Here is a 144,179-nt window from a genome sequence, read left to right as displayed (position 1 = left end):
GGTTGTCATCGATCTGGTATAGAAATAAAACTCAGTATATAGTTTAGGAAAAGGTATTTATTGTCAAATTCAATAAATACATAAAGTAAGTCGTAACAGCAATTTATTTTCAAAAACCGTATCTAGTGGATATTTATACAAAATGGAATTTTACTTATAAATTACAAGTAAGTGTATATGTACATACGGCTTAAGCATTACAAAAAGCTTAACATACAACGATATAATAAAAATTGTGCATTTCATCAAGAACTTAAAATCGACTACGGGTACTAATTATACACGTAAATAAATTAACAATTTAAAATAACCGCTTTAAAATTATTTACAATATGAATAATATTAACTATAATTTTGATGTGCGAGAATAGTTGATTATTATATTAAAATACGATCGAAATGTGCAAAATGTTGACTTAATATAATAATATTTAATTTAAAACTACTTCCAAAGCAATTGCATTGCTTGATAAAAATTATACGTTATAATGATCAAAATATTATATAATTAATACTTAATGTTTTAAATCAATACATATGATATATATTAAAACGAATAATAACAGATTTAAATAATATATGTATACATATAATTTGTTTATATATAACAAAAATAAAAGAAAAGATTGTAATATTATTTAAAGTATAAACATTTTAACTTTTTTCTACCGTTGTTTATAGTATAATAATTTACTATTGTCTATGGACAAACACAAGCCTTTTTTACGGTTTCTTTTAATTTTATCAACACAAGAATATGTCACAGACGCAGACCTAGTTATTGTCAATATATAATCTATGTATGTGAAATAATTAAATACTGAATTCTGATCCCAATGTTCTAGACCAGGGGTCTTCAACCTTTTAGAAGTCAAGGGCCAAGTATACTATGATTTTTTTCAGCGGGCCGCAACTCAACCAAAACATTTAATTATAAACTTAAGTAATTAAAAAGCAATAACCATCGAAGGTATTTATAAAAAAAAAATTAAACAAGACATAATTTTATTAAAATTCAATGAGACGTTTGACATTGTTTGTTCTTGTTGCGTGTTGAAGACCTTTGTTCTAGACGATTAAGAAAATGGGACTCTTAAAAGTTTAACCTTGGTCGTTGAGTTGACGTCCATTGTACATTTCAGTTTTCTCGACCAATCATAGACAAAGATGATGTCGCATAATTATCAAAGATGAAATTAAAATGTTTGTACCGTCATTGACATTCATTGTCTCTCTTTGAAAACAATAAACTTATTGATTACTTGTATGGAACATTTGGATTTATCGTGAGATTTAAAAAGAGAGACATGAATGTTTTTGAAATGATATTTGACGCAGTGAGAATAAGGAAATTGTTGGTAAAAATATATCCATTATAAAATAGTAAATTCAAGTTTATTTCATTTCACGGGAGCAGAATAACCAGCCTTTATTACGTTGTAAGTTTATAGGGAAAATTGTATTATTGTATAAATTCAGTTTGTGAAGTGTTCTACACTTTTGCAACATTTTCCTTTGAATCACTGTTTAATTGTATATTTTAAATGACTATGCAAACGCAAAGCTCAATGGTCCGGTATTGAATTAAGAACCACTGCCTTAATCGATGGTTAAAAAAAAACTATTATAGACTCTGTCACGGCCATATTGGTTTTATAATTTACGTTGTTTTACATTTGACTTTGGTGTTGAAATTAAAATCGTGTCTTGAAAAACATTTTATAACAATTAAATTTTTGACATATAAAGTAGAAGCTTAATTTTCTTATGAAATCGAAAATTTACAATAAATATAAGTATAATTATTTAATAATCAGTTAACAAGCGAATATAAATATTTAAATTATTTTGTACTACATGCCTTTATTATTGAGTCATAATTAATTTTGAATTATGTAATCTTAATATGCACTCGGTGAGTTGACATTTTTTTTAAATAACATCACATTATTATAATTTTTTACTCATGCAATTATGGATTTGGATTGAAAATGGCGTTGGCCTTATTCACCTCTCTCTCGCACACTGTTGCTGTCTATACTCTACCCCGCTGGGAAAGAGTATTACTGACAAGCGAGTGAGACAGTATTTTTTAGCGAAAATCGCGTAAAGCATATATAAAATTTCTATAGCATTAAGATCTCATGGAATATTAGAATATGTAAATTGAAGGGATATTTATCTTTATTTCTGCAACCATTGAAGAATCAAGTAAAACAGCCAGTGACTAAATATTTTTAAATTATTGTCGTTTTTATTGTCAAGGTCACACAAGGCGTCGCTAAAGCCAGTACTGACGCCGAATATACGTTCTTTTCTACAAAAAGTCATGAAATAAACACATAATACCTATATATTTCGTTTTGATTCTCTCAGTAATAACACGTATAATTTTTCTAAAATTTTTACACATTTTAACTTCTAATAAAATTTTAAAATTAACGAAACTCGTGCATCAACATCTACAGCTACATAGTGTAAAATTATTTGAATTATATGCTATCATTTTTATCTAACTCTAATAATATTTATGTTGGGTATAATGTTGATATATTTATTTGCCTAATTATGTAAATTTTGAATTTTTTTATAGTGTAGATAGGATAATTGAGTACCTAACATTATTGTCATATCACTCAAACGAACAAATACTTTTTGTATCATTATTCGATAATTTAATCTAAAAGAATGATAAAAATAAGTATTGAAATTGAATTAAAATAGTTGAATTTAAAACTTATCATTTAATTTGACCCTTCGGAAACGAAACGTATTGTCCTCGCGGTTGTAGATATTTTTTCTTAAAAATCAAAATCAATTTTATGTGTGTTATTAAAACGATTTTTGTAATTATTTTTTTTTTTATTACAACACAATCGATCAAAGATATGAAATAGAGTGTCAAAATGTTTTTCTGAACTAAACGAGAATTCATAGTATCTACACACGTATAATAGACCTAAGAAAAATTCGCTATGTACTTCAAGCAAGAAAACTCCAAAACACATCAAAGATTGATAATTACTTATTAATAATATAATATTTAATACAATTTAAAATACTCATACAAGTAGGTAACAATTTTAGCAATAGACTTATTATTGTCAAAGTTTAATTCACAGTTTTCGCTAAAATTGTAAAAGGTAATGAATGATAGAGCCTCAGCTGCCACAGGTATATTTACATTTTATAAAGCGATCCGTTTTGGGTTCTGCTAGCCCAAGTGTCTATGGTCATTTACACTGGTGAGCTGTGAATGTGTCGCGGACTTTACTGTTTGTGTAATTCACTTTATATTCATTTTAAGGAGACACGATTTGACCAGTTTCCATTGACAAATATTATCAAACCATTAGATAATAACTTGACCGAAATATTAGTAAAAAAAATTGACATTCTTAAAAGAGATGCCCATAGCTATATCAGAGCTAAGCACGAATTACGTACAAACATAGTGACGACGCGGCATGGCATTTAAATTTATCAATTTTATCATAGTGTTGTTGAACTCCGTACTTGTGATTTTATCCGTACGATTAAAAAATCTAATATTCGGTTTAAATTCACGGATCGTGTGTCCGGTCGAATCGTACAGTGTACACTTTCGTAGTGTCTCTTTTATTTTATAACTATCTGATGTGACTCGCAACCCCATTATTATTAATAGGACAAGTGGCCCTGACTGGTTAGACAAAAAGTTGTGCAATTGATTAATCATTTTCGCATACGCGTCAATTCATTTTGTTTCGTGATCCTTTCACGTTCTAGAAATTTTTAGTTCTATTCGTTTTTAATGTTTCGTCTCCCTTCAATATAATTTAGTTAATTATTTTATTATTTTTTATAAATGTTTTGAATTCTATCTTATTTTAAGTATAATAGTAAGAGATATGATTTATATTAAAACACTTTTTGTATACAATTCGGTTACAAAATCAAGTCATATTTTTTTAGTAGGGTTGTTCTTACTGCAGACAAGTCTAAGTTGGCCGTTGTGCATGAACAATTCGGACAGCGGTATTGATGGGAATGTGCGCGTTATTCGAGTCGTAGGCTGAGTTAGCGAGGTCTCGGCCATTTCTAGGTAGAGTTAGTGCGACCCTTACGATATAAAGTTTGGAAAGCCCTTATTTAGGGTCGAAACTTTTGGTTATACTGTTGTATTGTCTTGGTTATGTTGTATACGGTACTGTGTGAAAATATTATATTATAAAATGTTATATAACCTACTTATTGTATATTTTTTTATGAAAATCGGAATAATTTATAATGTTCAATATGACAACTTTAATATATAAAGATTGCTAAGAAGTACATAAAGATTACTATGAAATTGTACATGATAATTAATTTTGTATTCAAATAAATAATAAATTTATATATTCATGTAAATATGTATTATAAAAATCTAATGTTTTAAAGTCAGCAATTTATTGTCACTTTTACTCTACGGCCACACTTGCGCCATTATATCGCAGGTATGACAGACGCATTATAATTATATATATTATTAAAACTAATTAAAATACAAATAGATATATAAAATCGTTCATACATATATATATATTAATTACGTAATATATATATACTGTTTTATTGTCAAGCACACGGCAAGAACTTTACTAAATCTAAAAATATTTTTTATTGTCAATATTTCCAATATTATTGATTATTTTTTAACCACGAAGATAAAGCTTAAGAATAATTTCTTTAAATTCTATACTTCGTGTTTCAGACACAGACACGTGTTTCTGTCTCTTTCTCTTTAGAAGATAATGAGCGAGAGGTCTCTAGGACACACTTTCATTGTAAATGTTCTATGTTAATTGATTGGGAAATACTCATTGAAAAAAAACTCTAATTCTACAGAGAGTTACCAAATACTAATGTATAAAGATTGTACATAAGTATAGTTAATGACTGATATGAAATTGATATCATATAGATTGACATTATTTACCCAAATCTTATCTGTACAATGAGCGAGCCCTGTTAACACCGACATTATTAACTCCTTTATGAAGTAAACTCTTACTCCTAAACACAATATAATATGTTTAAAAATGTACGTTATCTTAAACCTACAGTTCACATTCAATTTTATTGTCACAAGTTATGTAAATTAAAACTTTTAAATTACGCTTTATTGTCTGCGTTTCGTTATAATTATATAAAGTACTATAAAAACGATTTAGTCTAAATCTATCATATGCCAAACGTATATTCTGTCAATTCAGTAAAAAATTCAAATTAGTATTTGTAAATACCTACTCTTTTGTATAGTAAAATTATGTTTATTGTAAAGTATAAGTCCTTCCGATCTTCTTGGTAACAGAGCTCGCTGCGTGTATCCGAACGTCCTTATCTGTGGAGCGCTGTCAGTGCCAGAGTCAATATGACGAGTGACGCAAGCGATGTCAGCCGTTTTGCTGAATTAATGATGGCGCTCTTGTCGGGCAGCGGCACCAGCGTCCCAGGGTCTACTACGTGTATTTTCCAGCCGAGATTGTTGTGAGTGTAACACTGGAATTATAATGAAATGAGATATTAGATGTGTTTTGTAATACAGTATTAATTTCCAATTGGAAAAGAACGTAATCGAACAAATGCCATCGGACTTACAAAAATAAATGATAGGATCTATTTTATCTGGGCTCCAATTCTATAATAATCGAATCGATACGGTTCAGCCAATGGTATCATGTCAAAATTGCGGCTTTTACCCGATAGGTGGCCTGTAAACTGTTGGGATATTGACGCTTCAATTGTTACTCGGTAGATCCCCCCAAGTGGAACATTTTAATTACCTGATAGTACAGCAAGTCGGGTGTCTCGTGGGCCACGGTCCAGTTGAGAACAGCGGGCTCCCCCTCGTTGCATTCCAGTTGTAGCGTTTGCATGTACTGCTCGAAGGTGTCGGATGTGGCGGACTGATCCACCGTCTTGTGGGTCCATTCGCAGTAACGGCCCACTGTTGAAATTTTTGATAATTATTTTGATATGCCCATATGATCATAAGTCTAGTATTAGGGGACACGTCCTGATGTAAATGGTCATCATGGCGCAAAGATATTAGCGCTGTTAGAAATAGTAACCATTTTTACCTTGGGAACTAAGATGTTGTCTCTTGTACCTTTAGTTACACTCACTGACTCCTCAAACACGAACACAACAAATATTGCTGTTTGGTGGTCGAATATGAAATGAGTGGGTTGTACCTCCCCGGATGAGCTTTCACAAAGCCCTATCACCGAGTAATAGATTAAATTATAGAAGTATTATCAAACTCTTCCATCTGAAGAAATCTCTTGCTGTCTGGGGCTTTTTCAAAATTATACTTTGGTGCGGGGTCTATATTCAAGAAACGAATCGCTTCACTTACGAATAGTACATCTCTCTATATACGAGGCGTACTTCAGAAACTAGCGTTGCCTTGCTGTTACGAATAACAGATAATATAACGTAAAAACATGTAAGATTCAATTAGACTACTAGTATCCGTTAAAATAATACGAGTCACTTTGGTCTCTGCTTCCTCACAATGGTCTGTATTACCAGCTTCACAACTTGTAGCTGTTTTTGTGTTTGTACCTGCGGTGGGATACGGGTATCCCTCGTTGTCGTAGGCAACTCCCGCGAACACTCGCTGCTTCCTCTGTTCCTCCTCTTTCTTTTGACCAAAACCTCCCTCCGATGAATCGCTTATGTAGAACGGGTGGAATCTGCGTTTGGAAATGATTACAATGTGAGGTATTGAATAATAAAAAATGCATTATATTATAGGATGATAGAAAATGTTTAATCGGCCCGAAACGTGCGGTGGTTAGGGGCCTTGATATTGCCCACTTATTACCGAGTCCACCGTCGAACATCATTGCTCTGTTTTGTATTTTAGTTTGAAATTGAGGAGAGCCAGTTTTTCTACAAACATAAGGGGTATAAAATCTATGATCATATGGTTGTCAGGCCAATGACGGTAATTTATACTTTTTGCAATATGAGAGACGGTGAAAGATGAGATGGCTCGTTTACGAAGATTTTTTTTGGAAATGTAACAAACGAAAACACCTTAAATTAGAATCAATCAAATTCAAAGAGTTTATTCTGATGAAATAAATTTTAGGAATAGATCTGGTTACGGTAAAATAATTAAAATTGCCTTTTATGAGCTTTATTATATAAAAAGTAACGTTCACTTACTTAGCAGGATTAGTCCTGTCATCCCCTCCCTCCACCAGGAAGGTGTACGTCTTTCCTCGTTCCACATATATCTCCGGAATAAGTAGATCGTTGATGTACCAGGCAATGCCCCAAGAAGGGTGACCTAGAATTGTACAAAAGAAAATATTAACGCAAATCATTATCCTATATCATTATAATCTCCTGTTTATTTGAAAATAATAATTAGTAGTTTGAATAAATTGTGTTATTTACCGTAAGTTTGGAACCCATCATTAATGTCATTGTCTGCGTGTAAATAGAAGTAAATAATTAAGGATTAATTAAGTTTCCACAATAGTATAACTCGTTACGATCAAAAGTTAGTCGTCACCTTAAATCTTTTCCATAAAACTGCAAGAATTGAGTTTGAGTCTGAGCCACCTCTTTTCGATGTCTGTGAGATCGTTACACAAGCAGTAATACTTACAGGCACGAGAGCAATAATTACATACTTAAACGCAGTAATACTGACCGGAGGGAGGGTGAATGAGCCAGAGTAAGTACAGACACAAGGGACTACCTCTGTTCCCAAGGTTGGTGGCGCATTGGCGATGTAAGGAATCATCAAAACTTCTTACGGCACTAGTATCTATGGGCAGGGGGGGCCACTCATCACCAGGGAGGCCATTCGCTCCCCTACGATGGTTAAACACACAAAGGAGCGCCCCAGATGTACGGCAGCGCCTCACCGGTGACGGGCGTGTACCCGCGGCGGCCGCCGGCCGGCCCGATGCGCGCCGTGAGCGCCGTGACGCCGGCCAGCACGCGCGCCGCCCACGGCGCCGGCCCGCCCTCCTCCAGCTCCGCCAGCCCGATGCACGAGTTGTCGCTCTGCGGACACCGCCCCGTTACTACGTCTCCCCGGCCGGACTCCGCCTCGTGACGCACGTGAGGCTCTTTTACACGGCATAACGGTTACTGCAGTCGCAGCGAGGGGGATTCCCTCGGAGCGAGATTCTCCGCCCTCCTGCTCCTCTTTCACCGAGAGGTAGAAAGTCACGCTGGGTGGAACGGTACGGTTCTGTCATCTGACGGTTCCCAATCGGGTATGCACAACCAAAACTTACTCCTCATTAGATAAGCTACCAATTAGTACAGCGCTAACAAGCATGACAATGTACTAAATTGGGCTCAGATTAGTAAATTTAATCGGAAAAACTGATCGATAAGGCCGACCGACTCGGCTCTAGGTTGGATGAGAGCACAATACTTGGAGTGTCTCTTAAAATTACAAATTATTAAATTGGTAAATATCTGTAAATATTTGCGCACAAATGTCGTCATGATGTTATCTCTCAACCTAGCCTATCCTAGGTAGCTGTCGACGGTTTGCACGCAAAGATTTTTCTTATCCACTTAAAATTTGCCATAACTTGCAAACGTACGTGATTAAACGAGGGCATAAGATAATTTTGCTTTGCGATCAATGTAATAGTTTAGAAAAATACAATCCTGAAAACATTGATTCATAAGTGAATAAACAAATCTTCTTAAATAAATATGAGTATAATTTCGGTTGTAACGATTACAAACCTGAGCTCCGAAATCCAACTGCACATCATTTCTGGTCGTATCCATGAACGAGTGCGCGTTGGCTTCGTATCTCGAGTTGAGAGGCCCGAAGGCCGCGATGACGGACTGCGAGCGACTCGTCAGTATTTCCTTGTCCTTGACGGACTCGGTCGCGGCGAGCGGACGCCGGTACGTTATCGTCGTTACGCCGCTCTTTTGATGACCCGACACTGGAAACAAGAATGGCCGTCTTGAAATATTATGCAGTATTTAGGGGTGGAAGTAGAGTACCGGGCATTTTTATAAGGGAAGTTTTTTTTTGTCAGAAAACCCTAATCAAATTATGGAACCATAACAAAATTTGATACGAAGAAAGGGTTCAGGCACTGGACCAACGATTTTAATGGCTTTTCGAGGCACGGGAGGATAACACGATACTGCTAATTTCTTTCCGACAGACAAATCCAGTCTAACAGTTGGTAGTGAGCTCTGTGCCGCCAGTAGAGATACAGACCGACGACGGCGTCGTTGCTGCCGCCGAGGCGCGTGTCGGGGCACACGCCGCGCTCGCCGTCGCACTGCGCCAGGTGGCTGATGGTGTAGTCCGACACCCGCGGCTGGTTAAACCTTGGACCATGCAAACACACGTCTTATTTACTGCCACGTTACATACACGGCCTTATAAACCATCGACACCGATGTTGATGTTAAAGTATTTGAAGATTCGATGATATTTCAACCGAGAGTCGATTTTGATTGCCACGTAATATTTAACAACGAATCAAACGTTTTGTATGTAAGTCGAATTCGTTGACTTTATTCGTAGTTTTGATGTGAAACATCAATTCAATTGGCACGCCTTGGGGTGAGACTTGTATGCCGTGATCGCATTCTACTTCTCTCTCGCCGCTCTCTACTCCTTAGTGGCGCATTGTAGACTATATAGTGTATCGCTATGTATTATTAAAATTAGTTACTATAAATTTACTTTAATTATGAAGTCTTACAATAACCTTTAACGTTCCACGTCATGCCGGCGTTCCGTGAACACAAAATTTTACATGTAATCAACAGTTTACACCATATTGAATATTCCTATCTAATTTTTGATTTTATTTGGGTCGTGGCCATACCTTGAATCCCAAAACGCAACCACTACATCGGCTCCCAACATGGCGGGTCGGCCCTCAGCTCCCGACACTCCGAAGGCCATGTACTGCTCCTTGCGGAGACGAGCCGCTAGAGTTATTTGGACGTGGTCACCCTGGAATTATATATTGATAGGTAAAAATATGTTTTATACTCATTAAAGTTCTCTACTTTTGGGTTTATAGCAACGCTAGATTCGAAACGCTTATAAGTGAAAAATGGCTACATTTTTCTATAATTTTGTACACTATAATACAAAAGTAATTTAGATTTTAATTTTATTATACAGTTTATACTTTCAGTATTTTCCGATATATATTTTTTACCTTGATGTATCTCTCGATATCACTCGCTTGTAAATGAAAAATAACTAATTATTTGATGGCAAAATAATAATAAGTACAAGTCATTAATTTAAGCCAATTAATTGATGCGTTAAAAATTAATTTGACTCCACCAACATCCTGAAAAATCCATAAAATATTCTCACTTAAATTTAAATGTCATACGATTTTAGGGACGATTTATAATTGCCAATTAACTTTAATAAGAATAATTAGTTTGATAATTTTTGTCCAAAAACTTTTCCAAAATGTCAAAAAAATCTCTAGTGGTAGTTCGATAAATGATCACTTAGAAACAGCTCGTATGTGTCCCACAGCTGGGCAAATGTTGAAAAGCCAAATATTCACCGAAGAAAATAATATTCACCTGTATTTCCCATCTGATCTGCAGCCGCTTATCCAATATTTCCTTACAATTATTAGCGGCACTGAAAGGAGTCTGCGATGTCGTTGAACTTGTCTGAAATCGGCAAACTCATTAATAACTTCGATCGAGAAATGAAATCTTCGTATTTTTGCCATCCATCGTCGAACACGACGACCAGTTGTTATTTACTTTAGGAAATTATAATACTCAATAATAAGCTTAACTTCAAGGAAATCAAGTAGTCCTTACCTCCGCTCTTTTTAGTTCAAATTACATGAAATATTTTATATATATGGTTTTTTATTTAATCTGGGTGGCGTACTGGCAAACTAGACTTGGTTACTAGATGGTAATGGGTCACCACCGCCTGTAGACATTGACTCTAAGAAATCCCTTACATCTTACATCGCCTATGTACGACTTACCCTGGGGAACTAAGATGTTTTGTCACTTGTGCCTATAGTTTAATTGACTCACTCACCCTTCTAACAGGAACAAAAACTAAATACCTGCGGGTAGAATATACCTGCGGGTAGAATATATAATGGTACCTAACCAGGCATAGATATACTTTACAGTCAAAATAATTTCTTAAAGAATTAATCTGGTACATCAGACTGGATAGCAAAGAACTCAAATCTACTAAATGTCTGCGTGACGTGATGATGTATTGATAATATTAATTACTCAACTCAGACGTCCGATTTAAATACCTATTCTCAGTATTATTGAAGTATTCAGTATGATAAATCACACAAATAAATCAGAATACCTGTCACCTGCCACAGACAACGCGTGAAAACTAAAATGATCGATTTTATATTTGATAATTATATTACCAAATTATCGGTTACAGCCAAGATAAATTATGAAAATGAATGATTACATTTGAATACAATGGTTTTTTTACTTACCGGATTATACCACCAAGCTGGCTGTAAACCAAAGTTAGCAAATCCCAAGGAAAGCATAAAAGAAACGCACAATAGAACGTTACAAAATGGTTAATTTAATTATTCTTATATAAACCTACTTATTAAAATAAAATCATATAACTAATAAGACATGATAAGTTATTAATGAAATATAAAATTAAATGCGAATCCAATCAAAAAATGACACAATAGGATGAGAATCGTTAGGTTTATGAATGAGTTTTTGTGATTGGTTAGTTGGACGTTTTGATGAATTCCGTTTAACCTGAAAGCAATTATAGTGGTTAAATGCAAATTAAAACAGAATAAACATATTATTTCATCCCAGGCTGGCTGTTGATAATAACACACATAGAAAGGAAAATATTATTCACCCATGCAAAGTCAGTTACATGATTTAAAATATGATCTTACCCTATCCAAAATTTTGAGCTAATTATTGTGTTAATAAAAACCAAAAATGTTCGATTCTCTATGGCATTGTGTTGGATAATTTTCTGTTCACGTATCGGATTAAATTTTAAATTAGATACAGTGTTGTACAACTTTTGATGCATTTTAGAGGAATTCAAAACAGCGGCAAACAGAAATTGACAAATATTTTACTGGATCTTCCAAATTTTATCAATCAACAGGAAATAATACAATATTTAAGTTATGCTGCTAACTGTATCAGAACATAAAATCCACTTTTACATTTATTAATGTTTCATGATAAAACCTATGCAATGATTATCTTTTCTTGAATGTTTTTTAAAAAGTTTCCAATCTCCTCTCGTACTTACCGTTATTTTCGTCTGTCCCAAAGCAGGTGGTACGTCCAAATCCTTTGGGATGTAGACATGACCGAAGTTGTGTCTGTACTCTACGCACCAAACGGCGAGCCAGTCCACGTCGTAGGCAGTCAGCTTACCGGGAAGCACGATTTCGATGTCTTCCCCTTGGTAACCTCGGAGTGGGTTCAATGAACCCATTTCGTTGGGTACCTAACATTTTGAGAATTATAAGAGATTATAAAAAACATAAAACATCATGATCGAACACGAAAATGAAGTGTTATCCATTTTATACCTTAACACCGAAATTCTGCACTCTGTTGATTTTTATATTCCAATTATCTATGGCATAACTAAACATCAACGCTACTGTTGATGTTTAGTTATGCCATTTACTATACCCCTGATTTACCACAAAGGAGATAGTATAAAAATCTTCTTAAAAAAGTATATGATAACATATCGGTAATCGGTCAAACAACGTCGAAATCTAATAATAATCTTAAGCAATTAAGGTTGAATCAATTGTATATGTAATTCTTCTTTACGTGTGTATATCACTGAACTTCTCCTAAACTGCTGAACCGATTTTGATGAAAATGTTTATGTAGATCCTGGATAGTTTATAATGTTTAGATAGAACTCGGTAGAACTGTGCGATCTGCAATGTTTTGGAACTTTTTGTGTTTGCAGACTTTGCTTAGTACCTTTTAAGCAAAAAATATAACGAAATAACTCACTTTAGTGCCAAATGGACTGGGTTCGCTGCCATTTCCTACCCAAAAGTAGGCGTCTGGACCGGCGCCGTCGTAGTGTAAGTTTGGTATGTAGAATGTTTTAGCATCTAAAACGCTTATGTTGCCAGATCTTAGCCCGTGAGCTAGCCGTTTGAATTCTGGCAACACACGAGGTCGAGGAGGGTCTAGTCCCGGAGGAATGAATACATCGCCGAAATTGACCTGGAATGTTAAAAATACATTGCAATTAATCTTTGAATTGCACGAAATAAAGTTTATTTTTGCGTTTGCAAAATTTTTTCCCACGATCAGACGATGCGTTTGATGTGGTTTATAGTATAATATATACATATTTAATTTGATAATAGCACACGTTATTAAAATTAAGCTGAAACTTTTAGTGTGCCTACATCGGAGCTTGAACTCAATTAAATATATATAAATTTAATGGGCTCACTAAATAATAATATTTAAAAATAGCTACAGTAATATGTGCCATTTATATCTATAAATAGATATCTACTCATACAAGCGTCAAAATACAAAAGTAGGAAAATATAAACGATATCTTTGTTCAGTTTGTTTTGTTATCATTAATCTTTAACGTTAACATATCTCTACTAATAATGTAAAGAGGTGAGATTTGTTTGTTTGTATGTCCTCTACATACACATATATAACAAACAAGTAATCTCCGGAACTAATGGTCTAATTCTAAAGATATTTTCACTGGTAGAAAGCTAAATTATTCCTGCATGCTATATGGGTATAAATTATATTTCTAATAACATTTTCTTTAATAAGACATTGCAGTAGGTAATTTACCTACCGGTTACATTTGAGTCAAAATATTCTTGCGTGATTATAATAATGAATGGCCAACTTCAAAACCTTTTTTATTATAATTGCGTCGCTTCCCTAGGATGTTATTATATATATAATGCTAAAATAATAATATTCGTATTTTTTTCGCTTGTTGCATTTTTACGGCGAATGTCAAATTTCGGCGGGAAGTGCGCGTTTGCGCGCGTCTCTAATCGATATTTTGGCTTGAACTTACAAACGCTCGCCAAGCTTGTTTGACAATCGTCATTTGGTTTCGTTCATTATTTTTATTGACATTATCAAATAGCCTTCCGCTTTTATCGATAGTCAATCGATGATAAATATACCTTTTATATTTTGTAAAATTAATTTGGAAATGAGTATTTTTTAGCAGTTTTTATGTTACGATCGTATATTTATGATATAGTAGCAAACATTTTAAAGATTTTAGTCGAATTTTATATGTTCTAGCTTGAGACAAAGAAAAAATTTTTTGAAAATAGATATTCTTGTTCGAATATAATGACATCATAAGAATTATTATTAGCGAAATATAGCTGTGGTATTGTTTACGAAATATCTATAATAATATTCATATAGTACCCAAAACGGATATAGTCAATTTGCCAAACTTCATTCAAATATTGATTTAATCAATTCACAATTAATATTTGATGATAATTACATATTATTAAATACATGTGTACTGTAACGTTAAGTAAATAACATGAAGTTCATATTTAAATATGTAGTTTTTATATATACCTAATATTTAACTTTTTTTTACTAATATAAGTTCTTTTGTTAGTCCATGACCAAGGACATCAAGTTCCGTTTGAGTGTACACGCTAATTGAGTTTATTTTTAAACATTACGTAAGCCACGTAAAAGTATCATGTTTACTTTTTTTTTGTGCAATTGAGAACAAAAAAATTCCCTATAAAATATGTTATCATGATTAATTTATATTTATTTTAAATTTACAATTGATATAATTGGATGAGAGATTTTAACTACTTATATGGGCTTCGATATTCTCTTGCGTCATGGCGGTTTTTGGACGACCTTTACGTGACTTGACACTGAGGCTAGAGTTCTACAGTCCTAAGACATGGTCCTGCATCACTAAACACTGAAGTGATCTCCCCAAAGCACTGAAGTCGCGATAATCCCCTTTGACAGTTGTAGAAAATTATCGCACGCAAATTTTCCTAAGATATTTCCATTTTTACAAGCGACTTGTCACCTTTAAATAGACGATACAATAAAACTATTCGAATAACCTGAAAACATTATTTTGTTTTCGAATTCTAAATTCAAAAAGATGAAAATGCCATATGTTTTTTTTAATGATCGCGGTAGGTCGGCAAACGACTGGACTTAAAAGACAGCCCTCGTATACCTATATATTTATATTAATAAACTTTGTAATAAATCATTGCCAATAAAACCTCTTTGCTGCGACTTCGTAATTGTAAAAAAAAACAAATTAAGTAAATAATTGCGAGCATACATATGTTTTGAATACTTTATACGAGAATTAACAATGTCTAAGCTTACGGTTTTGACGTTATACGTAAAAAAAAATCTAACTTTCCAACAAAAAATGGCACACGACCACAAACCCTCGACAACCTTTTTGTGCAAAAAGGGTTTCACCATACGGTTTTATTTTTAAATACAAATACTAAAGATATATTTTCATTTATTTTTCTAGTAAATTAAATAACTTACATAAATAATAACATTTTATCGCCCAGTAATGCCATTGTACACAATCTCTAAACTAAACCTATCTGTTACCACTAAAACTTCCTACTCCTTTTAACCCCAAGCATAAGAAAGAGATAGGCATATATATTTGCAATTAGAGATTATGTATAACATAGTTAGCTCCAGTTTTGGGTATATAGTTTTAACAAGTCATTGTAATAATAATGCGTGATAGAATTTAACTCCAACAACAAAGAAATCATGTAACTTTGCAACATTATTTTGGATCATTATTAAGCTGTGGTGAGCCGAGTTCGAGTGAACTCCTTAGCCCTCTAAACGTAAAGAGGAGCTTTACCAACAAACATTTACAGTCTGTTCTTACGGTGTTGGATAGGCCACACTGCATAGTAAATCGGAACACATCTAAGACAACCTGTCAGGTTGGTCGCCTAAAGCAGACCTGGTGGAGCTTCAAGAAGAGGTGAAAAACATCGGCTTAACCTGAGTTGCCCAAGACAAGAGAATGGCGAAGAATTGTATCTGTCTTTGCCCCGTGGGGGGGACTTAGGATAATAAAACAAAGTATGAATATAGTTACCGTAAATCTGCGACACCAGACGCTTATCCATTTAATATCTCGTAATCTTTTTCCAGCCGGCAGCCGGAGCAGGATGTCGGAGTTCGTATGTGCCGACAGTACCGGCGGGTCCCTGGAGAAAAAGTTTCTTAATTAGAATCTCGGACAAAAAATGAAATTAAGCTTACGGACCAAAATTAAATTGACTCTTGTGTGTGTAAACGTGTTTCTCTGTGTGTATACATGTATCATCGTTGTCAATTTCATCGTGCATCTCTAAAATCTATACTAATATTATAAATTCGAATGTAACTCTGTCTGTTAATTGCGCTTAAGCCGCTGAACCGATTTAGATAAATAATTGTTATAAAGATAGTTTCAGTCCCGGGGAAGAAAATTGGTTATTTTTAATCCACCACTCGAGAGGATAATGTTATGTTTGATATTGGTAAAGTTTTTTTTATAAATATTGCGCGGATATTGAAACTGAGCTAGTAAATTAGAATATCTATATTGGAATTAAAATCTGAATAAATTTGTATAGATGTTGATCTTAGACTTTTTTATCCTAAGTAAAATAATAAAATTATAAACACAAATTAAGCATATGAAAAGTGCTTGCCTGAGTTTGAACCCGAAATCATCGGTTAAGATGCACGCGTTCTAACCACTGGGCCATCTCGGCTCAGATTTGCATAACTAAGAGTAATTGTATACTTATTTAAACCATGTCAGCAGTGAGCACGAAGCCGACCCAGTCATAACATATTTTGTATTGAAATAGGACGCGTTTATTACGATATCCTGCGATCATTAAAAAGTTCCTTTCGATTCCAGAACATCACGAAGGAAACCATTATTCGTCTGAACTGTGGAGTTGTATTCTATTTGAGTTCGACAACTTCTTTGAAGAGAAAAAAATGTATATTAATGATGACGCATACATTCGATTTGGTTTATAAGTTACTGTACTGTTTCTGGTCTTGATCCTTAGCTGAGATAGTTATGGTATTGGTATGGTGCTGTAGAATATCAAAGCCAGATTACAGGTTTGGTTGTGGATTCGCGATAGAAACTTCGTGTTTGGTTAAACATTTAATCTTATAGTTGATGAAAAATGTATAAGTTTTCGATACTGTCAATTATTTAACCAAAATAGAGAAAATCGTCGCCGAATCAAGATAATCTATTCAAATATTGTAGAGGTAAAATTTGTTTGTGTGTTTGGGGTAATCTCCGAGACTTTTGATTCAATTAAAAAAATCACTGTTAGGAAGCTAGTTTATTCCTGAATGCTATGGGGTATAAAATATGTTTATGTCATAACATTTTCTTTGCGCCGGACCGAGCTGGGGCGGGTCGCTAGTGGAATTTAAACAATGTTATGTATAGTTATACTTTTTTTCACTGTAACGTGACTGTTTTGTGTCTATGATTGTATATAGATATTAAGTTTTGTTTTTTTTTTCACACATTCCATATAAAACAGTACTTATTACTTGTACACGAAATATTTACAAAGTATCGATATAGAGTACTCGTGGGTGTCTATTTAAATTTACAGTATTATAGTTTTTTATATCTAGAATTATTTAGGTTACGTGAAAATAATTGACTTATAAAATTACATAGTAACCGCTGATAAATGGAGCGATAAAATGCATAATTAAAGGTCATCAACGATTTTATCTATAGAATCAGAATCTTTTAATATTTACAACTGTTCTAATCTAGCTTTTTGTACTGATTCCGGGTTTTTTTTTTTTATTTGAACAAGGCAGGCAATTGTGTTCACGTTGGTAAGTAGTCGTCACTGCCGTTAGACATTGGAACTGTGAGAAATATTAAGCATCACATCACCAATGCACCACCAACCGGAATACTATAATGTTTAGTATAGTTGCTTGGCGGTAGAATACTTGATGAGTGTGTGCCTACCCAGACGGGTTTACATAAAGTCCTACCACAAATTTATAAATCGTTAGGTGAAATATATATTTGTAGTATTGAAAAGGTATCTATGAACCATATTCTCAATATACATAAACAAAATATACAAGTTAAAATAAATATACTTAACATTTCCATTACTAAACATTTTTAAAGAGCGAAAAAAATAGTTTAAGTTGTTGCATTGATTTGAGTTTTTATACATATTTATTTCGATTAGGACAAACAATATTACATCAAAATTAAAAAAAAAACTTTTCAAAATTATGTAGGCAAAAGTTCTACTACTTACAGGTAGTCTCACCGTGTACTGTCATATTGCACAATATGTATTAAAAATATAAAATAAATTTAAGCGATAATTAGAGATAAGAAGTTAAGATACATTTTTTAACTATTCTATAATTAATAAAACCAATAAAATATTCAATAAAATTAGAAATTAGCACAAATAAAATACTTTATTTTTCGATTGAACTGAGGGCGACTATCGCGTAAACAGAATCTATTATTAGAATTAACACTACGAAATTAGTGGGAAGGAAATGTTGCCTGACTTATAAGGAGAATATTTCTTTATGCTAAATAGAATATTTTCACGATAACCAATTCGCCACAGGAGGAAAAATGCCAAATAAAAAACATTTGACATCGAATTGACGCATTATCTTTGGTCGAGAGCTAGAATAGTCTATGACATTCAATATGGACGCGCGAAAAAATGACGTTTTGAACGTAGGAAAATTAAATTGGATTGGTATAAGTAGTTAAGTGGTGTGGTGTTTAATTATAAATAAATATATTGATCAATAATTGTTATACAGTGCGTAAGATACGTATAATTTAAGGTTTGTTTATCTTTATTCTGTATTCGATTGAAATAGGCTATTGAGTTATCGATTCAACTTTGACATAAGATTTTTTTTTTTCTACCTACGTCTGTTCCTTTTTGCGTAATCGCGTCACATTATTACTGTATGTGAAAGCTGAATCATTTCCAACATATTTACATTGTTAGTATATATTGGAAAATTTGACAAATACATAAGTACCTACATCTATATTTTTTTATAATCTATGTAATATTATAAATATGAAAGTAGATCTGTCTGTCGGTCTGTCTGCTTACTCTTTCAAATCATGTATGAAATGATGATATTTATTATGAAGCAAGCTTGGACATATGAATCCATAAAGAATACCATTGATCATTGAAACCTTCGGCCAATGATAGCGCGTCAAATCGCTGTCAAATGTTTTTGATTTAGCTTTTGTCTTCTTGTCGTTGGATTAGATTAGACTATACTTGCGTGCGTATTTATGTATCTGTACTTATTGTGATAAGCTGAATTCCACACGGGCACGCGTATAGTACGACACAACTTAGATGTAGCATCGGCAAAATTCTTAAAACCGATCACATCTGAATTAAGTGACTTCAAAATGATCAATGTTTATTTATTTCTCATGCGAAAATGATCTTTACGCAAACGTAATAATTTATAATGTCATATTACCAAATACGTTCGCCAAGTCGACGTTATATTGATTTTTTTTTTTAATTTATTTCTTGATGCTGTATTTAAACTGTGTAGTACTATACACAGCTATTATACGAAAGAATATTATAAAGTAATTTCTGTATAAAATGATAATGAATATCGTTTATCATGCGACGATAACATAAAAATATTACGCACTAATGGACTTTGTTGGAAATGTCGTTAAATTACTTTTACAGTGATTGAAACCGACTGACTATCCTTACTAATATTTTAAATGGGAAAGTTAGTTTGTTTATTGGTCTGGTACTCTTTCATGTCTTAAATAACTGATCGACATAAAGTTTAGTGTACATGTAACATACAGAACGAGACATAGGGTACCCTTGCAAAGCTTTTAAGTTGAGCTATGTCTTGTTCTTCTGCTCTAGGAGGTAACTTAATACATCGATTATGCAAAATTTTAAATGAGCACTGTGCATATATGGATCCATCTCTTCGATTAGGTTTCACGGTTTCTTGTTTCATTTTGTTTTTTGTAAAACATAGTCAAATTAAGTTTACCTAGTCATAGAAATGTTTAACACATTATAAGTAATTTCTCCTCATTTGTTGAATGTGGTATTCCTAATAGTACTTAATGCCAGTTCGAAGTATTTTATATAACTTTATGTCAGCTTGGTGTTAATTATTTTTAATGTATATAAATAAATATTTTTTTTTATGACATCGGTAGACGGACGAGCAAATGATACCACCTGTTGGTAAGTGGTCACTGCCGTCCATAGCCAAAGACGCTGTAAGAAATATTAACCATTTCTTATACTTATGTCAACAATCTTGGTAACTAAGATGTTATGACCCTTGCGACTGTACTTACACTGGCTCACTCACCTTTCCGAGATGGCCCAGTGGTTAGAACGCGTGCATCTTAACCGATGATTTCGGGTTCAAACCCAGGCAAGCACCACTGAATTTCATGTACTTAATTTGTGTTTATAATTCATCTCGTGCTCGGCGGTGAAAGAAAACACCGTGAGGAAACCTGCATGTGTCTAGTTTTGAAGACAACTGAAAATACCATAAATGTGATACTAACCGGCTCGCATAATCCTCTGGGTATGGCACAAGCGTGCCTTCAGGTGACGGTTGAGGCGTGTCGCCAACCCAGAAGTACGCGTCGGGGCCAGTCCCATCGTACGCAAATCCTCGGACGAATACCGTGCTCTCGTCCACAGCGTACACAGTGCCCCGTATTCCATGTGCGTACTGAGTGAGCCGGCCAATGACGCGGCCATAGTACGGCTCGGGTCGCCTAGATGCGGATAAACCTGTGAACAAAGAAATATACGTTTAACGAAACAATAGTTAACTTCATATTCAAATATTTTGGTAAAGATCACATATCGATTAACAAGTCTGGCAGCAGCACAATTAGGCTGTCTTTCATACGGATATAATTCATATATAGTTACCCTTTTTCTCTAAAGTTTAAATTTCCAAAGAACAATCTTAGCAGTTGCTTGCGTTTTTAAATAGATCTATTTACCAAATATTAGCTTTCCAGAGTCGGTAGTTAAATAGCGGTGTGCGTTGATAGTCAGTCAGGACCAACGCATATCATGAGACAAAACTTTAATTAGACAAGAAATTCGGACTTCGGGATATACAACCTTATGGCTTTACAATGGGGATAAAGCATTTTAAATTAGAGGTAGTCTGTAATAAATACATAGGGCATAGACGAGACAGTAACTGGTAACGAGATATCAAACGCATGGAGTCGCCAGAGCAGCTGGTAATTTAAAATAAATCAACCAACATTAAAACGAAAACAAGAGTACCTAAGTTTTTTCTTGCAGGATGATCGCTACGTATCAACATCTTAAATATGTGGTTGGAACATTTTGGAAGATTCCTACGAGTACTTTGTGTCGTAATCTTTAGAACCGTCGGTATATATATATAGAAAATACCAACTATTGTCTATTTATATAGACAACTTTTTTTAATCAATTCATATAAATATGTATCGGACAGATATCAACGAATCCCTACTAATTTCTTAATTTTATCGTCTACGTAATATTGTTTACATCAGAGGATACGAGAGTTTAAAAAACAAATACCTTGAAATGTTTATCTGTACTTTACATTTTTCATAAAATTATTGTATAAAAATAAACAATATTTTGACATCTATAAGTCAGCCGAGGTGAAATTTGTTCCAGAAATATTGCGCAAGTCTAAGGACAAAAGTGTAACATACAAGTATAACCATAACGTGTATTAGCATATACTTCATCATAATATGGAAAAGAAAACGTAAGATATCGTATATATACATATAAACATATATAAAACCTACCTAGTTATAGATCTGTTTACTCAAGGCTCGCCCCTCCACGTCACAATATTATTATTATATTGCATTAGTTGAGCGACGCTTGGGCTTACAATATCTTAGTGTGCGTGAGACGACTATCACAAGAGTACAAAGAGCAAAATAAAATACAAATTAGTTGATAATTTAAGGTCGACGGGCGCGCGCATTCGTGAATAATAATAATTAATTATTACACTGTATCATACGTATATTTTTCTCATTAATATAACTCACACAGGATCTAAATAAAAGCAACCTCAACACCTTAAACTATGTACCTTCAGCGAAATTGAAACGTAAAACAAAACAAACACGTTTGAAGCTCTGTAGAGATCATGTAAGAACGAACTTAATTCACATAATGTGATATGCTATATTGATTACAATTATTATGACATTTCAATTATATAAGCGTCATTATTGCTTACCACGTCTTTAACAACTAAGGCGATTTTTAAGAACAGTTTACAAAACAGTGCTGTTAGATACGTGGCTATTAAATAAAAAGGTGTCATATCTCACGGAAGAATTCATTGTAATTTTATGTATATTTGTCGACTTATTACGAAAGTCTGCAGATGTTTATCTTCCGAATGGAAAAGGTAACCTGATCACTCGAGACTTGATGGGAGCATGATGTTTCACAAGTATATCGTTACGAAAGAAAATTAGAACAAATGGGCTAAGATAGCCAAATGGACGGCGGATTTATTTGTACTTATAAATAAACTTGTGCTGCACACTTACGGATATAATCTTACACGAAATCATATGTTTATGTAACAGTTTTGTTTAAATTATTTAAATATTTAGGTATACAGCCTCATGGGCCGTCTGACAATAAGTGTTCACTAAGGTCCATAAGCACTGTAAGAAATATTAAATATCCCTTATATCAGCACCACTAATCTAAGGAGTTATTGTTTCTCATGTGCCTGTAGTTACACTGGTTCACGCTCCCATCAAAACAACACTAAGCATCGCTGTTTGGATGTTCAATATGTTGAATATGTGGTAAATACCCAAACGGGCTGGTACGAAGTTCTACCACAACGGAGATATATCAGACGAAATTGGAACAAATAAACATAATCCTATATGTTTTAAAACGCACAGAAGCGTCGTGAAGTTAGCTTCAAATGATCCTGTTAACGAGGGGCTACCTGTTACTAAAGGCAATTAGACAATAAAGATAATTAACCTTGTAGTAGTTGTCACTAAAACAAATGACTTAAAGGAACCAGTTACATAAATCACCGAACCCGTATTCTTACAGTTTCACGTGTAATATTATTTCCGTGTAATCATAAAAATCTAATCCAACGAAAGTGATGATCGTTTAGGCGTTCACATTATGATTACGACGGCGTATTTATCTAATAACCCCGCCGGAACCCTCCCCCATTAAGGGATATTTTGATTGACATGCTTCGCCCCCGAGATTGTGCGACGTTGGGGTGATTTTAGGGTTGCTGTTCGAAAAATAATAAATTAAAATAATTTATTGTTTTGCACTTGCCAGGAGTTTTTTGATGATTTATGACAAATAATATTGAAATTGGTATTGGTATATATCTGGTACAACTTAGGTGTACTGAAAAGGATGACTTTGTATAGGAGTGGGTGGTTAAGATGAAGTTGAAAATTTAACGCAGCCTACAGTCCCATTTTTCCCCTAAAAAACTAAGTCTCAGTCCGTCTCTTCATTACGAAACGAAGGCCTCCTACGATTAGGTTATGATACTAACTGCTTGTCCTGTATTTGTCCAGGTGAAATAAGAATTTTATTTACTTTCCTATTGTAGTTAGTGTTGTATTTAGTTGGTGCAAGCTCGTCTTGGTATGTACCAACCACTTATCAGGTGTTGTGCCGCCAAACATCAAGTTTTGGTATTGTTGTGTTCCGGTTTGAAGTGTGAGTGAGCCAGTGTAACTACAGGCACAAGAGACATAACATCTTTTCCCGAGGTTGATGGCGCATTGGCGATGTAGGAAATGGTTAATATTTCTGACAGCGGCAACATCTATAAACGTCACCTACGGGGTACTGGATCCGGTAGGTGACGCCTATAGACACTGGCGCTCACAAAACATTTGGGCACCTACTTAAATATACACATAAAAACATCGAAATCAGAAGAACTTTTTAGGAGGACTTCAGTTTTATACACACCTACAGAAGATATATATATACTATGACTACTGTTGCTTCTGGCGTAGTCAATTAAGTGAAGGCATACTTTAAAGCTTTTTAATATAAAAGTACTATTTGAAAAAGGAAATCTAATCGTCGGCATTTAAATGCACATTTAATCATGTTATTAAATCTTGTGTGGATATTATTAGCAATTTATTTAACATAATATAGAACATTTAACATTATATAGAATATATTCACAGCGTATAGGTAGATGTCGGATATTGAGTTGTCAGGGACTACGAATACTCAAAATCAAATTCCGTTTCGGAATTGTACATACCGAGAAAACCCGGTATGAAAAAAAAATACATCTGCCATAATTATAATACAAGGTAGTGATCGATAAAATAATTATGTATGAAATTCCATATTACATGACATTTTTTTTATCGTATAAGTAGGTAAGTGGTCACAACCGCCCATAGACAATGGCGCTGTATGAAATATTAAATATTTGTTATATCCAATCACGCTGTAAGAAATATTAACCATTCCCTATGCACCACACCTTGCGAGCTGAGATGTTAATCCCAAATGGCTGTAGTTATACTGGCTCACTCACTCTTCAAACCGGAACACAACAATCCTGAATACTGCTGTTTGATGGTAGAATATCTGATGAGTCGGCGGTATCTACCTAGACGGGCTTGCACAAAGCCCTAACCAAGTAAATATTATAAAACTTAGACTGATTGGAGAACAATTTAATCTAATTTATTGTATACTAGTATTGTAAATTATGTTCTCTGTACATAATGAAAAAATATATAAATAAATTAATGAACACCATGACAGTATAGAGTTTTGAAGATGAATCTTCGGGTTCCGGGAAAGAACCATTGAGTTTTCATGTGGTTCGTAGTGTTTGTAATTAATCTCGTGCTCGGATGTAGAATAAGCTCAAAGCCTAATTAAAAGGGTCTAATTAAAAAATCTAGCGGTGGGCCATTTATGAGCTAGAACTTTGTTTTTTTTATATAGATAATATAAATGAATTATAACTGCATCGTGTTCAATCAGCACTTCGGGCTTTTTGATATTGCATAGATTTCTATTCAGATGCAAATGTAGCGCTTGGAATGGTCACGACCGCCGAAAAACATCGTTTAGTCGAATAAAATAAAGAGGGATCAATTAATCAGAAAGTAGTTTTTTTGTATCTTACTTCAGGACTCCGTCATTTATGACATTAATATTTTCTTTGATCATATTTTCTGTTTATATGTGAAGAATAAATTTAAAGTATCTATTATATTACTTGTTGCCCGCGGTTCGCACGCGGTTTTGTCGTCAGACTTTAGGGTACTTTAGGTTGCAGCTTACTTCATTTTTTTAATATAATAGTTAGGTGGACTGGCAAATGGGCCACCCGATGTTAAGTGGTCACCACCGCCCCTGTTAGAAATATTAACCATCCATTACTTCGCCAATGCGCCAACAACTTTGAGAACTAAGATGTTCAAACATCGTGCGTGTAGTTACACTGGCTCACTAATCCTCAAAATCAGAATACAGCAATGCCAAGTATTTACTGTTTTGCGGTAGATTACGTGATCTGTGTGCGGTTTCTACACAGACGGGCTTGCACATAACATTACCAGCTATTCAATTAAATACTTGTTTGGTGTTATTTTAATTATTTAGCTGTTTTTAATATGTATAAATTTTTCCGATGTTAGTACAACATTATGGTGACTTGGCTAAGAAGTTGTCAACCCTAGCCGACCCTCGCCGGCGCGCCCCTCGCTCCCGACACGTAGACTTAATACAGTTTTGTCTTGGCATTTCGATACTCATTTGTTTCTTAGACAGGGAATATGTCACGGATGTTGGGGAAACTCGCTAAACTATCGCTTAACATGACGTAGATTACAATATTTTTAACATAACATGCGACGTCGGGTTTTATTAATTTTAGTCTTTCTTAGCGAGTACTTTTTACGCTTATAATATTGTTTAGTAATGTCTTATAAACTTTCTGTTCCTAGATAAAATAGTGACTTATGCTCTATTCCAACAATATTAGGAGAAAAGCAAAATAAACAGCATTTAACAGCATATAATTGGTCGAGAGCTTGATTAATCTATGATATTCACTATGGATTTGCGAAAGATTGTGTTTGAACGTTGACGTAACGGTTACCGGAATTTTTGAAGGATAATTAAAGTTGATATAAAAATGTTTACCGTACCAATCGTAACCGTAAAGGAATGGTGGCAAGAATGCTAGCAGATTTCCTTGTTCTTTTTTGCTAACTATACTAAGACAAAGACCATATGTATTGTGAATTTATGATCACATAATCAAACCTAGAGCCGAGATGGCCCAGTGGTTAGAACGCGTTCATCTTAACAGATGATTTCGGGTCCAAACCCAGATAGGCACACTGAATTTTCATGTGCTTAATTTGTGTTTATAATTCATCTCGTGCTCGGCGGTGAAGGAAAACATCGTGAGGAAACCTGAATGCGGTCTAATTTCAACGAAATTCTGCCACATGTGTATTCCACCAACCCGCATTGGAGCAGCGTGGTGGAATATGCTCCAAAACCTTCTCCTCAAAGAGAGAGGAGGCCTTAGCGCAGCAGTGGGAAATTTACAGGCTGCTAATGTAATGTAATGTAATGTAATCAGACCGCGTCTCTTATTGTTAAGTAATATGTTGTATCAAGCCAATCTGTATTCCCACGGCCTCTCAGATCCGGGTCGAGAGCGGCAATCGAAAGAGTTTTACTGGGTAAACCCACATAACTCTCTTCCTTCAGATTCCATGCCTTTAAAAAGGATGAATTCAATCTCTGAACGAAATGCTTCGAAGGGGAGATGGAGGTTTATTTATATGTATATATATTTGTTATAACTTTTAAATCATATATATTGATTTTCTCAAAATACTATTATGTTTTATATTTTAAGTTACATCTACATATGGTATGTCTAGATAGACAGACATACAAAGCTGGGAAAAAAATTGTGACCAATATTTGGCCACTAAGTACGTGAACACCAGTAAACTAGTACGACGTTGGGCGAGTGTCGAGCGGGGCTGTCACGCTCGCTAAGATAAGAAAGTTGTTTTAGTTCTTTCGTAGTGTGACACGCCAGGTTGATGTGTAAATAATAATAATAATAAGCCTGATATAGTGGTGATAGATCGGTCAGAGCGCCGCACGATAATTGTTGACGTCACCATCCCTCATGACGAGAATCTCGTGAAGGCTGAGAAGGATAAGCAAATAAAATATCTTGACTTAGCTCACGAGGTTGTCGACATGTGGGATGTGGATACAGCAGTTATTGTGCCGATAGTCGTTTCAGCGAATGGCCTAATGGCCAAGAGCCTCGACCAACACCTTAAGAGGCTCTCGTTAGGCAGCTGGGTCAAGGGCCTGATGCAGAAGGCAGTACTCCTCGGCACGGCGCGTATTGTGAGGAAGTTCCTCTCTCTGGGGCCCTGACCACTGGTGTATTTTATATTTTTAAATATATTTTATATATTTTGTATTTTATATTTAAAAATCTATTATGCATGAGTGTAAATAATTAATAATAATATATATAATAATAATAAGTAACGGGACTCGAGGGCCAGATGTGATTAAGATTGCCGATATAATCTGATCGGTTATCCCATTTATGACGACACGAGTGTGTAGTTATAATAAAACCTTATTTGTAGGGTTCCGTAACTCTAGAAAAAAGGAACCCTCGTAAGATATGTGGTATGTCTGTCTCTCCGTCAAGAACCTTTTTCTAAGGAACGCGTAGACGTGTAAATTTGAAGTTACCAAATACCAAATGCTAAGGTATCGGACCTTTCACCTTGTAAATATCAGATCTCTAAGTATTCGCAATCAAAAGTTATGGCTGTTTATGTAGGATTTCCCATTCATTCATAAAGGAATTAAAAAACTATACGGTGCTGCCGTTGACGGTACTCTAGAATTTGAACCTAGAATTTGTCAAGAAGCAATATCTTGTAACAAAAGTATAGGAAATAGCCGAAATAGAAAATTGATAGCCGTTCTTACATCAGTGTCTGTTTTTCTGTCTTTCTGGTGATACGGAACTCTCAGGGCGCGAGTCCGACTCGCAGTTGCCCGGTTTTATTGTTAATTTCAAAACAAAAAATTACGATAAACTTGCTCACAGCTAAAATTTTCTCGTCAATAATTCTTTATAACAGAAATATAAGTCTAGATGTTTGGCGAAGTCGCGTGAATGTCAAGTACGTCCTTGTCACTCCTAAAATATTTCCTACCCGAATAAAAGACACGGCATAAAATAAGAACTGACGTAAGACGTTCGAAACTCCTTACATTTGACGATTTACTTTATTCGGGTATAAATGTGAATCTGACGCGAGCGTATCTTACGATGTATAAAAACGTCGTCAGTACTGAAATGGGATACGAATTTGTTTTACAATAAAAAAGAAGCTGCGATCAGCAGAGCTAGCTAATATTATGTGTGACGGTTAGTTTGTTTCTTACGCTTTTAAGTCTTAAATACTCAACTTGCCAGAGGATCCGAGAAGGACTTAGGGTACCTAGCACCCCCACCTTCCCCCCACACGGGCTTGCGAAGCCGAAACTAGACCATGTTATCGGTCTTCCGAAGTTTCATATCTTTTCATAACTAGAGATAAAAGTATTAAAAATTGGAGTACTTACTTTAAGGGGCGACTTAAATAAATAATTTATTTAAGTCGCCTCTTGAAACTATTTCCGATGCCATCATTTTACAAGATTACATTTAAACTAGCGAACTGCCTCGTTTTCACACGGATAAAAATTATTAACAAAGAAAACTATATTTATAGCACTTAGAAATACGGTAGCTTTCTACCAGTGATTTAGTTCCAGAGCTCATGCCCTACATAAAAACATACCATCTTTACTTCTTTATAATATTAATATAGATAGATAGATAGATAGATAGATAGATAGATAGATAGATAGATAGATATAGATATGAAGCTATCGATAAAGATTACAATTTGGAATTTAGATACTGAGCAAGAAACACTATGAGAATACTACTCCATATTTTTTTAAAATAACATAATTATGTTAGTAAAATGAAATAATATTTATATAATATATTAAACACCAGTCCAAGTTCACCAACGTTATTTATCGAGGAATGCTCGATAAGTTTCAAGAATTTAAAGAAAATATGAAATTTATGTGCCATAATTTTAATTGAACACTTATTTCAGTCTGTCAGGTGAAGTACATTTGCCATTTGGGCGTTTTATTTGTTTGAACGCTATTCATAAAGATTTATGAATTATAAATTTTAAGCTGTTTTATACTATGTAACATTTTCCAAACTATTCGTCCACCAAACAGTATTTATTAAGACCACAATTAGTAACTGAAAATGATATTTTTTTAAAAGCACAGATAATTAAGGTTCATATAAAAAATTTGATGTTTTTTTTTATCGATGGCAATACTCAATTGTTGCGATGTATATAATTTCTCAGTGAATTTCTTCATTTCGTATTAGTATTCAGTCCTCGTCGGACGCTTATTTCGTTGTGCCGAAGTCACGTACTTCTCTATCAAAATGCTAAATGGAATTTGATGAAATTTCGTAAATAAATTAACTTACATTTGTTACTCGTAATAAGTTTGAAATAAAATTAATTCTATAAGTTTTTTCATGGTTATATGAATAAAAACGAAGGCATGTATAATGTTTGTTTGTCAACGTTCCAAGTCATTTTTGTTTTTAACCGAATTAAAAAAAAGAGGGAACGATTAATCAGGAAGTATTTTTTTTGTATCTCACTTCAGGACTCCGTCATTTATGAAAATATTATTTTCTTTGGGCATATTTTCTGTTTAGATGTGAAGAATAAATTTAAAGTTTCTATTATACTATTTGTTGCCCGCGGTTCGCACCCGGATTTGTCGTCAGGCTTTAGGGTATCAAAAAGGTTGCAGCTTACTTTAATTTTATTTAATGTAATAGGTAGGCGGAATGTGCCACCTGATGTTAAGTGGTCACCACCGCCTGTGGAGATTGGCGCTGTTAGAAATATTAACCAGCCATTACTTCGCCAATGTGCCACCAAACTTGGGAACTAAGATGTTATGTCCCATGTGCCTACAGGCACAACTCAAACTCAAAGTTAGTTCTATTACACTGACTCACTCACCCTTCAAACCGGAACACAACAATGCCAAGTATTGCGGCTTGGCGGCAAAATATCTGGTGAGTGGCTGGTACCTACCCAGACGGGTTTGCACAAAGCCCTACCACCAAGTAAAGCATAGTGTCAAAACAAAGTGTCATACCAAATTTCATCAAATTCGGTTAAGTGGCTTGGTCGTGAAAGAGTAACAGATAGACAGACAGAGTGACTTTCTCATGAATAATTTTAGTATAGGTAATAACCAATTAAATTTGCTGGTGATTGCTTTATTGTAGGCGCGTTTCGCTTGAAACCACCCACTCGTATTTAAATTAATCGAATAAAGAAATAATAAACATTACAAAACATTTATATTTGTGAGAATGCAATGCATGTCATTTTGTAATTTTATTTTCGTTTTATCAGATTAATTTGTTATTTTTTTAATGATTGAGTACAAAAGAGTCATATCTATTTACTTTATTATATAAGAGTTATATAAATAAGTCTCTATATACAAAAATGCAAAGAAAAATCAGTTCAGTACCTTTTTCTCCTTTGTCAGTTTTTTTTTGATGGGTTGCTTTTAATGGGGTTTAGTGTTATTAGTTAGGAACTTGCAGTGCGATTCTGTAATAATTCACTTCGTATCTCACTTGTGAAATGTTGATAACCGACTTATGGTGATATTATGTAAATATATATATGGGAATGTTAGGTGTGTGATTAAGAGGTACAATGTAAAAGTGAGCGTATAATAGTGTAGTGATGACAGAGACAGCATGAGAGAGAATTATGGGGGTGTAAGTGAGAGAGAGAGAGATGGAGGGGAAGGAGACACGATGGCGGCACGACGTATTTAACAGTAACGTACTCTTTTGTAAAATCGAAGCAATAAATACAAAATGTAGATATTTCGTGGTTTCTTTCAATCCTACATACCACATGTATATGCCATTTTAAAACGTGTCTTTTGAATTGTAAATTTTATAATGATCATAGTCAATGTCACAAATCAGATTCTGACAACAAAACAAAACAAAATAAGAAAGACCCGCTCAGTTTCTTTCGCCGGTTCTTCTCAGGTCAGGGTGTTTTCTTTTCCGAACCGGTGGTAGTGTTTCATTTGACTACCAATAACTAAGTGTAATGTTTATTGATATTGAATAAAATAATTTGATTTGAAATTTCACGCTCGTGATCTGTGGTGAGTTTCGAGTTTATTATTGCTGAATCGCTCTACAGAACGTTCTTTATGAATGTTCAAGCTAGCGTTTAGAGCTTGAAGTTACTATGGTCGAATTCGAACACTAGGCGAAAACTTCCTAAATATATTTAAAACTATTTAAATAGTTAAACTTTATATATATATACAATTTCTACTGTAACATATGACATATTATGTTACTACATAATCCTTTTATACTTTGACAAGGGTTCTTGATCGATGCTCATTTGAGATGAGGCTTTTAAGACAATGTATAGAGAATTGTGTTACATGATATTAAATAACTTAAACGTGACTCAATGAATGCAAATCTTACGTCAAAAGATATTGATAAATACTACTTACTCGATAAAAGTTTAATTAGATGGTCAAAAAGTGTGGAGTTTTGTTTATGTTGAATTCATGCAAGATAAAATTATTAAATGTTAATTAACATAATATCAAGGTCATTTATGTGGCGTACAAGAGTAACTACTGAGGATGTTGCTCGTTTTTTTTCGGTAGACGACATTCTGAACCGGGAAATTTCCATTTAATATAATACTGTAAGGTGTAATATGAAGATTCAAAAGTTCGATTATATAACAAAGATTCGAATGAAGAATATTTTTTTAAATTTTTTTAACCAATGAAAATGTTTTTCATTTTAGAAGCGATGTTGTTTAAGGAGGCACTCTTAAATTTAATATTCTATGTTTTCACGCAAATGTAATCACATGCAGTGCTCGATTATTAAAGTCCTTACGACCCAATTTTGGTCAAACAATAAGAGACTTTTTGTGCAAATGCACAAGTGAGTGCTTAAACATAAGTAAACTTTCAGCAAGAATTTACTATTTGGGAGTACAGACGTAAGATTTTACGTGCACTCCGAGGCTTGGGTCTATTAGCAGTGGCTAAAATTTTTTTTAACAGAAGAACCCAATAGCTTTTCATTAGCCTGGAGTTTGCACCCTGGACCGCAGAGTTTGAAGCCTCATCTCTAACTACAAAGTAGAAGAAGCTGACACATGGTTACAAGACGTGAATCTGAACCGATCATGCTGAGTTCCAAAGTAGAGCAAGCACCACTGAATTCTTGTGTTTATTCCTATTTATAATGCATCTTGTGCTCGGCGGTCAACAAAACCGTCGTGAGAAAACCTGCACATGATGGATAAAAATCTTACAATTCTCAATCCGCATTGGAGCAGCGCGGAGGAGTAACCTCCAAAACCTTCGCCTCAAAAAGGAGGGGACGCCTTTGCACAGCTGTGAGACCCTATCAGCCTGTTACTTACTTAGGTTTATTCTATAACGTTATAAATAAGTTAATAACGACGCAAAATGCAAAATTATAATATAATAAGTGCAGATAATATTTGAAGACACCCTTCCCAAAAAGGGGGCTACTTAACTAATATAAGGATAATGCCGAGAGGCATCGGTCCATCAAATCAACATCCGAACAAAATCACTGAATATGCACCCTCTGTGCCGCTCGGCAATACATCTTCGGCAACAGGATGGGCGTCATTATCATAAAGACAGGGGATAGCGTTAACAAGGTCGGAGAATATAATTGGAAAACCAATTTGAAATCCTTTTAGATAATGATATTTAGGTCAATTCATAGTTTTTCTTCATTTAAACAACATGGCGGATCCAAATTATTGCCAAGCAAATAATGTGTCAAAAATAAGAATTTTTTACAATAGCAACATTTTTAATAAGCGAACGTTCAAAATGGCGTCAGTGACATTCTAAAGTTATTGTTGTTTCTTAGCTATTTTCATTTGACAAACGTAAACGCTTCGTGGACCCATAGTTTAAGTTCAAGTTTCATCTTTGTAACAGTCGTAACGCCATTGTAACTTATCTGTACTAATATTTATTATCCCTTTACACTTAAGTTGAGATAAAAATTTGGTATGGAATTGTTTGACTCCCATGGAAGGACACTGGCTACTTTTTTTAATTCTGCCCTCATAGTTTGTGTGCTATAGGTAAAGTTTTAAATAATAAATTTCGCGCAAGTTCAGCTAGTCTTTTATTATGAATGATTAATATATTTTGTATAAAAAGAATTAAAATTAAAAATATCTATCGATTCATTTGAATTATACTTTCTGCATTAATTTCCACAAGAATACTAATTATGTGTCATTAGTATTATTTTCATACAATACATAACATGCTAAGATATTTAAATAAATAGAACACGTCGATCGTAACTGAAGATTTTGTGGGTTCAGTTCCGTCCGAGCCCCATTGAGTTTTCAAGCGCTTTACTTAGTATCGCGCAGTGGTGTATAATGACGTAGTAAGGAAATTAGCATGTATTCATTAATTAATTAAATATTCTACCTCCAAACAGCAACATATAGTATTGTTGTGTTGAAGTTAGATCGGCGAATGAGCCAGTGTAGCTAAAGACACAAGGGCCAAAATGCATGCATTGGCGTTGCAAGGAATGAAACAAACTATTTGCCGTTTCATAAATTCAAATCATTTGTAAAAAATCATGGGTATAGAAGGCATATTATTCAAAACAAGATTATACAGATGATAAAAAAGCGTGGAGTTAATACTTGTTGACTTCCTGGCGGAATATATTACCTATGTACATATATAATTGTATTTAACTAACATGACTGTATTTTTAAATTTTGAAAGAAAGTAACTACTGAGTTTCTTGCCGGTTCTTCTCGGTAGAATCTACATTCCGAACCGGTGGTAGCTTCACTTAATATAGTTTGTTAAATGACAATTCAAAAGTGCTTGTAAAACCGTACTTGCATAAAGTATATGTATGTATTTTGATTTTGTTAATATATCTTACAGTGCCAATATCTATGCAGGGAGATATACACTATATTATACATTATACAAAATGGTCCTTTAAAGAGAACAGTAGCAATGCCTTGCTAAAAGGAATTACTAATATTCCTATTTGGGGTAACCTATTTAAGCTTTAAACTTGCAATAGGAGTGGGGACGACAATAGCCTAAGGGGTCAGGATCGATCCTGTGACTTTTTAAGTCGCTAGGCGGCCCTTTAACCAGTGCTCTATTAACGTTTTATATTTATAGTATAAATTTAAAAAAATAGTTAAGAAGTCGGGTGATATTCAACCGAAATTGTACCACCGACCACACGTAGCTTGTCAAAAGGATCTCCGAACTTTCTTAAGAGTGGCATCAGAGGAGGTCATTGTCCAGCAGTGGAATATTAGCTGGCTGTTGTTTTATATTATATTACATAATATTCTGAGAGTCTACACTACCTGCTATTTGTGCATTTCGCAGTGTATCGATTATTCTTTCATCTTGAACTAAAAGCTCTTAGTTCCTTGGCACAAATGACTTGGGTACCGTGTCGATGAGAATACGTACAATGATAAGAGCTTTTAAATAAAAAATATACGGAACTTATAACATAAGTGGCTCATTTCTGTATTAGAGCCGTGATGGCCCAATGGTTAAAAGACGTGTATCTTAACTAAAATTGCGAGTTCAAACCGAGGCAAGGGGGAATTTTCATGTGCTGTATTTGTGATCATAATTCATTGCTAGTTCGTGATGTAAAATATTTTCAATCACGAGCAGCGTTGAATAAGCTCCAAGCTGTCTCTCTTTATAGGGCTTTGACCTGATTGGTAAGTAAAAATATGTCATAGTTTTCAGAGAGTTTTGGAGTAAATTTCAAATGTGTATAGACTGCCCAATTTCATGACATTTCAGTTAACATCTTATATTTGTTATGAGGTATCACTCTCGGCAATAAATAGCCAGTCTACCTAAAGTGAGTTAAAATCGAGAGGAATCTCAAGAGGGAAATTTCGACCCTCAAAATCAGTTTCCTAACTGAATATGCACCCTCAGTCTATCCGTCTTGTGCGAACTGGATGATGCGTCATTAACATAATGTTGGAGATTTCGCCGAGTCTTTTTGTTTTGGAAATGTTGGAAAATAAAAAGTTTCTATGATTTATATCGATCTTTACGAGTTTCATTATAAATGTATTCGTAGCTTATTCTAAGATACGATACTTAGAGCATAGTCCGAACGAGCAAGGCCACCTGATGGTAAGTGGTCACCACCGCCTACAGATATTTACGCCGCAAAACTATCAATTTCTAACATCGCCAATGCCCTAAAAACCCTGGGAACTAAGATGTTATGTCCTTTGTTCCTGTAGTTAAACTGGCTCAGCCAACAATACTAGAACACTAAGTAATACTGTTTCACTGTGGAATAGATTTTAAGTACCTATTAAGATGGGTTTGCACAGAGCCGTACCACCAAGTAAAGTAATTTAATAGTCACACGCAATAAAATCTTAAAAATAAATCGATTGTCCTTATTCAATCACAATAAAAAACTAATACTTTTAAGAAACATTCAAACGAACCCGGGGAAACATTATCAGTTCACGGAGGGTTACTATGGCGTGCTCAGCGAAGAGGACGGAGGGGTGGGAACAATGGCTAGGGGATGCGTTTCACCTGACGCGGCTCCAGGCTTTGCTCGAGATGAACGAGATAACATTGTAATATTGAATATTTAATAAAAACACCTTTTGTTATAGAATACGATTATTATCAGTCGATTATTTATACGCGAGTTTCATTTTTTAATTATTTTCTTGGTATTTTAATAGTTCATACGGCTTTACTTATACGTTGAACGTGATGAATTCTCTCTTCTTGTCGTCATTGATTGGAAGAAGGCAAGAGAGAAGAAGACAAAACATTGTACAGGATTATATAGGTAAGAGTTTGGAGTTAAAATTCGTCGTTAATCATGATTATTACATGACGTTAATATTTATTGTGTTTATATCTTCCACGTGTCAAGAGCAATATCTCTTATTTTTTTTTTGTTATTGAAGTAGTTAAAGCCGAGATGGCCCAGTGGTTAGAACGCGTGCATCTTAATCGATGATTTCGGGTTCAAACCCAGGCAGGCACCACTGAATTTTCATGTGCTTAATTTGTGTTTATAATTCATCTCGTGCTCGGCGGTGAAGGAAAACATCGTGAGGAAACCTGCATGTGTCTAATTTCAACGAAATTCTGCCACATGTGTATTCCACCAACCCGCATTGGAGCAGCGTGGTGGAATATGCTCCATACCTTCTCCTCAACGGGAGAGGAGGCCTTAGCCCAGCAGTGGGAAATTTACAGGCTGATTATGAAGTAGTTACACCATCAACTAAATACTTAAAATTAACAACTGATACAGGTAACATTCGAAGTGATATTAGGAATTTAAAGGCGAAAACAACATTGACCTTCAAAAATATAAACCAAACTAAAGTATATAATATATAAAATAAATTGTATATGTAATTGAAATTAAGACATAACAAGGACAAAATACTATACTGAGGAATTTAGAAAATTAAAAAAAAACACACGTAAGATATAAAAGTTTATTGTGTCAATGTAATCAACGACGAAAAAGGTCAATATAATATTAAAAAAGCGTGAACTGCGTACTTGTTGACTCTCGGGCAGGATATAATTGTTTTTAACTAACATTATGTATTTCGAATATTGGAAAAGAGTAACTACTGAGTTTCTTGCCAGTTCTTCTTGGTAGAATCTACATTCCGAACCGATGGTAGCTTTACTTTTAATACAGTTCTGTAAAATGACGATTCAAAAGTGCTTATAAATGCCTACTCTAATAAAGTATATTTTGACGTTTTTATTTAAATTTTGATGTCATATAAAACTCAGAAATGTCCAATTTTAAAAATGTGATTAAGGAATCTAATTATGATAGATAATATTCCAACACTTTTATTTTAGATGCTAACACGCCTTAAGTATGATACTATTTCCAACCATTCAAATCAAAATATAAATATATTCACCGTAAGCCAAAAGCTGGAAAAAAGCCGCTGATTTTCGACAGGAGTTATATCTTTAGCAATCAATGAAGAAGCGCAATGAATACATTTTAAATGACTTAAATCTTTCTATAATAAATATTATCATTACGAGAAACAAAACGAATTCGTTACATTACAAATAAAAATTATTTGGAAAAAATCTTGATTGCTTCAAAACGTATAAAAAAATTGAAAATACTTTTCACATGCAGAAGAATTCAATTTTTAATATCATAAGCTCTTAAATGTTGAAACAAAGCGATCCCTCGCTACAATCTAATTGATTTTTAGCGAGCTGTTTCATATATTTCAACTAAGCAGATCGCGAGGGGCTTAATCCCCTAATCTTAGTAAAGCACTCCGTTCCCCCGGGTGCGTTTATACATCGCCCATTGTAACACCCAGACGTTATACGGTAATGTCTATTTTGTATTTTAAACCGACAACGAACAGGAAATAGGTAAAGGTTTTATATATATCTTAATATACGTTCATTCCATTTTCAAATATTGAAGTATATTTTCTAACGAGATATAATAATTAATTATCTATATTTATTACATTTATATATTTACATTAGATTAGCAGCCTGTAAATTTCCCACTGCTGGGCTAAGGCCTCCTCTCCACATTGAGGAGAAGGTTTGAAGCATATTCCACCACGCTGCTCCAATGCGGGTTAGTGTAATACACATGTGGCAGAATTTCGTTGAAATTAGACACATACAGGTTTCCTCACGATGTTTTCCTTCACCGCCGAGCACGAGATGAATTATAAAAACACAAATTAAGCACATGAAAATTCAGTGGTGCCTGCCTGGGTTTGAACTCGAAATCATCTGTTAAGATGCACGCGTTCTAACCACTGGGCCATCTCGGCTTTCTATACTACTATATAAATCTGTAGTCTGTCTGTACACTCAATTTTTTTGTCGAATTTCGTCGTAAATAGTCGTTATATGACTTTTGTCCTATGATCTTATAAGTTCAACAAATATATTCAAAATAAAAAAAGTATGGCTTCCATTTATAATAATAATAATTATTATTATAAATAACTAATTTTAAATAAATTTCAAAACGTCCAGCGAAGCAGGCGGTTAAGAGCTAGTTATTAACAATTCTTTAAGACACCTGTACCTTTGTTTTTCGTTTTTGTCATTATATTCTTAACTAGAAAATAAAAGATATATTTTCTAGTTAAGAATCTTTTTTCCATAACATAACAACAGTCTCAATGTTATTATTAAAATCAGGTATATATATACCAAACTAGTTACTGCATGCGATTTCGCCCGCATGTGAGAGAGGGGAGGTGTTAGTTATATCTTTCCGGGAAAAAAGCCTGTGTGCTATTCCAGGCTAATATATATCTGTGCCAAAATTCAATCAGATCAATACAGCCGTTCTGGCGTGATTGACTAACAAACATCCATCCGTCCAAACTCTCGTATTTATGTACTTAGTTACATTATAGTGTACGAATGTGTGTGTGTGCGTGTGTTTATGTCACTCATTATTTACTCGTGTTTAAAGCGTATAGAAAATCGATCAGATGCATTGCCGCACAACCAACTTCGTAATCAGCTAGGCGTAAGATCTGAACGTAAAAAATATCTTATGGTCTGAAACTTCTATCAATATTTTATACTAGGCGGAGTTATGTACATATTGTAAGTTAGAAATTAAGGTAGTTTTTTCTGATTAACAGATAATTCTATTTAACTTTACGTTAGACAACAATCGGAGTATTATGTAATGGAATTAATACGCTGAATTAACATGTCCGCGTTGAGTCGTGGAAAATAATTAGTAGTGTATATTCCACATCATTAGAAAACGTACACAAAACGGAGTAACAATATGTAACCAATTGGTGGGTAGACTGACAAATACGTCACCTCGTGGTAATTGATCACCAATACTCTAAAAATTGGAAAATCAATATAACCATCCCTCACACCGTCCACCAATATGCTCCAGACGTCGACCATCGTATATAAAAAAAAAAACGTGTGCGTCTCGAAACGCCCGACAGAAATGATGCCTTAAACTAATCTAAGTTGAATTCGTAAGAGAAAGGGAAGCCAGACAGAGTGGCGCCGTAACGCGTTATGTAACGAAGCGGTTGACCCTCCCGTAAGTAGTTATCACTTTGAAAAATTAAAACATCTAGAAAATAAGATATCTTAGATTCACACTAGATCTTCTGAAATAATGATACCTGATATTGACCGCAATGGTTATGCTGTTTACGTAAATTGTGCGAAGTTAATATTTACTGGTCAAACAACGAGATTGCTTAGTTTAAAGCAAAGCAAAGCTTGGCTCTAAAAATCAATATGTTTTTTAATAGCCGTCAAATAATAATAAATAATAATAAATAGTTCTCAAGTTTCAATTTAAGTTTGAAATAAATATTGCTGCACAACAAAATAATAATAATTATTATTATGGTAAATATAATTTCTTCTTCATTCAACATTACTATTTACTTACAAATTATAACATTAACATTTTTTTTTAATAATTATTTTAAAATAAGAGTGGGAAGTTGTCTATTATTTAGGTTTAGTGAAAAACTTCATCACGTAGTTTCCAGGTCACCCAGTGAAGTAAAAAAACACACTCACATATTTTTTTCACAACTCGTCACAAGAAGTATAACTTCAAAAATAACGAATAAAAATTGTTATCCGAAAACACGACAACTGTTACTATTTTATCCGTGATAGTTTTCATGAAAATATATTCTGACGTTTCAAATCGCTTTTGATTCGAATGATCGACTAAAATGTACTCGTGTGAACTCGGTTTAAGGGATTGGACATATTTCTTACACGACTAAGCGAAACGTAACATCAATCTGACCGATAAAACATCTTGGTCTTGTTGACGTATGTGTTTGGGAGATTGTGCTATGAATTCAGTTTATGAGAAAAATGATTTAAGAACTCGTATCCCCAACATCCTCCTAAACATAAAAAAATCATCCTATATCCGTTCTTAGGACAAATTGCCTCAAAATCGATTTCGTGATTTGGTCGTGAAAGCGCAACAGACAGACATATCTCATTAATAATATTAGTACAGATTACTATTTCTAGCTGTTGAACTATAAATTGTGTTTTTTTTTTACGGAAATGTGTTTTTTTTACGGAATTGGCAGGTAGGTTTCTTATACAGTGTAGACATCCCCTAAGAAATCTCCGGATTTTACGAAACTCCACCACTAAAGGGATAAAACGGGCGTTGGAAATTTGTCTTTTATAAATTTCGCGCGGGTAAAGCCGCAGGTTCAGCTAGTTTCGTAAAATATATTGATAGATATTTTTATTACAATGTTATGTTAGAAAGATTGCCAAATAATATGTACTTTCATTTAGAAAGTTAAATTTTGTAAAAATTGAGATAACGTCTGAATTTTATGTCATAATAAAAATTTGTTAATTGTATTTAATTGGTAGAATGGAAACATTACGTGGATCTTAACCGAAGATAGCGAGTTCAAATCCGGGCAAACACCAATGATTTTTCACATTAATTAACTCAATCCGTATACATATATAACTCATCTGGTCGACTTTATTCACATATATATCCGTATATTTGAATATAAATTACATATATATGAATAATGTATTCGTTCCGACGCTTTATTAAACTATTACAAGGTTAAAATACGCTCATATCTGGATGAACGGCAGGTGGTCTTGACCACCTTGATAAAAAAAACAATTTATAGTTTATTTGTTTAAAAAAACATTTCTAAATATAAATTATGTCGTTTATTACCGTTATAATTTATAACGAAATTAAAGATTATTTTTCTTCACAAACGCAAAATTTTAATTAATATTTTATTCAATACATAAGTATTATATCTCTTCTCATTGAAATTGAACGCAAGAACTCGTCGGTTCGGAAAGGAAAATATCCTGGACTGAGGATCGTCGAAAAAGCTTAGTGAGTTTTTTTTAACATGATAAATCAATCGTGTATAATAATTAATTTCTTATATAGCTATATAGAAAAAAAACCTTTGTGTGAAACGTTTCTAACAACTGTACAATATTTTTTTATACTATGCCATATTGTAACGAAAAATCCGAAAGTCCACATTGACGATCGATAAAATTTACAAAAAAAAAAGTTGACAAACAGAAAAAAAAAAGATACTGAACTCTTTTGTCTCTGCCCCTTTTTAAAGTCAAAGACAAAATCTTAACTCAATATAGAAGCGTTACTAACCACCGGTTACTGTTAGCGGTTGTTAACCAAATAAACCGCGAAAGAAAGTCCGCGGGCGTTTTGCCATTTCAAATCTAATTTAATTTTAAAATACAATAAGTTTTTTTTTTTTAATTCGAAATAGCCAGGATGCGATCGTTTAATTCCTAAAACATTAATATAGATACCTAGTGTATATTACATATAATTAAATTGTGTCATTTAAATATCCTCCAAACCTTCGCCTCAAAGGGAGAGGAGGTCTTAGCCCAGCAGTGGGAAATTTACAGGCTTTTAATGTTGATGTTTTAATTTAAATAATTATTAATGACGTTGTTCCGTTGATATATCAAAACAATTTAACTTGACTTCTAGATCGTATGCACTATCTTACGATCCGAGGTCAAACTTATATTTCTATACTGCCTTGACATACAGGCAAATGCTGTTATTATTATATTTACTAGCTACTCGTCCCGGATTCGAACGCGAATAATAACAAATAAAAAGGTTAGTCTACAAAAATTATTTATATTGAAAACCAAAGACACAAATTTTTTTTTTATTGTTCTGACGCGTTAAGACATAATTATATGAGTAATGTTTTAGGATGCGCGCGCACAGGCTGACATGAAGACTAAACTCGAAATATACAACAGACAATCTTATCTTATATTAAAATGTTTATTTTAATACAAAATTAAATTGTAAATGTTTGAAACTAAGTGTCATAGTATTGGTGAAAAGAAAATACATTTTTCTTAATAATAATAATATATATTTTTTTATTAATAAGTAGAATATTATTATTTTATTCTAACAATCTAATTCCAAAAAGTAAATATCGGGTAAAAATCGACACTTCCTGTTTGCTATAGGGTATCCATTATATTCATATTATTTTGTTTTATTCATTATTAAATTGCATCTGTGCGAAGCCGTAGAAGCCGAAGAAGGTACTTAGGGGGTTCGCTACTTTTAAATATATTTAAGTAATAGCGACCCGCCCATAAAGTGAGAAGTCGGCTTAGCAATAAAATATTAAGTTTTATTTTATTTTATACAAGACAAGAAACTGAGTAGTTACTCTTTTCCAACATTCGAAATATAAAGTTATGTCATTTGAATACAAATAAATTTATATAATATATCCTGCTTGAAAGTCAACAAGTACGATAATACACGTTTTTTTATCAACTATATAATTTTGTGTTGAGTAATATGCTTTAATTATTTAAGTTTTTTTGCCAAACGATTTAAACTTATGAATTGGCAAAGACAAAACAAAGAAAAAATATTACGACATATACGAAGATTATTCAATTTCGTTTTCAACTAAATATATCTTTAAAATATGAACATTGTAGAATTTAGTATTTAACTAAATCTATTCGACAGCACATCTAGTAAGTATTATAGCTAGAAGTCTCTAAATAGTTGCAGCCATAAAACCAGATATACGCTTGCTCCAACGTTAAGTGAACTTTAAATTATTTCAATTCCACGATACCTAATTCAACCCCAAGCTATATTCTGGAAGAGATTAGATTAATTCATTTTCATGGCATTTTAAATGAGTATTAAGACTCTCATAATAAATGATCTTTTTGTAATGGTGTAGTGAGGGTCTTCCTGCTTGGCCGTGGGCCGAGCTGGGTACGGGCCTCGAGATTGCCCTCCTTACCCGGGCTGTTCCTCCCCGGTAGCCTTAGCTACCGTTTCCTTTCATTCTGGCCCAATGGGTCAGGGTCCTGTGGACCCAGTGGTATGTCCTGTTATAAGTGGTCAATCCATTCGGGTGGGTGTCTCGTCCGTGGGTGTGTCTGGTCCGGTGGTTGTCGTCGTCCTACTCGTCGCTGTCTTCAAAGCCTGCGATGGGGCAGATGTCATGCGATAGTAGGAGCTCCCGAGGCTGAGGACGCTCCTCTGGTGTTCGAGCATGCAGTGGTGCTATGCCGTGGAGGTGCCCGCACGCGCTATTGTCCGCCCTTGCGAACATCTTGCGTGCGAGATGGCGGACGAACTCCTCCACGGTTGGCATCCTGGTGTTACGATGGATGACATCGTTTCTAACATACCTCGGGGCTCCAACTATCATTCGCAGGCGTCGGTTCTGCTGGTTCTGTAGTTTCCTCCCCTGGCTCGCCGAACATTGGGCGAACCAAGCGGGGGCCGCATACGTCAAGCGCGAGCGGACGTAGGCACCGTAGATCCTCAGTTTGGTCTTCAATGGGAGGCGGGATATAAAGAGGGTGTGCAACATCGACCGGGCCACCGCAGCATGGTTCACCGCCCTATTTACGGTGGGAACCATTCGCAGCGACCGATCGATGTGACACCCCAAGTAGCAAACTGAGGTCTGCCACTCTACGTCCTGGCCTCGGAAGGTGAGCTGACGCATGTGGAACCTCGCTCCGACAAGGAGAGCGGCCGTCTTGCTGACGTTGACAGCCATCCTCCACTTGTCGAGCCACTCCGGGAGCAGATCCAGCAGGCGTTGCATTTTGTTGACAGCGACGATTTGATGGTAGGACGACGAGAAGAACGCACTGTCGTCCGCGTACAGGGCCAACAGTACGTCCTCTTCACCCTCACGCAGATGGGCGCGGAGGGTGGTAATGTCGTCCGTGTACACCGCGTATAGACGCGGTGACAAACAGCTACCTTGGGGTACTCCGGCTCGTATAGGGCGCGGTTGGGATTCCGCGCCTTCTACCGAGACATAGAAGCTTCGGCCTTCCAGGAATGACGCCACTACTCGCACCATCGCGAGAGGCGCCGTGGTGTTTAGGAGCTTAGCCAGGAGGCCGGCATGCCACACACGGTCTAAGGCCTTCTCCATATCGAGAAAGACCCCGACCGTGGGATGCCCTTTGTTCCTCTCACTGGCTAAGTGGCTGAGAACTCTCGTAAGCTGGAGCGTCGTCGAATGGCTGCTGCGGAACCCAAACTGCTCCTCGCGCAGGGGCAGGTGAGGCGCGAGTCTACGCAGCAGCAGACGCTCGAACAGCTTAGCGATGTGCGAGAATAGCGTGATAGGCCGATAGCTTCCCAGAAACCGGCGATCTTTTCCCGGCTTCGGCAGGACGATGACTTTCCCCTTCTTCCACGCCTCGGGGAACTGTCCTGTACGGAGTATCCCATTGAATGTCCTCGTGAGCGCATCGAGGCATTCGTTAGGTAGCTGTTCGTGCCCAGAGTCGACGAAGGTCCCGTTTCCTCCGCAGTTTGGCACGGAGTGAGCTCGGTAGCTGGTCCCGACGTCCGCTTGGTGTGCTTCCACCTCGTGTGGTGGCTGCTTCTTTGGCCTTCTTTATTTCATCGGTAATATATGAAGCAGCCCCTTCGACATCGGCAGGTGTTGATATCGGGACCGTGAGCTCGAACCCCGTGAGTTCGGAGGAAAAACGCCTCCAGTCGACCCGTGATCTCGGGGGACAAAGCACTCTGAACTCCCGTTCGAGGGTGAGCGTGACTGTGCGTGGTCGTGGAGTGACGTGATTGGCAGGTGTTGCGTGTTGAGGTCGTAATTGACCTCAACGTCGATTGGGCAGTCAAGTCCGTTGTCCAGCACGATATCCAGAACGTCCGGCTGGTACCTTGCAGCCGCAGGTATGTGGACGGTCGCATCATAGCCGTGATGTTCGCTGTCCTCGAGCACCTGCTCGCCGGCCTTGGTGATAATACGCGTGCCCCAGGCGTGGTGCTTCGCGTTAAAATCGCCCACGACCAATATGGGCAGCTGCGAGCTAAAGAGCGTCTGGACATCGGTGTTGCAGAATGACGTTCCGGGTGGCTTGTAGGCGGCATACAGTAGGAGCTCCATCTCACCAGCTTGCACACGTACTCCCTGCGTTCGCAGACTCACGTAGGGGGCGTGCGCAAGTTCTTCGTTGTAATGGTTTTATTCGTTGCGAGTGACAAACTATGCTACCGATAGATGGCGCTAATTAAATACTTAGAATTTTTGAATCGCGCAGACAAGATATTTGTTATTGGGGTATATATAGTTTTCTTTGTGCTCGTTTCCAAAGTCAACAATGTCCCAACTCCTAAGCAAGCACAGGGTTGGCTTAACAGGAGTGAAGAGGCACTAGGCACTATTGGACGTGCCGCTTTTTAAGCCTTTGAGTGGGTTCCCAAAATCTTGCTGGAGTTTATATGACTCGTCTTCCGGGACAATGTCAAAGATCATAGAACGAACAGCTAAATCAATCCGAAAAAAAATGGTGATCTCTCTAATTTCTCCATGTCCGGACGACGTCCTAAAACAGCTCCAGCAGACTAACAGGAGAATTGCGTATACTGTGCCCATAAGACTTAAGCGGACTTCCAACATCTGAGTAGAGTTAATGCCTCTGTTGATGCCAAAAGAGCCGACAGCCAAAACATATCGAAAACAATTATTAATTAAATAACTTCATTTTTAACAATAACGGATTTAATCTTCGATAAATATTTACTAGGATCAGATGTGGGAACAGTTGATCATAATATTATGCAGTCTTCACTTCACTTCAGCATCACAAACACTACGCATAAGGGATATATAATTTTACTTCCCAAGGTTTGCATTGGTGTTTTAAGGAATGGGTAATTTTCTACGGCGCCAATGGTTTTACGTATTGGTGAACATTAACACCAGGGAGCCCATTCGCTAGCCAACAAATTTCAGGGGTGATGGCAAGGCAGTGACTTTAAGTGCTCATCTAAGCACAGGAGTATAATATTGCCAAATCTCCTAATTCAACAATGTTACCAAGCATTTCTAGACAAACCCTCAATAACTTATACTGGCAGCACCCAAGATTACACAATTTAAAAGACAAAAAAATTATTGTTTTCTTTTTTTTATCTCAATAATATAATATAATATATTTAAAATTATTTAAAAAAACATAATCATGCTAAGAAAATTACAATTACTAAAATTCCAGTCTGATTAGTTTAATTTTGAAGACAAAAAACCATAAATATAACAATTTACATGATTTTGATCGAACTAACCTGAGCTCATAGTTCACACACCAAGTTATATTGGATCAAATTGTGCCGCGAAGGTGTTAGAAATTGAATCGAGAGTTCACATTGAACGATAGACAAATAAAATTGACTTACCGGCATTCAGGATAAGGAGTATGAAGACGTACGGCAGCGCGCCGTACGGGGGCGGTTCCCGCGGCGTCATTGGCCGAGCGCCGGGGGCGGACTGGCACGTTATAACAACCTCCGGGACTAAACCTCCTTGCTTCAAGACTCTATGCTCGTTTGACAGCTATAAAACCTCGCTGAACTATCTTGATCCGAGGGAATTTTTAATCTGTGGTTTGTCCAGCGTTTTTCCGGGACGTGGTGTATTATCTGTTGTCGCACGAGCGTTCGCGCTCGGCCGCTCCGTTACGCGCACTGTCACTTTCACTTTGGATCATTTACTTACATCATTAGACCGCAAAAAAACGTTTCACAACTGTTACATCTCCCACTTATTATTCCTTAGCACTATTTATTGTCGTATCAGACTTATGACTTAATATTATATTAGGTATAATTATAATTGAATTGTGTTTAAGCTGGAAAATATAGAAAGAGTATTATTTTTATATTGTTATAAGTATTCGGTCATCATTCACGTGTGTAGCGTCAGCTAGGCGACCTTGCAATGGTCCCTTCTCTTATATAAAACCTTTTTGCATGAATACACTTTACCTCGAACACATCTATGCTAACATAAATAGGAATGGCTTGTTTGTTTGTGATCGATATACTCTAAAATTACTGAACGGATTTTAATAATTCTTCCATAGTAAGATAGGTATTTTATCCAGAAGTATCATACTATATATTTTATATGTTAGTACTTCTTCTTTTTCCGCATGTGCTTGTATCTGTGTTTGTAAGTTTTAAATGAACTCCACGCGGGCAAAGCTGCGGGCACAAAGCATATATGTATAACGGCAATAATATCAATTTTAATTTTATTGACTTGTTGTTTTTTTTTTTATGAGTGTTAAAATAAATTGATTATTATTTTTTATTTTTTAATGCCTCTTAGTTACAACAGAGAAAAGATTATTTCGCTAATTTATTAACGTAGATATTATAAAGTAAATAATATTATGCGGGTTGAAGTTAAAAAAAATTTTGACAGGTTTAAATAGTTCGATTTGTTATGGATGTGAATTGTAATTATGATAATGAAACTTGGATCACTCGCTAAATTCAGCACTGATAAGTTTATGTCAAGATGCGACGTGATTATGGTTCCGTAGTTGTGAAGTCACGAGGAGAAGTCACTTGTACGGTCTCCTAAATATAATTGTAATCATAATTGCAAGATAGCTTTGTTTACGATATATTTCGAAGCGATTGCAATGATTTTATTTCTATCTAATCTCTGGTATTATTGGCGTATTATTTTATGAGATTATTATTATAATTATTAATAATAAAAAATAATATTAGAATAACGATATTGGGTGGCGTTTTGGAAAATGTCTTGACAATTCGCTTTTTTTTTAAAGTTTTATTGTTCAAGCACCAACAATATTTTAAGCAATGACTGAAAATTCATCTTTTGATTAAAATTTAACACCATTAAAAAACATTTTTTCTGTTAATATATCAAATTAAAAATAAAATGTGTTTTCATATTACGCACTTAATAATTAAATTATAATTTTTTTTAGTAAGACGGTTGTCAACATTTCGAATTTGACTTACGAAGTTAATTCTTACAGAATCGCGCTGCAGATGCTGAATTTAAAGTGACACGTTAAAAAAAAAACATGCTTAATTTTTTTTTTATCGATTTGTTTTATTCTAATAAAATTACCATTGAATTTGTAAGATTACTTCTTTTGGCGAGTTATGAAAAATTTATGAGAGTGAATTTTTAAGTCGCACGAGATAGAGAACTTCGCACCATATTTTATTTTATTACAAATTTTCAGTTGGGAATGTTTACAATGTTTATAATAGAAGTAAAGAAAGAAGAAATCACATTTCATAATTAATAAGCGGATTATTCTTATTTTATTAAAATAAATTACTTGCATGCAATTAAAAACTACGAAAAAGTAGAACTTATACAAGTACATGCAACTTTTTATGTTCTTTACGGAAATTGCGAGTTCATTAACCTCTTTTAATAGATAATTTTGATCCTTGTCGGAAAAAAGATTAATTGACATTCAGTGTCATTTAACAACTGTCTCGAGAAAATTGTCGTTTTTCTTGTTACCCATACGTATCGGCTTTCAACTACTTATTTTCTTAAAATCCTTGAATGCATATCCTAATGTATTGGAAATTCACGGTTAGTTTCGTAAGAACACTTGTCTGGCCATGCAATTTCAGATCCCGACCTGAGGTTTAAATCCAAGACCAAGGGACCAGACCAAAGCAAGTAATAAGTATTTTTTATAGCATAACAATAGGCGAAACCACCACCACGGCACAAAAACCTTGTTATAATTCCTTACATCACCAATGCGCCAACAACCTTGACAACTTGGATGTCATGTCCCTTGTGCCTGTTGTGCACTGACTTACTAGCATCAAGCCAAAACGCAACAATACAATTGCGAAAAGATGCTTGGCTTGCATATGTGATGACAAGCTAGCACGAACTCCTCCTCAAGAAAACTACTAGTAATCTGCAAAAATATTAGAAAATATAAAACACTAATCATTTATTGTTTGATAGCGCACGCGTTCTCGGAAGCACTTAGTATTTAAAATAAACTTGCAATAGTGATGGCGTTTATAATAATGCTGGATTATCGGAATTATAGGTTATTTTTTATTTTCTATACATTTTAAATAAGTAAATATACAAATTCAGGCTCGTCTTAATGTAGAGATCAGGCGCCGCGGGTTGGAGATCGCCTTAGCGATTGTGATCAAGTCTTTGACTTTTCTGCGATAAATTAATCACCTTCTCGCCGATTGTCCAAGACTAGCCATAATTGGTGAGCCGCACCGATGATGATCAAGTCTTGGATCCACGGGTAGGTGCTTCAGAGGGGAGATCGCCAGAACATAGCTTGCACTCAAGCATTTGTTGTGCTTAAAACAGGGCTGTACATATTAAAACGAAATATAGTTAATGTACAAACCACGATCTCGGTGAATGTTGGCAAGCGTATTTATATACATGCATTTACCCGTTGAATCGCAATTCCAATACTTCGGGCGAAAAATGAAACACGTTTAATTTGAAGGCTAGGCGAACAAAATCGCGAATACACAACTGTATAATACGCGCATCTAAGTTGACCGGACAGTTCCTACCGTAATTGACCACCTAACACCGCTCTCTTTGTATTTGTTAGTAAAGCTCTAGCTTTAATTAATGGAGTAAATACTGAGTTTCTCGCTGGTTCTTGGAAGCAGGGCATCTAGGCAATGCACTTCTTGGCCCGCGTGTGACGGGTCCCAAGGGTAAAGGAACCCTTTTCTAATTTCCTAAGAGATATATTTTCTACCACAATGAATTATTATTAACAATTATTTTTATTAAATCACGGTGGTATATCATAATTAGTATGCTATTCCATATAATAAATATTTATCTTGAACAAATTTTATTCAAATAATTTAAATATCTTATTTTCAAATATAATTTAATGTTTTAAAATTACGATTCAATATCCTATACGAATAAAGTGTATTTTGATTTGTTTTATTGTTTTCTTTTATTTCCGCTTCACGTGATCGACAATATGCCATTTTTTTGACATCTGCAACATCGGGGGGGGCGTGCAGGTGCCTTACCGGCCTTTAAGGAAGGAGTACGCTCTTGAACATTCCCAAGTCGTATCGGTTAGGAAAAACCGCCGGCGAAAGCTGGTTGCACAGAGTGGTTGTGCGAAGCAGAAAATGTAACTTTATGCCAAGTGTTCTCAATGTATTGTGCAAGAGCACACACTTTATTTATTTTTTTAATATATATATAGAAAACAGAAATCCGAAATGACATTAAATCCAACTGGAACGTTAAACTAAATATGATAAATATTATCGATTAAAAATAATCTTTTAGTAACCGTTACCTAGAAAAGATCACTATAAGAGGTTACTTAGGTTTCGTATTACTTTATATTTTGCTTCATTGCAGATTAAGTTTATAAAACTGTCTATAATGAACAATATATAAAAAACGTATTGAAAAATTAAAATGCTATATTCGTAATAAAAATTGTCTTTGAACTACGCAAAAAAAAAACTTAATATTAAACTTCATTTCATTGCAAGCTCAATCCACTCCCACGCGAACAGTGTCGCCGTGACTTCAACAAATAAAGTCTATATACTGGTATGTATATACGCGTTTGAGAATATAGCTTAAAATAGAAAACAGAACAATCCGTAATTACTACAGATAGTTGTGCATAAATTAAGAGATGTTTTTGTAGGTTGGAGTGGGTTTAGTTTTTTTTTATAAAGATAGGCGGACGACCAGCCGCGATGGCACTTATGTAAGGCCCCCGTGAAGGGTGAAACGTGAGTTTAAGATGACAGGTTAAAGAATAGTAGCAATTCTCCATACAAGGAATTAGGCTTAAAGCTGAAGCCAATTAAGCTTAAAGCTTGGGCTAGAGACAAAAGCCCAATGGGTCAGAATCGAAGCTGCGACTTCTTACATCGCTAGGCGGCCCGTAAACCATTGCGCTATTGACGCTTAACTCCTTTATGAAATCGCATATAGACACACCAGTTCAATTTATATGTTTTTTATATATAATATGTCAAAAGCTGGGGGTGAAAATGAGAACGTCGAACGAAGATACAGTTTGTAGGTAGTTTAATAAGTACAAAACAAACTCGATCCAGAGACGAATGAAAACCGACGTTTCGCTAACTTTCACGTGACACACATACGCTTCGAGTTTTGAGTAGATTAACGTGGAATTAAGATGCAGTGAGTTTCTCATTCGGTTTCTAACCGCGACCGTACCGTATTTTATGTGAAACGTCTGTTACCGCCGTTTGGAAGTAGGTACGACCGGGTGCCGTGACGGCAAATGACATGTTCACGTCGTCGATCTGTGTCGCGATTAACTCAAATATCCCATTAATTTATGTATATTATTATATTAATAAGAATAATATATTTGTTCTATTAACGAAATTCATTGCTTTTATTAATTTAGTTTATTTAATTATTAATTATTTGAATAAACAATGATTTCGATATTTCAGTACTGGGCGTGGGCATGTATTGTTTTCTAATACAAATAATTACACTAGTTGAATAATATATAGTATATACATATACTTTGGCATATATATTATGTATTTTGTTATTTTTTACGATCGATTTTGTTGTGACTCATCAGTTGGCGCTGCGACGCATCAAGTTCGATACTGTTCAAACGATCACCATGGCAATTGGTGTACATATATACAGACAAGACAATATCTGGCAGGTTTTGCTAGTTAACATATAATATAAATGTAAGTTTACAGCAATTAAGACTTTAAATCCGACGATTTATATCTATACATATCTGAGTTTGGTGGTAAAAAATAAAAACAAAATACAGTTTGTTCAAATTGGCATTTAAGACCTTTCAATCATAATTTTACATAATTTATAAATTGAATGTAAAGTTTCAGAACTATATAATCTTGAGTTGAGTATTAAACCATATTTAAAAAGTTTTTTTTTTTTTTAAGATTTAATTCGATTTACAAAACATAATCTTTAACCTTATTTATTATTACGACGAACGCGGGCTAATTTTGAAATATAAAATTAAAAAAAAAAAACACTATAGTTTCTAAAATCTCGCAACCATTTGAAGTTAAACATTCAACAAATCGAGCCTTCGATGGGAAATGGTCAATGGAACTTCAATCGCATTATTAAAGATCACTTCAGTTCCCACCCTGCTCGTACTCGACGAAGGCGGATAAATTGATTTCAGGCTTTATATGTGGGCTATTGATGGTATATCGTGTTCGTTTTTTTTATCTTTATACCGATTCTTATACATAATTAGCGATGTAAGGATGCCACTTATTTGCCAGTCCGCATTACACTGGCAACATAAAATAAAAAAGAAACAATAATTGACAAATTTATGTCTAATATACTATAACAGTCTGTATCCACTGCTGGGTTTAGGCCTCCTTTTCCTTTAAAGAGAATGTTTAATTACAGTGCCGATTTATTTCTACACTGGCATTCAAAACAATGTTTTGAATCAAAAACCTTAATCTAAATACACTTTATTCGAGTATGTTGTTGTATGTGAATTAACATACGAGAAGGAGGTTTTTTTGGAAAACTTCGTCGAGTCATTCTCTCGTCCATTCTATAAAGCTTGAATGAACGCGTTTTCCTGTTGTGATATATGTAGAAATCACCAAATCAAGTTCATTCGACGAGTTATTAAAAGGGCTAAGTATAAAGTTTCATTGAAGGATCATTAATGAGGTTATTAAGAGGAATGTTCCAGGCTGTTTCAAATAGCTAAAATATAATTATTATTGTACATGCAAAATGGAAAAAAAAAATATCCCGCTGAGTTTCTTTCGCCGGTTCTTCTCAGGTGTTAAATTCCGAACCGGTGGTAGATTTTTGACTATCAATAAGCAAGTGTAAACACTTCTTTATTGAATAAAGATCTTTGACTTTGAAAACTAGGAGGACCAACATAGACCAGAGAGTTAGCAAGCTGAAGTTACAATGGGCCAGTCACATTTGAGTTCTACAGTGGAGACCGTGTCTTGGCAAACGCGAGGGGAGGTCAGTCTAAGTGCAATGACGACTTACGAAAACTGGCTGGTAGCAGTTGGAGGTGAAGGCCAAAGATCGGGATCGATTGAGTACTCTGGGAGAAGCTTATGTACATCAGTGGATGAACGTGATGATGATAATGATGAAAATTCACTGATGCTTGATCAGGTTTGACCCCTAATCTCTTACCCGAAGATTCGTATTTTTAATCAAATTTAAAACAAACTATATATGTTCAATTGAAGCCATAAGTAAGTCCCCAGGGCTCCATTATATGCTTATGGAGGATAATCAATCTTATCAGCCATGACTTGGAATGACATTACCAGTGAAACTGCATTGATAACTGCTCTTAATTACAGTGTTCTATATATATAAAAGCGAAATACCACTCACTAATAAATCACGATATCTCAGAAAATATAACACCTCCTAACTTGCAATTTGGCAGGTAGGTTCCTTATAGGGTGTAGACATCTGCTTAGAACGGATTTTATGAAACTCCACCCCTAAGGGGGTAAAACGGAGGTTGGAAGTTTAGGTTTTATAAATTTCGCGCGAGTAAAGCTGCATTAATTAAAAAATATTTATTTGAAATTAATATTCATACCACGTATGATTTCATCATAATTTCATGGTTGCATGGTGAAGCAAAACATCGCGAGGAAACCTGCATAAGTCAGATGGACATGTCCAAATGGAGTCATAGAACAGCGCTGTAAAATAAGTTCTAAAGGCCAAACAATCTCAAGAGGATAGGAGGTGTTGGCCTAGCTATCAGGAAATTTATAGGCTTTCATTTATTAAACCTAAAATTTAATATTTAATTCGTATCACTAAAGTATATAGCAAAAAAAAATGAAGTTACCTAATGCAGGTTGTGTGCTGCCTTTGCCTAATCCAAGCTAAGTAATAAAAAAAAATTAAACATCTTTCACATTTTTGTATCTCTCGAAATATAAATAGATAAAATAAGTGATTACATTATTAACACAACATACTCAACGTACGTATGATAAGGCTGAAACTCGTAGCCGGGCTGGAGCTAACGCTACCCACGAGCGTTAAACCAACGGTTTCAACGAACACCAACGTCCAAATGTCACACAAAAATAGATTTAAAACGTACAATAGTCATCGCATAATGTGAATAAGATAAAAGCGTAAAGATAGCCTTCTGTTCGTTAGCCTTGACATTGAATTTCCTAGCCGAGCGGACGGAATGCCAGAGGTCACACATACGCCTCACCTCGCTTAATTTCACGTTTATTAACGTCAGATTGTCCGTCTAAAAGGTCGCTTTTATTGTTAGTTTATTTTTTAATAGCTTTGCGGTTTTTAATGACAGCCGGTGAAAGTCGCTTATTTCCCGATAGATTTGAAAGAATGTTTGTTCGGTCAGGATTTTTTCCTTTATGGATTAGGATGAATCGAAGGGAGAAATTTGGGGTGTTTGATTTGTTTTTTTATTGTCGTAATCGGAGTTATGTTTTGTAAAAGTTTATATATTTTATTTATTTATTTTAATAAATGTTATAATGGCATATTTTTTGGTATGATAGTTGGGTTACGCAAACGATTTGTTTTATTTTAAGAATACAGTTTAGGCATAAAAAATAATTTAATAAAATATTTGTACCACAGAAATGTCTGAAAAACGAATATTATAAACCTAAACATTAAAACAGTTAAAAATAAATTGATAATTAAAAAATCGCAAACTATAATCTAAATACATAACCTATTTAATTGTAAATAAAAAAATGAAAAAAATTAAAATTTAAAAAAATATTATTACAGCACAATTGTCTTAGAAAATATTAATTTAATAAAAAATGTTTTGCAGTTTGTCAAATTTATTTCCAACGTAATATGTATGACGACGTAGAAATTATTCTCGAATTCATTAATACGTTGTACTTAAACCGCCATTTTGGTTAGACCGGTCTGAGGTTAGTTTGATATATTATTAAAAAAATATCAACATACTTATTCGTACCTATATACGATTATTTTGAACACTTATGATTTTTATAATATACCACAATTATAATAATCACTATTATCTTTAAATTCATTAAAATGACGCAAAAATAATAGTTTTTTTTAACACAAGTTACCCTTACGAGTTAAATATAATATCTTTACTAATAATTCTTATGTTTTGTTTTTTAATTTTAATTACAGCTCAAATAATTTCGAGCGAATTTAAGGTTATTTAAAGAAACATATTTCAACGACAAATAAAATGGGCTGTTAAAAAAATTGCAAATTAAAAACAATTTTTCCGAAATCCCCAAAGCCGCAACATGCTAAATTGTGACACGAAAAAAATCAATCTTCACAGTCGATTCGGATCGATCTCATAAAGCACTTTCGACGCCACAGAATAAAAATCTTAATTGACATTATCATTTTTTTTAAATAGTTCATATCAAAAAGGTTGTATATAGAGTTAGGTGTTTAAAAAGGTCCTAATGGGTTACTTTGTGATTGACGTTGTGGGCTGGACGCGGCGCGCGTTAGCCGCGTAGCGGCATCGGGTGTACTGACGTATTGAAGCGGGATGGGTGTCAGGAAGATTCTACCCCGTATTAAGGGAAGTTTTGAATTTCTCAATAAGATAAAGTAGGTTATTGTATTGATAAATGTAAAATAATTTTATATATGGAAACACTGTTATCAAATTTGAATAATTGAATTAAATACAAAATACACAATTAAAATATTTTTGTGTATTGATTATTGCACTATAGTTATATATAAATATTGTACAACTATCACTGAGTATTATTGAGATAGTTTTACGTACCGCGCGTTTTTATTGTTGTACTGTGTACCGTACACAAAATTTAATCGCAAATCATCTACAATAAGAAAAATAAAAGACATTGTTTAAAAAAAAAAAAGAAATAGTAAAGCTATTCAAAAAGGGTATCAAATTTCTTAAAAATTTAAATGTTTTTCTTAACATATATTTTCGATTCGACAAAAAAAATCGACATTGAGCGAAACAGCTTAAAATATTTAAAATAATTATAAGGGAGAAAGTAATATCAAACATGGCAGCACCCCGAATTCAGCCGCCCCGCGTAGCTCGTAGACCCCGCCCGCTACGGCGCTACGGCTATGAGATATACGTGTTACATAGACGTAATACATCACACTTCGATATGTCGAATTGTCTTTGTGTGCGTATATAACGTTTTAATATATTTTATGAGGACAACTTTGTTACGATAATCTTCGGTTATATATCATATATATATTATATATATTTATGATAAAGTCGCTGTTGTTCGTGACTTTGTTCGCTCAGAAGAAAAAAATATTTTAAGTTATTTAGATTTTAATATTTGTATTATATTGTTGGTAGAGAGTTATGCAAGCAAGTCGTCTGGTAGGTGGCATTCATTCAGTGTGTCGCTGTTCGAAGGGTGAGTGAACAAATGTTATTGCAGGAACGAGGAACATAATATCTTGCTCGTCGGTTGACTGTTCGATTGGTTTTATTTGTGACCATTTACTGAATGCATTTTGTTTGAACCAGATTTCGAGCTACGCTGGGGCTCACTCAATTACGGAGTAGGTTCTTGGTGTTTAAATTTAAATATTTTAAAAGATGAAATATTTCGAAATGTTATACTGAAAACCCTTTATATGATTTATTTCCGAACTAATACAAAACAGACTACACGTGATTTATTAAATTTTAACAGACGAAAACACGGTAATCATATTTTCGATCACGAAATTCGAATACGTTAGCTAATTCGCTATTAGCGAATCAGTGTTGCGGAAACAAATTAAGACCAAAGCATCTGATTGGTCGATTCGTTAATTTTTATACAGGTATATATATAATTTAGATTTTTTTAAGATGAGTCTCAACTTCCAATTTTCTTAGAAATCGTTAGAGCCGTTTCACCTAAAACTCTACTACTATTACTTCGTACTATTGATTCGCAGTACAATGCTTAGTGAACTGAATCTAATTTACCCGAAATTAAATAGTATTCTATATACGACTTATTTATTATCATTTGACTTAGTACTATAAAAAGCTATTACTAGTCGAGAAGTATCAATATTAGTTAGTAGTTTTAAGTTTTCAATTCGCGTTCAGTATATATCGAAGTTGACTCTTCCTGTTAGGTATGATTAATGAGAATTCTGGTGAAGTTTCGAATCTAAAAATACTGCAGTATTGGTTCCATTAAGATCATTATAGGTAAGTTAAACACTACAAACTTTTATTCGGCGCTATAAGCATTATTTCTTGGTATTGTTTAAGACCATTTTTGATCAGTAATAATGAATAGAGTTTATCGTAATTAGCTTTCGTTCTATCGACGTTAAAAATGAACAAAGTATCGATAGCAAATAACACAATATCAGAAATACCATACCATATAGAGAGGAAGATCATTTATATATACCAAAAATAGAATGTGACTTAATGTTAACCCTTGTGGAACACCCATATTTAGTACGGATCCGGAACACTGCATATCAATGTCAGTTGGAGTATTTGGTTCACTAACGAAGTAATGCCTTCCTATTTATTGCGTTATTGATGCTTATAATCAAAAGTAAGAATTTTATAGTGTATGCCATAAACGCCATTATGGCTTTGTGCGATCATATCTCGGCACCAAACAGAAAGTGGATTGTTGTATTCCAATTTGAAAAGGGAGTAAGCTAGTGTAACTACAGGCACAGGACATACCATTTTAGTTCTCAGGGCTGGTTGCACATGGGCGATGCAAGAAATTCATATTTCGTACAGCGTCATTTATGGACACAGATTTTTATGGACGAAGGTGTTCATTTACCATTAGGTAGCCCATTTACGCGTCCACCGATCTATACCACAAAACAAAATAATTATAAAGGCGTCTTATGCCATTCTTCAGCGTTGGAAGCTTGGACTTCAATTTTGTAGTACTTATAAAAGCCTTTGTACATTGAATTTTGTTTCACTTTTTACTGTGGGTGCGGATTTACCAACGACATACACTCTAATACTTGATATAGGTATATATAGGGCGAATACAGATTGAGTGGTATCTCAATTATAGGTGAAATGACAAATTTGAGTGAAAAAGTGTTTTTGCACTTTGAATGCAATTTGATTTTAACTCTACAAATATGATCGGCTTGCAAATCTTTAACATTATCAAATACCAATATTTACTTCGTTTAATTTTGTTTTATTTACTTCTCTAAAGATTATCAGTCTTAAAATTTTAACAGACCAAAACACGGTAATCATATTTTCGATCACGAAATTCGAATACGTTAGCTAATTCGCTATTAGCGAATCAGTGTTGCGGAAACAAATTAAGACCAAAGCATCTGATTGGTCGATTAATTTTTATTTTGAGCGTTTAAGGACCGGTCGTAAATATTTTGTACATCGAACACATTTCTTGATATGATATCTGTACTTGCGTGTGTACCTTCTTTGTTCTTCGAGTTTATCTGACTTGAATTGCAACATTGTAGATGTTGTTAGCAGGATTCTGCAGGAAAAATCTGTCCTGGGTACGCCTTAGAGGCTCTTTAGCCGAATACTTCGTCTCTAGTATCGGCAATTGGGCAAAGACCTGTATTGCATGTTTTTCGAAGCACAGGGACATACTACTACTGAGATTATGCGAAACGAACGACTTTTTTTTTCTGTCATACGTTTATTCAAATCTTTTGCAACATTTTAGTATTTCTAAGTACTACTTAGTCTAAATATCATTTTGCAATTTTCTAAAATATAAAAAGCTTGAAATTAATGCGGTTTTAATTTTTGCTAAGACATGTAATAACAACAATACAATAACCTATGTAACAGCATTTGAATACTAAATTGAAGTATTATTATAGTTTGTTTCTTCCTATTTTAGAAAAATAAATAAAGTAGCTTATCTATAAAAGATAGATGTAATAAGTACATAATATGCTATCTTAGGCCTTTCTATAGGTCCTGTTAAAACAATAGGACCTGTCAATAGGACATTAATTTGATCCCTTTGATTTAGCCGGTTCTTCTCAGGTTAGGGTTTTCCTTTTCCGAACCGGTGGTAGTGTTTAATTTGACTATCAATAAGTAAGTATAATGCTTCTATGTTGAATAAAGGAATTTGAGTTTGAGTCTGCGTATGTCACTATAAAAACGGTTGATAAACATCAACCTCTACTAGGATTTAATTTAACAGCAATGTATAAAACGTTTAAATGCACCAAAAGATACCAATATTATAGTGAATGCTTTATTTAAATCTATTTGGTGACTTAGAACAAGGACGCGAACAAACAAACAGACTCGATGTAATAAGCGACTGGATGTAATAAAGTATAAATTTCCGGCAGATGTTTTTGTCCGTGTATATAGCAATGATTATAAAGATCGATTGAAAGGAAAAGCACAGCGCTACAGCGCTAATATGCAGCTAGCTTCTTTTTATGATATTGGTAGACGGGCTAATGGGCCACTTGATGATAAGTAGAGACTTCCACCCATAGACATTGACGCTGTAAGAAATATTAACCATTCCCTACCTTGGGTACTAAAATGTTATGTCTCTTGTGTTGGTATGTACACTGGCTCACTCACACTTCAATATAAAGACCACCTCCATGAAAATATAGAATATCATCAATGGAAAGAAAGAAGCGCTCAAGAGCCAGAATGGTCATTTTGAAAAATGAGCTTAAAAGTATTTACTTTAAATATTATTTTCCAGAAATACTGTTAGGCGCTTAAGATATTCTTCGTTTCCATTGACGGTTTGAGCGAATGTATTAATCGGTCAAACGTTCTCTACTCTAACAAGAATCTCAAATCATCAGTCAATATATATTTACATACTTATTCTATGAAATCAATTGTACTGATAAGGATTATTAATAGACATTTTTTTTAATTCCTACTGACACAGTTATACCAATATAGAATAAATAAATTCTGAACCTAAAACGACCGCGTCGTATTCCACTCTCAATTCAATGTGCATTAACGCAATCAACTCACCCCTTATTCCCCCTCTATCCCTAACATCCCTACGAATATCACTTATACAGGGTGTTTGAAATATCAATCAATTTACTGTCCAAAATTATTTCTAGTGATATTAACTTACACACATTAAAATAATCATTATTATTTCATTAACATGTAATAGTTAAAAAAAAACAGATGAAAGCATACATATATCTACATTTAACAATAAGAGAATGATAGGTAGACAACCTGTAAAACCAAACAATTCTATTTTAATTTTGTTATCCTGGCGATCCCGCTTAAAATTATTAAATAGCTGAAACCGCGGCATAAACAGCGCGAATTTAAAAAAAAAAACATTATAAAACACGAACGTTTACCTCTCATTTGACTCCCTCGATGGTTGAAGTAAATAAAGCCTATGCTCTTCCCCGGGACTAAGACTATCTCCATAATTTCCATCCAAATCGGTTCAGCGGTTTAAGCGAAGCGGTAACAGATAGAGTGACTTTCGTATTTATCGTATCAGTAGGTATATTGTCATCGGACATTAATACGAGTGCAAGTATTCAAGTTTATCGGTCTTGAAGGTGATGGAAATTACGTTGAAGGATTCCATTACGTAGATATTATTATTACAATATATATATGTACTAATAAAAAAAGCATGTTACAAAACACAGGATTATATCGACGATAAAAAAGCGTGAAATTTGTACTTGTTGATTTTCAGACGGAATATATTACATATTGAATTATTTTTATCTGATTGATATAACTTTGTATTTCAAATTTTGGAAACTATTATAATTGTCATTTTTTGTAAGAGTTTTGTGCAGCCCCCCCTAGGTAGATACCACTCACTCAACATAGTATATTCTATTGCCAAGCATAAATACCAAGTATTGTTGTTGCGGTTTGAAGTGCGAGAGAGCCAGTGGAAATATAGTCTATTCCAACAATAACAGGAAAAAAGCCAAATAAACAACATTTGACAGCAAATTGACGCGATATAATTGGTCGAGAGCTTGATTAAACTATGGATTTGCGAAAAAATATCGTTTTGATACGTCGGCGAAACTGTTATCGGAATTTTGGAAGTTAAATTAAAGTGGAAATAAGTAAAGTGCAATAGTGCTGTATTATAAATAAATATATATTAATCATAAACTCTTAGTAGTGCACAATATAGTTGTTATTAGAAAATCGAATGAAATACATAAAAAGTACTCCCATTGGAATAGGCTACACAGGTACAGTTCCCAACACATGCAATGTAAGGAATGGTTATATTTTTTACAGCGCCAATGTCTATTGACAGTGGTGGTATCCAAGTGGAATACTTGACCATAAACCGTAAGCTACGCCACTACACTCATAAAAAACAAACTTACTTGCTGGTTCTTCTCGATGGAATCTACATTCCGAGTCAATGATAGCTCTACAATTTATTTATTTATTTATTTATTAAGATTCACCAGTGGTAATTACACTGTTAAAGTAATAATTATGCTAAGTTACAAAGTTCTTATTGCTAAATGCATTACCTTTTAAGGGGAATACCGCATGCGAAAATAAGTGTGAGATAGTTATACATAAAAACAACAATTCTATGATCCTATGAAGTTAAACAAATAAACAAAATCTACCAAACACATCAAATTGTTACATATAATTATTTATTTATAATATAGTTTTTTACATTTTTACGAAACTTTGGCAACGAATCTCTGAATAGGTCCAAGCATTTATAATCGTTTATAATTTTACATAATCGCGACACAGGTGAATTGTTCCCCAAAACAGTTCTGCGAAAAGGCTTTTCAAATAAGTTCCCGGGTTTACGTGGGCATCTAGGGACTCTAAAATTAAACATAGACACAAGAAACGGGTTGTCATAAACGCTGTTAATACTTTTGTATAAGAAATGTAGATCCAATATGTCCCTTCGGTCTTCAAGAGTTTGCATATTAAAATATGTAAGTCTCCCGGTATATGTTGCGAGTGATCTGGATTTCCCAACTGAGAAAGCTAAGTGGTAAAGAAAACGCTTCTGAATTCTTTCAATTCTGAGACAATGGTATGCAAAGTGGGGTCTCCAGACGATACTGCCGTATTCCAAAATACTGACAACCAGATTTTTATATAGGTTTATTTTTGTACGACATTTCCTAAAAACTTTACAATTGCGAATTACAAATCCCAGCATTTTAGAAGCTCTGCTAACAATAGAGTCTATGTGCGGTATAAACGTAAGTTTACTATCAAATATAATACCTAAATCCCTAATAGTATCTACTGTACTGAGCGGGATATTATCTAAGTAGTACTTAGTTGTAATATTAGTTTGGATTTTGTAAAAGTTATATGAAAGCATTTATTTTTATTCAGTATCATACCATTAAGTTTGCACCATCTATACAAGCTATCCAAGTCTGCCTGTAAGGCGCTAACGTCATCAGGACCATTAATGACCAATAATATTATAACAATTAATACAGTTCTGTAAAATAACGATTACAAGTACTAGTAAAAGCCTACTCGAAGAAAGTAGGTATATTATGATTTATGTTTTTAAAGAAAAAGCGAATTAAAGCATGTCTATATTAAATGAATCACAATTATATGATTTTGCACCTTTCGAACATTTTTCGAAATATCGCTCGACAAGGCCATTCGGTCGGTAGGTACTGAACTGTTTTGTATTTGCTTGCTAAATATAGATGATGAAATTCTCGAAATACCCGCTTGAAGACGTAGAATTATTGCAACATCAATTCCAGAAAACCAAGTTAAAGTTTGTAGCAAACCAATAGAAAACATTTAAGTTCATTTGAGGCACTAATATAAAATTCTCAAATACTGTACTATGTAAGATCTTGCTAATACTATAAAGGTGAAAGTTAGTGTGTCTAGAAGCTTAAAATACTGATTCTAAAAGAAACACACAAATCGAATATGAGATGCACTGTTTATTAAAAAAATGCATAAAATGTCTGTTTAATTTATTCGGAAAGGAAATTCCAATGTGACTTGCATGCAAAAATGGATGCTGATGTCTACTGATGCTACGTCAAAAACCTAGACGTATGTGCTACAACACAGACACGAAACAGCCCCATGCACATAACCTACGGATGTGACACCATCAAAGACTGACCATCCTCATGGTCCTTGATCTTCTATGGCAAAACAAATTAAACAAGTAGCCTACCTGTGAGTAGTAACCCGGGTAAATAGATGCCCATCCAGCCCGACCTGGGCCTCACAGGAATATGAAAATTTTGTAATTTCTATATTTCTATTTGTTTTATATGTACAAAGCGTCAACTCTATCGTAAATAGGGTACTTGGACGCATACAATACAAATAATAATTACATGTAAAAATACATTTTTAAAAACAAACTCATATGATACACCAAATTTAGTGTTTCAATATTTCCTTAATAAAATATAGCAGTAATATTTTTAATATTGAGTTCTACGCATTTTAAGAATAATGATAAAAGAACGCTTTCATCATTAGGTTGAATTATAAGAAGTAAAAAAAGAATTTAAAAACTCACCGACAAAACTTACCCCTTTCAATTCAATTATACCAAATAGACTTGAAGGAGGCTCTGATGCAAAGAATCCTTAATCAAGTACATAAGGAGAGCAAAGAAAAAGTGCAATAGAGATTACAGCAGCACTTAACGTACCATGATAATGTATTACAGAATATGAATAACTACAATTACTGTTCAAATACTATGAATCCATTTTATGATTCACTCGCAATGATTTAATCAAGCAGGTTTTTACATAAGCCCTTTTTATTTTGACATCTGATGGTTAATAATCACCACCACTATGAGAAATATTAACCATTCTTTAAATCGCCAATGCACCAACAACCTTGAGAATTTAGTTCTATTTACCTCTGTGTACACACTAACTCTGTTACCCTTCAAATCGTAATAACTATACTAGTATATAAGATTTTAAATTAATTAAAGATTTTAATTTATACTAAGTATTGCTGTTTCTCGATAAATATCTCATGAGTGGGCGGTGGCTACCCAAACAGACTTGCACAAGGTACCGGCAAGTAATGTATTCCTCATGTTGCAGGATTGAATTGAATACAAACCTACCGCCGATTAGAAATGTACCTAGTAATGTTTACCAAGAACCTTCAGGACACGCAGTCGTTTCTCAAATTAAGTACGTAAACAGTAATATACCATTAATCGTAAAACCTTTCCGTAAGAATAAAGATTACACTAGAAATAGAGAACATGTAAGAGAAATCAAAACATTCCACTAAAATTAATAATCTACTATTTCATAGTCCATTAGTGTGATTTAGTGTTATGGTATTATAAGAAATTACATTTATAATAATAACAACACGTAACTCACGTACCTCATCACACTAATCATTTACTCCAAAAGGCAGTAATCCTCAACACTTGCCGCCTCACCCGCAAGTTCCTTACGACTTCATCCATCTCAGCTGCCATTACCTAGCTCCTACTAGCGCTTGGCTACGGCCCGTGTGTGTAGGATTTAGTTACCTCATAAGAGAGAAAAAGTAAAATAACAATATAATAATAATTAATAATTCTAGTATTAATAAGTATATTAATATCATTTTATTGTAACTGATTAATTGCACTATTTTTAAATAAGTAAGAAGTAGAACTTCTCTTTCAACGTGTACTAAACTTACGTTTCGTTTTAAATAACATTTTACATTTCGTTACATAATTTAAAAAGGATTTGTTGAATTGCTACATGTTGGACTAACGCGAAATCGATTAAAGGCGCTGACTTGGAACTTTTCATTCGACCTTGGCAAAGGAATGAAGTTTTGTATTCTGCGATCACAATGATGTATAGTATCCTAAACGAACGATTGAACGAACGATACTGTATTTACGGAGACACTCGTATATAAGGCGTTTAACTACAAACATCGTACTAATAAAGTTTATCACGTCGGTCTAATGCTTAGCTTCTCAGCTTATAGAACCTGATTAGAACTTAAGGTTCTAGTGTCGAAACTAATAAAGCAAATGAAAAGGTTAGTAGGTTTTTCTGATAAGAAATTCCCAGTAGCATCCCAGAGTCGGGCAATGAGCAGTGTTTATACTGTCGTTGATATGTGACGAGATTCTGACAGTAGTTAGAAGACGTGTATCTTAATCCATCAGTGCTCTCACAGATTATTAAATATAGACAATTATTCATAGACAATATTTATTGTCATAATCGCCAACAACAAACAAACTAATCAAATTTTTCCTTATAAACATTTTCCACGCTTAGTTTCGAAAGAAATGTTTTTAAAACGTATAAATAATGCATAAACGTCACGGTGGATTACGATGTCTCGTCGGTTATTATAAACGCGGAAAACCACCCCTAAGCGAAGGGGTAGGTAAATCCTTTGATATACCGTGACACCCCTAGGGAGGATAGTTTGCTTCTCGCCCCCAAACTTTACATATTGCTTTTAAACATTAATATAATCATTTTCAATTTGTTATAAAATATGATAACTATTATTTAGACTAAGCGATCTGAACGAACTTGAAAGCCACACACACACTTACACACAGATTTAACTGAAGAATACTTTCATCAAGATAAAATAAATAGTAATAATTGTAATATTTATTCTATTTACCCTTTATGAAATATATTTATATGTATAGGGTTATTATCTAATATTATTTAAAAAGGTAGTGACCCATTATTACTAGGAGCAAGGGCCATAAAACCTTGTTTCCAAGGTTGGAGGCTCATTGCCGTATATTAATCATCATTACATATTATAAAATAAAGTCGCTTACCGCTGTCCGTCCATATGTATGCTTAGATCTTTAAAATAACAAAACTGATTTTGATGCGGTTCTTTTTAACAGTTCTTAGAACCAACTAGAATAACAGATTCCACAGCAACTTGCATAGATGACATATTTGTAACCCATATTCCACAAAATAAAATTATTATTCATAAACTAAATTCAGATCATTGTGGACAACAAGCTCTATTTAATTTCCATGTTAAAAAAATAAGCAATTCCGAAAAATAATGTTTGTTCCTTTGACCACAAGTCGTATTGAGAAGTTTAGAAGTAATATTATGGCCAATCTCCCACACCTATCTTTTAGTGATAATCCCAATGTTTTGTATAATAATCTATTTAAATTAATTAGAAACAAGTTTAATGCAATATTCACTTCTAAAACAGTTAATACAAAAAACTTTTTAAAATTCAATGATTGGGCTACTATTGGAATTCATAAAAGTAGGCAACGAATGTTATAATGAACGAGCTTTATAATGAAAGGACGTACAATCACAGTGCCACTTTTGCCAACTATGTAACTATTCAAAATTATTTAGAAAAGTGTGCTTTTTGGCAAATTCTTTAACTATAAAAAATAGAATTAAGAATGCACTGAATAAATTATAATAATAAAGTCATAAATAGTGAACGGGAAGTTGCTTCAGTTTTTGAACAATTTTTTGCTGACATACCAGTTTCTACAATTAAGTTACTTATTTCTTCTCCAGCAGTTGCCGAATCATTGATGAAAGAAAATGTACGAGAATGCAAATCAAAATTTAATTTTACCCCTGTAAACACCAATGACATAATTTGTACATTTAAGTCATTAGACATTAAGAAAACTGCTGATCTATGGGGTATTTCTGTAAAGGTGATAAATGCAATTATTGATGTGATTGCACCTTATCTTGCAATAATATTCAATGATTGTGTTCAACGTGGTGTATTTCCTGACCTGATGAAACATAGTAAAGTCATTCCAATATTTAAATCTGGTAGCTCTTCAGATCCTAACAACTATAGGCCAATCTCAATACTACCAACCCTCAGCAAAATATTTAAAAAAATATTCTAAATCAAGTATTAGCATATTTCAATAGATACAATCTGCTTCATAGAAAACAATTTGGATTTACGAGGGGTCGCTCGACTACCGACGCAGGTATCGAACTTATAAGAAATATCTATGAAGCCTGGGAGAGGTCGCAGGATGCCTTAGGGATTTTCTGCGACTTATCCAAAGCCATTGATTGTGTTCAACATGAAACTCTGGTCAGGAAACTATATCATTATGGAATTAGAGAATGTACACTCGATCTTCTGACTTCTTATCTTAACAATATAATTCAGGGGGTTGACGTTAAAGGGATAAGGTCTCCTGGGGTCTCAGTTGGTATGGGGGTCCCATAAGGATAAATTCTTGGACCTTTTCTATTCTTCATATACATAAATGACTTGCCCTTTCTTGTTGGGAACAAACATGATATAGTATTGTTTGCTGATGATACCTCTTTGGTTTTTAAAATTAATAGGTAACAGGTACTGTATGACGATGTAAACAATGCTATGTCTGATATAGTACACTGGTTTAGCGTAAATAATCTTAGGCTGAATAATAAAAAAACTAAAATTGTAAAATTTAGCACACCAAACATGCAAAATGTAAAACCCGATGTACTAATCAATGGGGAATCGATGGATCCAGTTGAAACAACTGAATTTCTTGGCCTTACTCCTGATGCTAAGTTACAGTGGCTCCCCCATATAAACGGATTGGCGGGTAGACTGAGTTCTGCGGCATTTGCGGTTAAAAAAATTAGATTATTTACCGATGTTGATACGGCTCGCCTAGTTTATTTCAGTTACTTTCACAGTATAATGTCCTACGGTATTATGCTTTGGGGTAACGCAGCCGCTATCCATACTATATTTGTGCTGCAGAAGAGGGCTATTCGCGCAATCTATAACCTAGGAGCCAAGGAATCATTAAGGTATAAATTTAAAGAAATTAAGATATTGACTGTTGCTTGTCAATGTATATTCTGTAATGTTTTGTATGTATGGAAAAATATTAATGTTTTTATGAGAAAATGTGATTCTCATACCATTGGTACAAGGACCAAACAAAATCTTGTTACTCCTGTTACTCGACTGCATAGAGTCAGTAACTCTTTTGTGGGGCAATGTATACGCTTCTACAACAGGATCCCAGAAAGCGTTCAAAATGCTTCTGTTGCCAAATTTAAAAAAATTGTTAAGGAACGCTTGTGTGCTAAAGGTTACTACACAATAAGTGACTTTATGTTTGATAGCACACCTTGGGAATGAAACGATCGCCTCCTGGCTGTTTCTATTCATATACAATTATGTACGTAATTAATTTGACAAAAAAAAAAAAAAAAGACCCGCTGCGTTTCTTTCGCCAATTCTTCTCAGGTCAGGGTGTTCCTTTTTCCGAACCGGTGGTAGTGTTTAATTTGACCATCAATAAGAAAGTGTAATGCTTCTATGTTGAATAAAGGAATTTGAGTTTGAGTTTGAGATAGATTGAGTAAAGAGGAAGGTTTATAATATGTATAATACATCCACAATATAGTAGAGAAACACTAATAATTTTTGGATATTTCCGAAGTGATGTCGTAAATAAACACATTTTTTGCGCTTACATTGCAAACTATTTTTTAACCTTTACTTTTTACGAGAAATTATAGCTTATTTTCGAAGCGATTTTAAGCAATAAAGCATTAATCCTTATCCAATTAATTATCTTAAATACATTGCGCATTTAATACAGATATATGGCCGTTTATAGCATGTAATTTAAATGAATATTTTCGAAGATATTACAAATTTAAAACGCAGGGTCATAGCGGTGTATTGTCTAACGATTGAAAAACTGTGACCGTTAGGAGACATTCTGTAGTATATTTAGTGGCAGCATTGCACCCGTGCGAAGCCGGGGCGTGTCGCTAGTAGTTAATATTTCTTACGGCGCTTAAGTCTATGGGTGATGATTACTACCATTGGATGGTTATATATCATTAAAAATAAACTGCTATCACAAAATATCTAATTTAGTTTTCAAAGTCAAAATCATTTTCAATTTATTCAATATGGCCGTGTTACAATTGCTTATTAATTAACAATATGAATATGTAAATATATATAAAAAATGTCTACTAGTAGGTACGACTACACTAAAATATTAATAATAATCTGTTCTAATATTATAAATGAGAGAGTAATTCTGTCTGTAACAGACAAGCTTAAACTGCTGACCCGTTGTAGATGGAATTTGGAATAGAGTTAGTTTAAGTTCTGGAGAAGGACATAGACTACTTATTTTTATCTACCCCTCAAGAGGGTATAGTGTTATAACCGTTTTGTGTGCTATAGGTAAAGTTTTAAAAAATTCACGCGGATAAAGCCGCAGGGTCAGTGTAATACCGAAACACGTCAATAAATCTTACTCTACAAAACTTGATGTTTGATATGAAGCAAGCAACACGGCTACTTATGAACACCAACGTGACCATGACTACCAACACGTAAACCGCGAGCGAAGCAGCGGACAACTAGTAAATTATACTTAAGGATTCTCCTCGTTCAATACACAAATATTGTAACAGACAGGAAATAAATTATATGAGTTGTCAATTATAATAGGTATTTTTTTATTTAATTTTATCATTACTCGAAATGGATATCATCAAAATCGCAACATCATATAAACTACTACATGTACGGGCGATCCCCTAACTGTAGGAGTATTTTAGTATTAATTATGATTTCGTAAAAAATTGTATTTTAATAGCGGTGAAATTATTATGAATATTACATACATATGGGGATTCCTAAGGAGGCCTAAGGCATAAAAATGTAGCGGATTTCCTTTCTTGGAGTTCAATCTTGCTTCATACTAAAATTCTGAAATTTTCGATTCAGCCATGGAAGCGTAACACGAGATACTTACGCATGTAAAATATTAGTATAAAAATTATAGAGGAGCTATTATCAAATCATAAGTAATATGTACATTTAAGGTTCGTTTGTTTTAATTCTTTTGCTATTAGAATAGTCTAGCTAACAATTGATCTTAAAGATTAAAATAATTGAAATTACATTATCTAAGACAGTTTCTTTTTAAAATTGATATAAATTTACTATAATATAATAAACAATAATTTCTAGTGTTTCTATTATATAAAATAAACGTTTGAATATATCTTCTATGCGTAATTGAAATTACAATTTATTGGAAATAAAAGAAGACTGTTAATAGAGAGACGGACTAATATAGATTCCAGTCTTACTGCAGAATAAATGAATTCTAGGAAATGAATTAATTTAATTCCATGGATAAAGTTAATTGAATGCCGTTTTTACTAGATCAAATTTTGTACGCAGTCGTAGTATTTATATTTTATTTGTGAACACATTTTGGTTAATTTTCTTGTATATTTACGTAAATTAAAATAAAAAAACACCATAGAAATTTTAATGTGATTCTAATTAATTTTTGTATTCGTTTGACAAACCAACGGCAAATAAACGCTATAATTCATAATATTGATTTGAAAATGTAAAAGGTTGTCTGCAATTCTAGTAACGCCATCTATACATCAAGGTAGAAACCATAACTAAGCACTTCATTTGCTCGCCTTATCTCTTGCGACTTAGTTCTTCAATAATTTCATAGATGGCAGAACGTGTTTGGTGTTTTTTATATTCAAAAATAAGTATCGATTATATTCGAGTTTTGTTTCTAGTTTTAATTAGATATAATTTTTTTAATTACTAAAATATAAAAAACAGAAATGTAACAAAATACCACGCTTATTTAACAAGTAATGTTTAACTGGGTATTAATTAAATCAATGATTTAGTAAATGCATTATTAAAGACTTAACATCTATTACCACCATTAGTATTTGGGGTCATCAACATCGTGAATCATAAATACGTAACGGTCAACATGTGCGATGCCTATCCTTTGTTAGATTGTAATATATACTAGGAACTAAACTTATGAATAATACATTACAATTTACAGATCATTTTAAAATATGAAATTATAAATTTGTGTAATATTATTGTAGGTGTTTATGTCCTGTCATCGTAATTCCAGTAACATTATTCAATTAATATATCGCACTTCAAACATGGTTTGTGTTCATAAATAAGATCATTTATAGCTATATTTAGAATGTTTTAAACATAACAATCTTTGTTTTCGAACTTATTCTTTGACTAAGTCACGGGTTACACATTCCAAGGATTATTCGTCCCATCCATTACGCGATCCTCTGATTCATACTGTGCATAGTTAATTTGTAGCCACTTAGTTTATTTTTAATATGATACATTTTTAATATTAAACAATACTTCATTGATTTTAAGATATGGCTAAGTTGATTTAATTTGATATATTTTTTAAACTAAATATTATTTTCATCAACAACACATGTGTCAAAAAAAGTTATATAATGAATGATATTTTCAAAACAAAGTAATTTAAACAAATATGGCGCACGTTAACTATAATTAAATATACCAAATTTGGGTGAGCAACAAGATCTCATTTTAAGATTAACTTCTATAAAATGTAGGGTACTCTATAATTAGTAACCAAATTGTATTTCTACGAATCGAGTGGCATAGAACGGAATCTTATTATAATAAAAACAAAAAGATATATTTGAATGATGTCTACGAAAGAGTCCTATATATTTGTACGTTAGAAATGTGTGTACGAATATGGCAAATCAATTTCAAGAATTCAACATATTTTTTACTTCTTTTTTTCTCTCACCTTCTTATAAGTGAATGTCCGATAAAAATGGCAATCTATGAGGTACATATTTTTATCATAATATAATAAATCAATATACTTAATCTAAAATATGTTGAAATGGATAACCTCATTTAGTAAACAAGTTTTGAATAAGTCAAGACTCATATTAACAGAAGATTAATGTGTTATTACCGTGGTAAAAGCACGTAAGTATAAAAAAATATATAATATTTGCATAATAAGACGATAATTCACTTAAAAATTATTACCAATATCGTATACCGTTAATGCATTAAGTTCTTGGAAGTAATAACGGTTTTTTAACTATTTTTAAGATCGATTTTCAGATAAGCCACGAACTAATTACGAAAAAAAAGTAGAATGACAACTTAACAATACGTAAAGTCACGGTTTTGAAATAAATAAAATAATACTATCCTAAGATCTGAACTACAAAACAAAACTACAAGTTAGAATCTACTAACATCAAAATATAATCATGAAGTTTGCGCATTCTGTGTTGTAGACAAATGACATAATAATATTGTACAATATTCCTAGGAATTGCAGTAATAAGGAAGTAGATTCCGAAGAGCTAGTTCCCCGTCCCGCAGCCGCCCAGCCCACAGACCACTGAGCTAAAACTTTCGCAATTCCTGACTCCCACACATCAAGGATCAAGTGACACCATTTCATGGACGATTCCAATGAATTGCTTTTAAACGGTTTTAATTGGGCTGGCTGCAAAAAATAACTACAACGAATTAAATAATTGTAGCTATTTGCTCATACAAAAAACGAACAAGATCATTTAACAATCGTTTAAAACATTGTGTTTTCAAAAACGAAATTCGATTAATCTCCTTGGATAAATACAAATATTCACGCGTAATGTCGAATAGTTAATTAATTAGACGTTCACGTGACCTGAAAACGAATTCTTGTAAAACCTATGCAGAGATTTTACGATCTCTAGTTAAGGATAACAACGTGAAACAGAAATAGCTTCCAGTTTGAGGTGAACGATCCCCGCTTTTAATGTTCTCGTAAAAATAATAAGACCGAATTTAATTTCTGACGCAAGTTTCAGGAAGTAATAAATGTTTTGGACATATGGCGGTTGATCTTTTTTGCATTTGAAAAGAGAGCATGTTTATTTTGGATATCTCCCAGCACTAAATCCAATTAAGTATATTTTGGATGAATATTTTGAGCCTTTATACACATTTATTTCAATTCAAATTCATCATGTGCTGAGCAAGTCGTGAATTATTTGGTTCGTACAATTATATCGCATTTTATCATATCATAAATAGGTTTTGGATACCTAAGCTTTAATATATTTTTAAGTTTAGAACAATTATGGATCGAATGACTTCACCTTATTGTATTTAAACGGAGACCAAATACAAATTTTCGTTTACAAAAATCTTATCACGGTGAATGTCAAAAAGATACATGTTCAAATTTAATGAACACATTGTCGAGAACTGAGTTGCTATCATGATGTAATCGGATTGCCTTGCCGAGGAGCCCTTTACAAAGGTAAGCCTCAGTTTGACCTCCTTTCCTAAATATGGTAACGTTTTGTAAGGCTACAGACTTTTTATTACTCGATAACTATTTTCTTCGATATCGTTAACCTCGTCTTCGATTTTTTCGGCTTGGAAGTTGTTTTGCATAACATAAAGGACGTTGCTAGGTGGTGTTACGGAGTTATTTCTTTGTTCCAGAAAAATCGCTGTTTCTGCACTTATTGTTTCCAAAAACAGGCCTTAGACTTCGCAAAACCTAGGTTATCTAATTGTATTGTGAATTGACAATTGAAGCATTAATCTAGGTAAGTTGTGTAACGATTTGTAATAAAAAAAAATCTTAATAAAAAAATTAATTCGTACTTCAATGCAACATTAATAAATAAATTAATTAATTAATAAAAAATAGATATATAAGATTTATCGATACTAATATACCTCCATCACTATCAAAAAATTTCTAAGGTACGTAAAAACACCAATTAAAAATTACAATTTAGTTGTATTATCTAAATCACAATGCAATATTTAATGGGGTAATAAAAATCAGATACAAGTGAAAGTAAAACTGTTATAATTTAATTTATAACACAATAGTCCGAATAAGCGTATCCTGGGTGGGCTTACGTCGTTGATGTCAAGCATATACCGAATTAATAGCGCACATTGCCGTCAATTAAATCACTTGTAACTCGCACCATGCCAGCCTCATCTACCCACACGCTTGTCCTGTCGTTTACTTTATACAAGACGGTTCGTTTCATTGGAAACTATGTTAAAATTAGAATATCCGTTCGACAGTTCTTAGACGAAATGCATTCAGTGCGTTTGACTTGCCTGTGAGTTCTGATAATATGTGATATTATTGTGTTAAGTTTTTGTGAAAAATTTAGCCGTTTATTGTGTGTGCATTATAAAAGTCATTGGAACTTATTACACTTAGTTACGATTATTTTTTATTTTATTTTCTGCAGTTAGCTCTTACTTTATTATAACATTTATCATTTTAACTCTAACACCTAGAAAAAAAAATTTATAACTATTTCTGATTTGTAAAATCATATTTAATAACAAATACATTAAAAACAGAACTATGATGCAGCAAAACTTGTTTTTAAAGTTGATTTTTATACGCAGAAAATCAATGAAAGTTTGACATTGTAATAAATTATTTAATAAAATGAAATGAATATTATTGAGTGATTATTACTATAAGTAAACATAGAGAAAAGATAGTTATATTGATAGATTTAACTAAAACATGCACGACTAATTCATACTAAACTCTAAATAGTTCTTTAGTAACATTCTCTAACATATGCAAGACTGAAGCTACTCCAAAGGTAAACATCAAGCGTAAACACCAAGTCTAATGACTCACAATGACGAAGTTTTCATTATCATATCACAACCACAACCATACGTTAGTAGCAATCTGCCTCTGAGAGCTAATTGTCGTATTTTATCGTAGTTTTACGCATACATTGCATTTTTATTAATAATGTTTATATTTTTATATTAATTCCAAGGCTGTTTCAATGAGTGAACGCGAACGGTGACACAGTTCAGCAGTGTCGCGTACAGGATCGTGCGTATTTTCCTCAACGGCGAGAACAAAGGGACCTTATTTGCGAATTTATTTAACACTTTCCAACGACCGACATACCAGCCTGTTGATCTAGACACGTGAATGGTGCATATGTGAAAACGAGACGATGCGAGAGATCGCGGCGCGCGTGTAAAAAATCGAATGCAAAAATGATTAAAAGGAACGGTGATAATGTATTTGCGATCGCGTCGAGCAACAATCAGTGTCAAGGCGGCCGGAGTTCTGTCTCGCTCTGTCCCGGCGCGGCCACGAGGATCCCGCGAGCCACTGCCGCTAGAATGACGCAGCCTGACGCGCATCAAAACACTAAAGAGACGAACATCGCTCTTTCGACTTATGTTGAAAAGTGGAAAAACAGATACGAAGAAGCGGAGAGGAAGCACAAAACCTACCTCCTCAAATCCGAAAAAGGTTCGTACTATTCATTTCAAGGCGGAAATCTATAGTTTTTCCCACTTTTTTTATTTTGTCACTGCGCATGCTCCAGCCAGCCGCCCGCTGGGTCATATGCAAACGAAAGTGCGAATGGAAATCCTAGTCTCGTATTTGTCGGATTATGATAGGCGATAACCTGTTGCTTACGCATTATGTATTCTTAAACTTGCTTGGTACACAACACTGAGAAAAGTTCTTTATGTACACTTTTTTGTTGAAAACAGACATATTTATATGATTTATGTATAATACTTTTGAACCGATTTTATGGCAAACAGACACTTAATAACTAGGTGTAACTGTTCTACTGCGCAATACACCTGGCGTGATTAAATTTGGATCTGAAATGTTGATAACTTCTTTATTATTTGAATCCGCAACGATCAAAATTTCGATATTTTTTATTACCATGATTATATCGACTTATTGAGCAACACTATTGTGTCATTTTTGCAGGACTGAAATGTCAAATAAAAATAGTATTTCAGTTGTAATATCTATTAGAATATTAAATATATTTCGAAAATGAAACAACAACGGCCAAATTTAAATATAAAATCCAATTATAAAAGTAATTTAAATAAATAATACCTGCATCGTTACAAAGGTATATATATATTTTTTTATATTTATTTTCTATAAAAAATTAAAATTACATCAATAAATATGAATAATAATTAATAATAAGACGATATGATAAAAGCTTATTATTTTTTGAAATATGAAGATTTAAATATTCAAACTGTATATTTTATTATTATTTTATGACAATTTGATTTTTTAATTTATTTAAGCTTGTTTAGGTCATTTCTTTTTTTTATTATTTATTTACTAGGCAAATATCCCAAAATATTAAAGTAATTGCTGTCACAGTGCTTTAATCGGTTAAATAAATTTTAATAAAACTTCTCACAGTGCTATGAATATAAACTGCCAAATATAAATGCAAAAGTGATTCTGTTCATCTGTTTGTTGACTTGAATTACTGAACTGATCATAATTTAATTTGATATTGAGGTATGATATAGCTTGGTATAATGTCATAGGCATATTATGATTACAGAATTGAAAAAAAATTTAGACTGTGTCAATAGAAATAGATACCTTACTGTTTATTATTGAAGAATAACATAATCTGTATTTTATATGGGTTTATATGACAAAAAAAAACAAATTCTAAGTCTATTCAATATAGTCAGTCAAAACATTTGGTGATTGATTGTCATAAATGTACCACTTAGTAAAAATTAAAATATTTATAATACATGTTAAGCTTAAAATGTTTTTCTCATACCTAAAAATATATTGAAGGACCCTGAATTTTGATAATATATGTAAATATTTATTTAATTTTAATAAGGACATGTTTTGAAAAACAAATATGTAGTTAATTGTTTGTTAAATAAACGCAAAAATATTGTAAGGATAGATAATGTTCTAAAAACAGTTTTGACTTATTTGCAATATCCTCATTTGTTTGACTGTTTTAAAAGCAAACAGATTTATAAAGTATTGTTAATATTGGCAAGGATGTAACAGAATAAGCTAACATTTGGTTACAAATTTATGTAAAACACTTTTTTTTGACATATTACTGAATTTTTTTTATGTATATTTTGATGTTAACTTTAGTTATAACTTTTAAGGAAGATGGGTAGACAGTCCACATATTGGTAACTCATCTCCACTGATAAATATAAGAACTGTGAGAAGTGGAGACAAATTCTTACATTTTAAAAGCACAAAGAGCTATAAAAAAAAGTTACATTTATTAACCTTACCAATGACTTATAACATTTGTATAAATCTATTACAGTTCCAAACTTATGAAGTACTTAATTATAAGCAAATTATAGTTAAACACCACATGCGCTAAGGGTTTAAATAAAATTGACTTGCAACTGAATCAAAGGTGTTACTATGTGCTTATAATAATACGAACCCACTCTTTAAAACCAGAACACAAAAAACAAGGTATTGCTACATAATAAGTAATGAATGAGAGTTTCCTATGCTTCACCAACTGTTAATTTAATGGCAAAGGCTTAAGTATAAATTTGATTTGACTAATCGTGAAATATAACTCAATATACTATTCTTGTATATGATTAAGACGTTTTCAAGTTAATTCTTATTATATTGAATAGTGAATAATATGATCTCATTATATTTTGTGGTCACACCGTTATTTATAAATACATAGTAATCAGTTTCTTATATACAATTTGTTGTAAATAACTTATTTCTAGATAGAGATGAGTAAATTAATCGGGTCGTGGTAACCACTTTTTAGGAAGGTCATCGACATTTATGGCATCTTGGCAATGCCAAGTCAATGCCTTGGCAATTACTACAGATTTTATTAATATAAAATCAGTCAATTGGGTTATATCCAGTACCCAATTATTATAGCGGTCACTGGCATGAGTTATTCCTTAAGTCAATACATTAGCAAAAACAAACTATAGAATAATATATAACAATTATCCTGTTAATTAACTTTTTAATCATATGGAAATGAAACTGACATATTTCATATGTATATGTTTATACTGTGGCTCAACTTTCATTGAAAGTTAAATAAGTTAGTTAGCATAATTTGAGGCTTAATCGAGGTATATATTGACTATGAAGAATATTTTTGGAATCAGTTATTTTTTTTTCCTGACAATTTATTAATTGGAAATATCTCAAGAATATATGATTTTTATAAATAATAATAATAATCTTTAATTGAAACTTCTAAATTTACATAATCTTTACTTCTATTACTTTGATTCTAATTAAACATGGACATTTTATTTTTATTTACCATTTTTAAAGTTTATTTAAAATGTTATATTATTTAATATACATTTGTATAATTCTTGTTTTTTTTGTTCAGCATATTAAGTAAGTGCATTATTAAAATATTTAAGATTAAATTTAAAAGCTGGTTCTGTTGAAAACATTTTATCATCCTAGTAATAGTGGTCATTAGCTTATCGAAGGGAGGGGCTAAGAATTCATCTTAACTGCACTGCACGACGCTACTGATATTATAAATGAGGAATTTCGTCGATTTTTACTAATTATACATGTAGGATATGTCAAGATGAAGATACGAGTAAAAAATTGTATTATGTCAATTACAATGTTATAATAACCTAGTATGCTGCGATGAAGTTGTAAATATGTACGCTGTACGAATATCATATTTTTATCTTATCTGTTCTTGAATTTCTGATAATTTTTATTCACTGATAAGTCGCATCATGTAAGAATTACGAGTAAATGTTTGCATGTCGATTTCTGGAATTGTTAAAACATAGATGACTATGTTATTCTTATCTATGAATGGTGAATAAGCCAGAGTAATTCCCGGCATAAGCGACATAACGGTTAAAATTTAAGGTTTTAAGTGATTTATTATGTTGGCAATGCAACATTTTTTTTTTCTGAAGTATAATTGCAAAGGTGATTTGCACTCAGTCATTTAATTTTTCATACAACATATCAACAAGGATTAATTATGCAACTAGACGGTACATATTATTTTGTTAACTAAACTATACTCACGACTGACGGACTACAATATGTATGTCACAGAAAATCTTAAATGACGATATATCTCAATTTGTAAAATGTCGTATTCGGTTTTTAGTTATTTTAGAAGTTGAGTATCTCAACTGCAAAATATGTAATTAAAAAAATACTATTTCGCTCCCTCTCTCACACTAATTATCAACAAGAAAAATTTTAATGGACCTCATTGTCTATACAAACAAATAGTTGTTTTGTTTGTTATTATTATTACTCTGTGGTACATTTCCAACTGTTATTTAACTGAACTGTCTCGACTAAACTTTAAAAAAGTAACTTAAGGTTGATATTTCAATTAATTAATTTAAAACAATCAGTAAGGAAAGTTTGTGTTAAGTTTTTTTTACAAAACCAATGATGTTTTTGATTGAAGCACACTTTCGTAACAAAAAGTTTGCTTCCAAGTCTACAAATAAAATAATTTTACTAGTTTTATTTTATACCATAATTGTTATGAGAAAATAAACAATGACTGAATGTTTTTCGAGAATCTATTAGCGATTGTAATTTATTTAATAAAGAGTAGGCTTAAATTGACTTGAAAATATATTTTTTTCTGTGTTATAAGACATACACCACAGACGTAAGGTCGTTTCGGAAGGTTATGGAATCCTAATCATAAATGTAACTATGTAGTTTAATGAGCATAAACATTACACTAATGACATTCATCATTTGCACCTGCTGTAGGAATTTTATCATGAGGTTTATAATTGACCCACTTAAACCAATTAGAAAATTCAATAGCGATTCAAAGCATACGCGGACGTGATTGTCTAGTGACGGTTCAGATAGAACCAGTGTATTCCTAAAGTCCTAGAAGACAATCGCATAGTTCGGTCGATCTTAGAGTTAATTTTTGTCGTCATAGTTTTGTTTCTATATTTGCCAGGGAAAATAGCTAGGAAATATATCAGTATTGTTTAAATTAAAGACTAAATTTGAGTGGATGGACAAATTGTCTCGTGCTAAGGAAAATAGTGTCTGTTTTGTTTTCGATAAATTGGTGATTGTGATATATTGGTTCTTTGTTTTTAATAGCGGGAAGGCTTATGACAGCTGTGGATTTGAGGCTGTTAATTGATATAAGACAAATGAAATTTCGTCCAAAATGGAGCATACAAAGCTTAGGTACTAATGATGGAAGTCATCTAGCAATGTAATATAAGTCTCATAGATTATTCGATATTTTTTTCGATAAACTGATGATAGGTGTTCACTTCCGCTCATAGACGCTTTGGCGCTATAAAAAACAATAAAACATTAATCATTCCTCACATTACCAATTACGCCACCAACTTTCGGAACTAAAATGTTATGGCCTGTCTGCCTGTAGTTACATTGGCTCACTCTCCTTTCAAACCGGAGCAAAACAACACTTACTACTTTGTTTGATGTTGGAATGTACGATGAGTGGGTTGTACCTGCCCACCCACTACCCAGGCGGGCTCATACAAAACCCTACCACCAAGACGTGACTGGATGACGTGACTAACAAAGTAACGAAGATTTAGATTACTTTTTAATTTAAAAAGTTCCTAATATTTATCAATAATAAAAATGATTAAAAAATTGTAAAATTATTCATTCATTTTAATAGGAAGATATAACTACGCACAGATACAGACAACATGTCTGTGGAGATTTGATTTAATATTATCAGTATTAGATTGTTATCAGATAATTTAATCGGTATTAATGCGGCTTAGGTTATTTCCTTATCATAATGTCATTATTAGGTACGCAGCATAAGCGGCGACACTGATTCTTACATTGCCATTGTTTAAGGAAAAATGTTATGGGCGGACCGATTCGTCTGCTTTCGTCCTCTTGATGCAAACTCACTTTAGTAGTATGTTCAAATATTACTAAATTTATAGTTAGTTGAACACGTATTTTATTAACTTTAAGTTATACCTAATTTGTTTTCAATTCAAATTGTGGGTAGTTTTAAATATTTACAAAGTGAAACAGTGCATGAACTTAACGAAGTAATCGAAAAGACTTGCTATATATCGTACCAACAAGACTTAGCGCTTAGATACAACTCATATTAAAATAACTATTTTCTTAAAAAGTAGGCGAAACTCTTCAAAATTAAATTGTTTTATGAAGTTTTCTGATAAAATTAACCCAATTTATTAATACGAACGCACGTAACGTGCAAAATACTTGGAAACGAATATATCAACCGGCTTCCTTATGCAAACATTCTCCCATATCTCAAAGAAAGTTATATAAATAAACTGAATTTGTTCTACAGCAAAACGGGAGCATGACGACCTGCAGCGGAGGTACAACATCGTCACTGAAGAGCGGAACCATCTCGAAGCTGAGCTCAATGATAGAGAGAAAGAGCTCAATAAGCTGCGAGCTGTGTCGGAGAAGCTGTTCAAGGAGTACCAGCAGCTCAAAAACCAGCATGAAATCGACAGTGGTGTTATGCAGAAGTGAGTAATTTCGTATTTTTTGTGGATTTCAATGTAGGATATTTTTGGACTAGACTGTACTTGCAATAAATGATTTGAATGGGGCTTGCCCTGACCAGTTTTGGCTTCAGCTATTCTCAATAGAGAATAATCTAGCCAACTGCGCAGGATATATTTTAGTGCACAAGTGTGTGCGCAAATACAGGTGTAATCACTATTCCCTCTCTCATAGTCCGCCCGGCAAATTCGCCATGACCGAATACAGTTAAGGTTTGATTCTGCATCAACGGCTTTACGTGTTTTCCAAGTCACGTATAAATTCTGACAACTTCAAGGTCCCAGGGTGTTGAGAATTTTTGTATTGAAAAACCAAACAACTTTTTATCAAGCCAAAGCGGGATTTGAACACAGGATCTTCTGATCTGCGGATTTATAGGCTTAGTTAACATGATTAACGTATAAACAGAATATGAAATGCTGTCTACTACCATGATCCTGTAACCTTGACCGTACCGTTCAATCTCCATCGTAGCTTCTCCATCGCACGTAACTTTGACAAAATAATCTGTGCGCCGGCACCTAACCTAAATATTACACAAATGCGTCAGTCAGTTTGTTTATTTGTTACGTTTTCACTTCTTAACTTATCACCCGATCATCACAAAATTAAGGGATACAGAAAGGGGCACCTCTTGTATCCCCCTTACACACGACCAACAGGTGCTTGCTCGTAACAAACAGCTACTTTCGTATTAACAATATGAATATAAATGACACCTATTAATTCTCCCTAAAGGGGAATATCACGAGCCTTGGCTATTTCCTCCAACCTAGTGTACCTCACGGAGCGTTAAAACGGAAAATTATCCACAATTATAGGAAGGGAGATGAGAGGAATGGTTAATTGATGTAGGGTCCTGGCGTTGTTGGAACGTGATACGAGGAAAATTAAACCTAATTCCAGTGAATTAGAGTTCACTTTACTACGCAAATTACAATGACGAATGTATATTCATGAAATTACGTAGTAATATTTAAATGTTTATTGAAAATTTAAATGTCTTAGGATATAAGTCGGTTACAATTGACTGCTTGAATTAGTCCTTGTTAAGTGTTTAGAGAAAAATAAGATCAATAAGTTTTACTTAATCGTTTGAATTGTGTTGTGTTATTAGTGAAAATGGGGAGGTCAGTAGTCATGTAATTTTTTCTGTAAAACCGTTCATGTCTTTGTAAAATAAATTACAAAAAATAGGTTATACTAAAGTAGTAATAAATCTCGGAAAGCACGTCTTGAAAACTATTGAAAATCATGTCGGCTTCTTCGTCCCGTCCCAGATTAAGAGAGTGACGGAACAGGAGAGCATCTGTTCTGACCAGCACAGTTGGCAAGTCTCGGAACGGGCATTTGTTAATAAAACAGGTTTTTAAAAAAATAACTCCACAAAATGCCTTGTCGAATCGTGATTCAATCATTTTCAAGCATCAATTAAAAATTCGAGTATTGTGATAAGACCGAACGATGTTATTTTTTGTTAATAGTTTACATATACGAAGAAGAAATACAAGTTTTTAGTGTATTATATATAAGTATTTACTTATATTGTATGTACGTGAATAGGTGTATTATATATATTATTTGATGAAATACTCGGGCGGCCAAACGCGCAAGGTGGTGGCAAGTGGTCAATACCGATCCTACATTGACATCTCATAAAAACTTATCCATTCCTTACATCGCCCATGCACCACACACTAAAAAACCAGCGTTTATCTGTCCGCCTCTTCGGCAGGCGCCTCGGGATCGTTTTAACATGCTACCGTTACGGATATTGTCTACCCTACTCCAACTTAGCCTTCTGGCGTATTGTCAAATTATTAACAAAACAAATTATTAATAAATAACAAATACTTTTATCGATTTCTGGTTTGCGAATATTATTACAAAACAGTATAACAGTGATATGCCTGACATTTCGCGCTTCCCGCCAAAATTGATAATTGAAATCCAATCTGACAGCTATCGTAATGACGTTCGGAAAGTTAGACTAATTTAATCAGAGACTTAGACATAGACAATTTTGCTACTTTTTACTAATATATAATATTTCTAACAACTTCGACTTTGACTATTCGTACTTTATATTAGACTTTATAGACGAGACCGCGGGCGATCGCTTGTTTATTAGAATTTAGAAAGTTTGAATTCGTTACGGACGTAATACCGATATTAAGGTAAAATATTATAATTCCAAATCAAAATTTCACCTCTCAGTACGAATACTGATCAGTTCTAAATACGATCCACGACGTATGCGTCGGTGTGATATCTTTGTATCAAAAAAGTTTCAAACAAAAGTTACACAAAAACGTTGCATCAAATCTTTTAACTTAACTCTCATCGCAATGATAATTTAATCAAAAATGAATTTAGTGAATTTTTCGAACGTTTTCGTTTTTAAGAATGATAATTTTGTGTTATTTTTATATTTGTTTAGAAAAAATCATGTGAATAAATTTGAGTTGTGTGTCTGTTCGTGTGATGTTGAAGTGAACATGTAAGGTTTATTTTATTTATAGTTATCGTCTGCGGCTTCGCGCGCCTTTTAGAGGTCGGTCGTCACCTGTTAGGTGTAAAAAAGTCTATGTCCTTAATTGGGGTTCAAGCTTACTTCGTAATGATTTTCATCAACTTTGTCAAGTCGATAAGACTGAGTAATTAAGGCACGTTGAATTTATCCAGGTTCAAATCTTGGTTTCATTCAAAATCAAAATATACTCATTCAAGTAGGCTCTTACAACCAATTTTGATTCCTTATATAATGTATGGCTATAGCGCTTTATATGGAGCCTCATTTCTTGCTAGACGAACAGGCGAGTACCTATAACCTATTCCAAGGTTTGTTTATCTTTATTCCTTCTTCAATTGCAATGGGCAATACTTACTTGCCTCTTTAGTCTAATGGCTGGATATATGGTCACAGATTTGGTCAGAGGTTTTGTGTTCAATCCCCACTTTAAGCCGTTAAAAAGGTGGGTCTTTCTGTCGAAACATTCTCAGTAATATCCCGCAGTCTGGAATTTGGAAGTGTGTACAGTCCCGTGCCTCGGAAATAACGTGAAGCTTGGTCCCGCGCCTGAACTCCTTCCAGTCGTATCGAATGTGATTGTGAGGAAATAGAGAGTGCGCCTGTGTTGGTGCACACACTTGTTGTAGTTGGGTGGCCTATATCGGTCAGGAGATTCTTACTAAAATATAGTAGGAATATCCTGTACAGAAATCAATTTAAAGCGGCTATAACGCATTGGTATATGGGCTACCCAGCGATGTTAAGTACTCTTGGGGGTTAGGATCGAACCTGCGACCGTCCTCCCCATTGCTATTGGCGTCCCCAATCTAGCGTAAGCTTTAAGCTTAACTGGAGGGGTAAATAGAATATCACTAATTCCCGAAAATGGAGCATTGCCATAATTCGTTTAAGAAAAAGCGAATTAACGAATACCATTACTTTAATATATTCTTGTATTGACCAATACGCCTTATGTAATACTATTTATTTATCATATTATTTAAATTTATTAAAAGCCTTACTTAAATATATATGGAATGCGGAACTGAGTTTTAAAGTTGCTTAATTTTTCTAGTAAATAAATCATCTTGTTCACGGTGGTGAAAGAAAAAAAACGTGAGGAAGCCTACATGTTGCCTACAGCCTACATGCTTCAAGTCCAGCAGTAGGACTTGTTACTTTATTTTTAAGTAATCTAACAGTTTCTTTATAAATTCCCTTTCCGGTTTCGCATGAATAGAATAAGGACCTTCATAGATTGTTTAGTATTGAAGGTCACTACAAAAAAAAAATCTTGTCTGTTTGGTCTTGGATTTACATCTCATGATCTATATATTCGAACTCGAATGGATGTAGATCCATTCGGGTTCAGCTACCTTCAAGCCATTGGCGCACCAGGCTATTAATGATATGTCATACTTTAATAGCTAGCATTACAATCAAATGTGTGTATATAACTAGATGTCGCACGCGGCTTTGCTCGCGTTTAAGGAGTTGTTCGTTACGGGTTAAGCATAAAAAAAGTAGCTTATGTCCTTTCTTGGGAGTTCGAGCTTGTTTCATATCAAAGTTCTGTAAATTCGGTTTATTGGTTTGACCGTGAAAGAGCAACAGACAGACAGCCAGAGAGACAGATTTACTTTCGAATTATAATATAAGTGTTAATTCTAATATAAATTTTTCACTGCTTATTATTGCTAAGGTCCCTGAGAGTTTCGAGTCCGCGTTATATCTGGATACTTAAACCCTGCAAGCAGATATATTGTATCATGTTTCTGTGATTATCTTTCATCACGATATCGTGTTCTCAATTACGCAAGTCAAGTTCAAATCAATACTACAGTATGTGGGAGGCAGGGGGGTTAAATGGAATCAAGACAACATATAGAGTTACAGATTTAGCAGAACGGATTTAATTGAATTTTATATAATGTATATTACAGTTGAGTGAGTGGTTCCTACCTAGACAAGCTTGCACAAAACCCTACCTCCTACTAAAGTCTGCCTACCTACTCTCTATAAAATGCTTAAAAAATGCTTGAGAAACGACTTCGATTTATTCTTTTATTGTCAAGGCTGTGTAGAAATCAATGAAGACTCCTTGAACATAGTTTTTTTCTATATTGATTTCGTCTGACACACATCGCATAAATCCATAAAATAAATCAAAATGTATCGAGTACAGATTTAAAGGCAACGTGCCTTATAATCTTTACACGTAAATAAAATTAAAGTGCCTGTAACTTTTCAAGTTAATATAGCTATTTAGTAATCTTCAAAACGAGTAATCATTATACGTGTACCCTATGTACCGTTTATACTTGATTTCATCAAAATTGAGTAACTCGGTTTGAACGCGACGCAGCTCAATGATAGAATGAAGTTTTGTAGATGGTGTGTGATGTTCCAGGGTTATGCAGCAAGCTGGCGAGTGGTACAAACAGAACAAGCAGCTCAAGAGACGGAGCACGGCCCTCCTTCACGCCCTCCCGGCCACCGCCGTCGACATTGACCTCACAGATGCAACTGATACCGGTATTTATATATATATATCACTACGCTTAGCTATAAAAACCCACCTATGGATCTTATTTTATGAAATAATAGTTGTCAACCCCGGCTTCGCTCGCGTTTTAGAGGTCGGTCTTCCGGTATTAGCCAAAATGTAGCCTATTAAGTAAGACAGGATGCCTTGGAGTTCAAGGTGCGGAGTTTTCTATTTCGAGAGATTTTACACCTTAATTAGCGGTTTAGCAAGCAACTTCATCATGAAACTAAAAAAAAAACATCTTTAGTTAAAATACACGACTCGAGGTAAACAAAGAAACGATACATTTAAATATTGTGTTTTTGCGTGTTTAAATTTCCGATAAACGACAAATACACATAAGTATCAAGATTAATCATTCGCTGAGTCACATAACACATGTGTAAATTCTCAAACACTATTGGTCGCAGTATCAGATTATAAAACAAAAGGCCAATTAACGGTTATGTGTGCAGCAATACCGGGACTTTGTATTCGCTTTTGTTGTTTCACTTTAATGTACACTGCGCTCCATCTGCCTTTGAAGGAAGTTCTAGTTATGTTAATATATAAGTTTCCTTCAACTAAATAAAACGATGTCAAAATAACGTGCTGGTTTGTTAATATAATCGCATAAAAAATAACAGATTGTAATTTGTCCTTGCTGGGCTTCAGCATCCAACTTTGAGCCAAATCTTATTGGTTAGGCAGTTAAAATAAACAAACCTTAGCTTTTTTTTTATGGCATTGATTGGCGGACGAGCTTATGGGGCACCTGATGGTAAGTGGTCTCCACCGCCCATAGACAAAGGCGCTGTAAGAAATATTAACCATTCCTTACATCACCTATCCGCCACCGACCTTGGGAACTAAGATGTTATGTCCCTTGTGCCTATGATTACACTGGCTCACTCACCCTTCTAACCGGAACATAACAATACAGAGTACTGTTACTGTATTGTTGAGTGAGTGGTACCCAGACGGGCTTGCACAAAGCCCTACCACAAAGTGAACAGTGCCAAAGTTATATATTGTATATGTCTTAACTGTTTCTATGGTTGGGATAGACTCTACGTTCCTAACCAAATAGGTTTCCGAACGACGTTTATCTTCACCGTTCAGTATGCGATGATATTTGGGACATTGTGATTCAGTGTAATCCTCGAATAACTACTAAATCAGCGAACTCCCCAGCTTCAGACGCCAGTAGCAACGAGGAGGTGGAGTTCCTGAAGCGCACGGTGAGCGAGCTGAGCGAGCAGGTGGCCGGCCTGCAGACCGAGGCCAGCGCCGCCCGACTGCACGAGTTCGAGGCGCACGAGACCAACGTGCAGCTCACGCAGGTAAGGATCCAGGGGGACACATCGAGTGTCAAATTTTTAACCAAACCTAATTTGTTATCTCTGGATAAAAGCTTTTACGTGTTTCACGAAGAGAAATGCATGGTATGTGAGACTTGTCGTTGCCTAGAGCGCCCTAGAGCGCCTTAGAGCGCCCTAGCTTAGCGAAATAACGAGTAAAAAACCAACGTTACAAGTTCATCTCTTCGCGGGAAGTTACGGGATCGCTCGCACCCTATATAGACAGAAATTAGACTCATTTCCAAAACAATATCAAGGCATTCTCATAATGTTTATGTATATAAAAGTTATTTAAATTGTATTCCAGGAGCTCGAGATAGAAAGAGAAAAATGCAGCAAGCAGGAGAAGGAACTGCAGGACCTGAGGAATCAGCTCGAGAGACACAACCGCGTCTCCAAGCTGCTGATGGACGAGATGAGTGCGCTCAAAAACAACGCAGACAAGGACAGGGAGATGGCCGAGACGTGAGTGCGGACGTCTACTGGGCCATACGTGCCTTAACGCGCTTACTGATTGTTTACAAGAGACGAGTTCTTGCAGTACGCGAGCATAGCATATTGAAATGACAGTTTCTGCCTATCTGACGCCACACCATGGCGGCTCGTGTTTTGGGTCACGTGATATACAGACTAAAAATTACGATTTTTAATTTTAATATAATAAATTAATAAGGCGCTCATATGACTCAATATCGAAATATTTAAGTATATTTCTACATATATTTTAATTTTTATCAAATTTCATAATTTTCGTTTCCACTATCGAAAACATCCTACTAAGTATTGCTTATTGACAGTAGAATACCTGGTGGTACCTACCCAGTTGGGCACGCACAAGGCCCTACCAGGAACTGTCTTCTGGAAACAGTACCTATAAAGATTATTCGTATTTGATTAAAATCTATCAATAGTTTTTGGGTAACATTTTACGTCAGAGATATTTGTTTTTTTTATTGTTAATTTTGACGTTCATAATGTTTGTGTTCATGTTTTCCGGCCTAAGCTATTGAAATCACGAAATCTATTTATGTTTTCATATTAGTTACAAATCCGAGGCTCGCGACGCGAAGAAACGAGCGAAGGTGCTGGCGCACCAGAGCGCTCTGCTGATGGGGGAACTGGACACCGACGAGCGGCTCGGCCTGCTGCTGGCCGAGGTGGACAGTCTGCGGGACGCGCTGGAGAACCAGCTCTGCAGGCACAAGGAGCAGCTCGAGGAGTTGCAGGTGAGGAGATATAGATATATATAATTGCTAGATAGCTATTATGAAAACGGAGGCCAGCCAACTGCGCAGGAAATCCTAGTTTTCGCTGGGATTACACAACAGCAGTTCAATCAATTTTAATTTGTAAAGTAAAAACTTATAAAAAAACTTTACAAACTTGCTTTACAACTTCTTAGCTCTTAAAAAAACAATTTTGCCAGAATTAGTAGTAAGTTGTCCAGGTCTTTCTGAACAATTTATTCATAAATAAAATATTAAAATGGACTTAAGAGTTAATAAATATGAGAATAACATTCTTATATTAAATCCAACCGTGACAGCCTTCAACATAAAATGGAGTGAAAAAATAAACTCTCTGTCTAAGAATGTAATTAAAAAATGTAATTATATCCACAGCTAAAATTAGCCGAGAAACACGAAGACACAGATATTCTATTATGGGAGGAGAAAATAAAGCTAGCGGAAGAGGACGCGCAGAAAGCTTTAGAACGAGCAGAGAAGGCGGAAAAGAAGCTCGCAGAACTAGAGAGAAATAGACCTCCGAAAAAGTCAAACCTAATGTCGAGGATAAGTTACTTTGAAAATGGCGGGAACGGAAAGAAAGAGGAGACGATAAAAGAAGAGATCAAAGCGGAAGTGGCAGAAGTTGTAGAAGAGCAGATAATTGGTGAGCGCGCTAGATATAATTATTTTACACGATTTATTGGTAAATATAAAATATATTCCATCTTATTGTCGCGATTCTGTGAATATTACTTCGCACGTTATTTTCATGTATCTTCTCAAGCGGAATCGCAGTTTTTGTTTCTGTAAACGCATTCGTGAAATATTGTAAATCGACTTACTGTAATACCATAATGTCATGCACGTGCTCTTTGACAATCCACATTCGTGATTTGCGGTGAGTTTCGAGGTATGATTACTTAATATCTCTTCTAAACATTTTACATCAATGCACTTTCTAATCTCTGGTATATTTTCCCCTCAGCTCCAGAAGCGGAGCGACCCCCGTCCCCCGCGCCGAGCCCGTCACCTCCGCCTCCTCCCCCCGCTCCGCCCGCGCCACCCTCGTGTGCGCCCCCTCCACCTCCGCCCCCACCCCCTCCGCCGCCGCTCCCCACTCCGGCTGCAGCGAGCACGACGGCGGCGGAGGCGATGGCGGACCTGCTCGCCAGCAAGGGAGCAACGTTGAGGAAGACGAAGCAGAACGGAGGTGTGTGAATGTATTATGTGCTCTTTGTGTGTGTGATTGTGACTCGATACGTGTGCTACCAAACATCAATCTTCTGTGTTGCTTCGTTTCGGTTCGTAAGGAACCAGTGTAATTGCAGCCACGTGACATTACCGACCTGAAGACCTAAGACCGAGAAGTTGGCAATAAATTGCCGGTATCAGAAAGGTTTTATACTTTTCGCAGTGGCAATGTTTGTGAGTCTCTTCCTTTTTTATATGTAGGCCGACTTGCAGATGGTAAGCGGTCTCCACTGGTCATAGACTAATGTCTAAAACTTCTAACGGCGCCGATACGCCACCAACTGTTAGATGAGATGTTATATCTTTACTGCCATACATGCCTGTAGTTAAACTCACGTACGCACGCTTCTAACCAAAATACAAACCGGAGTGCAATGACTGTGTCGTACATACACTAAATAGTTTTGGACAAAAAAAAAGTTACTATTGGTAATTTTGCATTGTGAAATATAATATAGGATGTCAAAAATTAACCATTTCAGGTGGCGCGATAGACGCGATAGTCGATCAGATAAAGGGAGGGAAGTTCCAGCTGAAGTCAACAGAACAGAACTTCATGGAGAAGAAACCGAAGGACGATCAACCGGAAGCGGTCAAGGAAATGTTACAAATACTCGGCACCTTGAGGAAGAGACGAGTTAACCGACCCAATATCGTGGCCAGCGAACAGGAACCCTGAGCATCGGGCTCGTAAAAGACTGACAGGAAAATAATTTTTGGCAGAATAGTGCATTGCTAGAGCTTGGGTACCTAGTTTTTTTATCTGTGGACAAAATGTAAGAAATAAAATCGTATCTCTGGTCCAGTATGTAATTACTATGGATATTATTATATAAAAAAAAATATTTTTTATATTGTTAAGAAACCGTTTTTTGACGAAATATTTAGTCTCTAAAAATAACTTAAATGGATACTTTATATATCCATTTTCGAAATTTATGATTGTGATAAATATTTCATTACAAATTTTATTTATAATATAATCATTGTGACAATTTTTAATATCTTAATACGAAATTCCATCAAATTCGGTTCGGTTTTTACCGTCAAAGCGTAACAGACAGACGGTTACTTTCGAATTTATAATATTAGTATAGACTCAATAATGTGATCTATAAAACGAAATTAAACAAACGAAATGAGATTCTCTATTTTTGAAATCGATTAAAACATACCTCCTAAATCGGATGCCGTGAATATTTGTCAAATCTTATGTTTCTTGAAATGAAGAACAAGGATTCACTCTTAAGCACTGACAAGCGATATTAAAGTGTATGGGCTACCCAGAGTTCAGACAGACTAAGTAGGTCTCGAGTGTAAGATCACATCGTATTCAATAGTGAGGAAGTACACAATTTAATATACTTATCAAAAACGGAACGCAATTTAATTCAAATAGAAAAAATACAGAGATATTCTCTGTAGCTTAAAGTATCTCATTAGAATGTAGATATAAAACATATATATTTTACTATAACTTTTATAAATCACATATATTTTTTAAATTATAATAAGAATTATCTTCGTTAAAATATTTAATGTTAAATGATATTTGAAAGTACTTTGACGTGATTTATTTAAATATACATATATTAATGTGTATATTTAAATATATTTTTTTCTAGAACTACTGTTATATACGTATATATATTTGTTAAAATACTCACAAATATATGAATATTGATCTATTCCGAAGATATGCCTGTAATTCAAGTATGTTAAAGGACAAGGAGCCAATTTAAAAATAATATATATTTATGAAACATGTTGCCATACAAAATCCTGTCTCTTTCAATATACATGTTATGTACAGAAATAAAAATACATATATAATATTGACATAAATTATTTTCACTAATTTATATACTGTTCGAATTAATCGGATAGAATCGGATTTTGTTAACAATTCATGGGTTTTAATTTGATGCATAAGTAATTTTTTTTTTTCTAAATAAAAATAGCCTAATTCGCTCTCGTATAACATTAGCTATCCACCAGTGAAAGTCCCGTCAAAATCGATCCAGCCGTCGATACTAGCCGGAACAAACAAACAGACCGACAGACGTTTTTTTTTTACGTTACAGTATATACTTTCATGGGTATTCAGTAAAAATCAGTTATTTGGACATTACAAACAGACTTCAATTTTATTTATTTTTATAGATATTAAAAAAATTAGCTTCGGAATATATTTTTGATATTAATAAACACATATTATATTTTATTGTAGTAATTATAAATTAACTGGATGGGCGACATCAGTACAGACAATACTGTTACAAGTATATCATAAAACAAAAAAAAAAAAAAACAAACCGAATGTATCAATTATATTAAAATAGATCATAGTTTATTGATTATAAATTAGTTGGTAAGAATACGATTGAAATTGTGATATTTTATAAATAAATTGTATTAAACTAATAAATATATTCTAACGACGTCTTTACAATAATTAATTAATGTCTGATTATGTGCCTTATATATAAAAATAAGCTTATTTTATAACGAACTGTCAAATATGATAATCATTTTAATACATTTATCGTCTTTAAGTAGTTTTAAATCGTAAGGTGGCAGATTTAATCCTGATAAGTGTAAATTCTAGTTCATGTGTACAGTTGGTGGGAAAAGGGGAATATAACAATTAAGCCGAGATGGCCCAGTGGTTAGAACGCGTGCATCTTAACCGATGATTTCGGGTTCAAACCCAGGCAGGCACCACTGAATTTACATGTGCTTAATTTGTTTATAATTCATCTCGTGCTCGGCGGTGAAGGAAAACATCGTGAGGAAACCTGCATGTGTCTAATTTCAACGAAATTCTGCCACATGTGTATTCCACCAACCCGCATTGGAGCAGCGTGGTGGAATATGCTCCATACCTTCTCCTCAACGGGAGAGGAGGCCTTAACCCAGCAGTGGGAAATTTACAGGCTGATTATGTAATTAATTTGAACTTCATTTGTTTTTTTTTTCTTTTAATCAATATCAAATCATTATGGATATTGAAAACATAGCAAAAAGGACTTCGTTCAAACCGTCCTGCACTTCTCGTTTTTTAATATGATTATAATTATATTTCGATTCATACTAGAAATGCTATTGGTATATATTTAAATATATAAATATATATATATATATATATATATAAATATACTTAAGAAATAATCTGTGTCTTATAATAAAAGTTTAATTGTATATGCCAATAAATCTTAAATCACGTTCTAGAACAATTCCTAGTTGTGAATGTTTTGAAATGGCTCGGTATGAACTTTAGTGAGTCTTTATTGATACAATAGTGCCTTGTATACTGTAAGTAGTGTATCGGAGTGGCGCGTCTCCCGCTCGGCCGCAGTTACCGTCGGTGCCATTGATAAGTTCTATGGTATTAGCATTTTAAAGTATTACTAGTTTTAGAACGTAAGCATAAATAAAAAATATGGAATATTAATTTAGTTTTATTTTATATGAGCCTTCTTTTCTTATAGACGCTGTTGTTTTGACATACTTACTAGCTTTACTTTACTTTAAATAGTTTGTTAAATGACGATTCAAAATGCTTGTAAAAGCCTACTTGAATAAAGTATATTTTGATTTGTCAGCCTTCCTCACCCAATCGGGTCCTTTAAAATTGTTTTAAATAAAATATATATATTGCTATATATATTATATGTTGGAAATAGTAGCTTGAGCACATCTTGGGAGATACCTATGTCCAGCAGTTGGTTGACATTAGCTGATGATGATGACTTGGTCTGTGACTTTCTTTTCCTGTATTGATATATGACTAAGTTTGTAGAATAGTAAAACCAATGTTCCGATTTAAATGCGTATATTTACAGTATCGGTTTGCTCACAACAAAACAAATTACACTCGAAATTAGAAAACTTACATTAACCCTCGCACCATCCGACCTCAAGACTTCAATTTTATCTGTGAAATCTCTGCGAAACAAATATATTCGTCAGATGTGTCTCCCATTAAAAAAAAATCTCTTCCTCTTGAGAAGTTTCGGAGTTTATTACACCAGGTTGCTCCAATGTAAGTTAGTGGATACATGTGTGCCCAGGGCCGGATTTAGGGGAAGGCAACTGGGACGGCTACCTCAAGTTAAGTTATAAGAGTTACGGCACAAAGAAATAGAAGGCAATTTGTAAAGAAATTATTGAAAAACCTAACTGACTACTTGGTGGCAGGGCTTTTTGCAAGCCCGTCTGGGTAGGTACCACCCACTCAACAGATATTCTACCGCTAAACAGCAGTACTCAGTATTGTTGTGTTCCAGTTTGAAGGGTGAGTGAGCCAGTGCAACTACATGCACAAGAGACATAACATCTTACTTCCCAAGGCAGTGACGCATTAGTGATGTAAGGAATGGTTATTATTTCTTATAGCGCCATTGTCTATTGGCGGGGGTGACCACTTACCATCAGATGGCCCATTTGCTCGTCCACCTACCAATATCATAAAAAAACCCGATTGATAGAAATAAAATTGTTCAAATTAATTTGTAAGGTAATAATTAGGGGCCTCCCGCTCATTTGTTATCTCAAGCCTACGCACCTCTGAATCCGACCCTGTGAGACAGAATTAAATGAGACCCATGCAGGTTTCCTTCCCCGCCGAACCAGATCAACATAACAAATTAACCATATGAACACGCTTGCTTGGATTTAAACCATTGCGTTACATCTCAGCTATCAAAATTGTGTAAATTGTTAATTCAAGGACCGAATGTTTTAATCAAATATTGTTGATGTGAAGTAAATTGGCTGGTTGAGCTTTTATTAACACTTATGTGTATTACGAATATGCACAATTTATGCACAGATAATATGCGTAATGATTGTCTATGGGATTGCCTTAGTATAGTCTATTCCAACTACAAAACAAACAAAAGACAAATGAACTATAATTATTTGACATTGGTCGAGAGCTTGTATAATCTATGATTATCGATTAAACTAAAGAGGATATAAGTATTAAGTATAATAGTTTTATCATAAACAGATTTTAATTAAAAAAACTGTTACTTTACTTGCACAATATAGCTGAGTTATTAGCAAATGAAATACATAAATCTAAAGTTTGTTTATCTTTATTCCTTTTTGGAATAGACAATATGGAAGAATATTCGATTGGAATAGACTATAAATGTCCAGCCAAATATATATATTTTATATTAATATATAAATATTTATATTTTAAATAGTCTCATAGAAATATAGAATATTAAAACAGTATGTTTTAAGGTTTATTAAAATTCTTAAATTATCAAAAAAAAACAACATAAAAATAAAATTATCTTTATTTGTGACGTTAACGAGTGCTTTCAAATACTGCCGTAAAAGGTTAAAAAAAATACACAAACAATTATATTGAAAATCTGCCGCTGAGTCTGTCACTGGAAAGTTATCTATCTATACAAAGTATTAACGACTCATGACATACTTATATAAAACAACATGTAATATTAACTGTAGACTTACAAACAATTTCGATCAGAACTGCATTCAATAGTGGCGATTATGTATATCAAACTTTATAAGTGCATTTTATATTAATTGAGTTTTTAAAATGATTCTGCTATCAGTACGTGAATTTACCAGCTCCATCTCAATAACAGGCAGTTGGATGCAAGCAGTGTTCTGACGATATCCCTTCCTCTATTGAGTGAAGAGACCTTCTAAGGCGCCTCACGCATGGTCTAAGACTGTACCATATTGGTGAGAACATCCCCCCCACGCGGTGCGCGGGTTACTAACACGTTAGGACGGGCCTGGTGCGCACTATTTTTATATTGACTTTGTCTCAAGCGTGAAGTGATGTAAATCTTGAATAATTTTATGTACGTCCTAATGTATTCTCCCTATTATTATAGCGCTACATATGAAACTGATAGCAAAAAAATTTTTTCTGTTAAATTACTTTAAAAATTCTATAAAACTGATTATGTAATGTTTGGAACTTCCATAAGTATACAGTTAAGGCACTTAATTACATACAAAATTTAAATCTTTTGTGACACTAATTTGCTATTTCTATATATTCGTAACTCTATGGTCTGAGATTAAAAATCTACGGACGGTATGATTTTTCGTAATATAACAAATTAATAAGAAAAAACAAATTTTTTCATCTGTAATATAAATATAAAAAAACAAATATTCTTAGTAAAGTTTCAAACCAACACTATGACGTCATACATACATAGTATTTTCAATCAAATTGCCTTTGTTTTCTCAACTTTGTTCGTGTAATATTATGTATCGCGTAAACCGAATACAAGAACATGGGTCTTCCTTTCCAAGAAGTAATGGCCGACGTTGGGGCACTAAGAAAATAAAAATTAACAAAAAAAAATATTTTTCAAATCTTGCAACATTACGGAACCAATTGACTCCTATCTCGAAACACATTACAAATAATAAAAAAAATTCTAACGTAAATTTAGACGAGTCTTTATCCAATTCCTTCTTTAAAAAAATATGTCCTGAGGGATATACTACCATAAAAAAATATTATAATTATTTGCACCTGGTAACACTGTTATTATTAACAACAATCTATGATTGCCAAACTAAATAATTTACACAAAAGCACTATTTATATAAAGCCTAACAAAGCTTATTATTTACTATTAAGACAATACAGTACTTCATATATTACATAAATTCGGACATACAACGAAATAAAGATTTTTCACACGAACAAAATATTTAAAAAAATAACGTCTTTTCATACTGTCATACAAATAAACTAAGTAACGATTTAAATAACAATAATTATACATTTCTATTGTCAATACGAAATATCTTTAGTTAAGTACATTTATTATTACATTAAGGTTTAGCGTGCACAGCAGTTCTACGGCTGAGTTAAATTAATAATTGCTAGAAATTTCTGTTCAAATAATCTTTCTAATTTCAAAAAACCTACAAACTAGAAGTGTACTTTAGTAGTTATCAACAAAACTACTCCCCACTACTCGTACTCCCTATATTGATGACTGAAATCTTACGCGGAGTACTCCCTCAGCTTTTCGACGACCAAGTCTTTGTTCTTCCGGAGCCAGTCGATGTTGACCCGCGCGACCTCGATGCCCTGCGAGATGGCCAGCTTCGATCCGGAGAGGTATTTCTCATTCTTCTCTTTCCACGCTAAGAACTGATTGGAAAAATATATAATTAATACAATGATATCCTTGACATAAATTAGCAACCACCACCACCATTTGAGTAGACCCTTACAAATAGTTTAAAATTGTCATTGTACAATTATGACCATCTGATGGTAAGTGGTCACCACCGCTCATAGATATGGGCGCTGTAAGAAATAGTAATCAATCGTTACATTACACAATGACGGTACCAACCATGAAAACTAAAATGTTACGTCCTTTGTGCCTGAACTTACATTGGATCACTCACCCTTTAAGTCGGAACACATCGGAAATAATATCTGATCAGTAGGTGGTACCTATCCAGATGAGCTTGCAAAAAGTCCTACCGCCAAGTAATAATTTAGCTATTTTTATATAACTAATACGATGTTATGCCACCTGGGCATTTTATTAAATTGGGTCATTTATTATACAAAAGCGTGGACTATAGTTGGTGGATTCACAAAGTCAGGAGGTTTGCTTAAAATCTTGCCACCAGTTTAAGTATATACATTACTATGTATTGAATAAGAAAACTAACTTCATCGAGTTCCTTCTGAGTGGTGAACTGTCCGAGCAATGTTTTTATAATACCACCAATCCGACGATCTTGACCGCGGAAACTGAAACGAAAGCCAAATGTAACATTAAAAAAATAGACCTTATATTAAAACGTACCACTGAACGTCGGGACTAGAGCCAAGTTCTCGTTTCAATTACAGGCACAAATAAGCTAAAAAGTACCAGGTTGACTTTTTAAATATTCATCAGATCGACGGGTGATAATGTTATCGTTACAGTATATAAATAAAATTCGAGAGTAAAGGTCGGAGAGCGTACGTACGCGGCGTGGATGTCCTGGATGCGGTCGTAGACGAAGTCGCGGGCGACGTAGTAGCCGACCTCGGAGCGCGCCACGGCGGCCACGACGGCGCCGGCGTCCTGGCGGCGCACGAGCGCCGAGTCGTCCACGGCCCAGGCCAGGTACTGCGCCAGCAGCCACACGTCGCGCGAGCAGGCCAGCGCGTGCAGCAGCGCGTCGGCGGCCGCGGCCACGTTGGCGGCGCCGCGCCGCGCCAGCGCCCAGCGCCACTCGCGCACGCCGCCGCGCCGCAGCGCCACGCAGTACACCGTGCGCCGCAGGTCCGTCGGGATGCTGCGGGGCGCGACCGGACGCTATTACTGTCGGCTGCTTGCTATTGAGTATTTTTGGTCCGGCTGAAACCCCCCTTCGACCAAAAGACCACCTTCGGCCCCAAAATGCCCGGAGTTTTGGCCGAGGCGAAAACCAGCGGTACCCACTCCGTCTTTTCGGCGGACATCACGGGATCGCTTACGCATACTACCATGATGTTCCGACGGTAGATCCACCTCTGCGGGTCTCCAAATCCTAGGTGATTCTCAGGGTACAGAGACCCCCTAGACCCGGCGACACTTATAGTGGTAGGAGAAGGTGTGCATAGCGCAGACGCCTTATTCCCGGTCTTCTTCGGCGAAGCGGGTTAGCGGCAGCACTTCGATGCTTTCACAGAACGAGACCATCTCCTTCCAGCACCGATCATGGCGTTTATCACGCTCGGCAGAGAGAGATCTCCACCTACAATAACCGCCAGGGAATGGCGCTGAGGCATGCGGCACATTCAATCAGAGTGTGACGCATCGTGTTCGAAGACGCGCTGCACTCGTGACAAGAAGATGTCACCTCCCGCCTAGCTATTCAATGCAGATACCTACCGATATAACTGTGCCAAGTATGTCAATCTGAATAAACCTGTGCCGTATCTTCGTTCCACCCAGCGACTTAAGTGGGGACAGATCGCCTCCACTGTCGCCAGGTTTGTCTAGGATCCCACATCCTCTTCCCAACTGCGAATCAAGGCTCGCTGGGCTAGAGCCCTGACTCGCTCCACCTCCACCAATCCTGTATGGTTGCCGCTCACCCTCGCTTCCCCTGGGAACTGGTAAACTTCCGCAAGCACTTCCGCCTGGAGTTCCCAGGGCGGTACGCTCGCGAGAGGTGTCGCTGTGGTCCACGACACCGTACGGTAGCTCCGCATCGCTCACATTGCTATGACCATATGCGGTCTCCGCAGGAGTGCTTCGTTACGAGAGGTAATCCCTTACCACCAAAATAGGTGTTCCATACAATGCCTTTGGTGGTCACCACACCAGCGTTTAAACGCCTGCAACCTGTTTTGGGGCCTACTATGTTGGGTAGAAGGCGGAAGCACTGACATTTTGACAAAATACTGCCCGAAGCTCCATCTTCCTTCCAGGATCAGCCCTAGATACCTCATCTGGGCCTGCACCTTAAACAACGTCCCCTGGAGGGTGATAGACGCTCCTCGAGGGGGATTTTGGAATAGAAAGGCCTCCGTTTTTATTACAGAGACCCTCAAGTCCAATCCACCATGAGTGACGCTCCGGAGGACCATGAGGACCAACCGATTCTGGAGGTATGCCACCAACAATAATTTTTAATAACGGAGAATTACAAATGAAATACAAAACGACCAACCTAAAAAAAACAACTATAGCAAAAAAAAAGGTATATAAAGACCTAATTCGAACAAACAAAACCAATCATTCAGCGAAACAAAAGTCCATATTACAAACAAGAATGTCCAGATGTGTCGGATTAGACATAACAAAACCAGTTTACAATGTCAGATGTCGTTTTAATTAATCAATTCGAACAATCTTACCGCAGTAAGCCGAAGGTTCCTTCGCTGTTGACTTATTGAAATACTGACGTCAATAAAAAAAATCTCATGATAGACAGCTTCGGAGCAAAAGGCGAACAATAATGAAAACAAAAAGTATTTTGCTAATTTATTTCTAATACTTCCAAAAATGAAGCAAAGTGAAAAGTGACATTTTAAAAGAAAAAAATTAGGTATCAATTACTGAGAAAAAAATAGATTTGAATGTACCACAAATAAACTTATGTTAATCATATCCACGTCTTGAGAAGTTATTGAGAACACTAAGTAGAAAATAATAATCTTCACCAATTTTTAATGTGATCCAATTATATTTAAATTATTGTAACTTATTGTTAGTAACACAGTTTTTAGTGGATACATTGCACAATAAAGGCATAGTATTATATATTAGTATTCATATAACGTACATATGTATGGACGTATGTGTATCACTCACGGGTTGTTCTCGTCGGGGTTGTCGGTGTCCATCCACTGCTGGAACATCTCCATGGCGTTCTCCTCGCAGCCCGGCACCTTCATGCTGCACGCCCACGCACTCGTCGTCGTCTGCGTGGGGGACCCGTTTGTGAGCAATGGTCGAGTTGGCCGCAGCCGAAGTACGTTACACCCTCGGGGTTCCCGAGTTGATGGCACATTGATGGTAGCTTATATTCTTACCGTGCCTTTGTCTATGGGCGAAGAAGGCTACTTGTCATCGCGTGACCACCCGATATCTTGTAAGCACGAGAGTAACTAACTCACACTAATTTACGTCGATAATAACTCACTGATCCGGGATACACATATTTTCCATTAAAAACATATAATTTCTAAACGTGCACCGAGCCAAGTAGCGCTACGCCACCGACCTGCATCTTGACGCTGGTCAAGTCGTCCCCGTTGAGGATCTTCTTGACTGCGAGCCCCCCCACGCGCCGGTACGTGTCGGTGAGCAGGCGGCGCACGAACTTCTGGAAGGCCCCGTACTGGGGGGAGCGCTTGAGCACGTTTTCGATCTTGGCGAGCGCGCTCAGGCCCGTGCTCAGCGGCAGGAAGTCCGCCTCGCGCCGCAGGTAGCTCGCCAGTCTGGGGGCCGCATTACACGTTACCGCTGGCCGATCGCCTCTCGCCGAGGAAGCGCTAGAGGGACACTCACTGCATGGTGGTGCCGTAGTCTAGCTCGTTGTTCCAGGCGAGCGCGAAGGCGTCCGTCAGCAGCTGCACCCGACCCTCCACGGGGATGCTGTTCAGGTCGCCGCTCGTCAGCGTGGCCGACAGCAGCTTCCAGTTGCGCTCGTCGTAGTTCACGCGGTACGGGGCTGGGGAGAGGGACCGATGCGGGAGGCTTAGATTGCGTACAGAGAATGTTGCACTACGAATGAACCGACGACATCTACACTTGACACTCGCCGAACGTCACTTGCACTTAAAATAGTGCCCAACTGTTGACCACTATTTTTTCCACGCATTCTCAGCTTAGACAGACTAACTAATAGTATAGTTAATATCTCATCAGCACCCTTGTCTTTGCGCCGGGGTGACCACTCACCATAAGCTGGCGTACCTGTAATGAATACCTGCATCGTTACATTATACACACCGATCATGTTATAGTTGAAGAGCAGCCAGTCGCCGGGCCCGGCGCCGTGCTCGAACCGGTGCTCGGCGGCCACCCCCTCCTCCTGCGCCAGCCACTGCACGGGCGGGGGGGCGGCGTCCCGCGCACACAGCACGCTCAGCGGCACCCACCACGCGCCCGCGCCGGCGCCGCCCAGCGTCGTGTAGCGCCGCTGGGGGTGCGGGCGCTTTTATTATTTTACGGTTTCTACAGCACGACATTTTTTTTATGTATAAAGACGTTGAGGTAGACGAGTGCTAGAATCGAGACCACGAATTGGCAAACGCAATATACGACGTCACTCCACCGGGTGGACTGACCGACTGGATGCGGAGAACCGGAAGCTTTGGCGCACTCGAGGAGTGGCCTGTGTGATGATGATTATTGAAACCGTAACATCTTCACTGACCTGAGTGATGGTCACCGACTGGTCGCTGTAGTCCCTGGTGACGGTCAGCAGCGGGTAGCCGGTCTGCTTGGTCCAGGTGTCCATGACCTGTTTGACGGTCACGTTCCTGCTCAGTCCGCCGTACTGTCGGTTGACGGCCGTCAGCTCCGACCAGAGGTCGTCTTGCTCCGCGTTGGAGTACGAGTACTTCGTCAGGTAGCTGTGATCAATAGAGGACAGTTAAAGTATTAGTTTTTAATTTATGATTTTACTTATGCTATAGAAATTTGGCAAATGGAAACGAGACTGCCATGAGACGGCCAGAAAACGATCAGTTTTCATTTCGATTCCCCTGACCGAATTTCTACAATGACTAATCTCAAGAACCCTTCGACTGCACGGGAGATATAGTTTGGCGTTTTTTGGCAAACCTGAACACTCCATTACCTCACACACCGTGCAATGAGCCGGCAAGTGGTACTTCAATCATGGCTGTTGTCAATTATGGATAAACAGAAAATACAAAAACGTACTAACATTTATTGGCTCTAAGACTTGCTTCCATAATTCTTTAAGGAAAATTACTTACAATGATTGTCAAATATGGGTGGAAAAACACACCGAATTCATCAAAGAAATCATTAAGTAAGATAAACTTTAGAACTGACTTAACCCAAAGAACATTAACACATTAACATAACCGCTGACATGCCATGGAGTAGTGCAGGGGAACGATCTTCAAGTTTCTCTCCTTGACGGTCACACCGCAGTGTGACATTATCAGGCTTAATCTGCCTAAGTTTAGACATAATAATAATTTAGTATCAAGAGTGGTCAATACGTACTTGTGCAGTGCCTGTCTGAACACTTCTTCGCCGAGGAACATGAACATCATTCGGATGACGGTGGAGCCCTTGCGGTACGAGATGGTGTCGAAGATCTCGGAGATACGCTTCGGATCGTCGATGGGGACGGACACCTGGAATACAATGTCTTCGTTAGAAGGACAATTATGTCAATTTAGGGATAACATGTGTGTGCGTATGTGTGCGTGTGTGTGCGTGTGTGTGCGTGTGTGTGCGTGTGCGTGCGTGCGCGGCACGGACCGGGTGCGAGGACTGCAGCGCGTCGAGCGCCAGCACGGCCAGCGTGTTGTCGACGGCGTACAGGCGGTCGGCGTGCCACGTGGGCTCCACGGCGTTCACGCCCACCGACGCCACGTACGTCGCGAAGCCCTCGTTGAGCCACAGGTCCGACCACCACTTCATGGTCACCAGGTTGCCGAACCACTGGTGCGCCAGCTCGTGCGCCACCACCTGTGCGACAGTGGGACGTTTAGTATTGACGAACTCGAAGTCTCCGAATATTCTGTCACATCTTCGGACCTGCATATTGGGAACATGACATCTAGTGGCCTGAATAAAAACTACGTTCGAGTTACAGTTCCTGATAATGAGAAAAATGATTATATAGTTAGTATTCCATTCAATCTGTTAGGATATTTTATAATTGGCGTAATCTAGTTTGAATATAATTCTGGCTCTTTCACAACTTTTGTCTTATTTTCTCTACAAAATATTTTCTAAGTGATTTTTAAAGCACACCTTTGTCAAAAAAAAAAATATATAAAATTTAATTTCCTACTAACCTCAGCAATCCTCTCCTTGTTCACAAAGGATGATGCATCCTTATCATACAACAAAGCTGTTTCCCTGTAGGTGATGAGTCCCCAGTTCTCCATGGCTCCAGCCGCGAAGTCTGGGATAGCAAACATGTCCTGCTTCGGGAGGGGGAAGGAAACGTTGAACCACTTCTCGAAGTAAGACAGGACTTTCGGACCGATTTTTGCAGCGTAGGACGTCTGAAAAAAAATCCTTCTATGAAATATGCCATATTTGCCAATTATTGGCAAGTTCAATCTTACATTCATACTTTGATATAAACTAATCAATTATATTTACATCTCCTAAATAAGTACCTCAAGTACATTTCACATACAAGCTTTCTAATGTACCTTACGATAAACCAAAAAATCTATGTACCTACAACTTTACTCAAGTTACTTAGAAACTCATTTAAATGGTACACTTTACAAGATTGTCATGTAGCGTTACCGTCGGTTGGGATTTTTATGGGATGTTGTATAGGGAGGATGATTTTACCGAGAAAAGCTGTGAAAAAAACTTGGGAGTTACACTTTTCCATCAATTAGGATCAAATAATTGTCTGAATTACCTGATCAATAGCATCGTTCCTGGCCCATATCCTGAATTTGGTGCTTGAGAGGTCCGGCGGACTCTCCACGTAGGTGAACTTGGACACTACGTAAGCGACCAGGTAAGTTGACATCGGTACCGACTTATCGAACTGATCCCACACGAAGCTCGATTGCTCTTTCCTAGAATTATTGGACAAAACCATAAATAAATGTGTATTTTTTTTAATTTTATCAAAGTTATCACTACTTGCTTGGTAATTTCTATATTAGCAATGCTCTCGAATATCATCAACAATTACACAACTTGTTGTAGTTCAATATTTTTTTAAAAAAAAAAAGATCATGTCTCTTTTTGAGACCAATTACGTTTTAAATCCTTGAATTATTGTTCCAAGATTAACATTCAAAGTCCAGGAATCAGATCCCAAAGATTCCCAACCTCCACGGTACGTGGTCCATGAGTGCAACATCGGTCTACCATACCCTCGCATCATTTTCAATGGCGGATCGGATTCAGGAAAACAACCACGCAACTATTTTTTTCAACGAAGCAGTTATATCATCAGACGTGTACGAACCTCCATTACACTCATATTTACGTAACGAATCATTTTATTTTAAAATTATTTGAATTCCAATTCAATCATTACATTGTTTGGCAACCATAACATATCGTATTTTTGCTGTAGTGCTGATTACCTTTAAAATCTGACGTTTTGGTTTAAATTCATATCATAGTTTGATTTGATATACATATTGACACATTTTTATGTAATCATAATGTTCTGTACAATTTTGTTAATTTTTGGAACCATATAACCATTATGGCGACAAAATTGGCAAAAAACTGAAGATTTCACTGGGTATGTACATAAGAGACCTACCACCAACCAGCAATACTCAGTATTGTTGTATTATTTCAAGAATGAATAGGCTAGTTTAACTTTGCCCAGACACAAGGCAGGATATAACATCTCAAGGTCAAGCTCAAAGTTGGTGGAGCATTAGCAAATCAAGGAACGGTTTTTATTATTTATGGCTCCAATGTCTTTGAGCGATAGTGACCACTTACCATCAGCTGGCCCATTTTCCTCTCAACTATCTATTATATAAAATAAATAAAAATAACAAATACTTACATAAACTTCTGCCCGATTTTCTCCCATGGCCAATAAGCTTCCATAGCACTAGAACACAAACACATACAAATTATGACAAAATATGATGCTCTCTAATAAACTGGTTGTCTCTGATGGACTAAAAAATAGCAAAATTGGCAAGGCTTCGTTAATTAAAATGTTGGCAATATAAAAATGCATCACAATTTCAGTTGGCTAGGTACAAAACCTAGTTTTCAAACACACGACAGTCCCCGGGTGCAAGCTTCTGGCGATCTCCCTTCGTCTCAAAATATTTTTTAAGATGCCTTCAAGTATAGTCCAAAAATTGACGTTTTTTTTGTTAACTCCATGCACCGTAGGTTAAGACGAGCATGCACGATAGCAATATCTATTAAAACCATCAATACTACGTCGTTGTTTTTATTAATTATTATTCAATGTAAAATCTCTCGTGGTCGGTGAAGTAAACCTCGAGAAGAAAGAAAATCAAGACATACTTCTAAGGTCTTTATTCTTCTTCGATTGCAATAAGCTCTACTTAATGTTACACAGAATAATATGCCGCTACTTTATTGATATATTTTTACCATGAACTTTTAATTGATGTTTTGGTAGATGGCTTATTTGAGGAGAACGCATAGATATTATTCTACTACGCTGCTTTAGATTTTCAGACTTCTTCGCTTCAGATTCACGTATTCTAATTCTAAAGGACGTTTTTGGCTCACCCCTTATGTACTTACTACTTATGTACATAGGTACTTATGGACCTTAAACTCACTTGTTATTGGAGGAAGTGAGTAACGGCATGTTCGATACAGCGGAGTAGTCCTTGTGGTGGGCGACGTTGATAGCGAACGTCGCCTTGTAGATGGGCTCGTCGAAACATGGGAAGCCTTTCCGAGCTGATGTAGCCTCGAATTGGGTCGACACCAAGTACCTTAAAATAGGACAATATATTTAAAAGAAAGAAAAGTTAATTTTACATTAAAGATATCTTTTAATATCTATTTAATAAGTCTACATAGATACCATAGCTTTGTGTAATATACGCTGATATTACTAACAGTATTTAAAACGGGATATTTACCATGCTTTTTATTTTTATTTGGTGGAGCTCGATATTTCGACATTATCTACGAATGTCTTGTTCACGAGACTGACGTTTGCGGGTGGATGTTGACGGCATTAGAAGTGTCCATATCGGACTACCTCCTTTCTGAAGGTATGCAGTGTGGCACTACCACTTAAAAGGGTTCTGTTGTTCTGAAGGTAAAACAAATTTGCTTTCGTTCGAAGACCCACCGGAACCTTTGAAATCACTACTTTTAGGGGAACTTGTGCAATCTAAACAGTTCTTATACAATATTCTCACTTATAATAGAGCGTTTCAAATGACATTCTTTGGTGCTCAACAAAGCCTCATGTGAACGTGATCTAAACAATATTACCAATACATTAGCTTAATAACACACAAGGAGTTACACGCTGACGGAGTCGCGGGCGCAGCTAGTTATACAATATAATAGTACTAATATACTCACTCGATTCGACGGTTTTTCAGGGTCGTGTACGAGCTGATATACGCTCCGTCCAAGCCTTTGACCAAGTTACCGTAAAACGGTATCGTAAGCGTATAATTTTCATTTTCATCCAAGTCCCGGTCGAGTGTTATCGTCAAGAAATTATACGTGTCGTTAAGTTTGACGTCCGTCACTTTTGGTGCATCCTTTAGACCTATAATGGATACCTTCTCATCGTCTACTAGGAATTCTTGAGCGTGAAGAACAATTTTCTGCGTGCTCCTCTTTGCTATTAACTGTAACGATATATAAATATTATGTATTACTTCAATTTTAAACAAGAAATCGCCTTATAACTAACAGATTTTTGCATTTCAAGTTCGACAAACCATAGAATATATATGTTGCCATTTAAAAACAAATAAATATAACAGTACAGCAACTCGCCCCGGCTTCGCACGGGTGCAGTTTATTAATAAAAATAAATGATATGATAGCACTCAAGAATAGTTTAGCTTTCGTGAACATTTTTTTAAGAACTGGATCATTAGTTCCGAACGTTACTGTCTACATACAAACAAACTAATTTTAACTCTTTTGTATCTATACATTCATATAATAAAATTGGAGTGTCTGTTTTTAATATTAAAATAACAGTTTTTTAGTAAATGTATATATATACACGGTACATATACCATAATAACATTACAATTTTTGTTTGTCTGTTTGTTCCGGCTAATCTCTGGAATGGCTCGACCGATTTTGACGGGACTTTCACTGGCAGATAGCTGATTTGGACATGTGCAAATAACTTAAATTCAAACGCGCACGAAGTCACGGGCACATCAAGTTAGTAATATATTAGTACAGATATAGATTTAAATTTTAGAAATAATAGTATGTTATTGACCATTTAAAATAATATCCTGCGAATAAAAAATTATCACTGTTTTAACATACGACTCTTTTCCACCAATCAAGGTCGTTAACCTCAAAAAAATAGAAAATTAAATACGTTTATTCATAACCTGAATTCGGGTGCATTGTGTCGCCCACACCTCGCTCCGAATAACGTTCTCTTGCGTTACAATCGACTACAACGTGACAAAAACATATTCTTTTTCTTTTGTTATTGTAAAACATGCAATAATTTAAGTTTTTGTCTCTCAAGGTGAATGTACTTTTTGGCTGTGTCGCCATAAATAAAAATAAATTGTTGAAAAATAAAGGTGTACTGACAGTTTGACTTTCTCAAAAACTTTTAATGTATTCAATTCTGACTCATACAGGATCCTTGCGACGTTTTCCTCCACCGAGCAGGAGATAACTTTATTATTTGATATACGAAGATAAACTAGCAAATATGCCACTCTATGGTAAATACCCACCTCAGGCCATAGACATTGGCATTTTGCCAATATGCCAATAAACTTGGGAACTATGATGCTTTGTCCCATGTACCTGTCCACTGGCTCAATCAGCCTCCAAACCGGATCACAACAATTCTAAGTATTGCTAATTGGTGGTAGAATATCTGGTGGTACCTACCGAGACGGGCTTGCACAGAGCCATCCATATACCATCAAGCGAACGTGTAGAAGTGTGAATGTTAAAATTGTGAACGTTATAGCAGTGGTGAAAAAGAACGAAGAATATTTATCGTATAAATAGTTATTATTACTAGTGGGTCTCCTGCGAAACTTCGCGTTTACTCAAAAGATTTTTCAGGAAATTCCGAAAGAAATGGAGCTCTTCGCAATGAGACTGCCCATTATTTTATGATTGGCCCAGTGGTTAGAACGCGTGCATCTTAACCGATGATTTCGGGTTCATTTTCATGTGCTTAATTTGTGTTTATAATTCATCTCGTGCTCGGCGGTGAAGGAAAACATCGTGAGGAAACCTGCATGTGTCTAATTTCAACGAAATTCTGCCACATGTGTATTCCACCAACCCGCATTGGAGCAGCGTGGTGGAATATGCTCCATACCTTCTCCTCAAAGGGAGAGGAGGCCTTAGCCCAGCAGTGGGAAATTTACAGGCTGTTTATGTTATGTTTATGTATTATTATTTTATATGCAGCTTTCGTCCCAAAAATGGGACGCTGGGACAAAAATCGGTGTACGCTATTAATGTGTATAGTTTTATTATTTGTTTATATTAATTTACATACGTACTATTTTTAAGTGTATTATTTTGCTTTTTTTTTCATTTTTTTTTTAAATGTAATTTTTTTTAAAACACTTGAAGTTGTTCCCTATTTATAAATCTAGAGTGCAATGAATTGTTGAGGTATCGCTGACTCTGATATGACAATTTACATTAGTTTCGGGGTCAGAGGTCCACTACCAGAGATGATAACGTGAAAGCCCCAGATTTAGTTAATAAGCAAAAAAAATTGTGTGCATTCATTTCTTGGGTGTGTGAATTAATCATTATTATTATTAATGTACAAATTAAAATCGAATGCAATTACGAAAAAGCAATAACAGTGTATCCCCGCACGGAGCAGCTAAATTTTAATTTGACATTCAACCAGCGACTTGAAATACATTTATACAATACTTACCTGCTTACTGAAAGGAAGATATTCTGATATAAGGTGATCATTAGACTCCCTTTAAAATAAAAATTATTATATTGTGTAGGTTAAAATTTTATAAAAAATTGTGTACTTTTATTGAACGAGACCGCTTATTAAAAAGTGTAGGCTGTTAATTGAATCGCTAATTAATCTAGTTAAGACATGCATATAAAGTAAACACAATTGATGTGTAACTACATGCGCATATTATGTATTTAATACAATGTAAAGTACATTGTATTAAATATTTATTTATTTATTTATTTAATATTTGGGAAACAAACAGATATAAAATATAATCTGATAACATAATACAATTTAAATATCACATTATCCAGCGAAGTTTCCACCGATTGAAGGTATATATATACATATATACCACGTGGTTCTTATTCAATTATAACATACTAGTTGCCGCCCGCGGCTTTTTTTGCGTATTAGGTTGATAAGTCTATGTCATCAATCGTATCAGCGGTTTGGCAGTGACAGATACAGACAGACATTTATTTTCGCGTTTATAATATTAGTATAGATTTATAATATAAAATTATTTATTAACAATATTTTATGTAAATTCATCTCTGAGAAATGAGATTCAAAGTATGTTTGAATCTCATTTCTGAAATACATTTCATACCAGATTCACTCAAGCGTTTGAGCTGAATTTTTGCACAAACTTTTGTAGCTGGTGACGCACGCAACCTCGTGTACTATTATTTCTTAATTTAAACTTTCAAATCTATTGTCTGTGCATTGGGTGTGCATTTCTATTATTTCCAAACTCTTATTTATATAAATTTACATAATAATGTAATTAATACGACTATTTTAATTAAATTTATTTTCAATAGGCTGTCAAGTTGCCGTGTCTCAAATAATAAATTAGTTAACAATGTGATTACAGATGAATTGGTTATTAAGGTTGACAAAAAACGATTACACGAATTACGGCTAAATAAATATCAACCATTCCTTACAATGGACTCACTTAAAGTCACTACATATTACTAAATAAAGTCCTCAAGCCGTACGCAATGAACTCAAAAATTACCACACGGATTTTTCATACGTATATCACCTATGGAAATGTTTCTTACGGAGTGATTCATGAGAAAGGTTTAGGTATATAATTCATTGAGATTTTATCTAAATCGGTTGAAATATGACAAAGTTTTCGGAAAATAAGCTATACCAAAAATTAGCTCTATCTATTATCTATCTGGTAGTTATTACTAGATATAATAAATTTTTATTCAATTGATATTTTGCACGTGATTGCAAACAAAAATAAATAAATAAATAAATTAATTAATTAATAAAATGTATAATGCAGCGTACGAAACATATTTATTAAAATATGTAACGCTTTAGTTTTAGCTCAGGTAATAATTTGTATATTATCGATATAATCGGCGAAATACAAATTATTTCCTCGTATAGTACAACTAAAATGTGACCATTCTTCATAAGTGATGGTACCATAATAATTACATAAGTATTTTTACGTACGTTTGATAAACGGCGACATCCTTTTAAATAAAACGAAACGACGCGTCAACGCTTGTCTCCTGGAATTTCGGACAAATTCCACTGGGAAATGCTGAACAAGATATATCTGATAGGTAATAATATTAAATCCTCTTGTGTATGTAGGTTACGTATATTATGTTAACCTTTACACTTTAACATACGTGTTTTTACGATATATAAATGACGTCATCCGTCTAAAAGTTTATTAGTTTTATAATATTCTTTAGGACACAAACGTTCCTTAATGTTTATTTTAAATTTTTAATTGGATATTTTTGAACGCTTTCATCCAGAAAAAAAAATATTAACCCCGTGCAGTCGGGTAATTGTATTTACAAACTTATGTCTGTACCCAGTATATCACAGTTTGTATAAATATGTTTTATTTTTTGTAAATCTACTTAACATTATCAAATATATATGCGACAGTCATGAATGAATCTTTTGATGCCCAGGCACGATAGCCCTCTTCTTCAGAATAACAATCGTACTAATTTCGTCTGCGTTACCCCAAAGATGGCCATAAAAATATATACAATATTTAGGCAACTAAACACAAAGCTCATTAGAAATCATTTTTGCTTGCCGAGTTTGAAGCCACGATCCTAGTTCTAAGTGGGTCATCTCGATTGTTGACCTAAAGTCATATATTAAACATTCGCAAATACGCAATCAATATGGATAAACATCAACGTGACGGTCAATAGCAAGTCAGGAGTGACATACGTACATAATTACGCACCTGGTTCACGTGTCTGCTAGAAAACCTTCGCAGTAGCGTTGCCTCGAGCGCAACGCGAATAACAAGCAGGCCGATCGACCTTTATACTTGCCTTAGAAGTTATATTATTACAATTTCACCGAGATCTTGTTTTGATTTTTATGTTTTTTTTTTAATTTAAATAACAAAACCTCTGCTGATACATCCTTGCATTTGGTGTATTTTCAATTGTTTTGTTCGAGTTTATTTGCATCGATTTGATGTGGATTTTTGGACAAACAATAAATCAGCAATAAGGTTTGTGGCACATGTTAAGCCGCTTGTCCGATTTTGGTGGTTTTTAGGGTGTTTTTAGTGGGACACTGGATGGTTTAGATTGGACGCGGTAACGCCATCTTCATAGGTAGTAGGGAGGCATCAGAAAACCTTTTAGGAAAAAAAAAGCAATTTATTATAGTCAAAATGTTATTAGATCGCGTGCATCTTAATCGATGATTTCGGATTCAAACCCAGCCAGGCACCACTGAATTTTCATATGCTTAATTTGTGTTTATAATTCATCTCGTGCTCGGCGGTGAAGGAAAACATCGTGAGGAAACCTGCATGTGTCTAATTTCAACGAAAATCTGCCACATGTGTATTCCGCCAATCCGCATTGGAGCAGCGTGGTGGAATATGCTCCAAAACTTCTCCTCAAAGGGGGAGGAGGCCTTTAGCCCAGCAGTGGGAAATTTACAGGCTGCTAATGCTGATGCTAAAATGTTGCTCAGACTAAATCTTTTAGTTTTCATAACGAAAAAAAAAACATACAAATAATCTTATGAGCCGACTAAGAGATAAAGACAAAACAAACGGTTACAGATATTATTTGTTAAGTTTTTTTTCACTAATAATGAATTCATTTAACGAGGAGGGCGTGCCTTTGCGTGTGAATTGATCTTATACCCTATTCCGATCGAAGAAGGAATAAAGATAAACAAACCTTCGATTTACGTATTCCATGTGATTTGTTAATAGCAATACTGTACACTACTGATAGTTCTTGCGTAATATACCTTAATTTTTATCTAGTATGGTTTCCATAACAGCTTCGTCGTCGTTCAAAACGTCATTTTTTTTGCATATCCATAACGAATACCATATAATAATAATAATAAATATTGGACAACATCACATACATTACTCTGACCCCAATGTAAGTAGCTAAAGCACTTGTGTTATGGAAAATCAGAAGTAACGACGGTACCACAAACACCCAGACCCAAGACAACATAGAAAACTAATGAACTTTTTCTACATCGACTCGGCCGGGAATCGAACCCGAGACCTCGGAGTGGCGTACCCATGAAAACCGGTGTACACACTACTCGACCACGGAGGTCGTCAAACAACCATAGATTTTATATAATATTCAACCTCTCTAAAATTCAATGTCAAATGTTGTAAACAACAAATAATTTGGCTTTTGTACTCTTGTCTCGTCATTTTACGAGTCACGAAGCTACTTATTCAGTCTATTTGAGTAAATACATGTCCGTAATAACATTGTACTTGTAAAAGAAAATTATTAGGTTTTTTGCTATATAAATACAAGACTTTCTAGTTTCTATTCAAACTGATGTAGAAGTATCGGCTTGATTTTAAAGACATTCTCTTTGTAAAAAACAGCGATACAATTTTGTTATGGAAGATTTTAAATTTAAATTTCTCAATTAAATATTGATTGTTAAGCGTCAATAGCGCAATGGTTTACGGGCCGCCAAGCGATGTAAAAAGTCGCAAGATCGATCCTGACCCCTTGGGCGACCGTCGTCCCCACTCCTAACACAAGTGATAAACTTAAACGGATGGGTAAACAGGAACATTAGTAATTCCCTAATAAACCTTGGACATTGCAACTAATCTTAAAAAAATAATTAGAAGTTAATCGATTTTTTAGATTTCTTATAAGTTACAATTATGTGCTTTTCTGGGTGTTATTTGCTTCGTTATTTGTTGAAGTTAAATTACGATTAACTTCACGAAAGGAATATTAGTAATTCCTTCATTCATTTGGGGCATTGCTAGTATTACATTTAAAAAAAAAAAAATTTAAAACTACTGAGTAAAAAATTATTATATGAAATAAGGCGAGATCATTAAAACATCAACGCTTCTACTAATCGTAAGAGCAATTACAAAACAAGTTTTAAAAAATATTTTCCCGCCTCTATTGATAATGTAACATGTATTGAAAATGTATGCGTCATTGTTCCTCTAAAATTTAATTTATGTACATCGATTTAGTGATTTAATTTATTTAAAATACTTTATTTAATTAAAAAATTGTCGATCTGAGTAAGTAAGTATTTTAAAAATAATAAACAGTATGTGCGAGTTTGAATGAAGGTTGTTTTCGTGACTCAAAATCAAAATGAAATTTGTGTTTTAAGTAGCACTTTCAAAGCACATTTACTTGTTGGCTCGGCTTTGTGCAATTGAAATTTATATCTCCATTCTTGAAATCAAGGAATTCTATAACTACTAATATTATAAATGTTTAAGTAACTCTGTCTGTCCTTATCAACGCCTAAAACGCGTGCGAAGTCATTGGCGACAACTAATCATTTATATATTATTCTATTGTGTAACAATCTGTAATCTTAGATTATACTTAACGGCTGTATTTATTTTTATCGTAAAGACAAAGTACAGATTCCTATTCGGTCATATGTATCTTTAGTCCAAACTAATATTGTAAATGCGAAAGTTAATTTGTTTTTTGTTTGTTACGCTTTAAAGCTTTTACATTAGCAGCCTGTAAATTTCCCACTGCTGGGCTAAAGGCCTCCTCTCCCTTTGAGGAGAAGGTTTGGAGCATATTCACACTCACGATGTTTTCCTTCACCGCCGAACACGAGATGAATTATAAACATAAATTAAGCACATGAAAATTAAATGGTGCCTGCCTGGGTTTGAACCCGAAATCATAGGTTATGATGCACGCGTTCTAACCACTGGGCCATCTCGGCTTCCACTGGGCCATCTCGGCTCTAACGTCTTACCTACTCCAAATCTACTACCGGTCCGGAAAGAATAAATCTCAGATCTAACAAGAACCCCCGGAAGACACACAGCGGAACCTTTTTTTTAAATTGTATTCACGATATTATTTACTTATTTTTTAATCGACCTGGAAGCTATGGTTTCATTCTCAAGGTCCAATAATCCAAAGGCATTAGTTTTATATACAAACAAACATTCCTTAACGACGATTTCGAATTTTTCATTTGAATAATTTTTAAAGTTTTCTAGGATCCTGTGGTGAAAGCGTATAAATACAACTAAAGAATTATTAAATCCTATTTAGGCGGGTAGCATTCGTAAAATATCTTTTCTGTACTGTCTCTGTACACGTACACATACAGGTGTAGAAAAGGACATAGGGTCTCCTAAACACCCCCTTCGCGGCTTCGACTGCGTGTGGGGACACGAAACTAATTTCAAAATGATTACCTCGGAACCGGTGACAAGATCAAATATCTTGTAAAGCAACACAAGAGTGCTATAAATATTATATGCATGTGTATATATATATTAATTACTGTACATTAATTTATTTCAAAGATATTAATATTTTAATTTAGTTATATATTATGTTTGTCTATACTATGTACTCCAATACTTTTTTACCTCTGTTTTCTTCCCCTAGCTTAAGGAAGCGTGGAAAAGATCGCGATTTTAACTATAAGGCCGCATCTTGTGCATCTTTCTTGAATGTGATTTATTTATTCGTGTACAATAAAGAGTATTTTGTTTTTTTTTTTGAGTGCTCGAATAAATTACGTTCGGATTTAATGAGCTTTAGCGCCTTGGATTATATCGAGCAGTGCATTGCGATTGGCTGATGATGGTAATGATCATGAACGTGTTTAGTCTACAGTGTTCAAACCATGGCGATTTAGGCGGTTAAACTCAAACTCAAATTCTTTTATTCAACATAGAAGAACACTTTCTTATTGATGGTCAAATTAAACACTACCACCGGTTCGGAAAAAGGAACACTCTGACCTGAGATTCTTCTCAGGTCAGAGTGTTCCGGTGAAAGAAACTCAGCGGGTCTTTTTTTTTTTTGTCAAATTAATTACATACATAATTGTATATGAATAGAAACAGCCAGGAGGCGATCGTTTCATTCCCAAGGTGTGCTATCAAACATAAACTCACTAATTGTATAGTAACCTTTAGCACACAAGCGTTCTTTAACATTTTTTTTAAATTTGGCAACAGAAGCATTTTGAACGCTTTCTGGGATCCTGTTGTAGAAGCGTATACATTGCCCCACAAAAGAGTTATTGACTCTATGCAGTCGAGTAACAGGAGTAACAAGATTGTGTTTGGTCCTTGTACCAATGGTATGAGAATCACATTTTCTCATAAAAACATTAATATTTTTCCGTACATACAAAACATTACAGAATATATATTGAGAAGCAACAGTTAATATCTTAATTTCTTTAAATTTATACCTTAATGATTCCTTGGCTCCTAAGTTATAGATTGCGCGAATAGCGCTCTTCTGCAGCACAAATATAGTATGGATAGCGGCTGCGTTACCCCAAAGCATAATACCGTAGGACATTATACTGTGAAAGTAACTGAAATAAACTAGGCGAGCCGTATCAACATCGGTAAATAATCTAATTTTTTTAACCGCAAATGCCGCAGAACTCAGTCTACCCGCCAATCCGTTTATATGGGGGAGCCACTATAACTTAGCATCAAGAGTAGGGCCAAGAAATTCAGTTGTTTCAACTGGATCCATCGATTCCCCATTGATTAGTACATCGGTCATCGGTACATCGGGTTTTACATTTTGCATGTTTGGTGTGCTAAATTTTACAATTTTAGTTTTTTTATTATTCAGCCTAAGTTTATTTACGCTAAACCAGTGTACTATATCAGACATAGCATTGTTTACATCGTCATACTGTACCTGTTTCCTATTAATTTTAAAAAACCAAAGAGGTATCATCAGCAAACAATACTATATCATGTTTGTTCCCAACAAGAAAGGGCAAGTCATTTATGTATATGAGGAATAGAAAAGGTCCAAGAATTGATCCTTGTGAGACCCCCATACCAACTGAGAACCCAGGAGACCTTGTCCCTTTAACGTCAACCCTCTGAATTCTATTGTTAAGATAACAAGTCAGAAGGTCGAGTGCACATTTTCTAATTCCATAGTGATATAGTTTCCTGACCAGAGTTTCATGTTGAACACAATCAAAGACTTTGGATAAGTCGCAGAAAATCCCTAAGGCATCCTGCGACCTCTCCCAGGCTTCATAGATATTTCTTATAAGTTCGATACCTGCGTCGGTAGTCGAGCGACCCCTCGTAAATCCAAATTGTTTTCTATGAAGCAGATTGTATGTATTGAAATATGCTAATAATTGATTTAGAATATTTTTTTCAAATATTTTGCTGAGGGGTGGTAGTATTGAGATTGGCCTATAGTTGTTAGGATCTGAAGACCTACCAGATTTAAATATTGGAATGATTTTACTATGTTTCATCAGGTCAGGAAATACACCACGTTGAACACAATCATTGAATATTATTGCAAGATAAGGTGCAATCACATCAATAATTGCATTTATCACCTTTACAGAAATACCCCATAGATCAGCAGTTTTCTTAATGTCTAATGACTTAAATGTACAAATTATGTCATTGGTGTTTACAGGGGTAAAATTAAATTTTGATTTGCATTTTCGTACATTTTCTTTCATCAATGATTCGGCAACTGCTGGAGAAGAAATAAGTAACTTAGTTGTAGAAACTGGTATGTCAGCAAAAAATTGTTCAAAAACTGAAGCAACTTCCCGTTCGCTATTGATGACTTTATTATTATAATTTATTCAGTGCATTCTTAATTCTATGTTTTATAGTTAAAGACTGCCAAAAAGAACACTTTTCTAAATAATTTTGAATAGTTACTTACATAGTTGGCAAAAGTGGCACTGTGATTGTACGTCCTTTCATTATAAAGCTCGTACATTCGTTGCCTACTTTTATGAATTCCAATTGTAGCCCAATCATTGAATTTTAAAAAGTTTTTTGTATTAACTGTTTTAGAAGTGAATATTGCATTAAACTTGTTTCTAATTAATTTAAATAGATTATTATACAAAACATTGGGATTATCACTAAAAGATAGGTGTGGGAGATTGGCCATAATATTACTTCTAAACTTCTCAATACGACTTGTGGTCAAAGGAACAAACATAATTTTTTCGGAATTGCTTATTTTTTTAACATGGAAATTAAATAAAGCTTGTTGTCCACAATGATCTGAATTTCTATGCAAGTTGCTGTGGAATCTGTTATTCTAGTTGGTTCTAAGAACAGATTTACCAGATTATATGAACCTAACGATGATCTGAATCTAATACTTGTGGTTGTATTTTGCAGTAAATTTATATTAAAATCTCCACAAACAATAATTTCTTTATTAGATTCAGATAATTTCGATTTCGTTTACGTTAGACTTCGGCGTGTCGTGTTATGCAAATTACATACTTAAAACGAAACGAGCGATCCATGCAACGTATGCACGTTGCGTCATAGCTTTCAAACTGCCTGATAAAATATCATGATTCATACATTGGAATACATTCTAGTGTCCATATAAATGTTGAAAAATTGGAATGTATATTTTAATTATTAATTTAATTTAAAAAAAATATTAGCAACCTCAGTAGTGTCGTCAGAAAGGTTTTATTAACACACGAAACGTTGATACGCTGCGCTATTAATATGATTTGAAATTTTACTTTATACACGTCCAAGGTGAAAAGGATGCACTTCAAAAAAAGGCTTTTGAAATAACATATTCTTTAAAATACTTACAAAAAATATTTCTTTGTCATTGACAATGTGTTATAAAAAAGGCTTTATTATCCTTGTTCTGATTTATAGATTACAATAACGTGAAATTCAGGTTTGTCAATAAATAGTCTAAATTGAATACGAAACTCTGCTATTTATATAATAATATCCGACACCAAAACTTCTTCCAAACGTGTTGTATTGTCTCAAATAAATATAATGTTATTGTTTTAGTAGTTTATTTAGTTAAGCATTATGAATAAACCTCTCCACATATGAGTATCGAGAGATATGACATCACAAAAATGGGAGACATTGTGGGTCACTCGGCTGGAACGAAATTGCCTTCGCTGTATTATGTATTAAATACCAGACACGATGATGTAATTCAACAAAGTTTGAGATACAACATAATTAGAGGACAGTAAATAAAATTATTATTAATTATTTCACACGAATTAAAAAAATAACACAAAATAAAAAGAGACAGATAGATAAAGAGAGCGAGGGGAACGTCTGAAGAAATGCCTGCCGTTACGCTTTTTCTTCATTTCATTTCTACCACCTAGCTCTGGGGTATGTGCACACTTCGTTCCAAAAAATTTACATAGTCTTATATATCGTAATGTTCATCTAAAATAAATTATTAATAATCAATGAGATCATCACCCGCGACTAATCACCGATGACCTCACATTTGGGCACAATATTTTCGATTGTATTAAATTTGCAATACAAACAGGACGTGTACAATTTAGTTCACATACGATACGTCAGTTGCGTCCAAAACACAGTCAATTATACGCAAAAGTGTGTCAGGTTGAAAGCGTTTTAAAGCGGAATTATGTTCTTCTAGAATGAAAAATCTACGAGTCAAACTGTGGTCAGCTAACGTTTCGGAGAGAGAACCTGTTTTTATTATAAGCGACACGAGTCACTGTTTAAAAATATTAACAAAAAATAAGTTTTAAAATTCGCTGAACTCATAATTTAACACGTTTTTCTTAACCGATGATTGTGTGTTCGAATCCGGACAAAAGTTTTCATGTGTCGAATTAATTATTAATTCATTGTGTCACTGTTTGCATAAACTCTAACCATTCTCCTTAAGAGTAAAGGACGCCTTTGCCCATAGTGCTACGTTAGGTATATAATGTATTTGTTTACTTTTTAATTTTTCAGCGTCACTCGCATGTACAAAGGGTTAGGTGTTACATATGCCTTTCTACGCAACAGTCGATAGGGTAAGATGTTGAGTACTCGTTGTGAGAGGTAATGATCCCTTGATTAGTTAATTTAAGACGTACAAGCGTAACAAACAAACAAACTCAGTTTCGCATTTATGATATCACGTTAAAATTACACAAGAGTTTGTTAATTTTATTTCAATTATAGATAGATACATTTGATTTTATTTCTGTTTACTTGGTGGTAGGGCTTTGTGCAAGCCCGTCTGGGTAGGTACCACCCACTCGTCAGATATTCTACCGCCAAATAACAGTATTCTGTATTGTTGTGTTCCGGTTAGAAGGGTGAGTGAGCCAGTGTAATTACAGGCACAAGGGACATTACATCTTAGTTCCCAAGGTTGGTGGCGCATAGGTGATGTAAGGAATGGTTAATATTTCTTACAACGCCTTTGTCTATGGGAGGTGGTGACTACTTACCATCAGTTGGCCCATATGCCCGTCCGCCAACCAATGCCATAAAAAAATATATATATATACTCAAATTAAAAGAGGGTTTATTTGTACGTAGGGGACAACCTCCGGAATTAATGATTCGATTAGATAGATTTTCTTTAGTAAAAGGCTACATTGTTCCCGAGTGGTATACGGTATGAATTATATTTATATGATATCAATATCTGTATTAACAAATTGAAACGATGCAAAACCGGGGCGGGTCGCTAGTCCTTAATAAATTAAGTCACATTTTAATTAGTTCATTTCTTGTTTGCTTTAAAGTGATTAATCATAAACTATGCGTACTGTGATAAATTTAATTTGTTCGGAATTTAGACATTTGTAACACCAAACGTTGGCAGACAAAAAAAAAACAAAATAATATAGAAAACTAATCGCACAAAAACACGAACGATTTCGAGGTCGTTGTTGGCGATATCAAATAAATTATAGTTCGCCTACAAAGCTAGATCATCGGTCGGATGAACTAGATTTATTCAACTTAGTTGTAAGTAAGTGAGTGAGTTAAATCTTGCAACTGATTATAACCATTTCAGGGGTTAATTCAACTGCTAATTTATAACGGTTACGAATCGATTACGATTGTCTGATGATCCAACTTCAACGGAACTGAATCGTTATGGTAGTACTATAAGGACTGCCTCGTTGATCTAATCAGTGCCGGATTAAGTATATGCGAGATTCGTAGCAAATGGATGTATAAGAAAAAAATGAAAAACGTAAACAAAATTACGGTAAATTGTTTTCGACAAATTCCGATTCTAATTGAATTAATGTATTCGCGATTGCGAAATGTAGATGAGCGACTTGCAGTTTAAAATGAAATTAAATCAAAACAAAACCTGTCATAGGTTTCGAAATTCCTTAAAAATCGTTTAAATAAACGCGAAGTTTCGCGGGAGACCCACTAGTAGTTATTATCATCAATAGGAAAACGACTAAACGACAACGATTACGTTTCGATTCGACTGCGATAAATTGGCGCCGTAAATTAAAAATTGCTTAAAATTTCGAGCATTGTTTTCGCCAATACAGCACCATCCTTGAACTAAGATGTTTGTCGCTTGTTCCTGTAGTTTCATTGGCTCTCACTTTGCATACCGGAACACAACTATTTTACGTATTGCTGTTTATGGGTAGCATCACCGTCTTTACCATAGAGCACATGGGACAAGTGCCCAGGGCCCCATCCTGAGAGAGCCCCGAAGAACCAACAATTTCTTGCACACGTTGACTGTTGTTGATTTGTTTTTAAATCTTACAAATATGGCAATTTCGAAAATTTATGTGTAAGAAATAACTAACATATTTATCAAAAGGCTCGTGACAATAGTCGATATTAAAAGTAGAAAGTTATAGACGTGCTCTTGATGACAGAAATACATATATATATATACTATAGCCATAAGATTGTACAACCAATCAGATTGCTACGAATCTACGAATATTACCGCACCGTTTATTTGAAACTATACTTAAAGCAAATTATTTGCACAAGGTAGTAAATATCTACCAAAAGGGCCCCAAATTCATGGATGCCCAAGGGCCCCAGCATGGCTTGAGACGGCTTTGATCGGTAGAATACATGATAAGTTGGCAAAACCAACCCAGACAGGCGCGCACAAAGCCCCAAGTACCCTACCAGTAACTTTTCCAACACTTTCGGACTCCCTTCGGCTACTGAGAATTAACGTCCGAAGAACCCAGCAACTTTGATTTGCCTAACTCGGGCCTTAAATCCAGAATCTTAGCAAGCTACCAAAGTTACGTTTCACTTACCTGAATATCAACAACACCGAAGAAGCTAAAGTTTGACTTGGAATCGACGTCGTACGCGAGACGCACGTCGTAGTGCGAAGGTATGACGTCACCGGGTAATAAGTACTGGGAGCTGAGCTGGACTGCTGCCAGCATGCAAAGAGCTACGAGCCACCCCATTGTGCTATCTGAAACAATGGAAAATATTCATTAATTATATGCGTGTTGATTAATCCATACTAATATTATAAATGCGCTTTCGAACTGAACATACACACACACAACTATTGTGATGAAGCAAGCTATGAGCCAAGCTTAAATACTTGTTGACTTCCAGGCAAGATATATTACATACATACATATATAATTGTAACATGGCTGTATTTATAAATGTTGAAAAAGAGTAACTACTGAGTTTCTTGCCGGTTCATCTGGGTAGAATCTACATTCCGTACCGGTGGTAGCTTCACTTAATATTGCTTGTTAAATGACGATACAAAAGTGCTTGTAAAAGCCTACTTGTATAAAGTATATTTTGATTGATCTTTTAATTTTTGCTATGAAGCAAGCTTGAACCCTAAGGATGATCATATTTGTATGCTTAACATTTAAATACAACGATTTAAAGGACCGCGGTTGACAACTGTTTAACTACGTCGTTTAAATGTCTTCCATAGTATATCGTACTCCAGCCGTAAGCCATTTTATTTCGTTTAGACTGTGAACATAGCGATAGTCTTTTTTTAACTCAATGAAAAAATAAATCGAAATAAAATATATTAAGGTTTTTTATTTGTAATTAAATCACAAGCTGAACTAAATAACTTTAATTAATTGAATTTCGCACGCGCTTACATAAGTACCCGGACTATTTTTTTTTTTTTGTAACTAAGTCGCGAGCTGAACTAATTTAAGTTATTTAATTAATTAATTAACTGATATAACTTAATTTAATTAACCGGATTCCACACGCGCTTACACAAGTACACGGACCATTCAACTAAGTCACACTCGATTAAAAAAAAATGATTAATATTCGACATATAAGAATACCATAGAATAAAACTAAGACTAGTAATGACAACTAGTAATTAGACTTAAATAAAACACTAAAAATATTATCTTTAAGTGCCCAGAAGAATACAAAGTCTAAGAGTAACAAACTTATAAATACGGAATAAATCAAAAGTTCTGTTCCTGAACTAGACAAAAAAATTAAGTTAGGTAAAAAAAAACATTTTGCCAGATAAAACTAAACTTTTATATTACCTATTACATAGGGGGATCATATCAGGAATCGATAATCCAATTCTAAAATAAACTGGTATAAGGCTACATTACTAGAGCTAGTATCCGCTCGAATCCGATTTGAATTTGAAGATTAACTCACCAAAAATCGTTTTATCCAACACGCTTTGTATTAAAAAAATTAAATTATTAAAACACACATGACAAAGTTGAACAGCGACTGATGTCTAACGATAAGTGTGTGTGTATATATGCGACCACTTAACGTCTAAAACGCATTTTTCTCCGTAATTGAGGTTACACACTGGCCGCGTCGTATCACATAACATTATGTACGTTTAAAATACATACATTATGTTACTTATGTATACTGACGAGAACCGATGCCCTTATATGGTATATGAGATTTTTTTAAATATCCTCCAGGGCACATCTTGTGGGGGGGTTAATGTAAGATTACACTTAGCGAAGGATTTTTTGGTTACACGTAGAGCATAGTAGTTTTATTTAGCAGTACGATAGTAGGCTGTTAGTGTATGACAGAGTACTCTGTAATAATAATCATCTGAATAGCCTCTTCCAATAGTAGAAGGAAAAAAGATAAACAAACCTTAGATTTACGTATTTCATGCGATTTGCTAATAACTCAGCTTTATTGTACACCATTAAGAGTTTATGATTAATATATCTTTGTTTATAATACCACACTATTGCACTTAACAACTTATTTCCACTTTAATTTTACTTTCAAAATTCCGATAACAGTTTCGTCGACGTTCAAAGTCATTTTTCGCAAATCCATAGTGAATATAATAGATTAATCAAGCCATAGACTGGCAATTTGCTGTCGAACGTTATTTTTATAGTTATTTGGCTTCTCAAGTTATGGTTGGTAAAGAGTTTATATTGCCTAACTAGCATCCCGTCCCGGCTTCAAACGTGTACAGTAAGGGTCTATATATACAACTATTAGACAGAAGAAGAATGATAAAAAATCGTCTTTTTTCTGCTATAACATGCACGTATTGTACGAAAAAAACTTCTTCTTGAATCACTCTGTTTATTGATGAAAACTCCATTTAAATCCGTTGCGTAGAGTAAAATATAGCGTTCAGACGGCGGGAAGCGACTTTGTTTTATACTATGTAGAGATTCGTAGTTAAAACAAATCAGACTTAAAAAATATATTTTGATTTTGCTAAGTACATAGTGCTTAAAACAATGTTACGATATTTCATATTTTTCTGACATTCAAACTGTATCTATACTAATATTTTAAATGCGAAGGACATAGGCTTTCTTTGCCTAACACCTACCAACCATTTTTTTTTCTCGCTGGAAAAACGCGTTACGCTCTTCCCCCACGTGGATGGAAGTGGGGGGGGTATGTGAGACCCGGCAGTGCCCTGGACGCCGAGTGCGCCCCGGTACACCAGAATACCCACTAATAAACCAGCGGTACCGTCTCCGTCTTTCGGCGGGCGCCACGGGATCGCTTTCGCACGCTACCGTGACACGCTGACGGTCGGTCCGCCTATGCGGGCCTCCAAAACCTACCAACCAACACCAACGCCCTAAAAGAGAGCAAAGCTGCGAGCGACAACCAGTCTAATGATACTTAAATACAATTACCAGTGTAAAAATACTCTATACGATAGAATTTTAAATCACCAATTCTAACCTAGTTATGCGACTTTATTATGTTAATACAATAATTACGATACGGACCCCGCATCGCACTTCAATAACTTCGTTCTTCAAACGATTATGTGAATATTAATTAGAAACAGGATCGATAGCTAATTAATATTACTAAGGCTTCATTTCTTATCTTAATCGGGGGATGTGTTTGCATGAGGTAGTTCTCATGATCAATAATAATAGTTTAGTTTTGACGACCTCCGTGGTCGAGTAGTGTGTACACCGGCTTTCATGGGTACGCCACTCCGAGGTTATTAGGTTAGGTTCGATTCCCGGCCGAGTCGATGTAGAAAAAGTTCATTAGTGCTTTAGCTACTTACATTGGGATCAGAGTAATGTATGTGATGTTGTCCAATATTTATATATATTTATTTATATTGAGAATTCAGTTGCGCACATAATATAAGTTATACTAACGGGTCCAGAGGTGGTATGACTGTGTGTGTGTGTGTGTGTGTTTCCTTACGAATATGGCTGTCGTGTTAACTCTATAATACATTTATTTAATATCATGACATTGACACGGTATTAAAATCCTACAAATATAAACAATAATTACTTTTGCAGAAATCGAAAACAATTACTTCATTATCGAGGTGAAGTTTCCTTGTATAAAACACTTAACCTACTTATTATATGCTAAACCTACATCTAACAACATTTTATGGTAATTAAATATAATTATATAAACATACATAAATTATGTATAAATGAAGCAACACTTAAGGCAACTATCCAATATACGCAAATCAAATTCAAGTGCAAGTTCTAACATGTAACGTTTGAACCAAACTTTTCTAACGCATAATTTTAAATGATTTTACATCTTGGGAATAAAACCAACGCCAGGCTATTTCAACCAAATTATCGACTAATCGATAGTAACGTGATCATGACTTTAAATATATTGGACAACACATAAATTACTCTGATCCCAAAGTAAGTAGCTAAAGCACTTGTGTTACGGAAGATCAGAAGTAACGACGGTACCACAAACAGCTGGACCCAAGACAACATAGAAAAGTAATGAACTTTTTCTACATCGACTCGGCCGGAAATCGAACCTCGGCTCGGAGTGGCGTACCCATGAAGACTGTTTGTTCGAGCCAAATAAAACCTCCTTGCTATATACAAATTAATTACGGCGAGACGTCATTTTAAAAAAGAATTGCGCTTGGAGACTTGGACGTCAAAAGAATAAGAATTTTCTTTTTACATAAAATATTATTGTTAATGAGATTAAATTCGTTATTCAAGAGCAAAATACTCTTCTCATTTCTCCATCTTCAACATTGGCGCGATCATTTGGTGACCCCGACGTGATCTTTACCGAACAATCCACCTACCGTAATACCTATCGAAAAACGAAGCCAAGACTATTCGCCCTCCAGGACATCGCCAGCATCCAGCTGCAGCCATCAATCCGAGGAAAATACGTCTTCAATCCTTCATAATAAATTCTTTTTAATTCGATTTGTGTGAAAACGGTAGACGAGAATGTTTTTTAGTCAACTCACATATTCAAATAATTATTATACAAATTACAGAAATAAACATCTATAAGTTCGGAATTGGTTGTAAAATCGTGGCGAGTGTTGCAGAATCTCGCTCCTACATACAATTGCAAGCGTGTTGTCAGAGACCGGCCGGCTGCGAAACCGATTCGTAACGGGATTCACGTAAAGTACAAATTCAATAATTATATTGTTAGATTTGTTTTGTAAAAAAAACAGTTAATTAATTGTGCGTTGTTTTCGCCGTTAAAATGAGTAAGTTAAAGGATCTTAGTAGACAAAGAGCAACCATTAGAGGTAGATTAACTCTTTTTGATAAATATTTAACACCATTAATGGAATGTAAAGAATTTAATGCGGTACAATTAAACGAACTTCGCTTAAGATGTGACAAGTTGCGTGACCTTTCAAGCTGTTTTGAAGTCATACAATCACAGATAGAATTATTAGAAGATGATACGTCAAATCAGCTTGAGGAACGCGATATAACGGAGAATTTATTTTATAATTTAATTGCTAAGGCTCAATCTTTGTTGGAGTATTTTGAAAACAAGAACAAAGATGAAAATGCATCCAATAATCCAAATAAGGATCGTAATAGCTTAATGAAGTTGCCTCCTTTAAAAATACCTCCTTTTAGTGGTAATTCAAACCAGTGGCTTTCTTTTAGGGATACATATATATCACTTATTCATAATAATGATTCTATAGAAGACATAAACAAATTTCATTATTTAAAATCGTACTTAGAAGGTTCTGCTGGTTCTGTCATATCGTCTATTACTGTGTCTTCGAGTAATTATTCAATCGCATGGAATCTTTTATGCCAACGTTATGACAACAAGCGTCTCTTAATAAATGAACACATTAAGGGATTGTTTTCAATTCAACAGCTACATAAAGAAAGTGAGCAAGGCATACATGAGTTAATTGATACTTTATCCAAAAACTTAAACGCCTTAAATTCTTTAGGCGAACCTACTGATAAGTGGGACACTTTAATAATTTATATGGCCTTGGGAAAGCTTGACAGTGTAACAGCGCGTAAATGGGAAGAATTTAGAAGTGACTTGGATTCACCCTCATTAGAAGAATTTTATTCTTTCCTTCGCCAGCGAGCTACAGTCTTAGAAACTGTTAACGCAGGTAAGTTTAATAATAATGAAAGACGACATATCTTGCCACATACAAAATCATTTATTGCTTCATCCTCCGTCGAATATAATCTTAAACAGAAGAAATGTCCACTTTGTAACCAAGATCATAGAATTTTTGAATGCCTTAAATTTAAATCGTTATCAGTCGAGGAACGCTTAACTAAAGCATCCATCATGAAATTATGTATTAATTGTCTCCGCAGAGGTCATCAATCATATCAATGTAGATTGAATGGCTGTAGGATCTGTCACAAAAAACACAACACATTATTACATAAACAAAGTTCTTTACAATCCACTCAAAATGATCATCTAACCACTACAAATACAAAACCTAATAATGAAAACACTACAAATACTAATGAAATTAACTCATCTGAGGCTGTTGTTGACTCCGGACCCTCCACTTTAGTTTCTATGTCAGCCGTTACCACCAATCAAGCTCTTCTTTCAACAGCGTTGGTCAAGGTAACTTGCAATGGCAAAACATTTATTTTGAGGGCTTTACTGGACTCTGGTAGTCAATCATCATTCATTAGCGAAAGAGCACAAAGGGATATTGGGTTTATTAAAAATAAAAATTATCATCATTGTGTTTCCGGGATTGGCAACACTGTGTTAAAAGTTACGGAGCATTGCACTATCCATTTGCGCTCCATGCATAATTCCTTTAACACAAAAATTAAATGCTTTGTTTTACCTAAAATAACTGAACTCCTGCCTCATGTCGCAGTGAATATACATGATTTAGGTATTCCTAACAATATTCAATTGGCTGATCCTAACTTCTATCAACCTAGACAAATAGATTTACTTTTGGGCGCTGATATATTCTGGGACTTAGTAAGGTCTGCTAGAATACATTTGGGGCCTAAAAGACCAATACTACAGGACACATATTTAGGTTGGATAGTGGCTGGTTCCATTTCGGGTGCGTTTTATAAGAACAGTAGTTCTAACATACAGTGTAACTTTTCCAAGGACATTAGCGCGCAACTGTCAAAGTTTTGGGAACTTGAAGACATACCTTCAACAAACAAAAATATCAGTAGTGATTATTGCGAAATATTGTTCAATCAGACAACTCGCAGAGAAAGAAATGGCAGATTTAGTGTTCAGATTCCATTGAAGAATTCGGTTGAATTATTGGGTGATTCATATGACATTGCAGAAAAACGACTATTTCAAATTGAAAAAAAATTAAGAAATAAGCCACAATTAAAACAACAATATTTAGATTTCATTCATGAATATGAACGCATGGGACACATGACCGAGATTAATAAACCAGTATTTGGCTGCTACCTTCCACATCATGCAGTCATAAGAGAACATAGTGAAACAACAAAGTTGCGAGTGGTATTTGATGCTTCTTCGAAAACATCTACTGGGGTATCGTTTAATGATATCCAACACATTGGCCCTGCAGTGCAAGATGACTTATTTTCTATTTTACTTAGATACAGACAGCATACATATGTTGTTTCAGCAGATGTGGAAAAAATGTACCGCCAAATATTAATACACAACAACCAACGTAATTTGCAACTCATTTTGTGGCGAGATAAGCCATCACTACCTATAAAGATATTCCAATTAAACACCGTTACATATGGTACGGCTTCAGCGCCTTATCTGAGTACCCGGTGCCTTTTACAACTATCAAAAGAATGTGGTGAGGACAAACTATCCCAAGTGATTAGAGAGGATTTCTATGTAGACGATTTTCTTTCAGGGGCTGAAACTAAACCGGCTCTGGAAGAATTAGTTACTTCCGTAGCTAACCAACTCAACTCAGCCTGCTTACCTTTAAGAAAATGGCGAACCAATGTACCCGCTATCTTTAAGAATAAATCAAATATCATCTTGCCTAAAGATTTAGATACATCGTCACAATCTAGAGTTTTAGGATTAAAGTGGGATCCTTCTGAAGATATCCTACAATTTCCAGTTGACATTAATATCAACTCATCCATAACGAAAAGAATAATTTTGTCACATTCGGCAAAATTATTTGATCCGCTAGGTTTGCTTAGTCCATGTACTATTATTCCCAAAATAATTCTTCAAAGACTTTGGTTATCAAATTTAGATTGGGATGAACCAGTTGATAGCAAATTAGAAAGGGAATGGCTTAACTTTGCGTTGAGTTTAAATGCTGTATCAGAAGTTGAAATACCGAGATGTGTCATTATTCAGAAATCAGAAACCATACAATTACATTCGTTTTCTGACGCATCTCAGGTCGCATATGCCGCAGCTATCTACATGGTATCGAATGATAGTTCGGGTAACGTTCTTGTGGAGCTTCTTTGTGCCAAGACTAAGGTGGCCCCTGTCAAAGCTTTAACTATTCCTCGTCTAGAATTATGCGGTGCCCTGTTGTCAGCACGCTTAAGCAACAAGGTACTGAAGACGTTACGTTGTAAGATCGATTTGGTGTTCCATTGGACAGATTCAACAATAGTGCTGGGTTGGTTGGCATCACAGTCTACTGACTTAAATACTTTTGTTGCCAATCGCGTTAGTGAAATACAAGAACTGACATCAGTAGGTGTATGGAGACATGTACCTGGCGACATGAATCCAGCAGACCTAGCATCTCGAGGTGTAAACCCAAAATCGTTACACTCCAGTAAGCTATGGTGGGAGGGTCCGTCATTTCTTACTGAAAATTCAAGTCACTGGCCAGCACCCATTAACACAACTATTATTCATGAATTACCTGAAAGGAAAAATAAAAAAATAATAACTACATTACAATCAATTACACATACAAAGTCAAATACATTAGAAATTATACATTTTGAAAGATTTTCAAAATTCACAATTCTGCAAAGGTCTCTCGCCTATGCTCTGCGATTTATTTATAATACAAAAAATAAACACTGCAAACTTACAGGACCTTTGACAACAAACGATTTAAATAAATCGTTAAGTATATTAATAAAACAACATCAAAGCTTATGTTTTTTAGAAGAAATTAGATTACTCGAAAATAAACAAATCTTACCTCCAAAGTCTCGAATTTTGTCCTTAACTCCATTTATAAACCAAGAAGGCATTATGTGTGTAGGAGGCCGGATTCATAATTCGAGTGAACCTTACGAGAAGAAACATTCCCATTCTTTTAGATTCAAGTAATCATTTTTGCAAATTGTTATTTACACATTATCACAAAACACTCTTACATGCAGGTCCGCAGCTGTTACTTAGCACATTAAGAGACAAGTTTTGGCCTTTAAGAGGCAGAATATTAGCTAGAAGTACTGTCAATAATTGTAGACTGTGCAGAATCATGAAAGCACAAGGTTCAAATCCTATCATGGGAAACTTACCTGTCATGAGAGTTACTCCAAGTCTCCCATTTCACGTTAGTGGTGTCGACTTCGCCGGGCCATTTTACATTACTGATCGTAAGGGACGCGGCTGTAAAATTTCAAGGTGCTACTTATGCTTATTCGTATGTTTCTCATCGAAAGCCTTGCACCTTGAGTTAGCAAGCGAACTCTCCACTGATGTGTTCATGTTGTGTCTGAGACGTTTTGTATCTCGTAGAGGAAAGCCATTGGAATTGTATTGCGACAATGGCACTAATTTTGTCGGCGCAAACAACGAGATTAGAACGTTCTTAAAATCAAATAACGAAAGTATTTCTGGTTTCGCAGCCGATGAAGGCATTAAATTTAAATTTTCACCGGCATATTCTCCACATTTTGGGGGACTCTGGGAAGTAGGCGTCAAATGCGCGAAATACCATTTAACTCGTATATTAGGTGACAAACATTTAACTTTCGAAGAGTTGTCTACCCTCTTCACACAAATTGAAGCCATCCTAAATTCCAGACCTTTAACTCCCATTTCCTCTGATCCAAATGATCTATATCCTTTGACTCCCGCACACTTTCTGATTGGCCGACCTCTGACATCATTACCGTCAGATAATATGCTGGATTTAAAGCCGAACAGACTTAACCGCTACCAGAGCTTGGAGAAGATGCGGCAGCACTTCTGGGACCGTTGGAGGAATGAATATTTAAGCGAACTACAGCAGAAACATAAATGGCGAATCAACAAACGAGGACTAAAAGAAGGAGATTTGGTCGTCATCAAAGAGACCAATGCACCTCCTTTAAAATGGCGCATGGCCCGGGTTCACAAATTATACCCGGGTTCTGACGGAGTGTCGAGAGTAGTGGACGTTGTCACTTCAAAAGGCATCGTTCGTCGGGCTATTCATAATCTCTGCCTACTACCTGAGTTTACACGAAATCCTGAGGACTTCGAGCGGGGGGAGGATGTTCGAGCCAAATAAAACCTCCTTGCTATATACAAATTAATTACGGCGAGACGTCATTTTAAAAAAGAATTGCGCTTGGAGACTTGGACGTCAAAAGAATAAGAATTTTCTTTTTACATAAAATATTATTGTTAATGAGATTAAATTCGTTATTCAAGAGCAAAATACTCTTCTCATTTCTCCATCTTCAACATTGGCGCGATCACTGTTGTACACACTACTCGACCACGGAGCTCGTCAACATGATGATACTGATTTATTACCAAAAGGGACATTATTGACCATCAACAAGTGTAAAGGTCCCTCACCGATAGCACTCGCCTGCCATGTTAACCTAACAATCTAAGATTCGATTTTGAACATTCGCCGTTTGGTTTTACACAGTTCATGTTATGTTACAAATTGTATCATTACAGGTTGTACACTGTTATGCTCACCCTGAGAACTTTCTAGGATTTTGAGGTCCTCAGAGCGATCCCGTAACATACCCTGCTGGATATTCCGGCGCCTTCAGCGCCGGCGAGCCCCTCAAACCAATATCTTAATTGTAACTTAGCTACTGAACTGTTTATGTATCTAAATTTTATTTTAAATTTGTATTAAGTAAGTAAGTCAAGTAAATAAGTAAGTTTTTTTACATTGGATATTATTTTAAATCAATTTTGTGGGAATTTTAAAGAGCGACCTTTAGTACGAATTCGGTCATGTTCGAATACGAATTTCCACCAGCGTTCTTTCTGATCATTTTATTTCGGTTGCTTTAAAATAAATTCCTAGTTTTTATACATTTTCGGAAAGCTAAGTAAACGATTATGTTTTTAAAATAATCTGCAGAACAAGTTTCATAATTATTTTTTGTTTTTCAGGCATATTTGAGGGAAAAAAAATAGAAATATCGTTTTCCGTCTCGCATTTTTGAATTTGGACCGATAATTATTGTTTAAATATTGAAAAATATCCAATGTTTAATCGTTTTTATAAATCAGAAGAAAAAAGTAGATTTTAATCGAAACATTTTTTTTTAATAAATTTTTGAAATTGCATTTGTGACTTATTTTGAAAAAATTTAAAAAACGCGATAACTCAAAAATGGTTCACTTTTGCATCATGCATATGGGGGTTAAAATTATCGCAAATAGCCACCCCTATCACCTCTGTACACCACAAGTGATAAGCCTAAAAGGAGAGGTAAATAGGAATATTACTAATTCCTTAATAAACCTAGGCCACTGCAACTAATCTTAAAAAAAATAATTAGAAGTTATTCGATTTTTTATATTTCTTATAAGTTATAATTATGTGCTTTTTTGGGTGTTATTTAATTCGTTATTTGTTGAAGTTAAATTACGATTAACTTCACGAAAGGAATTAAAAATTTCGGATTGAACCGTATAACATGTGGTCACGTATCAAGTTGACATCAGGGAGAAATGTGAACTGCCTGGTGCTGCCTTAATCTGGTACTAACCAGTTTTAACTGTATCTTATAGGACACGAAACGTACTTTCTTTCTTGTTTTTGTCAACCATGGCGAGATCATCGGGGGACATCAACTCGTTTCGTGACTGTTATGGCTCAGTGGATAAAACTTCCTGAATACAAATTCCTGCATTATATTTTATTTTTCATCTCGTCGAAGAAACATGCACGTCATGCATCATGCAGATGATATTTGTATCCGTCAACCCGCGATAGACAAGCGTGGCGAAATAGGCTCCGGGCCTTCTCTTTAAGTGGAGAGAACACCTTTCTCCAGTAATGAGATATTTTCGTATACCTATATATTACCTTTATTTTCAGTAGTATAAGTAGCTTGTGCACTGTTTTTGGGACGCTCGAACTGTTCACGTCACCGAAGTTATTTTAACTATAAAACTTTCGTTTATTCATCGTATTACGCGCACAAAAGATACATTGTATCGTAAAAACATCGGTTTTGTTTTTTATTATTGTTTAAAAGCCTTGTATTTGGATTCATGTCGTTTGTTTTTTTTTTTTTAATTTTTAACCCATTCACCATTTTGACAAACTTTTAATTTCTTTCAAAGGTTTTAACTACTTGTAATCTTGCGAATTATTTTGAACCAAACCAATTGAGCTTAAGCTGCGTGCTCTTAACGCTGGTGAAAATACATATAATATAAATCCCGACTAAGTGCGAGTCGGATACGCGCACGAAGTGTTTCGTATCATTATAACGACAAAAAAATCTTTTAAAATTATTTTACTTTTTCTTTTTACTTTTACTTTACTTTATTTAATTCTGTTTTTTAGTATTTGTTGTTATAGCGTTAACAGAAATACATCATCTGTGAAAATGTCAAGTGTCTAATTATCACGGTTCATGAGATACAGCCGGACAGCGGTGTTTAAGTAATTGCGTCCCGTTTTAAACTTTGGGTACGGAACCGTAAAAAGCTTATTCATAAATATATATTTTTTTATTTAATAGCGTTATTACAATCTTTGATAAGCTGCATTTATCAGTTTGAGTGAATAATAATTAATTTTCCCATATTATTGACAAATATTTGACAGCGACTGTCTAGCACTTGAGTATTTAATATATTTGCTTTTTTATATTAGTGATATTCTATAGCAATAACTCGAAACTCACTCAGGAACATGATTGTGAAATTTTCGAAAGTGATATGAGATATATTTACTAAAGAATTATAAAATTTCAAGCCTAACCGAGTCATAGTTTTCAATACATACAGAACAGCGAGATGTGTGTTGCTATTTTGTATATTATTTAAAATATATAAATATGAATGTCAATTAAAAATGAACATAGTACTTACAAACTCAAAATTTAAAAGTACTAAAAAAATCTATACTAATGTTATAAAATACGAACGTAACTACAGAGTTACGTTCGTATTTTATAACATTAGTATAGATTTTTAAGAGCAACATACAGATGTTGCTCTTTCCCACATCAGTGAACTCCAAGGAAGGATATAGGCTACCTTTACTTAAACCTGATGACAAATAGGAACACAGCAGTACTCCTCAGTACCAACTGTTGTGTTCCAGTTTGAAGGATCAGTGAGCCAGTGTAACTACAGAAGGGACATACCATCTTCGTTAACAAAGTTGACGGCGCACTGGGGCTGTATGGAATAATTAGTATTTCCTACAGCACCATTGTCAATCTGGTGGTATCCACTTACCATCAGTTGTCCCATTTTCCTGTCCGCCTATCATTGTTATAAAAAAAAAGACATTTAAATACACCAGCTCGTAGGTGCAAAAGTAAACACTAGTTTTCTCTAGGTAACATTTAACCATGACACTATTTCCTACGTTAGCTCATTAGCAGTGATTTCCCGAGTCAAGGCGGCGTCAGTCATGCGGTAAAAAGTCGCGTGTTAAACCAGGGCTGTCAAACGGACACCAACTGGGTCGCTTATATCGACGTTATGTGGACCGCAATACGCGAAAATAAGTTAACTAAACAATATTTTATGTAGCGAATATTTTCATCATAATCCGCAGACATTTTTAACTGCTGAAATCGCTCGATAATTTAGGATAAAAATATTTTATTTTTAAAAATACATATTTACATATGTTAAATAAAAGCAATGACGTGCAATATTCAAGGGCATTGTCTTCAATTCTTTTAATTATTATATTTATAGTCTTATTAAATTAAACACCCCATATTTAAATTTATATTAAAAAGACAGACGAACAAAAATAGGCTTTGAACCATTTTCAACGTCAATACTCACGCCCAGAAACCAAGAGATCTAATAAGTGAGGACATAGTGTATATATTCGTACTTATTGTATACAGGGCCGGACCGAAAATTTAGGAGGCCCTGGGCTAACACTACTTAGGGGCCCACCTAAGACATATCTGAACGTAGACTTGAACACATTATCGTCTATTTTTGACTGTAACTTGACTTAGCTGGGGCCCCCTTGAATCCACGGGGCCCTGGGCTGAAGCCCAAAAAGCCATATGGTAGATCCGGCCCTTATTGTATATAGTGTGTATTAGATTATATACTTGTATTTTGTATGTATTGATAATATAATTTATTTATTGATATATAATTTGTGTATTATATATATATATATTTACATTTAGTTATTAATTTTATTACATTATTACAGCCAACCAACCAACCAACGGTTGCCTGGAAGAGATCGCTATTTAGCGATAAGGTCACCAAAGTAGTACGCGTCTTTTATTAAGGCTGGATCTATGTTGTATTTATTTTTCTCTGTGTGTTGTACAAAAGTATAAAGTAAAGTGATATACTGGCTCACTCATAGCCCAAACAGGAAGACATCAATACTACGCATCGATGATTGCTAATTATTAAATTAGTAATTATTAAAATAATTATATAAATTAATAATATAAATTTATATTAACTAATAATAAATAATATAAATTAATAAATATATAAATTATTAATAGTATATTGCTTGGAACATATTTTTGTCCCTTACGTTGTATTAAACGAGCCGTCAGCCAATTAAGTTCAGCACCCCTGGCTTCAAGGGCCGTTTAAACATTGAATATTACGTGTGTATCGAGACTGTGTTTATTTATGAAAATGTTTTTTAAAAAAAAACCTCTTAAGATGTTTTTAATGAGAAAAATGGGATATAGTTAATTTGTAAGATTTTAAAAAGGCTTCAGAGGATTAGTATATTAATCAACTTTAATATTCAATATCGACAAAAAATTAATAAGCGACAAAACCAGTTTTTTTTAACTATTGTTACCAATATGCTAACTTTTGAGCATACGAAAAAACCATCACAGTTTAGAGTAATTTGGTTAATTTAGATAAAAAGCTTGGTGCTGCTTTTCATGACATCTCTTTTAAATCATCTCATTACAAGATGAAATGTAAAGTTACCACAATTCTTTAATGTAGATTCTACCCAGAAGAATCGTCAAGAAACTCAGTAGAATACGACCTATAGTGTAAATACAGGCACAAAGGACATAAAATCTTAGTTCTCAAGGTTGATGACGCATTGGTGATGTAAGGAATACTTAATATTTGACTTCGGTAGGTTACTCACTTGCCCGTACTACCTACAATAAATAAAAATCCTAATTCGCTATTTGGTTGTTCCGTGATAGTATTCACGTGATAGCATCATTGGCATTTTGATACTTGCGTCATATGGACTACAGACTATAACACGTTATAGGCGACAATGTGCGGCTTCATTGATACGATATTAAAGGGTCAAATGTACGTACAAAATTATATATTTTCGCAAATATTGTCCTTGTGTCCGTAACCTTATAACGACTAAGTCGAATCGCATACAGACAGCCATTTCAATTACTTGAAAAATATACGCGAAGGTAGCCGCGGGAAATAGTATTTATGTATAGTAACACTAATGACCTATAGACGTACCAGTCAGGCATCTCTTGAGAAAGCTGGTTCGCTACATGACTTTAATGCACTCGGTGGCAGTGCTGGCACAGCCCCTTCTGTGGGTCACAACCGACTCGTCGCGTATTTGACCGCCAAAGAGGAATACAATATTCTTGTGTTCCGGTTGTGGAAGGGTGAGTGAACCTTTGTTAGTACACATTAAAGTACATAACACTTAGTTCCCCAGGTTGGTGGTGCATTGGCAATGTAAGGTATGGTCAATATTTCTGCTCTATAGTGGTGATTTACCATCAGGTGAATGACACGGTATGAATTTTAGTTTATGGTACTTTGCCAGATTTGAATTCGCGATCTTCGGTTAACAGTGTAACATGCACCTGGACTGGCTTATGTCGGAATACACTATGTCTAGGTACAGAATGTCAAGGCCGTACCATAACTAATCGTTACGTTCACAGTGACAATTTCGATTTTAACGAAACTTTACAATAATATAGTTTATTCATCAGAATAACACAAAGATATTGTGTGAATAATAAAACAACCAACCCCTAAAACGCGAGCGAAGCCGCTGGCGAAAACTAGTGTTCTTATATATTTGAATTCAGTTTTATATAATTAAACAAAACATTAACAAAAAATAATGTTAAATAATATAATTAAAAACCGCATATAATAGAAATAGAGGGAATAGTTGCCGGGAGAGGGCAAGCACATGGAAATTCAGTGATGCTTCTTCTTCTTCGTCCTCTAACCACTGGGCCGTCGCGGCTTGCGTACCAAAACCTAATACTTTTTTGTGAATGTGTTTCAAAAACCAAAATTAAACTTAAAATAAAAACTTTAATCAAGTAGGTTTATATTGTGTGATGAAGTAGGTTCTATTTTGAATCGTTAAATTTCAAGTTTGAATGTATAGAATTATCGATATCGATAGTATCAATAGTATCGATGCTACCAATCGTATTGGTTACTACCGATAGTATCGCCGTTATCAATGGTATTGCTCACGGAGAGCCATCGATACTATCGATAGTACTATCGATATCCTGAATAGCTTTCGAGGTCAACTATCGATAGTCAAACTATCGATAGTTTCGCAACACAAGAAACTCAACAATAACATAATCGAATGACTTCGCGAATTCGAATACTCGTGGTTATAGTGTTTGACACTTATCGAAATAATTGATTTAAAGCATTTTTTATTTAATATAATATACTTTTTTTTATATATTGTGTTGCACCCGTAATTATCTACTCTGTATTTATACGTCTCTGTGCGTCTTATTAGCCGGAATATCTCTTTTATGAAATACTAGCTGTTATCCGCCCGCGGAGTCGAGATGGTCCAGTGGTTAGAACGCGTGCATTTCAACCGGTGCTAGCGGGTTGAAACCCAAGCAAGCACCGATGATTTTACATGTGCTTAAATTGAGTTTACAATTCATCTCGTGCTCAGCGTTGTCAGAAAACACCGTGCGGAAACTTGCATTTGTCTGATTTCAACGAAATTCTGCAACACACCTTATCGCGGATATAAAATGGTCTAGCCCAGCAGTACTTCTCTGTCGCTTATCTGGGCATTAAAAAAAAAGAAAGGAAGAAGCAAAGGAATTCAGATGATTAATAACCTAACCGTCTACGGACGATTCCGCGCCGTTTGGTTATAGTCTAATACCGATACGTTCAGTAGATTATGTAGACACGTCATTGACGCACAAAGAAATATATATTTTTTATATATCTGACTATTAAATAGTGATAGCTGATATCTGATTTTATTATATATATTTTAAGCTAAGAAATTACAATGTACATAAGATGGAAAAACCTCCCAGCGAAAGAACCTACAAAACACCTTTTACTTTTAATACTTCAACGTGTTTCCTTAGATATGCCGACATCGTAAATATATTTAGCTTAAAGGAATGTAGCTGATACGCGTTAAGATCTTTTGTACCGTGTATTTGTGTATGGTCAATGTTTAATAACGGCGCGTCTATTTAAAGATTTGCTTATTTCTGACACTCGGGGAGCTTGCTATGGTAACTAGACAGTCCAATGATTTTATCCAAGAAGTAATCGCTCACTTATGTTTAATTATTTACAAGATTGATTTAGTATGTTTGTTAATGAAGCGTCAATGGATTACGGGCCGACTAGCGATGTAAACAAGTCGCGGGTTCGATCTTGACCCCTTGGGCTACCGCCGTCTCCGATAACACAAGCTTAAACCTATTTACTCATCCAATAAGAGGACAAATATGAATACTAATAGTGCCTTGAAATAGACATTAATCAGTTAGTTACATTGCTTTTATTATTTAAAAAAATGGATGATTATAATACTTTGTTTACGAAATATATTAGGTTATCTTTATTACTAATTTTTCGTATATATTCAGATGAAGGCCCTGCTGTGTATTTATGTTATTTAAATAAACAAACATACACGCCCACAAGTAATACTCACACTAAATACAAAACGTACAATTACATAAACGTCCGTCTTATATAAGGTATCAATAAACTCACCTGTTACACAAAAACTCTAATAAAAATGTTTAAACGTAAAGAAATCAACACTTTCACTTCGATAAACATTTTGCTGTTAAATGAAATGTATTTAAAATCGAGTCGGCTGAAATGTCAATATGACAGAACGTATAGACAGATGTAAAATTAACAGTCGCATATATACTCTATTCCAACCATAAGAGGAGAGAAGCCAAATAAACAACATTTGACAGGAAATTGCCGCGTCAAAGTCAAAAATAGACTATAATGCGAAATAATCCATAACTTTATTAAATTAAACAGATCTGCAATTAATCAAACCCATTCAATGCATTTAATTCAAGTCTACGTTCAGGTATGTTTTAGGTGGGCCCCTAAGTAGTGTTAGCCCACGGCCCCTAAACTTACGATCCGACCCTGGATCTAAGCATACAAAGGGACAGACAGCGGTAAGCGACTTTGTTTTATACTATGTAATGATATTCACTATGGATTTGGGAAAAAATGGCGTTTTGAATGTCGACGAATAGGCTATAGATAATATGGGGTACATGTCAGCCACCTCCTCGTGGTGTACCCTGGGCAACGGGGCCGACTTGAGCTTGCTCGTCGGCCACGGCTAAGACTGGCGAGAGGGATGCCGCGGCGCCGCTCCTGGTACGTCCCTGATCGGCGTCAGGGCGGACCACGTGAGTGGCCTCGTTGGCTAGGAGGGAGTGGGAGGGCTCGCTACTCGAGCCTCTCAGGTGTTTTACACCGGCGGTCAGCGGCGGAGCCTACCATCTTATCCGCCGCAGGGCGTCAGCTTCGTTGACGCCCAGCCTCCAGTGGCGGACTCGGGGGAGTTCGCCACATTCCCACGTGGTGGATGAGGGGTAAGGCGCGCACTAGGCGCGCCTTCCATGAATATTCAGCCGCCTTACGGCGGCTGCCGCTGGTGGGGTCGCGGTTGCATGCCCTTGGCGATCTCGTGGCCTCACCACTCGGCGGCATGGTGGAAACCCGGGGATGGTTTTAGTGGGTAGGACAGGGCATTAGCATTAGCGTGCCCTGGCACGGGGCATTAGGCCCCGGTTGAGTCCCACATACCCGTCTCGGTCCCCCGACCGGGCGGCATGCGTAAATGGATGTCCTCCTCGTTAAACGAAAAAAAAAAAAAGGCTATAGATAATATACCTACTTTGTAGATGAAAATAAGCAAACTTAAACTTCAATTAGTGAAACGATGTTAAGAAACGGAGCCGCCGCAAAAAAAGCTAAAGCGAAACAATGATCCAAGTATGCTCTTATTGCGAATTATATTTTTGTCCCATTTGCAGTTGCAAGACTTTGACCTTGGAGTGGTAGTGCAAAACGTTGAAAAAAAGTAAAGTATAAACACCTCGCCTTATTGGCTCCACTGGTGACAGGAGGGCTGGTTTATTTGCACCAGCGTTGCAGAACTATCGATAGTTGACCTCGAAAACTATTCAGGATATCGATAATACTATCGATAGTATCATATTGATCAATACTATCGATACTATCGACAGCTCTCCGTGAGCAATACTATCGATTATAAAAATTATGGATATTGAAAACATGATGGAAAATATGGATATTAGAAAAAATGTGCAATCAGTTCGCATAGAATCAGATTTTTCGAGCTATTCTTTAAATATTACGATAGAGTATTTGGTAAAAGTAAGGATAAAATCAATTGATATCATTGGTCGAGAGCTTGCTTAATCTATGATATTCATTATGGATTTGAGAAAAAAATGCCATTTTGAACGTCGATGAAGCTGTTATCGGAACTTTGGTAGTAAAATAAAATGAATATAATTAGTTAAGTGGAATACTGTTGTATAATAAATAAATATATATTTATCAAGAATAGTTAGTAATACACAATATAACCCATCATATGTTTTATATAGAAAGTTTTCTGTTTAATAAACAATATTTGTGAAAAACGTAGGTACCTACATCAATGACAGTCCCGTAAAAATATTCGATAAAAACCGTATGATAAATGTACCTATGTTATGGAACCCCATGGGGATTTACCTTAATACAGTATAAATTATAAAAACCTATTAAGCTGTTTTTTTATAGCGATGATTAAACATTAAAAAATACGTTAACATTATTTAACGTTTTATAATTTCAAAATAGGAAGTTAAATATAAAATCAATCATAACTTCGAAACATTCCCTTATAGCTATACGTATGCCACTTATTCAAAGATATAATTAAATACAAAATATATTATATTAAACACAAATTAATAGCAACATTCTTATATTTTTAAGTGAAACAAATAAAAACAATACAATTTCCTAGTAATGATATTACGTGATTAAATACGTCTTATGACTTACTTGTGACGTCGGATGACGTTCTCCTCGAACGACACTCAAACACCGACTGTCGACTGACTGTTTTATTTTATGTAATAGTAATACAGAATAGTTACCGAAAGAATCGTGTATACGTTCACTTCATACTCTTAAGACGCGACGCGAACACGATAAGATTTTAAACTACACAAAAAGGTTTCGTACATGACTTTTTTTTTTCTTTTCTCTTTTTTCGCGTATTTACTATGCTAGCTGAGAAAAATATATTCTGCCGATGTCACGTTTAATAGCGAAGACACGTAGGGGACAAATCGACTCAAATTTTTAAAGTTTTGTTTGTTGACTAGCCATAACTTGCGATTTTACCCACGTTTAGTTTATATTTTGCGTGGAAAAAATATCTATCTATATAGGTATGTAAATTTTAAGTTGTCATAAATTTTTATATACTCAACGGATATCTATAACCTATTCCAGTGGAAGTAGGAAAAAGATAAACAAACCTTAGATTTACGAATTTCATGCGATTTTCTAATAACTCAGCTATCATGTGCACTATTAAGAGTTTATGATTAATATGTCTTTATTTATAATACAACACTATTACATTTATTTGCACTTTAATTTTACTTACAAAATTCCGATTACAGTTTTGTCGACGTTCAAAACGCAATTTTTTCGCAAATCCATAATGAATATAATAGATTAATCAAGCCAATGACCAACCAATGACATCGCGTCAATTTGCTGTCAAGTGTAGTTTATTTGGCTTTTCTCCTCTTGCGGTTGGAATAGAATATACGATAATCCAGCTATTTAAATTTGTCATTCCTATCCTACCCACCCTAGTCAGCTGTTTCGCCGCTGTTGAAATATATTTTTATAATTATACATGATGAGTTACCTACCGTTACTATAATATATTTCTAATATTTTGGTTACTGCTATTTTAGAAGTGCGTGTGTGTTTATATAAAAGCATCTGTCTGATTTTGAAGATACTTTGTTAACTTAATCGTCGTTCCGCCGGTAAAGTTCCCGGCTCAAAAAAGCAATATTTTTAATCGTTATGTATTTAACCTGTTTATATTCATTACCCTCTATTTAAAAACAAACGAATAAAGACCATCGTTCAAATAATTAAAAAAAATATCTTCGTAAATAAGTCGTCAGCGATTTTTACTTAATATTTGAAGATGTCGTATCGTGTAAATGGGGTTAAGTGATAGTTTCATTCCAATGGTTGAACAAGTCTAGCTCTGTCGGAGGACTATTCGTAAATGGTTAAAAACTATGATATAAACAGTTATATTAATTTAATTGCCGTCTATAAGATATTGGCTTACGGTATTTTAAATGGTTATAATAATATGTTTTTATAAAACCCTGACTATAAAGAACGACGATTTTAAATATACTAAGCCTGCTTGCTAGTGATGTCATAGAATTATTTTCAAACCAGCTAAAATGAGACATAACCGGCTTGTAATTATTATTGTGCTAATGTTAT

At 34.9% G+C, this 144,179-nt stretch overlaps 3 protein-coding genes across 10 annotated transcripts; 1 reads left to right on the top strand and 2 right to left on the bottom strand.

Moving 5' to 3' along the window:
• Positions 1-4,158: 4,158 nt before the first annotated feature.
• LOC113399597 (uncharacterized protein) lies at positions 4,159-55,951 on the bottom strand. 3 transcript variants are annotated; one of them, XM_064218832.1, is made up of 16 exons: positions 55,915-55,951; positions 46,801-47,252; positions 20,711-20,942; positions 16,181-16,292; positions 13,045-13,263; positions 12,314-12,514; positions 11,508-11,528; positions 10,594-10,686; positions 9,867-9,997; positions 9,248-9,360; positions 8,755-8,963; positions 7,911-8,052; positions 7,201-7,324; positions 6,592-6,722; positions 5,808-5,971; positions 4,159-5,523 (listed from the first exon to the last, which is right to left on the bottom strand). In XM_064218832.1, exons 2-16 carry the CDS (start codon positions 46,868-46,870, stop codon positions 5,362-5,364), a joined length of 2,124 nt encoding a protein of 707 aa, XP_064074902.1. In that variant the 5' UTR covers positions 46,871-47,252; positions 55,915-55,951; the 3' UTR covers positions 4,159-5,361. The 3 variants fall into 3 exon arrangements, with proteins under 3 accessions (XP_064074902.1, XP_064074904.1, XP_064074903.1); XM_064218834.1 differs by lacking the exon at positions 11,508-11,528 and having other exon boundaries at positions 55,915-55,949; XM_064218833.1 differs by lacking the exon at positions 55,915-55,951 and having other exon boundaries at positions 46,801-47,255.
• Positions 55,952-74,240: 18,289 nt separating this feature from the next.
• LOC113399598 (uncharacterized) lies at positions 74,241-91,739 on the top strand. 5 transcript variants are annotated; one of them, XM_026638764.2, is made up of 10 exons: positions 74,241-74,352; positions 75,129-75,619; positions 81,489-81,675; positions 86,635-86,759; positions 87,946-88,094; positions 88,420-88,577; positions 89,155-89,338; positions 89,735-90,005; positions 90,327-90,551; positions 91,075-91,739. In XM_026638764.2, exons 2-10 carry the CDS (start codon positions 75,358-75,360, stop codon positions 91,269-91,271), a joined length of 1,758 nt encoding a protein of 585 aa, XP_026494549.2. In that variant the 5' UTR covers positions 74,241-74,352; positions 75,129-75,357; the 3' UTR covers positions 91,272-91,739. The 5 variants fall into 5 exon arrangements, with proteins under 5 accessions (XP_026494549.2, XP_026494545.2, XP_026494547.2 ...); XM_026638760.2 differs by having other exon boundaries at positions 74,283-74,438; XM_026638762.2 differs by lacking the exon at positions 74,241-74,352 and adding an exon at positions 74,491-74,505.
• A 4,147-nt stretch (positions 91,740-95,886) lies between these two features.
• On the bottom strand, positions 95,887-142,839 carry LOC113399577 (aminopeptidase N-like). Of its 2 annotated transcripts, none has more exons than XM_064218825.1 (17): positions 142,692-142,839; positions 122,525-122,691; positions 107,353-107,627; positions 106,590-106,748; positions 105,827-105,874; positions 104,705-104,867; positions 104,118-104,330; positions 103,576-103,785; positions 103,315-103,448; positions 102,491-102,689; positions 102,064-102,253; positions 101,620-101,782; positions 101,333-101,549; positions 100,921-101,030; positions 98,603-98,914; positions 98,300-98,381; positions 95,887-97,763 (listed from the first exon to the last, which is right to left on the bottom strand). In XM_064218825.1, exons 2-17 carry the CDS (start codon positions 122,681-122,683, stop codon positions 97,614-97,616), a joined length of 2,784 nt encoding a protein of 927 aa, XP_064074895.1. In that variant the 5' UTR covers positions 122,684-122,691; positions 142,692-142,839; the 3' UTR covers positions 95,887-97,613. The 2 variants fall into 2 exon arrangements, with proteins under 2 accessions (XP_064074895.1, XP_026494516.2); XM_026638731.2 differs by lacking the exon at positions 142,692-142,839 and adding an exon at positions 123,894-124,049.
• Between the last annotated feature and the right edge of the window lie 1,340 nt (positions 142,840-144,179).

The sequence above is a fragment of the Vanessa tameamea genome, chromosome 24, assembly GCF_037043105.1.
Source record: "Vanessa tameamea isolate UH-Manoa-2023 chromosome 24, ilVanTame1 primary haplotype, whole genome shotgun sequence".
In the NCBI taxonomy this organism is placed as follows: domain Eukaryota; kingdom Metazoa; phylum Arthropoda; class Insecta; order Lepidoptera; family Nymphalidae; genus Vanessa; species Vanessa tameamea.
The sequence above is the reverse complement of the archived record's forward strand: the minus strand, read 5'-3'. Positions and strand labels throughout refer to the sequence as shown.

Excerpts from the sequence above, each read along its gene's own strand:
- LOC113399597 (XM_064218832.1), bottom strand. The coding sequence starts at position 46,870 with ATGACGCCGCGGGAACCGCCCCCGTACGGCGCGCTGCCGTACGTCTTC. Across the intron at positions 20,943-46,800 it reads ACTCCTTATCCTGAATGCCG|GTTTATCCGCATCTAGGCGA; the intron begins GTAAGTCAATTT and ends CTTTGTTCACAG. Across the intron at positions 13,264-16,180 it reads TCTGGTGTCGCAGATTTACG|GTCAATTTCGGCGATGTATT; the intron begins GTAACTATATTC and ends TTAACATTCCAG.
- LOC113399598 (XM_026638764.2), top strand. The coding sequence starts at position 75,358 with ATGATTAAAAGGAACGGTGATAATGTATTTGCGATCGCGTCGAGCAAC. Across the intron at positions 75,620-81,488 it reads CCTCCTCAAATCCGAAAAAG|CAAAACGGGAGCATGACGAC; the intron begins GTTCGTACTATT and ends TTTGTTCTACAG. Across the intron at positions 81,676-86,634 it reads GACAGTGGTGTTATGCAGAA|GGTTATGCAGCAAGCTGGCG; the intron begins GTGAGTAATTTC and ends GTGATGTTCCAG.
- LOC113399577 (XM_064218825.1), bottom strand. The coding sequence starts at position 122,683 with ATGGGGTGGCTCGTAGCTCTTTGCATGCTGGCAGCAGTCCAGCTCAGC. Across the intron at positions 101,031-101,332 it reads TGACCAGCGTCAAGATGCAG|ACGACGACGAGTGCGTGGGC; the intron begins GTCGGTGGCGTA and ends TCCCCCACGCAG. Across the intron at positions 98,915-100,920 it reads AACCCCGACGAGAACAACCC|CATCCCGACGGACCTGCGGC; the intron begins GTGAGTGATACA and ends CGCGCCCCGCAG.